Source organism: Oryctolagus cuniculus, chromosome 8 (genome assembly GCF_051225735.1).
Source record: "Oryctolagus cuniculus isolate XC-2025 breed Fujian yellow rabbit chromosome 8, ASM5122573v1, whole genome shotgun sequence".
NCBI lineage: Eukaryota > Metazoa > Chordata > Mammalia > Lagomorpha > Leporidae > Oryctolagus > Oryctolagus cuniculus.
The window spans coordinates 40,765,398-40,907,150 of NC_142874.1; the positions used below are offsets into that span (position 1 = coordinate 40,765,398).

Sequence of the window (141,753 nt, forward strand, 5' to 3'; positions counted from 1 at the left end):
ATGCAGACCCTAGGAGGCAGCGGTGATGGACCAAGTAATTGGGTTCCTGCCATCCTTGTGGGAGACCTGGATTGTGTTTCCAGCCCCTATCATTTTGGGCATTTGGGTAGTGAACCAGTGGACTGGGTTTCTCTCTCTATCCTTGCTTCTCAATAAATAAGTTTAATAACAACAACAATAATAATAAAAGAATCCTGCACAGAGTTCCTCCAGTACTACCATTACAGGCAGTACAAGGCACATCAAAAACGTTGCTGGGGGTGGGCATTGTTGCACAGTGGGTAAACTTGCTGCTTGGGATACTGGCATCCTATATTGGAGTACTGGTTTGAGTCTCAGCTGTTGCTTCCAATCCAGCTTCCGTTAATGTGCCTGGATGGAAGAAGATGATGTGGCAAGTCTTTGGGTTCCTGACACCTAGACGGGAGACCTGGAAAAAGTTTCTGGCTCCTGGCTGCAGCCTGGCCCAAACCCAGCTCTCATGGCCATTTGGGGAGTGAACCAGCTTGAATGATGTGAGGATCCTCTCCAAAGAAGATTTCTCTCTCTCTCTGTCCCTCTCTGTCCCTCTCTGTCACTCTCTCTTCCAAAGAAATTTGTGGAAAGTAGAATTAAATGGTAAGTTTGCTTAAGGTAAATGCTTTTGAAACAAATGCAGAATTTATTTATAATATACATTTTTCATGAACTTGTTAATGGAAGAACAATGCATGGATTCCAAAACATTTGGCAACAAAACAAGTTTATCTTTTAATTCCAATTTCCCTCAAACTTTCTGAAGTATCTGCATAGCTGTAGTGATCTCTAGCTGACTCCAAGTCGCATTCCCACTAGTAACTATACCCAGCTTTTTCTACTGTTCTTCAGTCCACTCAAGATTATCTGCTATTAATAACGGTTTATCTTTGTTTCCTCTGGTCTTCATGTCAAACAACCAAAACTTAATCAAACACCCTCCCTTTCCCCCTTATTACTCTTCATCTGCCTGCCCTGTTCTCCTTTCCTCCCTCTCAGAGAGAGAGATCTTCCCTATCCAACAGCTCCACACAAAGGCCCCACCCACCCGATCCCACAGCCCCCACTGTCTCCTTCATCTTTACTGCTTTCCAGTCTCTTCTTCCGAGAAGTGCTGGACTGTCCCTATCCAGAGCATCAAGTAAAAGCAGAACCAACTTAAGTCTCTTAGGCTTGCTGGTCCAGGTAATGTCCTTCGTCATTTCTTCCGCTTAGGGTCCTGTGTCTGTAAACTGTTTCATGCAGTCACTGCCTCCATTTCTTGGGCATCCACTGACTCCTGAATCCCTTGCAATCTGGTTTCCACCTCCCTTGTTCTGCTTTCTTGAAGGCTGCCTTAATGATCAGCTGCAGAACCACTCACTCTTTCTCACTCTTCAGATGTCTTTACAAACTGGATTGATAAACTCCTTGCTGAAGTCCCTTCCTCCTTCCTTTGTTTTGGTTTACCTTGACAGAGAGAGAGATCTTCCATCTGCTGGTTTACTAGTCAAATTGCCACAACAGCCAGGGCCAGGGCAGGCTCAAGATAGGAGCCCAGAGCTCCATTCAGGTCTCCAATTGGGTGGCAGGGGCTCAAGCACTTGGGCCATCCTCTGCTGCCTTCCCAGGTACACTTGTAGGAAGCTGGATAGGAGGCAGAGAGGCCAGGACTCAAACCAGCACTCCAATTTGGGATGCCAACCTTGCAAGCAGTGACTTAACCAGCTGTGCCACAACACTGGACCCAATATTCAATTAAATAAAAATATTTAAGGAAAATTTATATTTTTTCATGTTTCCAGTTTGTTTGGTTCTTTCTGTTTTCTGCATTTTAAAAATTCTATTTCCAAGGGAGTTAATCTGCCTTAGAATGAAGGGATTTTATCAGAAGAAATTGTAAGGGTTCAGATGATGCAGCATTTCAAAATATGACCATATGGGACCAGAAAATGCACCCCAGGACATAGTTCTCTGAGCTGGTTATTTTGAGGAAAAGCACATAGGAGAGTGGCTCTGAAAATGAAACGTGTGGCCCCTTAGGTTTCTTCTTCACACCTGGGAAGCTCAAAAGTCCACTGCTGTGTTGTTCCCTGACCCACACTTTAACTTCATTGCCTTGAAGATTGACTACATCCTTTAAAGTCCCTGCTGTCTTAGGAAAGCTGTTTAAGTCACTTAGTTACAGAGGGACTAGGTGCAGGAGAAGGAAACCGAACCTGGGGAACCAGAGAAAGGAGGGCGATGAGAACCTGCACTGCGGGACCACTGAGCAGAGGTCTGTGGAACAAGGAAATCTGTCGGAGATTTCACTAAACTTCATCACAAACGGTTCCAAGTTTCTGATTCCAAACTCCTCCCACAAGAATTCCAAGCCCATCCCATGAGAATACACCTTGCCAGCATTTCCTTATGCCAGTGTTTCCTACTTAATTCATTAAACTTTCTATAACCTCCCCCTCCTCCCCAAAATCAGGGAGACATATTTAAGTCTATCCTGTCTCCATGATGATTACTTCGCTGATAATTAGCCTTTCTTTTCTCGAAAGACTTCTGTCACATATTGGTCTTCGTGTCCCTACTTCATTAAGTAGTGGAGAGCTACTCTGATGTAAAGAAATTTAAATTTATAATGCAGATCTGTACCAGCAAGAAGGCAGCCCCTACAAAACTTCTATTGAAAGAGACACTTAAAAATTTTTTTTGAGAGACGGAGAAAGGGAGATGAGAAGAGTGATCTCTCACTCACCACTTCACTTCCTAAATGCCCCCAATGGCTGAGGGCAAACTTGGCCAAAGCTGGGAAGCCAGGAACCCAATCCAGGCTCCCACATGAATGGCAGGGATCCAACAGCTTGAGCCATCACCACTGCCTCCCCTGGTCTGTGCTGGCAGGAAGCTGGAGTCAGGAGCCAAAGCTGGGAACTGAATCCAGGACCTCTGAGGAGGGCTGCAGGGGTCCTGCTAGACTAAATGCCCATTCCCTGAGAGACTTTATATTCACATAGGAGACACCCTTTATTCACAATCATTCCTCTCCTCACCCTCCAATAACGTCTCCACCACCTACCCAGATGCCCCAAGCACTATTCCTTCTGTAACTTGGGATGCTACAAAATTTCAATCATCTGGCCCTTCTTCCAGGGTCTTCTGGGACTCCCACATATTATACATCGCTGAATATGGTTTACTTTTGTTAATCTGTTTATGTCAAGCTGATTTCACAGCCCAGCCAAAGAAGCTAGGAGGGCAGAGGGGAGCCATTCTCCCTGTCCCAAACAGCAAATCTTACATATTATTGATCTTCAGTTGCTACTTCAGTGAATAATCAGTATTTGAATAAGGCATATTTTCCCTAAGCATGTGTTGGTGCCCTAGTTATTCAGTATTAAGTGAAGTTTTATCTTGGCTGTGATACTCAGAGTTAATAGATTTGTACCTACTTTTCGGTTTCTACAGGAAATTTCAGTACAACTTACTAAAACCCTGTAAAATCCTCAAGCCTGTGCCACTTTAGTACACCCATTTTTTTCACCTTAACTATGTGTACTAAGCAGGGTGATAAATTCATTTATCTCTATGGATGTAAAAGAATGTTCTACCAGGGGTGGCATTGTTGCATAGCACATTGAAGCTGCTGCCTGCAGTGCCGGAATCCCCTATGGATGCCGGTTCGTGTTCCGGCTGCTCCGTTTCTGATCCAGTTCCCTGCTTGTGGCCTGGGAAAAGCAGCAGAAGATGGCTCATGTGTTTGGGTCCCTGCTACCCACATGGGAGACCTGATGAAACTCCTGGCTCCTGGCTTCAGCCTGGTACAGTCCTGGCCATTGCAGCCATCTGGGAAGTGAACTAGGGGATGGAAGATCTCTATCTCTCTCTCTTTCCCTCTCTCTCTCTCTCCCCTCTCTCTCCCCCCCTCCCTCCCTCCCTCCCTCCCTCCCTCTCTTTCTCTCTGTCTTTCCCTCTTTCTCTCTGTAACTCTGCTTTTCAAGTAAATAAATAAAAATATTTTTTTAAAAATTAAAAATAATAAAGTTCAGAGGCTGGCATTGTAGCTTAGCAGGTAATGCAGCTGCCTACAGTGCTGGCATCCAATATGAGTGCCAGTTTGTGTTCTGGCTACTCTGCTTCTGATCCAGCTCCCTGTGAGTGGCCTGGGAATAGCAGTGGAAGATAGCCCAGGTTCCTGGGCCCCTGCTACTGACATGGGAGACCTAGATGAAGCTCCTGGCTCCTGGCCCAGGAGCCTGGCCCAGTCCTGACCATTGCAGCCATCTGGGGAGTGAACCAATGGATGCAAGATCTCTTTGTCTCTCCCTCTGTCTCTGTAACTCTGACTTTGAAATAACTAAATAAATCTTTTCTTAAAAAAACAAATTTCATGGCAGGCGCCGCGGCTTAATAGGCTAATCCTCCGCCTGCGGTGCCGGCACACCGGGTTCTAGTCCTGGTTGCCCCTCTTCCAGTCCAGCTCTCTGCTGTGGCCTGGGAGTGCAGTGGAGGATGGCCCACATCTTTGGACCTTGCACCTGCATGGGAGACCAGGAGAAGCACCTGGTTCCTGGCTTTGGATCAGTGCAGCGCGCCAGCCGCAGCGGCCATTGCGGGGTGAACCAACGGTAAAGGAAGATCTTTCTCTCTGTCTCTCTCTCTCTCACTGTCCACTCTGCCTGTTAAAAAAAAAAAAAAAAAGAACAACAACAAAAAAACAAATTTCTACCAGTTCTTTTCTGCCACCTATGACATTTTTAAGATGCAGTTGCAGGGAGTCCCAAGATTAGAGCCATTTGCACTAGAGATGATTGGAAAACTAATTACCTTGTGTGATTCCAACTTTGTTTTCATTAGTAACTTGCTTTAAATAGCTAGACTGACTGACACCAACAATAGGGGTGTCAAATTTAAACATTACACCTCTGCACTACAATAATTTTAAAATTAAGAAAGTCATTAACGGTATTTGGATAATCTTGGAGTCTGTACTTGAGAAATAAAATCCCAGGAAATGGGTGGACCTAGCAGTGCAATATCTGATTTTGTCAACCAGGAAAGCATGTGGCTACCACATGTCTTACCTTCTCATCAGCAATGTCACCAGCCCCTTAACAGTGCTGAATTTTTCCTGTGAACAAAGAACATGGCTTGTCGTTCTTGCTAATAAATTCACCATGGAAAGCATAATTTGTTCATAATGTTTCCTGTAAGTGTCAGGAACACACAAAGCATCTCTGAATATCTTAAATCTTGGATCGCTCGCCAAAGGGGCAGGGTTTCCGTGCTCTAACATCATTTTGTAAGTGTGCTCCATCGTGATCACAAAAACTAAGATATACATAAATCTAAGATTTTTGTTTTCGGGATAAGTAAAATTGAAAAAAAAACTCATGTTCTTTTCTTGGGGCCATCTGGTAACTTCACTAAGAAGGAAGGATTAAATATGTTTCTAGCTGCGTTTAGCAAACCCATATGGTGCCAATCATCACAACACAGGCCAATGGGAGAGCTGAATTTCATTAGTGTGTTCTGAGACTCGGCTGATCACGTGTCACTTCAATTGCTAGATTCTATGCAGATACACTTCTTTTACCTAGTATTTTCTAAACACTAGCTATAATTGATATGCTCTATTTTTTTGTATAAGTTCATCAATAATAATTTAGCTAAACTAACAAAAATTCTTCAACAACTCTGATCTCTAATAAATACACTGAAACCAAGTTCAGCACGCTACAGGAAGTAATTAAGAAGGCACCCCAGTGTGTTTGGGTACACCAGGTCAGCCAAAACAAGATTTTTCTATTTTTATGAGTTTTTGTCAAATTTTAAGTCTGTCTACATTTTAAAACAAAAATATAAAGGAATTTGTTGGTAGCAATGAACTCTATAAATATTAAAAAATTATAGTCCATGTAACTTTAAGAGGGTTTTTCCAAACAAATGGCCTAGACATGCAATAAACGTACCTATTCAATTTCAACCCCCCCCCCCCAAAAAAAAAAAAAACAACTCAACAAACCATAATAAATACCACAGGTATTTTCTGGTTAGTTATATAGTAGGATATTTTAAAAAGTTTTGGAAAATGGAATTAAAAGATAAATAATTTTGGTGCCAAAAATGTTGGAAATCCATACATACAGGGGTCCCTAAAAAGTTAATGGAAAGTATGTATTAGAAAAAAATTTACATGGATCTCAAAATATTTTTACACCAAAATAAACCTACATTTTTCCATTTTCCAGGAACGTGTTGAACTACCTCCTATACACGCACACTACGTAAGTGTGTATGTGCACCTGTGTGTTTGTGTGATTATATGTGCTATGTAACACAGCAGCCATGTAAGAACTGCTCCTTGCAAGAGGTCATAAGTGGTCATCAGTTTTATCACCTTCCTTCAGAAGGGGCTGCTCCTGGGGTCAGTGCTGTGGCACAGTGGGTTAAAGTCCCAGCCTGCAGTGCCAGGGATGCCAGTTCAAGTCCTGGTTGCTCCACTTCCAATCCAGCTCCTGCTACTGCACTTGGGAAATCAGTGGAGGATGGCCCAAGTCCCTGGGCCCCTGCACCCATGTGGCTCCTGGATTTAGCCTGGCCCAGCACTGACTGCTGCAGCCTTTTGGGGAGTGAACCAGTGGATGGAAGATCTCTTTATCTCTCTCTCTAACTCTGTCTTTCCAATAAATAAAATAAATCTTTATTTAAAAAAAAAAGAAAGAAAAAAAGAAAGGGCTGCTCCTAGGTTTCCCCAGGAGCTCAGCTCCTGTGGTCTACTTGAGCCATATTCCCCCACCTCGTCTGCCTTCATGGAACCCACAGTAAAACCCGACCTTACACAGCATTCCCATCTGCAGGGAACAGCTGCACTTGGCAATGACTGACTCAGTTTTTTACTCTTTTTTTTTTTTTTTTTTTCACAGGCAGAGTGGACAGTGAGAGAGAGAGACAGAGAGAAAGGTCTTCCTTTGCCGTTGGTTCACCCTCCAATGGCCGCCGCGGCCAGTGCACTGCGGCTGGCGCACCGTGCTGATCTGATGGCAGGAGCCAGGTGCTTCTCCTGGTCTCCCATGGGGTGCAGGGCCCAAGGACTTGGGCCATCCTCCACTGCACTCCCTGGCCACAGCAGAGAGCTGGCCTGGAAGAGGGGCAACCAGGACAGAATCCGGCGCCCTGACCGGGACTAGAACCCGGTGTGCCGGCGCCGCAAGGCGGAGGATTAGCCTAGTGAGCCGCGGTGCCGGCCAGTTTTTGACTCTTACAGGAACTCTACCAGGTAGGTTTTTCACACTGATCCTTCACAGTGCACCTCCAAACTCTCTTTCCTTCTTTTGACTCAACTTGGGGCTTTTTTTAGGATTTTTAAAAAAATTTTATTTGAAAGGCAGAGTTACAGAGAGGCAGAGGCAGAGGGAGAGAGGGAGAGAGGGAGAGAGGGAGAGAGGGAGAGAGAGAGAGAGGTCTTCTATTTGCTGGTTCACTCCCCAGATGGCTATAAAGGCCAGAGCTATGCTGATCTGAAGCCAGGAGCCAGGAGCTTCTGGGTCTCCCACGAGGGTGCAGGGGCCCAAGGACTTGGGCCATCTTCCAGTGCTTTTCCAGGCCACAGCAGAGAGCTGGATCAGAAGTGGAGCAGCCGGGACTCCAACTGGTGCCCACATGGGATGCCGGCACTGCAGGCAGCAGCTTTACGCACTAAGCCACAGTGCTGGTCCCTAACTCTGTCTTTAAGTAAACCTACCTCTTTTTTGCTTTTATTCTCATGCTCATATTTAACTTGATTTTTTCTGTGCTTATTTCTCTCTGATCCATTCTCCCTATTTGGACTACTATTTTATCTGCCTGACTTTTGTTCCCACTTCTCCTTCCCTGTACCACATTTTTTTCCCCATTATTGATACCTTTCCTAAGACCCTTAGCTTGTGGTCTTTACTGGACTATGAACCTTCAGGGTGAGTGAGGCATGATCTCAGGACCCCCACGGCTGATCCCTGATGAATACACTAGTTCCTAAATCATAGGGGGAGGGGAGGCACACAAGTAGGCTGGGTGCCTAGGAAATCTAACGGAATTGGGCAAGCAATGCTTCCAATAAATGGAGCACGCACAGTGGAGGAGAAGGAAGGGGGGAGAGTTTGGGTTCAGGGATAATCAGTCAGTCAGAAAGAATGCTATTGAGATAATTTTGCAAGAAATAAAGGCACAAGCTTCCCTGGTGTGTATTTCAAGCACACCCTCCTCAGCGAAGGCCCTGGAGGGTGGTGCTTAAGACACCTGAGCTTACGTCAAAATCCAGTTGTCCACATCTTCCTCCAGTGTAAACAAACAATGAATTTAATAATCTCTATACACTTTAATTTGGAAAGAGACTTGTTGGCACCAGTGCTATGGCACGATGCGTAAAATGCCACAGTCTTCAGAGCTGGAATCCTGGCTGTTCCACTTCTGAACCAGCTCCCTGCTAATGCCCCTGGGAAAGCAGAGGAGGATGCCCCAAGTGCTTGGGCCCCTGCACCCATGTGGGAGACCCAGAAGACGCTCCTGGCTCCTGGTTTCAGCCTGGCCCAGCTCTGGCCATTGTAGCCATTTGGGGAGTCAACCAGTGGATGGAAGATCTCTCTCTCCCTCTCCTTTTCTCTCTATCTCTGCCTTTCAAACAAATAAATATTTATGAAAAAAATAGATTTGTTAACTTTTTTCCTATATATTGTATTTATTAAATAAAGTATTTATTTTTTGTATACATATACAGAAATATTTTATTAAATAAAGATATTAAATAAAAGATAGATATGTGTTTGTGTATATATATATGTTTGTACATATATATATATATTACATGTAATGCAATCATGTGCAAAGTGAACTGCAGATACAACAAACATAAATGAATTTAAGACATGGACACATAATTCAAGTTGCTTTGAAACTCTGAAGGAAGGTAAAACAAAACAATATTATAATAGAAATAAACAACTTTACAAAGAACAGAACTTTCAGAGCTGGGGTGAACCAATTAATAAAGAATAATTGAATAATGATATAAAATCGAAACAGCAATTCAAGGGAAAATAATTGACTCCATCATGCTTAAATGAAAAAAGAATGACACAAATAATAAGTATAATAATTATACCAATATACTTTCTGTCTATGCTACATACAGTTAGCACTTGATACATGCTTCCTTTTCATTACTGTTTCTGTGTTCTATCTCCCCTACTACACTTTAAGGGTCTTCAAGGTACAGGAATGCTATATGAACGGCACAAATACAGCATTAGTAGATATGGATATCCCCCTGGGCTACAGATATAGATATGGATATCCCCCTTGGCTACAGAATAAATTCATGAAGGTATAGCACACTGTTGGAAAACAAAATCACTGGATCATAGGTTTTAAAAGCTTACCAGGTAATTTTACATGAGCCACGCTAAAGAAAGTCACATGTAAGCCCATGCACAATGTCTTGCATGAGGAACTATAGTGCGTGTTGAACAAATCAACTCATTCAGCAGTATTATTCATTCAGAGTCCGTCTGGCTCAGTCATGGTTTTTGAGCACTTGCTACATCACTAGATCCTTCTCACAAAACACTTATGACACTGTAGTACACAGCCCACAGTGATGAAACAATTTGCCTATGACCATCATGGTTACAGCAGAATCCATACGCAGGCACCAAAGGAGTGCTGTGTCACGTGACCTCGCAAAGGAAGGCCTATCACACTAAGTTGTCTTCCTGCAACCAGGTGTGCTTTCCTTTGCATTATTTCTTTTTGTAAAACTGGACAACACACTTCCAAGTTATAAATGGGATGTGTGGTTCATGTGGATTTGCCCTGATCCAGCACTGATAAAAAGCTTGTAAAAAATGGAATTAAAAGATAAATTAATTTTGGTGAAAAAATTTTTTGAAATCCATGCATAAAGGAGACTCTTAAAAAGTTCAGAGTGTAGTGCGTAAACAGGCCTCCTGCTATGGTTGCATCCTATATGGGCATATCCCAACTGCTACACTTCCAATCCAGCTCCCTGCTAGTGACCTGGGAAAAGCAGCAGGATACGGCCCAAATACTTGGGCTCTTGCCACCCATGTGGGAGACCTGGATGAAGCCCATGTCTCCTGGTTTTGGCCTGGCTCAGTTCTGGCTGTTGGGAGCACTTGAGGAGTGAACCAGTGGATGGAAGACCTCTCTCTGTAACTCTTTTTGCTTTTTAAAGATTTATTTATGGGGCCGGCACCCTGGTGCAGTAGGTTAATCCCATATGGATGCCCATTCTAGTCCCAGCTGCTCCTCTTCCAATCCAGCTCTCTGCTGTGGCCTGGGAAAGCCACAGTAGAAGTAGAAGTAGAAGATGGCCCAAGTGCTTGGGCCCTTGCACCCATGTGGGAGACTGGGAGGAAGCACCTGGCTCCTGGCTTCGGATTGGCGCAGCTATGGCCATTGCAGCCATTTGGGGAGTGAAACAATGGAAGGAAGACCTTTCTCTCTCTCTCTTCCTCTCACTGTAACTCTCTCTCTTAAATATTTTATTTATTTGTAACTCTGTCTCTTAAATATTTTATTTATTTGAAAGGCAGATTACCAGAAAGGCAGAGAGAGAGAAAGAGAGAATTGAGAGAGAAAGAGGTCTTGCATCTGCTTGTTCACTCCCCATATGGTCGCAACGGCTGGAGCTGTGCTGATCCGAAGCCAGGAGCCAGAAGCTTCTTCCGGGTCTCCCATGCGGGTGCAGGGCCCAAGCACTTGGGCCATCTTCCACTGCTTTCCCAGGCCATAGCAGAGAGCTGGATCAGAAGTGGAGCAGCTGGGACTTGAACCGGCGTCCGCATGGGATGCCGGCACTAAAGGCGGTGGCTTTATCTGTTGCGCCACAGTGCGGGCCCCTCTCTGTAACTCTTGACTTTCAAAATAAATAAATATATATATATATTTTAAATAGAGACTCAAATTTAATAGTGTGACCATCATGAATTAAGTTTAATGCTAGTTTGAATGGAATACTGAAACTTCATTATTCAAGTCTCCAATGAAATATTTTCACAGCTTTTAAATATTAATATCAATATTTCAAATTCTCCATTACCTGTAGCTGTCTTTTTTTTTTTTTTAAAAAAAGGATTATTTATTTATTTGAAAAGCAGAGTTACAGAGAGAGAGGAGTTAGAGAGAGTTACAGAGAGAGAAGAAACAGAGATCTTCTATCTGCTGGTTCACATTCTAAATCTCTGCAAAAGCTGGGCAGGGGGGTTGGCCAGGCGGAAGTCAGGAGCCAGAGGAGCTTCATATGGGTCTCCTAGGTGGGTGGCAGGGGCCCAAATGCTTGGGCCATCCTTTGCTGCTTTCCTAAGCACAGAAGCTCAGAACTGGACCGGAAGCAGAGCACCTGGACTTGAAAAAGGTCTTTGATATGGGATGCCAGTCTCACAGGCAGCACATCACTCACTGGACCAAAACGCCCCTGGTTATGTGTTTTTGTAAACCAAGTGCTGGGCCTACTCACTCTTTCCCTCTCTGAAGTCAGATGACCTCGCCTGCATTATTTCTGTTAGTAGACTGGGACATTGATGCTTCTGAGGTATACATGGCTTGTGTGGTTACATATAGGTGGGGGGCTTGACTCTGATCTAGCCCTATTATGCTTCAAGCAACTCAGCTTACATAATATCAACTGATCTCCCTCTTTGAGCTCCTCAGGACTCTATATCCTTCCTGTCATACACCGTCTTAAATTGTTGCTAAAGGCGGTACACGTGTAGCACAGTGCAGCATGGCAGAAATACGTATCCAGTAAATGAAACAACGAATGGAAAAGATCTGGGGAGCATTACAGAGTACTGGAGACTCATAAACAGACTTTACAGACGACATAACTGCAGTAATTATAAGAGCATGCTTAGTGACAGTTCTCATATGGCTTTCAGTCTCTTCATTAAGCCCACATTCCACTCGGTTACATCTTGATGCAAAAAAAAAAAAAAAAATGGGTCCAATTTATAGTAATAGTCTACCCACAAAGAAAATAACAACCGAGGAGAGATTCTCTTATTTTAAATTGATCTCTGCTTGCAGGAACATATTTAGAAACTGCTCTTAAACATGGCTTTTAATCACTTGAAGAATAATGAGTGCATTTGGTGCTATGTAGAATTGGTGACTGAAATTGCATAGGGACAAAAAATATCAAAGCCTCGTTCTTCTCATTCTTTGAAAGTAGAAAGTTTGAGAGGGGAAAAAGAATCCCTTATTGACACTAATCATGAATATCTTACGTGCTGCAGGTAGGTGAGAAAACAAAATGAAATACTTGTTTTAAAGACACAGATGATGACGTTGTCTTCTACCAATCCTAATGCTAGAACAAAAATTGAACATGGAAATTCTTATGTTGATACCTGTGTAATTAATACAGCTGGATGGGAAGTGGAGCAGCTGGGACCTGAAGTGGTACCCACATGGGATGGTGGTGTTGCAGGTGGCAGCTTTACTCGCTACACTACAATATCAGTGCACACACGTATGCATGTATGTATGTGTATACATGCAACTGTTTGCTACCTCTGCCTGCTTAGCAGGCCTAGAAGCAGTGTTATTCCAGTACCAATGAGTACAAGTGTCTAGATGCTTATTTATAAATGTAATTCTACAGTAAAAGGAATAAGGGCTATGGTTTGAAAAAGAAAATAAAAGATGAACCTGGAACACCTTGTGGTACCAGGAAATAAAGAAATATCAAAAATGACAGGGACAAACCAAAAAGACACATCACCCAGCCTGAAGGAGCTACTGCAGGACAAATTTGGTATAAGTTGATCATCAAAACAGATGAAAGATTAATGGATTATAATTCATTGAATAAAATAAGAATACAATGAGGTCTACGATACCAATAAGTTAGGAAAGATGGAAAGATGTTCCTTGTGATAGAAACTGAATTCTTTTCTGTAGAAAGAAAGAAGAGAATGGAAAAATTACCATCTGGCAATCATCACAGTAACAACTGATTCAGGAAATAAGCTCCAATGCTGCTGAAACTAATGGAGAATGGAGGAGGAATGCCAGGCTGTTTACATAATTTCAAAGCATTACTCCCCCCAAATGCATATTAGTTACAAAAAGAAAACAGCAACTTTGCAACAGGCAAACTTGATCCATTAATCGGCTGATCAACGTTTCATCACCATTGACCGCAACCTGCAGCCAAAGTCCTCCAAGGACACACCTGCCGTTGAACAAGTGGCAGTGAGGGGGAAAGCTCACCCTGAGAAACATGGAGTGTCTCATTTAAGCAGATGTCACAGAGAAATTACTGGATTACCTTGTGTTAGGCAACTTAGGGGTGGGTTTAAGGAAGTGGCTCTGAATTGGATGCTGTTGGGAAGTAGGTTGTCTGACTACTTTACTAAACTATACATACAAAGGTACTTCAAAAATTCATGGAAAATGGAATTAAAATATAAGTTTATTTGGGAGCAAAAAATGTTTAAATGTATGCATAGAAAGTGTATTCAAAAATTCATGGAAATGAGTACTATATAAAAAGTATGGATTTCAAATTTTTTGCAACAAAGTAAACTATCATTTCAGACCATTTTTCTTTTTTTTCCAAGTTTTTTCTTATTTATTCAAAAGGCAGAGTTACAGATGAGAGGGAGAGATAGAAAGAGAGACTCTTCCATCCACTGGTTCACTCCCCCAATGGCCACATCTGCTGGATGGGTGCAGGGGCCCATGCACTGGGGCCATCCTCTGCTGCTTTCCCAGGCACACAAGCAGGGATCTGGATCAGAAGCAGAGCAGCCAGGACCCAAACTGGTACCCATATGGGATGCCAGCATTATAGGTGCTATAGGCGGAGGCTTTACCTGCCACAGCACAGCATGGATTCCATTTTTCTATGACCTTTTGAAGTCCCCTGGTAGAAGGAAAGTAGACTGAAGCTAGTGCGATGGTTGGTAAAGAAACCACAGACATATGTATCAGCCAGGACAGAGGGGTGCTTGGCCACTTGTGTCATGAAGGCAATGTTTATGATTTTAACTGGGCTCAGATGTGCTAATGGAACAGTCTTGTCACAACGTCACACAGTAGCCTTGACTCAGGTTGATGACCTGGGAAATCAATAGTTTATGTTCAACAGAAGATCTCCAGGCTCAGCGAGGAGTCCCAGCCTATCTCCAAGCAACACCAACGCCTGGCTAGTGGGATTTTTAAATCCCCAATATCAGGGATAAATCAACATCATGTGCCCCCTCATATGATGTGTTTAAAGGAGATACCAACACTTCTACTGCATTCCTGCCAAAAGTGCATAATCTCATTCTAATCCTGAAAAGCACTCAACAAATAAAAATTGATGAACAGTCTACAAAAGAGCAGACCTGTATTCTTACAAATGTCAGCGTCATCAAAGAAAGACATATTGAAGAGCTGGTCTTGAGGAAGCACCTGGCTCCTGGCTTCGGATCAGTGCAGCGTGCCAGCCATAGCGGCCATTTAGGGGGTGAACCAGCGGAGGGAAGACCTTTATCTCTGTCTCTGTCTCTCACTATCTAACTCTGCCTGTCAAATAAAAAAATAAATAAATAATTGAAAAAAAAAAAGAACTGGTCGGATTTAAGGAGACTAGAAAGACATAACTGGCTGCAAATACATGATTTGGAATTTTCTTTGGCTTTAAAGGACATCACTGGATAATTGGAAAATTCTAAATGTTTCTGTAGGTTGGATTATTGTACCATTAATTTTCTTACATTCATATTTATACTGTGATATATAAGAGACTGCCTTTACTTTTAGGAAATACATGTTAAATTATTTAGGGTTAAAGGTGCACCACGTCTGAATTTTTTTTCTTTTTTCAAGATTTATTTATTTGAGAGGCAGAATTAAAGACAGAGAGAGGGAGAGGCACAAAGAGAGGTCTTCTATCTGCTGGTTAAATCCCCAAATGGTCGCAACAGTTGGAGCTGGGCTGATGTGAAGCCAGGAGCCAGGAGCTTCTTCTGGGTTTCCCACATGGGAGCAGGGGTCCAAGCACTTGGGCTGTCTTCCACGCTTTCCCAGGACATTAGCAGGAAGCTGGACAGGAAGTGGAGCAGCACCCATATGGAATGCCAGTACCACATGCAGGGGCTTGACCTACTGTGACATTGCACTGGCCCTGGGAAACTTACTTTCAAGCAGTTCAGACAAAAAAAAAAAAAAAGTAATAACATATGTGAACACACACACACACAAAGAGAAGAATAAAACAAGATTTGGAAAGTATAGGTGAAGAATTTGTGGGGATTATTTAGATAACTTCTGAGAATATTCTGGAAGCCTATAATTATACAATAATTAAAAATTAGAGCGGACAGTGCTGTGGCACAGTGGGTTAATGCCTTGGCGTGCAGTGCCAGCATCCCATACGGGCGCTGGTTAGAGACCCGACTGCTCCACTTCTGATCCAGCTCTCTGCTATGGCCTGGGAAAGCAGTGGAGGATAGCCCAAGTCCTTGGGCACCTGCACCTGTGTGGGAGACCTGGAAGAAGCTCCTGGCTCCTGGCTTCAGATTGGCACAGCTCTGGCATTGTGGCCAATTGGGGAGTGAATCAGCAAATGGAAGACCTCTCTCTCTCTGCCTCTCTTCTGTGTAACTCTTTCAAATAAATAAATATTTAAAAAAAAATTAAAACCAGCTTCCTGCCTAATATGACAACCTACAGACATCAGTGATGGAATCTATTTTTTTCTTTTTTCTTTTCTTTCTTCTTCTTTTTTTTTTTTTTTTTTTTTTTGACAGGCAGAGTGGACAGTGAGAGAGAGTCAGAGAGAAAGGTCTTCCTTTTTCCGTGGTTCACCCCCCAATGGCTGCTGCGGCCGGCGCACTGCGCTGATCCGATGGCAGGAGCCAGGTGCTTCTCCTGGTCTCCCATGCGGGTACAGGGCCCAAGAACTTGGGCCATCCTCCACTGCCCTCCCAGGCCACAGCAGAGAGCTGGACTGGAAGAGGAGCAACCAGGATAGAATCCGGCACCCCGACTGGGACTAGAATCCTGTGTTCTGGCACCACAGGTGGAGGATTAGCCTAGTGAGCCGCGGCGCTGGCCATACTGATGGAATCTAAATACTTATTGCTACAGGGTGAATCATGAACAGAAAAAAGATACTATTTCAGTTAATTTATATGTTAATTTACTTAGACGTCTAGCTGTTCATTATGTTCTGCTGTGATTCTTAGTTTTCTCTAAAATTATTCCTATCATTTTCTTGCAGTTAGCACTTGGCTAACTGGACATTGAGAGTTTCTAATTCTGGAACTGTCTCTTCTTAGCATACATTAAATTTTTTTCAATTTTTTTCTTCATGTGGAATTAATCTCTCAAATAATACATTTCACTTGTAGCTCTATTCCATTAGTATAATTTTTAAAATTTATTTATTGTTATTATATCAGAAGCTCATTACCCAAATCATTTAAATAGGAGTCACTTTATAAAAATGTATGACCTGAAAAGTAATAGCTATAGCAGAATACAGCCATCCTTTGGTACCCAAGGGGTATTGGTTTCAGGACCCCCTCTAGACACCAGAAACCTGTGAATGTCTAAGTTCCCTGTATGAAATGGCATGTTATCTACATATCACCCACCCACATCCTCTTGTGTACTTTGAATGATCTCCAGGCTATGTACAATGCCTGCTATGACAATGCCCTATAAATAGCAGTTACGCTGTATAGCTTAGGGAATAATGGCAAGAAAAAAAGCCTTTCCATGTTCAGTCAAACACAATACATTTTTGGAACCATGGAACTTGTTGATATGGAGAGCCAATTGTACTCTGAACACTCAGGAATTTCATATGTGTTTGTACTTCAGGGCAAAGCCCTTGGACATATGATACTGGACTTACAAATAAAATATATTCCTCCTTGAAGGTTAATATTAGATGGAAAAAGAACTTTGGTCTTAGGGAAGTAATGGTTTCTTAGAACAAATTTAAAATTGAATCTCAGGTAATAGAACACAGAAAATATGCACTGTAAGTAAATGCCTTAAAATGTCAAGTAGAATGATACCAGAAATAATAATGTGATCACTGGAGAGTAAGAAGGAATAAGTGATTTTTAACAAATAGAAGATATATTCAAATACAGAACATATGAAAAAAGGAAGCTGGAACATAAAATCTGGAGGTATTTGGTGAAAATGTCCTTTTTTGAAAACTGGTAAAACATATGCTTAAAAATTCAGATAAACTATGATTCATTTAATACATTCTCTTTTATTCTGATGCTTGAATCCAAGCCCAATCATTCTTATTTGTTTTCAAAGTACATTTATAATTCTACCTATCAAATAAAATATAATATTTATATATTACATTATATGTAATATATAAATATATACATTATATATTATATATTTATATATTTTTTATATATCATATATATTTTACCACTGATTCACCCTCCAATGGCCGCTGCGGTCGGTGCTACAGCCGGCGCACCGCGCTGATCCGATGGCAGGAGCCAGGTACTTATCCTAGTCTCCCATGGGATGCAGGGCCCAAGGACTTGGGCCATCCTCCACTGCACTCCCTGGCCACAGCAGAGAGCTGGCCTGGAAGAGGGGCAACCGGGACAGAATCCGGCACCCCAACCGGGACTAGAACCCGGTGTGCCGGTGCCGCAAGGCAGAGGATTAGCCTAGTGAGCCACGGCGCCGGCCTATATATCATATATATTTTATTTGGCAGGTAGATATATATATATGATATATATATATTTTTATTTGACAGGTAGAATTATAGACAGTGAGAAAGAGAGACAGAGAGAAAGGTCTTCTTTCCGTTGGTTCACTCCCCAAATAGTCGCAACAGCCAGAGCTGCGCCGATCCAAAGCCAGGAGCCAGGTGCCTCTCCTGGTCTCCCATGCAGGTGCAGGGCCAAGCACTTGGGCCATCCTCCACTGCCCTCCCGGGCCACAGCAGAGAGCTGGACTGGAAGAGGAGCAACCGGGACTAGAACTCGGTGCCCATATGGGATGCCAGCACGGCAGGCGGAGGATTAACCAACTGAGCCACGGCGCTGGCCCAAAGTATATATATATATTTTTAAAAATATGTAGACATCATATGGTGTCCTCAGCAATCTTCATACATTTACAGATTAAGTTCAGGTTCAATGGAGCTGTCTATCAATTCCTTACATAATTTTAACACATCTGCAGGATTTTCAGCCTGGATTTGGAGAAAGAGAAAATACCTGAATGTTTGACCTTTTGAGGAGAGAAGTGTTTAAATTTAAACTTAGTGGTAACATGATCTAATACTTTAAACTCAAATTAATTTCAAGGTTTCTAAATAAAGCTATTTTCATATCTTAGCTCAAGGGAATGTAACTACTTTCAAATATTTTTTTTTCTGTTCTATAGCTGATGGTATGGTAATAATTGCAGTGATTTTATACAATAGAATGTGAGTAGGAATCTTAATGAATTGCTCTGATAAGTGTGATTTGGTCTAAGTCCATTATTAATGTGATTCCTTTAGCAGCATCTCATCATATACCCTATTTAATACTTCCTTATTTAATAGGAAGAGCCAATTGTTAATTAACAAATGAGGAAGAAAAATGAAATCAAGATCCTGGGAACAGGTATGTAAAATTTGCTACAAAGAAAAGCACTGAATTCCATACTCAGTTTTTCATTAAGACTTATAATATAAGCAAATGCATGACCTACTACTGTTACTCTGTCAGTTTACTGCATTGCCAATCACTTCTGGGATTTCCCTGGTTGCACTGAACTTTGAGGCATTTATAAATGGATTTCAAAACCTTTTCACCAAAGTAAACTTTTTTCATTTCCCCACAAACTTTTTTTTTTTTTTGACAGGTAGAGTTAGACAGTGAGAGAGAGAGACAGAGAGAAAGGTCTTCCTTCTTCTGTTGGTTCACCCCCCAAATGGCCGCCACAGCCAGCACTGCCGCTGATCTGAAGCCAGGAGCCAGGTGCTTCTTCCTGTTTCCCATGTGGGTGCAGTGGCCCAAGCGCTTAGGCCATCCTCCACTGCCCTCCTGGGCCATGGCAGAGAGCTGGACTGGAAGAGGAGCAACCAGGACTAGAACCCAGCGCCCATATGGGATGCTGGCGTGGCAGGCAGAGAATTAACCAACTGAGCCACGGCGCAGGCCCGTCCCCACAAACTTCTGCTAGTGCCATCTTACATGGATTGGCAGATGACTTTTCCAGGTGGCTGGGTTGGGGAGCTTCTTTCTTCAACAGCTCTAACACAAACCAAAGTGGATGAGAACACACTGCCTCTTGACTTCCACTTCCTCACCTGTCTCAGAGGAGTAAAATTCTTTTCTTGGCCTCAGGGCTCACTCTCCCATCTGTGGTTTGATGCCAGGGCTTCTCATCTGCTTTGAGACTGTCTTTACCGTTATTCCACTTTTCTTTGCTACATTTTTTTCCCTCTCCTTCATTTCTCTTCTTTTTAATCTACAAATATTCTAGAAACAAATAAGCAACAAAAATCCTTCCACATGATCTTTCTCCTTACTTTTCCCTTTTGAAAGAATCACCTGCATTCTTTGCCTAACTCCCACTCCCTTGATCCTCAGCTGTCAGGATTTCTTGAAACTCCCTCAGCACTGGCACTGCCCTATGGATAATGCAACGGCCTCTTGGCCCTCTTGCCAACTCTCGTGCATGTGGACACGATGGACTATGACCCTCCTGCTAGAACTTCCTTCAGCCTAGCCACTCCTACTTCTCCCTCCTCCTCAAGCGTCCTGACACGCCTGGCTGCAGCCTTCCTGCTGGGCAGAGCTCCATCCTAGCTGCCTTCTCATCCCATTCTGTGTGCTGTCCCCGGGTGGGCGGCTACACTCCAAAGGGTTCCTCTGACTCCCACATCTCGGCCTCTTGGTCAGACTTCTCTCTGGGATCACCTCTCATCTTTGGACTGGCCTGCTTAGAAATCCACAGACACCTGATACTCATCACAACCTGTCCCTCCTCCTAACTTCCTCATCTCGGTGAAGGGGTTCGCGGTGTGCCCACTTCCTCCAGCAAGGAACTGTGGGGTCACCTCACCCACTTTACTCCTGCCACCACCTCCACACCCCTTCAGCAGACCCTGGCAGTGTGTTTCTAAAATATCATTTTTGCCTTTTCCCAAGTCTATCCATCTCATGTGCTTCCACCTTAATCCAGCTCCTTTTGCCCTCCCTGGACTACTGAATGGCCTTCTGCGTGCTCTCTGCCCCAGAGCTGTCTCCAATCATATTCTTACCTTCCTGACAGCTGTTGGGATCTATCAATGGCCTGCACAAAACAAGCCTGAGCATTCAGGAAGGCCCAGGAGGCCCTTCACAACCTGGTCCCTGCAAATGCTGACCTTGACTCTTGGAGACGCAGGCAACTTACATTCTGAGGGAGCTGGTCTGCTTACACCTTGCCCTGTTCCCTGGGCCTGGCCCCGGGCACTCCCCGTCTCCACCTGTGTATCCAGCGAACTCTGATCCCATAGGGCACCATTTAGGTACTACTCCTTCTCTCATGCTTCCCACCCCCATCAGAACTGGTTTTAACGTATGTTGCTTTTCTAGCACATCACACTGAATCATGGAGCTTTATTTAGGTCTCCTTCCTCCCGGTTGGCTCTGTGTTCCATAACGGAGGGGACTACATCTCATTCATTGCTGTATTTCTGAGTCTGACAGATACCTTGAAATTAAGTGTTCGATAAATATTCAAGATTAGAATTCTCTAATTCTCTCATTCCCCCATATCTGCCACTCTTTGCAAATTTATATGAGGGCTACAGACAATGAAGAGAGACTGCTAAATGTGACCCAGAAGTACAATATTATATGCCATCATTTCTTGAGTTAGTGCATATGATTCTTAAATAACACATCCATATTAATTCATTTAATCTTTACAACAATTTTTTTAACTTTTATTTAATGAATATAAATTTCCAAAGTACGATTTATGGATTACAATGGCTTCCCCCCCATACCGTCCCTCCCACCCACAACCCTCCCCTTTCCCACTCCCTCTCCCCTTCCATCCACATCAAGATTCAACACAACAATCTTATGACATAGGCATTATCTTTGCCACCATCCTCACTTCATCACCATCCTAAGACCAGAGAGTTTGAGTAACTTGCCCAAGGTTACAAAGTTAGATAGAAGACTCAGGATTTGATCCCAGGCAATTTGGCTACAGACTCCTAACCACTGCCTTCTGCTGTTTCTATTTATAGTCTGCTGTCCCAGCTGACTTCTATGTCCTTACTTTTTGGAAGCCACAAACATGTATTTCTCCCACAGTATGCAAATATTATAACTTGGAACACTTTAATTGATTTGGCTATATACATATAAGAGTCTTTCACTGATATAATTTTGATATATAATCTATCATTTTAAAAGTTATATGAAACATAAATTATGCTAATATTTTTACAATTTTATAAGATCAACATTTACCTAATAAAAAAGAACACTAAAATGTGCTGTTTTGAATTTTAAAGTCAAAAGGCACCAGGAACCTGAGAAAGAAGGATGACAATTTGCCCAAAGAAATAAAGTCTAAAATTCTAAATAAGAATGATTTTGGAATATTAGTCAACAGATTTAAGATTCTTAACTAATCTAAATACATTACAAAGATTATAAATATAATTATTAGATAGAATTGTAAGTAGTTGTATTAAATTTCCATTGTGAACTCAGAATACTTATGAATATAGTGCTCTATTCAAGGAAGAGATATTTTTGATAAGATTGCTAAAATGAGGTTTAAAAGTCATATTTTCAGTCAAGCACATTATTAAAGTTGTTTTTGGCAATAAATATTCTTGCAATATCAGTAATTACTATCCTTTCATTATTTATTCTTCCTGAATTTGGCTTTATGATAAAATAAAACTTTACTAAACATTCTACATTGAAAGTTCATAAGCAGAGAGAAATCTTCAAATTTCTGTCACCTAAACTATAAAGAATACTCAGTTAAATTATAGGTAAGTCTTCCTTAATTCTTTTGTAAAAGACAAAAACCAGAACTTGTCATTTGCAAACCAAATGATGCTTCAAGAGGTCCATTTCTAAAGAAGAAAAACAAATGCAAGAGGGGCCATGCTTTAAGGAAACAGAATCGGAATTTAGACTTTTTCATCTTATATTTGACTTGCAGTGAGGCCAGCAGGAACCCAGCCACAGCTCTCACTACATGGAGTTCCAGAAAGTTCAGGAATTACTTGGGATCACTAGGTAAACTGTGACAATACTCTGAATGATGGAGGATTGAGAATCAGAAATGTAGTAACAATATTGAGAATGTCTAAGTCCGGCAAAACCTCTGGGCCTGACTCCAGGCCTCCCTCTCCAGAATGCTGAGTCAGCTGGCACCGAGGTTTCTCAGTATGGTTGGATTGGCCACGACGTCTTCTGTGGCTTGCAGGTCACTGCTGGATGAAACGAGTGATCTAAGAGACCCCAAACCACGCTCCTGCTAAGAGCCTGATTTCCCAGACTCCAGACGCCTTGAGCATTGATTTTCTGGACAGCATCTGGGCCCCAATGATTAGTGCCAATGGGAATGGTGACCTGAGAGGATACTACAGAAAAAAATGATAGAATGTCCATTCCAGAACCCCACTCCCTAGAATTACATAAGAGAAGTAGCAGAATGATGGGAAAAGAAAAAATGTAGTATGTGTTACAGCATGAAGTAACTGTGACCAAAAGGCAAATATTCTGATTTATGCTTTTTGGATGCTAAACTAATCATACATTAAAATGATTGTGATGGGCCGGCGCCGCGGCTCACTAGGTTAATCCTCCGCCTAGCGGCGCCGGCACACTGGGTTCTAGTCCCGGTTGGGATGCCGGATTCTGTCCCGGTTGCCCCTCTTCCAGGCCAGCTCTCTGCTGTGGCCAGGGAGTGCAGTGGAGGATGGCCCAGGTGCTTGGGCCCTGCACCCCATGGGAGACCAGGAAAAGCACCTGGCTCCTGGCTCCTGCCATCGGATCAGCGCGGTGCGCCGGCCGCAGCGCGCCGGCCGCGGCGGCCATTGGAGGGTGAACCAACGGCAAAAGGAAGACCTTTCTCTCCCTCTCTCTCACTGTCCACTCTGCCTGTCAAAAAAAAAAAAAAAAAATGACTGTGATGTCTGATTTAAATTTCCATGTAGACAAAAACAAATTTATAGATTTTTAATTCACCTTTAACAAAAAAAAGTTATTGCGCTTATTTATTTTATTATTCCTGTGTGAGTCAGTTTCAGTCCCACTCACATTCTTAATGAGTAAAGTCTGGGTGTTAATAGAATGAAAGTAACCTTATGTAATCTGACTTAAAGACAAGTCGCTGCAGAAGGCAACCAGAATAAAAATAAGTGAACTTAATTCAAGCATGCAGTTTGTACCTACAGAGAACACAGCAATCAGTCCTTAAGAAGAGAGCTGCCCATCTGGGATTCTTTCAAGTATGAAGTCTGAGAAAAATAATAATCAAACTTCCCCTTTTTTTTTTTATAGTTGCTTGAGCTTTTTATAAACAAATCTACTTCATTTGAACTGATATGGTGTAACCAGGCAGTTAAAGTTTAGGTGAGCTGGAATTCTCATACCCCTGCAAAGTAACCTTTGTTTGTTGGCCAGTTGCACCCACCTTCCCAGGACACACCTGTCTAACCTGGGACCAGGCACATGTTAAAGGCCACCCTGTTTGCATCATCCCTTACTTACCTCATGGAAGGGGTTGAGAGTGGGGAGGGTCTCTCTTAGCCACGGGCCATGCTTAGAGATACCACTCTTCTTTCTGCAATCCCATGTTGGGTATTTCTCTGTTTGTGCAGCCCATACTCGTGTGTGAATGTATATTTCCTCACTGTGAAATAAATCCTGTTCCTACTTGTGCACATTACTAATCTCTGTTTAGAATTTTACCTTTTGGAGACAAGAACCAGGATTGGAAAGTAATATGCTCACTCCCCCCTGAGAACTACGTTGAATTCTGTTCCAGCATGGGGTGGAATATGAGTAAAGGCAATTGCAGAACGGCGAAGGATACACTGACTCTCCTTCAAATTAATTTTACAAGAAATGTTATTTTTCCTCTTTATTTCCTTTTATTTACAGTTTGTGTCCAAAATGAACCAGTTACTATAAATCAAAGCACAGATACCGAAACTCAATATACAGTCCATAACAGATGCATAGCATTTAGGTCTGAAGCAAAAGGGAGCATTCATTCACATACATACAGTAGCTGCAGAGCTGTTCAATCTTGCTATTCCCACGTAGGCTTCTAAAGATGAGAACAACAACAACAAAAAAGATGAGAACAAATGACTTTGGTTATCAAGACTACAGCTGGCATACCAGAAATTGAAATATTTAAGCATCAGTGTGTGACCATGCGAACAAAAGATTTCAATAGTGTCTGGTTTTTAAAAGATTGTCTATCATGGTAGTTGTAAAAAACTTACTGCAGAATGAAACCCATTTTTAGACTTAAAATTATCAGGTTTTAACTACCTAAAAATATAGACTGATGGCGGCCTGCGCTGTGGCATAGTGGGTAAAGCCGCCACCTGCAGTGCTGGCATCCCATATGGGTGCCAGTTCAAGTCCCACCTGCTCCACTTCCGATCCAGCTCTCTGCTATGGCCTGGGGCAGCAGTAGAAGATGACCCAAGTCCCTGGGCCCCTGCACCCATGTGTGAGACCTGAAAGAAGCTCCTGGCTCCTGGCTTTGGATCGGTGTAGCTCTGGCTGTTGCGGCCATCTGGGGAGTAAGCCAGTGGAATGGAAGACCTTTCTTTCTCTCTCTCTGCCTCTGCCTCTCTGTAGCTCTGTCTTTCCAATAAATAAATAAATAAATAAATAAATAAGTAAGTAAGTAAAAATACAGACATAACAGAAAGTGTTCCAAATGTGGTTATTTTGATCCATAGTTTTTAAAAGAAAAGTATTTACATAAACTTATCAAAGTTTTTGTGAATTTATTGTGTTAGCTTCCAGTCTTCTCTTACCAAACACTTGATTAATAGTTTTGGCTCTTTCCCATATTTGCCTATTTGTTTTTGTTCATATTTAGCTTCAAAAATCTATAATTTTTATCTTAAAAGACCTTTTTTTAATTGCAAAAAGTACTTGGCATATACAGAAATTTACAAAGCAGCATTTTGCAATTAGTTGAGGTCAGTGCAATTCTACTCTAGAAGTAATATAATTGACTTTCCCACTCTTTTTGAATGAAAATAGATGATGGGAAGTGTTTGCCATTTGATTTTCTGGGAATAAGCAAGATTTCCTCATACTCGGATTTAGAGGTAGATTCCAACCCATCATTGTCCTGGTACAAGTCAGTTACTATCTAAAAGGTCATGTGCAACATCAAATTCAAAACCTCAGAGGAAAGGAGAGTTCAGTTCTCAAAAGAACAGTGTTGGAGCAAGCACTGTTGCACAGCAGGTTAATCTGCCTGTGGCAACCGTATCCCATATGGGTGCTGGTGCTAGTCCCAGCTGCTCCTCTTCTGATCCAGCTCTCTGCTATGGCCTGGGAAGGCAGTGGAATATGGCCCAAGCACTTGTGCCCAGGCATCTGCATGGGAGACCTGGAGGAAGCTGCTGGCTCCTGGCTCCTGGCTTTGGATTGGCCCAGCTCCAACCATTGTGGTCACTTGGGGAGTGAACCATCGGATGGAAGACTTTTCTGTCTCTCCCTCTCATACCCATCATACCAAATGTCTGCCTTCAAAATTTTAAATCATTGCTTGGTATCATGTCACTTTATCACTTCTAAAGTGGGTTTCTGTGGTTATTTTGTACCTGTGAGAGGCATTTGTGAACCAATGACAGGGTGAATTATACAGAACTTCACTGGTGGTGAGCAGCCAGAGGCTGTAACTCTACTTATCAAATAAAATCTTTTAAAAAAGAGAGAGAACAGTGGTACGTTAACAACATGGAACTTTATATCAGCATTAAGTTCCTGCTGCTCAAACAATACAGGGAGGAACTACAATCACACCTGATTTCCTTCTAATGTATATATAAATAAAGTCATGGAAGTTTTATATATTACCTGTCCTACAGCCTTATACATTTAATGAACCTGAAAATGGAAACTCTATTCCACATCCCATCATTTATCTCTAGTTAAGACAAAATCTATTCTTATTTTCAATGGCCCATATTTCTTAAACCACATTCAAGGAAATTATGTCTATAATTTTGATGTTGTCTCTATGCATTTTGTACTTACAATTCCAGATTTCATACTGGCATTCATCATCTGGTCAAATTCACCTCATGCTCTTCAAACCAATCCAACTTGAGATTCTCAACACTTTGTGTGTTAACAAAACAAGGTGTGCAATTAGTCTTACATGAAGACTTTTTTTATTTCCTTGTCACACTGGGCTTCTGGTTGTCTTTTGGATTTGGTTTAGAAGATGGAGAACCATCGGATGGAAGACCTCTCTCTCTCTCTCTCTCTCTCTCTCTCTCTCTGCCTCTGCCTCTCTGTAACTCTTTCAAATAAAATAAATCTTAAAAAAAAAAAAAGTCAGCAACCTCATAGAACCTCAGATACCTAAAGTGAAGCCTGGTATTAAGAGAGAGAGAGAGAGAGAAAGAGAGCGAGTGAGAGAGCGAGAGAGGTTCTGCTTTCAGGTACCTGTCGTACCCTTGCAGTGTCTGTATTCAGAAAGGATTTTTGAAATACAAACAACTTGGCACTGATCACTGGTGCTTGCCAAGGCTGCTCTATTTGGACATAGCAATGCCTGCTCTCCCTGTATGTATTCTAAATGGATACAGTGGTGCCGAAATTGTGTTTTGAAAATATAGCAAAAAGCTCTTGTCACATAGGCTTTTGGTAACAATCCTGGGTCATCCAATCTTCACATTTATCATTGTATCATCATGATAAATTACAATCAAAAGGAAACAAGATGAAATCATAAAAAGCTATTCTATCTGTTCCAAGTTACTAAGAAGTAACATAGCTTCTCACTTATCATACAGGTTTTACAGTAAAATGTGCTTTATATTTGATGAGTATCTCAATTTTTAAAATAAATTTTTAAATTTTTTTTAATTGTGGCAGAGACAGAGAGACAAAGAGACAGGGACAGACAGACAGATGCTCCCAAATGCTGGTTCACTACCCAAATGCTCCAAACAGATGGGGCTGGCACTGGCCAAAGTCAGAAGCCGGAAACTCAGGCCAGGCCTCCCACAGGGTTGGCAGGGACCCAACTACTTGAGCCATCAGCTGCTGCCACCCAGGTGCACGTGAGCTGGCAGCTGCAATCAGCAGCAGAGAAGGAATTCAAACCCAGGCACTCCAATATGGAACACAATCATCCCAGGTGGCATCTTACCCATCATACCAAATGTCTGCCTTCAAAATTTTAAATCATTGCTTGGTATCATGTCACTTTATCACTTCTAAAGTGGGTTTCTGTGGTTATTTTGTACCTGTGAGAGGCATTTGTGAACCAATGACAGGGTGAATTATACAGAACTTCACTGGTGGTGAGCAGCCGGAGGCTGTAAATCACTCCTCTCCCCCTTCCTGCCAGTCACTCCTCTGTGCTGCTGCCTTCTGACTGCAGAGGGAGGTCTCAGGCCATTCCTGCAGCTCTGCTCAACCCCAGACATGTGCCTGCTTTCCTCTGCTCATCACTGTGGCTCTGTGCCCAGCAGTCAGAAGGGCCCTGTGAGTAAAGTGTGTCCTTTGTCTACAGCACATTCTAGGGTGACTGCACTGTCAAGGTAGAAAGGAAAAGGCCCTTCCACTTTAGTTTCTCTGAATACCACCAATGATACTACAGATGATGCATATTATGAATGTCATACAATGCTGCAATAGATCTGATTCCATCCAATCCTCCAAACAGCCCTCTGAAATATTGTCATTTTACAAAAGGTGACCAGTGACTTAGTCTGAGTATGTGGAGCTGCAAATTTTAGCACCCAGCCTTTAACGGCTGCCTCCTTTCTCTATACCACAGCTGCCTCAACCGGTTGTATTTTTACATGAAGCTGTATTTATCTGGCTGACAATTCTTCACGATGCTAATTTGTTTTGCTCAGTGTTCTTATTTTATGACTGACACAACAACAAGAATTTCCAGCTGAACTTGCAGTCTTTTAATCTTTCTGAAGAACAAAGGCAGGAATGGGGTCTTCTTAATAAGGTGCTAATAAGGAGAAAAAGGCCTCCCCGGAGGTGACTGGTTCCTACTGGCCTAACACTCTGCATGACACTTGGCCAGGAAGCTGCATGAAAAGGTGGCTGCTCTTCTTCCTCTGCCTCCAGACAGAATTCCACAAAAGATTTTCCTCACCTCCTAAGAGTTAGTTAGGGCCCCTGTTCCTAGTCTAGGGGCCGGACCAGAGCATATCTACAGGAACTAAACGTGGATGGCCAGTCCAGAAGATAAACAAATGCTAAGATTATTAATGACCCTGATGACGTTGTAAACAGAAAAATCTCAGAACAACAAAATCATCCACAAGAAGAAAAGAGTTTTAGGCCATGTATTTTAGAAAACCACAGCTGGGATCTGTGCCCAGGCTCTCTGCTTCTGCCTGTCTGCCTTTGGGCACTCAGATTCAAGTGCCTAAGGATGGTATAGGACTCCCTGACATAGGTGCTGGGCCTTCCTGGAGAGGGGGAAGTATTAACCAGCACCTCAACTAGCCTTTATTAAAGTCCCAGTAAATACACTGGTTTTAGAAATTGGAATCCCTTGCACTAGACAAGTAGGGAAATGAAATCCCAATGACAAAGAAAGTATGTGGGATCCACATTTAGGATTATTTTGCATTTCCAGGGCTGGACATAGCACCTGGCTTCTGGCAGTGTTCAATAAATGAATGGCTGGAGGCAGAAGGACTAATGGGAGGTCCATGCCTTCCTCAGTGATGGCTACAGAGAGACCTGGATTCTAAGCAAGCCAATGCCCTTGTGGAGGGGTGTCTGGCCAGTTCTGCAAATCACCAGCTACCTGCTTTGAAAACTGAAGAAATGCAAGGGTTTTGCGACCTCCATGTCCACTGCTTTTCTCTCCTCCCCACCTTCCCCATTCAGTTCATTTGGGGGACTTTGCTAAGACTACGATGTGGTTCGCAATCCTTTGTGAAACGGACAAAAGTCACTGTGAGTGGGCGACAGGGACAGAGCGCGGACAGTGGGAAGCGGATGAGAGCAGAGGCCGTCCGGGGGAATAATGGCAGCCAGCCACCGGGTCCACAGTGCCAGTCCACTAAGACCACCGTCCCTTCACCCACTACCGGCAGCCAACTCTCTCCTGTCCTCCCGGCCCCGCCCTAAGGGCGCAGAAGCTGCTAGTTCTGAACACCCACTGAGGCTCTCCTCTCCGCTGCTTCCTTTGTCCGCGGAATTTCAGTATTTACACAGTGTGACAGCCTGCAGCGTTCCCGCCCAGCACCCAGTGATGGGTGCTCCACCGCCCAGCAGCGCCCGCACACTTCCCGCGGCCATGGAGCCGCGGGCCGGGTTGCAGGCTCAGGGTCGGGACCGCAGCGCCTCCTCCAAGTGTTTGCCTTCCGTGGTCACCACAGTGCGGCTTGAGCTTTCAGCGGATGACTACAAAGCGGGTCCATGCCCCTGAGACAGAAACACGAAGCCTGCTCCGTGGCCCGCCTGCCGTTTTTCTTGGGGACGGTTGGGAGCCGCGAGCTCAACCGTCCCTGGTGCTCCGAGCGTGGAGGATCCCAATGTTCCAATCAGTGGGGCGACCTCACCCACGCACCAGCCGAAAGCCCGGGGCGGGGGGGGGGGGGCACTTATAAAGGAGGGAGCTCCTCCTAGGAAAGAATCCGCAGACTATCCAGGAGCACACACTAGGCAGAGTGAATGCGAACTCCAGAGAGCCGAGGTCCGGGTACCCATTCCTAGTCTACTCAGAGATGTCCCCCATGGGAGTTTCTGCCCAAAATTCGCCGCCATCCCAACAGGTGCAAGATCCTTCTTGCCACGCCCTCGGCCTCTGCTCCTCTAAATCCAACGCGGAAAAGTGGCTAGTGGTTAGGTCTCGAGGGCAAGAGGCCGCGGGAGGCGGGAGGGGTCGCCGCCCGGAGCCCACACGGTCCCTGGCAGGGAGCTGACAGTCCTGTGCCCGGCCCGCCGCGCCGCACTCCCCGCCGGCGCCCAATCAGGGCTTCCGCCGGCTCAGTGACGGCGTTCCACCCCGCCCCCGGCCGCGATAAAAGCCACTCTGCAGCGCGGCGCGTGGCCCTGCGCCTCAGCCCTGCCTCCAGGTGCGCGCTTTGCCAGGCTCCTCCCAGACCCTACAGCCGGGCGCCGCCGATTCCTCCCTCTGCTGGGCCCCCAGGGCCAGTTGGCAGAGTGTCTCCCAGCTTCTCCCCCTGGCCCTCAGCAGTCGCCGTACCTTGCTGGGCCCCCAGCCTGCAGGTGAGCAGCAGCGTCACGCCCCTGCCCCAGAGCTCTCTGCCCGGCCCGTGCCGGGGCAGCGGCCGCGCCACCCGACTCGCCTTGCAGGATGAAGAACCCGATGCTGGAGGTGGTGTCCCTGCTGCTGGAGAAGCTGTTCCTCATCTCTAACTTCAGGCTCTTCGGCTCCGACTGCCCTGGCGAAGACAAAGAGCAGAGCGATTTCTACGAGATCAACTCTTTCCTCCGCGGCGACGTGCTGGAGGTGCCCCGGACCCATCTGACCCACTATGGCATCTACCTGGGCGACAACCGTGTCGCCCACCTAATGCCCGACATCCTGTTGGCCCTGACCGACGACAAGGGGCGCACGCAGAAAGTGGTCTCCAACAAGCGCCTCATCCTGGGCGTCATTGCCAGGGTGGCCAGCATCCGCGTGGACACAGTGGAGGACTTCGCCTACGGAGCCCACATCCTGGTCAATCACCTGGACGAGTCCCTTAATAAAAAGGCGCTGTTCAACGAGGAGGTGGCGCGGAGGGCTGAGAAGCTGCTGGGCATCACCACCTACAGCCTGCTGTGGAACAACTGCGAGCACTTCGTGACCTACTGTAGATACGGCACCCCGATCAGCCCGCAGGCTGACAAGGTAGGGCGCGCGCCTCGCCCGGCGCTGGGCTGCGTGGGGATGCCCTCTCCTTTCCTCCACCCTTTCCCTAGTAGACGCGTCTTTTTCTTGGACATCTCTCCCATCACTTCTTAAAATAATTGTAGACTGAGGAAGGGAAGCTCTGGAGTTTCCAAGGGAGACAAAGTAAGGGGCGATGTTCCTTACAAGATGTCTGGAAATGCAAAGGTGGCGATGCAGGATCGCTACCACATTCCACACAGCTGCCCAGCTGTCACTGCACCCGCTCACCACTTAGTTCAAATGACAAAGAGCAGGTGACTGGAAAGGTGGGGGGGAACCGACCACAACAATCTGTCACCCTGTGCTTGCAACGTCTCCCAAGAATTGCAACTGGAAAGGAAGGTATTTAGGGTTTATATTGAATCCATACCACCAGGTACAACTAAATTCTGTGCCTTTAAAATAAGAAAGCATGCCATTTTTTCCCTCTGTGAGCTGCACAGAGTGAATTCCCTGTGCTTCAATAAACCATCAAAATTCCCTGTAAGAGGACCTCCCGGTTAGATCGCATGCCCCCGGGGCTGTGTGGAAATGTTTCTGTCTTGGTATTCTGCGTGCTTCCTGTGCTGCCTTCCATCTCCATCAGTCCTTCCTCCTAGTTAGGCATCCTTTACTCATCAGCCCTGAAGGTAAGTCAGAAGTTCATAAATTTCCAGGGATCAAAACAACTGATTTTTCAAGAAGAGCTGTTAAATGTTTATGTGTCATAGGGGAAAAAGAAATAAACGGAATTTAAGATCATTAAAGCAAACTACTAATCCAATGGGGGAAAGATAGATTTTTATTTCTTTTCATAACCTCATAATTTCTCAAGATGGTGAATATTTTAAGTCTGCAACTGCATTTGCAATTGGGAACGTGCTCAGGCATCCCTGAAGTTTTTAAAAATACTGTTAATGCTCACTTTTCATAAGGGAAGCCTGGGTCATCACCCATTAAGCTTTACTGCTACTCTTCCTGTTTAGATGATTTTTTTTTTTTTTTGGACCAAAAGAATCTGAGTCCATGTAACCATTTCTGATTGCTCTACTTCTTGATTAAATTTTTGGCCCATATGGGAAAATCTTTCTCTCTCCCCCGTGGCAGAGCATGGAAGTATTACACTTTCACACACTGGTATATGAAATTCCTTGTAGCTTTTTATAGAACCACAACAGACTCAATCTAGGAATTCTTTTCCAAGTAAAATAAAAATACAGTTACAGCACTGTGCAAGGGCTAAGAACCAGAGCTCCAGCCCAGGCCTGTTTAGAAGTGAATTTCTCCACATTTACAAACACTGGCTCTGAAAGTGTACAAAAGGAAACACGTCAGATTTACTTAAGAACCAAGCAAATCATTTCTCCAAGGAAAAACAGTATTTCTGTCCAGTAATTAGGAGGTATGCTTTCATGGAACACATATAGCACTGTATTATATATCTTTATAGAAAAATAGTACAAGTGCTTTCTAAAGGTACTGAAATATTTAATCGGCATGAATAACTAGTTGGAGTAGTTTCTCATCTTTGGGAACTTGGTTAGGTTTCACAGAAGTGTTCTAATTGCTGTTGCTGAGTAGCACCTCTTGTGAAACTGAGTTTTTGTCTTCACTTTGAATGGTCTAACAAACAATTTGGCTGCAGAGTGGATTTCCCGGGAAAATTCTCATCCCAAATTTTCTAGTTCTAAGAAGTGTTTATTGAACATGCCCTGAGAGAGGAAGGTCATTAATACTGCAGGAGGATTGGTTTCTACGTTTTAGATAGGTAAGGAACTATTGGATTCTGGGTCTCATTGTTGAGTTCTCTGTAGATAACACAGCCATTATCAAGTTAACATGAGCACTGCAAAACTGTTTCTTAAATTTGTGTAAAAACTCTGAAAAATCCTTCTCATTACAACACTGCAGTTAATTTGAAAATGAACTAGGAAAAAAATCTTCTACTTCTTTGTGGTAATGCTGTAACAACTTTAGAAATCATAGAATTAAGGGTATTTTTTGTATTGCTATTGACAATCAGTATCTTAACTATAAATCCCTCTAGTTGATAACTAACACTATTCCTTGAGGTTTTTCTCTATGAATTTTTTCCCTGTACTTTGATAATACTGCTTGTTCATTGCTAAAACGAATGCAAATGCCCCTTTATTTACTGGGGACTCATGCTCAAAAGAGTGCCCCTATAGTTTTCTTGATGCCTTCTAGAAATTTCCCACTGTTGAGCACCACTACAGATGCCCTGTGGGCTGATGGCAAGCCAACAAGAATAGGATATTAGAAATTAGGTGCTCCAGGAGAAAATCTGTTTTGGGAAGAAAGAGTATCCACAGTGATTTCTGCTTGCTTACTCACAAAAATTACTGGGGACAAGAAAACAAGTATAACCATATCAAGACAAGTCACTTGCTTGCATAAATATATACCTTCCATTATTTTCCTAGTGTCTCTTCTCACTGTCCTGAAAACTTTATTCAGTTTGATCTACATTGCTTTAAGGTAATATATTTGTCACTCAGTTCACGAAGAGTAGCAAAAAGAGAAAATCAAATGTGTGGGATAAAAAGGAACCAACAAGTGGATAATAGGGTTTTTCAAACTTGTCTACACATTGTGTAACAGTATGACTAGGAACAACCTTATATTCAAGATAGAGAGTTAAAATACACATAACCACATTTCAAACCACATATAAAACGGTGGTGCCATAAGACTGTATCACCTAGAGATACTGTAGTCTTAGTCTGTGTAAGTACACACTGATGTTTGCAAACCATGAGATCACCTAATAACGCATTCCTCAGAATGTATCCCCATCCCGTAGTGACCCAGGACTGTACTGAACTTGCTGATTCTATCTATTAAGAGTTTGGAAACCAGGGTGGCGTTTAGCCTAGCAGTTCAGATGCATGCGTTCCACACTGGAATGCTTGGGCTGGACTTCCAGCTCTAGTTCCTGACTCCAGTTTCAGGCCAGGCTAGACTCTGGCAGGCAGAGGTGACAGCTCAAGTCATTGTGTTCTTGCCACCCATGTGGCAGACCTGGATTGAGTTTCTGTCTCACAGTCTGGCCTGGTCCTGTCTCAGTCCAGTCCTGGCCATTGCAGGTATTTGAAGAATGAACCTATGATGGAAACTCTCTCTTTTTTTTTTCCTCTCTCTCTCTGGCTCTCAAATTAAGACAATTAATGGATAAAATGGAAAGCTAAATGTAAGAGTTCCTCAAAACATATACAAAACGCCATGTCTAACAAAGGAGCCTAAATCTAGTATGACTGGCAAAACTCAGTTAAAAGTGGCAATTGTGAAATTCTGGCACTGACAAGGGCTAAGTAGAGATACTGTCCACAGATGAAAAGAGTAATAATCATTGTAATAACTTACCTTTATATAGCATGTAGAAGAATACAGAGGACTTCTGCATAAAGGATCTCATCTGACCCTTACAACTACCCCAGCAGTCCCATGGTCCTGGACAGGCTAAGCGACTGACCTGAGTCAAACAGCCACTGAGAGGCAGAGTCGGGACACTCAAACACAGGACCATCACTTCCACAGGAGTTATTTTTCTAAGAAAAAAAATCACTCATTAGAAGAATGCATCCCTCAGGGGTAGGGACTATATTTTATTTGTCTTTATTCCCAGCAGCCAATTATGTAACACATAATTGATGGTGACTGTAATTCATTTAGCCAGGGAATGGGATGCGATACAGTTAGAATTTCTTTGACTTTAGATTTCAGGACTTTTTAAGAAAGTTATCATTAGGGGCCAGCGCTGTGGCGCAGCGCGTTAATGCCCTGGCCTGAAGTGCTGGCATCCTATATGGGTGCCGGTTTGAGACCCGGCTGCTCCACTTCCAATCCAGCTCTCTGATATGGCCTGGGAAAGCAGTGGAGGATGGCCCAAGTGCTTGGGCCCCTGCACCCGCGTGGGAGACCTGGAGGAAGCTCCTGGCTCCTGACTTTGGATTGGCGCAGCTCCGGCCATTGTGGCCATCTGGAGAGTGAATCAGCAGATGGAAGATCTCTCTCTCTCTTTGCTTCTCCTCTCTCTGTATAACTCTAACTTTCAAATAAGTGAATAAATCTTTAAAAAAAAAAAAAAAAGAAAGTTATCATTAGCATCACCAGATTTTAGAATGGGGAATTGGAAGTACTGAATTTACAATAAGAGGCTAACTTCTATTCCTTTTACTCAAGATCAGTGACATATTTGCTTATCTAATTTTAGAATATGCTACTGTTATTGATAGGTAGTTAAATGTGTCTTTAACAGTTGGTCTTGAATGCCTTTTACGTGATCACATTTATCACATTCTCTGTAGTCTATACGATTCTGAATTTATAAAGGCCTCCAGCATCATTTCAGCTACTGCAGGAAACTGGACCGTTAACTCTTCAATTTTTCCCTCAGTCACAAGGGAACGCTGGTTCTTCAGGTAGATAGAAAACAGCTGGGCAGATGCTTTACCTTTTGGTATATGTGATTCTTTTCAGGTTTATCTCTCTTTCCTAATATTCTTGTATCCTTGTATCTTATTTTTCAGTTTTGTGAGACCGTGAAGATAATCATTCGTGATCAGAGGAGCGTTCTTGCCTCAGCAATCTTGGGACTGGCATCTATAGTGTGGATGGGCCTGGCATCCTATACCACTCTCCCTGCAATCTTTATTCCATTCTGCCTATGGATGGTTGGCTGACTTCCTTTCCCCACGTCAACTGTGTGTGTTCTGTGTGTAAATAGGTTTATATTTATAGTCCACAAATCAGTATGAGCACTGTTGAGAAAAATGTGACCTGTAACACTGTGTTCTGGATAAAATTGTGACTTAAGAATCACGCAAAGTGCTTACTGTGTAAGCCAAGAACAAAGGCTTTCTGGATCTTCCGAGGCAGTTCCATTTTCAAGGGCCGCCAAACCTTGGAAACCTAACAGCTTGTGATGGAACCCAGCAGCACGAGAAATCCAGCCCTTAAGCTGATGGCTGCACAGCGTATTTGCATTACTTTTTTTCCTCCTATAATCTTGTTTTATTCAGGCCTGAATCTGCAGTTTGGAAGACTTACAAACTGGGATCATTAACTTCACTGTAAATTTGTTTCATTGATAAAAGTACATGAAACTGAAGGAATTCCCCTCTTTCAGGTGGAAACATGCTCGATGACTGGCCAAAAGCAACAATTCAAACCCACAATCTATTTTTTCATGTATTATATATAATCCTGAGTATGTTAAGAATATTTTATTGTTATTACTTGAAACCAGTATTGGCAAAGCTAAAGTTTAATGAAAAAAAAAACTGATTCAAACATGTTAAAATCTGTGTTTTCTTTAAGAAATAGCTACTAAAACATCATCTGAGCAATTTGAGTTGTATCTCTTTACTTGGAAGTCTGGCATTGATTAATTTTCCCCTTTTATGTACCCCTGTAGCTACTTTAAATCATGCTGAGAGGAACATGGATATAGGACTAAAGTAAGTGGGGTGTTTGGTATGTGGTATATGACAAATAAATATGCAGCTATCCACATACTTACAGATTAAGGTACAGATTGTGGTTATACTTGATTGCTTTATTATCGTATTGGCACGGTTATTATAGAACCCTTGAATCTATAGTGTAACTCTCATATGAGGGTACTTCAAAAAGTTCCTGGAAAAACAGAATGAAAAGTTTATATGGTGCAATAAAATTTTGAAATTCATGTATAGTTTTTTCTTAACATGTATTTTCCATGAACTTTTTGAACATTCTTTGTATATGTCACAGGTTGGGTTATTCTTGTAAATCATTTACTAATATACCATCTAACTTTTTAAAAAGCCCTTGTAATGGTTTTCTGGTCAGTTTTCTCCATTTCTAAGTATTGTTATGTTCTTAAAAAGATGCCACAGCAGTATATAAAATCCAGATAAGCAGGACCAAAGGAAATTATGGTTTGAATTATTTTTAAGAGGCTTAATACTGCTAGGAATGTAAATTTGTTTTCCTGTGAGATTGTTATGTGTTGAGATATAGCAACGTTAAAACAAGCATTCCAGTACTTTTGTAGAATTACCAGGTTCTAATATTAAGCCACAACCTAGATTTGCATTTTAAGTATTTTTTAAAGTGCTTTATTAACTATCAAGAATCACAAAATAATGAAACATACTATAAGTGATATGGGAAGGGCGGAGCCAGTGATCCAATCAGAGCAAAGTAAAGAGCAGACTTCAGTTTATCTGAAGGATATTATCATCCCTAACTTTCCTACAACAAATGCAGTTAGAACATCATGATCATTAAACTTGATGTGTATTATTCAACCTACATGTTTAGTTATTTAAATGTCTTAAATGATTAAAACATTGTGTCAATATCATACAATACAGGTGTTCTAGGGTCTATTCTAACCACTTCAATACATATACATATATATATGAGAACCATTATACTAATGGTTTTTCACTTACTACCCTCATAGCAACTATTTAACTGAATCCAGTCTTGAAAATACAGTGTTGTCATAAATAATTAATACCTTTTCACAAACTTTAGTATTGCAGGCTGCAAAGTCCACTGTTTGAAACTAAATCTGTGGGACGAGCTTTGGCACAGCAATTAAGATACCACTTGGGACGTGCACCTCCCATACTGGAGTGCCAGGTTTCAGTCCTGGCTACTCTACTTCAGACCCAGCGTCCTGCTGATGTGCACCCTGGAACGCAGCAGGTGGTGTCTCAGGTACATCATTGGCTCCCTGCCACCCAAGTAGGAGATGTGGATGGGGTCTCCTGGCTTTGGGCTGGCCCAATCATGGTATAGGCATTTGGGGAGTGAAGCAGCAGATGAAGCTCTCTCTCCCTTTCAAATGAAATGACAATAAATAAAAATTTAAAAATAATTAAATCTGTGTTCAAAAATAATTACTCCTCATTATATGCCAAGGAAGTTCTTAAGTCTGGAATTAGTATCATTAGTTTTTTTCTCACTTCATATCATTAAAGCAAGGCTCAATTCTTCATTCATTCCAGTGCTCTTTATGTGCCAGGCACTGACCTGTTGCAATGTCATGGCTAGAATTAATATTATCTTTTAACTAGTTATAATGGTATGAAGATATCCTATGAGAATACAGGAAAAGAAGCAGTTAAGTCTGCCTGAAGGATCGGAGAAATCTATCTGAAGGAGGCAATGCTGGCATTAAACTGAGAAATTAGGTGATCCTACCACAATAGTGGTTCTTACTACTATTGGGAAGAAGGAGGTGGAAGGAAGGTTTTATTTACTGAATGTTCCACAATGCTAGAATTTTTGAACTTCTTGGGAAAAAAACAAGAGTTTTTGTTTTATTGTGCTCATTTGGTTAATTGCTTAACAATGCAGGTAGAAAGGCATATTTTCCTGATTGTTGCCTATGGAAGAAACCCTGAGACATTAATAGGTCTCCTACCTTGAGGGAGTTCATGAATGTCTCAGGACTTCATCAGTTAAGAGTCATCTTTATGATCTTGCAACTCCCTTAAATCTCCTAACTTGTGAAATGATAATCAGTTCGTGTTTGGTAAAGTTTTTCACTGTTCATTATGTTCTTTGTCATAGATGAAGGCTGAATAGGATGAGCTGGGCCTAGGAGGAGTTAATGCAAGTGTCAGGTACAAGGCAAGTGTCAAGGATGAAAAGATGACTGATACATGGGCCTCTTCCTTGAGGTTTATGGTCTAACCCAATAGATACAGGTGTATTAAGACTTTCAATGATTGGCATCTGAATAGAGCTGATTGAAGGTATAGACAAAGAAGTGGTTGGTTTTAATTGGTAAAGCAAAAATAATAGAGACTGGGTACAGAGATTTTAAATATATGTATTTTCTAAGGGACAGATTTTGGGTGGGACATTCCACTCACTGGGAACAGCATGGGCAGATGCATGAAAATTGCCTCCAACATGCCTTGCATGTAGCTGTGAGGTAATCCACACTATATTGACTGAAAGCATAATAAAGCATAGGACATGCAGGCAAATGCAAGTGATTCCAGGGCTAGAGACAAGAGGGGTGGTAAGCAGAGATGTCAAAAAGGAATTTAGTAGTCAGATGGTACAAGTCTTGGGTATGGCAAGAAGTTCAGACTTTATGAACATGCAGTGAAGTTCCAGGATATAGAATGATATCTCCAAAAAGTATGGAAGAGGGATGGGAACAGTAGGCAAGAGTGGGTCGATGGGCCTATTAATAAGAGCATAGCTAATGTCCTCAATCTCTCACAGAAGGGCCTGAGTGTGAGGGGTAGAGAACAACAAACATGTTAGAGCATTATCCACAGACTTTACCCAAATCCTTTTATCTGACCCATGAATAACTCAGGGTGGGATGTCACACGTTTCTCCTTTCCTGTCAGAAAGTTGGCTCCTGCAAAATAAATTACCCTGATGACTGTGTATACTGGACATTCCTGACCTTTACTCTCACAGATAGGCTTTTTTCCAAGAATGAGCAGGTAAATATGGATTTGTTGTTTAACATTTTTCAAAGTATATAGCTCTTATTTTTCTGTTTTCCATTTTATACTGTTAATGTAAAGCACAAAAATGTTTTGCAGCAAAATGAAATTATAGCAATGGCCAAAAGTCTCTGTTATAGATGAGAAACATGTAAGAAACGGTGGCCAATCTTTGTTTATAAGACTTATTTTGAAAGTTTTACCCAGCCTAGATCTGCCTGCTAAACTGATTTTATACCTGTTGTACATGCGTTAATAAAACACGTTTTATATGCTACCCTGTCTTGTTTTTGCATTTGAGATACACAGATGCAGATCATAATCGTTTTTGAGCATGATAGCCTCAGGAATTTTGCCCTTCTATCCTTCCTTTCCTGTTTGCTGAACAAAGTTCTATATTTGTGGAAAGCAAAACTAAGTCGTTCTACCTTCATACTGTATTAGTATGGTACGAATGCTGTAGACAGATCTGTAATGCAAGCAAAGTAGTCCGTAGCTTTTCCCTGGCTGCAGGCAGGGTGGAGAATGGGGTATGAGGTGGGGCAGGTCCGAGGGCAGTCTTGAAATACATTCACAGCATTAACAAGGACCACAATACTGAACTTTTAAACATGCAACCACATTTACAGATGTGGAAAATCCAGGACAGAGGGCATGGAGTGCTTTGGAGTCATATATAGATCTTGGCCCCAGATTTCTTGCCACTAGACGGCATGATTCCTTGAGATCTAGGAATTGGCTAAGTTTTAATCCATGAATGTACTAATTTCTTGCATATCTTCAACATATTCTAAGTAGGGCCACAAGAGAATGAACTAGTTAAAACATCAGTACTGTATTTGCTCTGTTGAGAAAGAGGACAGGAATATAGGTTTTAGAACAGTGATAACCACGTATGAGTGTCAGAAGAGCAGAGACAGGACCTTTCCTTGTCTACTGGGGTTAGTGTGAAAGAGAGAGATGTATAAGAAGTCTTCTTTGATAGCTTGAGATACATATAACAATATATGCAATAAATAATATATTATATACAATATATTATATATTGATATATAATATATAACTTATAATGCATAATATAACATATATTGTGTAATATGCAATATAACATATCATGCATATAATACATAATTTATAATATATATTACATTATATAATGCATAATATATTATATTACACATCACATATTAATATATAATATACAATCTTACACATCATATATAACAGATAATATATATTATATATAATGAATATATACCATGTATTATATAATTGTATATAGTATAACTGTATAATGTATAATATATTGTATATTATACATTGTATACAATACATAATAATATAATATACTATATATAATATAGTATATAATGTATAATATATTACATAGCATATATCAATATATAACATGCAATATATTATATTATACACTGTATATAAGACAATATATTATATAATATTATATAATAAATATATACTATGTATACAATTATATAATTGTATATATTGTATAATGCATAATATTATACATTGCATACAATAATATTATATAACATTATATATAAAATGTATTATATATTATAACTGTATATATAATATAACATATAATTTATAATATAATACATAATATATAATACAATACATAATATAATGTATATAATATATGCTATAATATATTATATATTATACACAATGCATAATATACATTATATGACATAATATATATTATACATCATAGTATATTATATATTATATTGTATATCAATCTATATTATACAGTGCATACAATATATAACACACATTACATATAATAAATATATAATATGTATTATATTATATAATATATTATGTATATTATAATATACATATATAATATAATTATACAATATATATTATAATGTATGATATATTATATTGTGTAATATATATTATAGTATATGTTATACAATATATTGTATATTAATATATAATATATTATACATTGTATGTAATATATAATATATAGTTATATAATAAGTACATAATATTATATTTTGTATATTATATATTATATTATAATGTATATTATAAATATATAATAAATAATATGAATGCTTGCGGTGACAAGGACCTCCCCTTTTCAGGCCATTCCTAGAACAAGGAGTAGTCAATACAAAGGTACAGAGTCATGATGACACAGCTGGGTTGCCACAGGTCATTAAGAGCAATCCCTCATGTTTCTACTGTTGCTTTTAGAGAAAGGTGTCAGTCCTGTCACAAAGAACTCACTAGTTCATTGGGGAACAACTCTGATTCAGCTGATGCTGGATCCTGAGGCAAGGAGACAAGATGATGGAGAGCCTTATACTTTTAAGAGTCTGAAGTGGGGAGAAAGCATTGCCCAAACTTTGCAAGCACTTGGGTAAGTAATTACATGCATATACTTTTATACAATGCCTCAGGAACGGGGTAGAATTAGGTTGTGAGGGAAAGAAATATGTTTTGTGGGCAGGGGTTTACTGAAGGATACATGGAAAAGGGGGAGGTAGAGGAATCACTTCAGCAGGTGAATCGTCACTTGTCCTGTTCAGCTCACAACTGCTCCTGTGTCCCAACCACAACCTTAGTGGTATCTGGTATTCATTCTGGATGCTGGTGCCATTCTTTCCTTCCATTGAGCTTCTAACTGCTACTCGTATGTGCCCACCTCCTGCAGCTCAGTGTATTGTTGCTTCTGAGGCCTCACGGTTGTTATTACACCTTTACTCTGTTTCTTCTAGCTTTTGCCCTGCTCGATTATCTCACATTTAAAATTGCCAAGGGCTCTTCTCAGGAGGATCAGTCACTATGCAATCCTGGTGGTCAAAGTAAACAGCTCTCTAGCCAGGCTACCTCATGAGCCATCAGTCCCTCTCATGGCCTTGAGGTAAGGTACCTTCATATCAGTGACACCCTTGGCCTAATCAGTTCTGCCAAGTTGCACAACCATGTGCTTCCAGGCATGGCAATCTTTTCTTAAGAAGCTATTTACAACTGATACCGATCTGAGTATGTCTATCAGATGGCTTAGTTTAAATGGGAGAGTAAATATGTGACTATCATCTCAGAAGGCTGAAGTGATATGAAATCAAGGATATCTTCTACTAAATGCAGGAGAGAAATGATGAATAGTAGACATTAAGTCAGTAGCAGTAAAAATGGAGGGAGAGAGAGTAAATGCATTTGTGGGGGTGTTCCAACCACTACCACTCTAGTACTCTCTGGTACTATCTGGTGGTGATATGTGTGTGTGAGTGTGTGTGTGTGTATAATGCCCTGGTTTCCCTTTCCTCTCCTATCTCCCAGGGGGGCCTCACATTAGCCAATGGGGCCAGGAACCAGATGGCAGGGCAGCTTAGGGAACACTTTCCAGGGGAAGGCAAAAAAAAAAAAAAAAAAATGTATCCAAGGGACAACAGGCCAAAATGTACACCAGATAAATATAACTGGTTATAATGTAGATCAACAGCTAATTTAGGGGAATGTAAAGGAAATGGGTCTTGAGACAAGTGGGGTGGATCTGGGTTTAGGTATATGAAACTTGAGTAGCCTAGGGTCTGTTAGGTAGAAATAGAGAGCACACAAGTGGAAACTGTAGTCTCATGCTTAAGACAATTCAGAAGTGGGGGTATATTTGTGAGTTATTACAATGGTGGTGATTGCATTAAGGATATAAGTTAGACCATCTTGAGGCAGTTTATGAAGAGCCAGGGGAAAGAAACAAACAAGCAAGGGGAAAGGGGAAAGATCACCGACAGTCCAATCAAGAGTCTGAGAAACAATGCTACCTAAGGATATGGCAGGCCAGAAAAGAGCGTGTGAGGATGCCAAGGAGGAGTGTGTTTTAAAGGTGAGAGTCTGGAAAGCATCCAGATGCAGAATTAAGAAAGACTAGACAGTGCTCACATTGGATTTGACAGCAAGAAGGCTGTATCCTCCACCAAGAGGCTAGTGCTAGGTATGGGGGCATTAGGGAACTTGGAGGGTGGGGGATCAGGCAGATTGAGATGAAAAGGAAAATGTGGGCTTCTCTTTGTAGTCACTTGGTCAAGAAGGAAGAACAGATAAAGTCCAAAGACTCAGAAAACAGTATATCTGACATCTCCTTTCAGTTCAGCTTGCTTTGGAAGAAAACATAGCTACTTCTTTATTCCTCAATTAAGAAGCATGGATCTTAATTTTTGTAATTCGTTTCTAAGGGACAAAGTGATATTATCGGAACAACACTTTTCCCCTGCCCAGAACTGATTATTACCAGAGACTCAGTCAAATCAATGACAGACTCATTTCTACTGGCTTTGAAAGGAACACATATTCAGATTCAAATTTAATAAGGTCAGAGGATTGGGAAGAGGTAGAAACAGAAACCATGCTTCATAGCACTCTAGCCCCTTGGACTGTCATTTAAACATCCTGTTGAGGGAAGCCCATTACCATTTCTTCCCTTTCACACGATGATGGAGCAGACATATGAAGACACAGTGTTAAGACTCATTTCTAAATCTTATGAAAACTTTTTGAGAAGCATGACCTCGTAATTACCTCAGATTCTCTACCATTAAAATATTCACGTTAAGGGCAGGCATTTGGTCTAGGGGTTAAGATGTCCATGCCCAATACTAGAATATCTGGGTTCCAGTCCTAGCTCTAGCACCTGACTCCAGCTTCCTGGTAATGCAGACCCTGGCAGGTAGCAGAGACAGCTTAAGCAACTGAGTTCCTGCCACCCACATGGGAGAACTGGATGGCATTTTAGCTCCCAACTTTGACTAGGAGCAGTCCCTACCATTCCAGACATTAAAGGACTGAACCAGCAGATGGGACTGCTCTTTCTATCTCTTTCTGTTTGGCTCTCAAATTAATCTATTAAAAATTACTTTAAAAAGTCATTGAGAAACATGGAAGATTAAACAAACCCAAATGTCTATCATATCCAACATAAATTGAGCCAAAAAAAGGGTTCGTATCCCTCTGCTCCTTTGTGACAACATTATGTGTAAATTCTAAGGCCACTTTATTGCCTACTTGACTGAATCACCTACTCTTTGAGGAAAAATGGTTAGATTCATGGGAAAATCTCCTTTTTTATATTGGTCCAAACAATAAATGCAAATTTCAAAATGTATCAGGTAAACCACTCTAGTCTGCTATACCTGGTCTGTCCTCAGGCGAAGGAAGCAAAGGTGTTTACTCCACTTGACCTTACTTACAAGCTTCTCACTGCTGGGTGGAAACTAAAAAGGTAGCAACTGCTACTTGTGTGATAAACATTCAGATTTACTTCTCTCTAAGCCTCCCCTAAGTCCCTTCTGTACACCCACGTCTCCACACACATCTCTCTCCATTTTGTCTCTGGTTCACCTCAGATAAGTGACTGCCAGGGAATTTAACAAAGGTAAATTCATTTCATGTCATGCTACACATAACTTGTTCTGAGTGGGGATTCAAGGTTGGCAATATGATTTGTGACAATTATTTTTTAAAATGTAAAGGAATCTCACTAGTCCCAGTGATCAATTTCTGTTCACAATTGATCATAATGATAGGACTAAGAACCAAAGGGATCACATAAACAAAAATAGTGTCTGCAAATACTAGCTGATAGAATCAAAAAGGGAAAGAATGATCCAACATGGGAAGTGAGATACACAGCAGACCCATAGAATGGCAGATGTCCTAAACAGCACTCTGGCCTCAGAATCAGCCCTTAAGGCATGCGGATCCGGCTGAAATGCCCATGAGACTATTTCAGGCATGGAAAGCCAAGACACTCTGGGGAAAAAAAAAAATGAAAGATCTCTGCGAGTGAGATCCCAGTGGAAAGAATGGGTCATCAAAGAAGGAGGTATCATTCTCTGAAGGGAGGAGAGAACTTCCACTTTGACCATGGCCTTGTCTAAATATGATCAGAGTCAGTGAACTCAGGGGGCTTCCATAGCCTTGGCAGCTCATGACAAGAGCCTAGGGTGATTACCGAGGCCATAAACAAGAGTGTCAATTTGTTAAGTCAACAACAGGAGTCACTGTGCACTTACTCCTCATGTAGGATCTTTGTCCTTAGTGTGCTGTACATTGAGATTTAATGCTATAACTAGTACTCAAACAGTATTTTTCACTTTATGTTTCTGTGTGGGAGCAAACTGTTGAAATCTTTACTTAATGTATGCTAAACTGATCTTCCGTATATAAAGAGAAACGAAAATGAATCTTGATGTGAATGGAAGGGGAGAGGGAGTGGGAAAGGGGAGGGTTGTGGGTGGGAGGGACGTTATGGGGGGGAAGGCATTGTAATCCATAAGCTGTACTTTGGAAATTTATATTCATTAAATAAAATTTTGAAAGAAAAAAAAATGTAAAGGAATTTAAGACTTAAGATGGGAAAAAAAAATCTGGAAATGAGATTTAAGGAAGTGGATTGACAGCACCTCAGCATATTTGAGGGTCTGGCTCCTCTGTTAGGTGAAGACTCAGAAACCATCGGGGCTTCTGTCATTGTTCCCCCTGCACCTGCCATATCTTCTCCTGCAGCCCATGTTACTCTACTATGCTGGTGCTCATTTTCCTGACCAATTTTGGAGCCAAGTGCCACAGTCACCTTTTCTCCAGTTCTTTTGAGAAAATGTTCTTTTTTGCGTTTATTCTCTATAAGCTCACTATTAATCCTACTTGAGCTGTAGGGTTGCTAGGCTTTGGAAGTAGAGAAAGATTTTGTTTTAGAGAAGTTAGCCTCCAGATAGGGTTCTTTTCTTGGTTTTCAAACTCAAACTTAATTTACCTCCTAAAAGTAAGTTCATTCTTGGTTTATACAGTGAAGTGGGGATGGATGGGAATAGATCAGCAATAGTCTTCTGTCCATTTTAATGGGTCAGAAACAAAAGTTTAAGTCACCATTTTAGAGGGCTGTGTGGTGTGAATGGATGTGAATGAAAGAGGTATAATCATGGTTTCTCATGAGAGTTTAGAAGTTTTCACAGCATAATTAGTTAAATATAATTTGTAAATTTGCTGGTTTCCTTTTTATGGCTTATTATTATTTTTGTCTTTTTTAAAATTTTATTTTTAATTTAGAGAGAGAGAGAAAGAGAGAAGGAAAAACCGTTTACATTCCACCTGATTATTTACCACCCAAATACCTGCAACAGCTGGAGCTGGGTTAGGTCAAGGCTGGGAATCCGGGTACTCTGATATAGGAAGTGGGTGTCCAGGGGGCACCTTACCTGCTATGGCAAACACTGACCTCCATGTATGCATGTATGTATATGACAGGAAGGGAGACACACACATACACACACATAAATAGAGAGGGCTCCTATATGCTGGTTTAGTCCCTGAATGCTCACGATTCAGGTCTCCCATCTGGGTGGCAAGGACCCAATTAAATATCTGAGTTATCATCTGGGCCCTCCTAGGGTGCGTGTCAGTAGGAAGCTGGGATTGGGAGCACAGCCAGGACTCAAACTCAGACACTCCAGAACAGGATGCAGGCATCCTAACTAGCAGCTTAACCAAGAGGAAACATGCCCACCCTAAATTGTATTACTATTTTTATATAAGGAGAAAGCTATAGCAACTTTTATTCTTAGAACCTGCTCTTTATTTTTCCCAATGTAAACAAAAGCTTTGTGTTCATCATTTCTAGTCTCAGATGCCTCAGCTGTCAAGGCCTTCATCTGCTCACCTGGACTTTTCCAAGCAAGGTGAGCAGACGTAACATACAGAAGGAAATGCTCTGACAAGAGACTGGAGCCTGAAAGTTCTATTTAATTAACATACTGGAACTACTACGGAATGCTAATGTTACCACCTCCCTGCTGAGCTGATTTACAACCAAACCCCAGTGAAATGGCAAAGCTGTCTTGAAGTCATGGTGACTAATACTGAACATCATTGCTAACAGCAGAGGAAGGGATCTCAAGTTTCCTGGGGAGTCATAGGTGTCCAAGGGTAGGAGTGCACCCTCAGGTCATGGACACTCCTAACTTCAGCAAAGAATCATCCGTCAGAAGTAGGTGGCCATGGCAACTGTGGTGTGATGGTCTACTGACTCAGAGGTGACAACACGGTCAGAGCCTCAGGTGGTAGGGCTAGAGAGGGTTACACAAGAGCCAGTCCCATCCTCCCTCCTTTATACGCAAGTTAGAGGCTGAGAACATAGGCCCCCCAAGAAACTCTGTGATGGAATCAGAGCAAGAATATGACTCTCCTGACACTGACTCCCTGTTCTGTTCTAGGGATTCCATATTGAATTGACTGCAAGCTTGTTAGCTGGGAAGGGTATTCACACTGCTATCATTGTTTATTTGGGGGAAAGAACTTTGACCCCAAAGTTATCTTCCCACCTAGGCAGTGGGTCAGACTCCTAGAAAAGGCCAACTTTCATCCTCCCTGCATCCTTTTTAGAAAAAAATTATTAATTAACTTGTTTATTTTTTTATTTGAAAGGCAGAGAGAGAGACAGAGTTAGAGAGAGAGAGAGAGATTTTCCATCCTGTTGGACTCCCCAAAAGTGAGCAATGACCTGCATTGGGCCAGGCCAAAGCTGAGAACCTAGAACTTAATCTGGATCTTCTATGTTCCAAAGACCCAAGTACTTAAGCCACCACCTGCTGCCTCCCAGGATGTGAACTGTAGGAAGCTAGAATCAAAAGCAGAGCTGAAACAGGAACCCAGGTATTTTGTTACGGGTTGCAGGCATCCCAAAGTGGTATATTAACTTCTGCACAAAAATGCCTGTGGCTCCTCCTCTTTTTATTGCTTGGCCCTTTCCCTAGCCAGGCTCAACGTGCTTTCACAGACAATGTGCTCCTAAGCACTGATGTTGCCAAGCTGATGGCGTCAGGGAGGTATCTGAGGAACTCAGACTCTGTGGGGACTACTCCCCCCTCCACGTTAGCAGTCACAGGCTCAGGAGAACACCTTCCTCCCGGCAGGGCAAGGCAACCAACTTACGGCCACCGCAGAGAATCCAGATTTTGCTTCACTCCCTTTATTCAGCTAGAATGCATTCAGTGTTCAGAACACACTAATACACCTGCAGTGGGCTGAAGAGGTGAAAGACAAAGTGTCTATTCTCAAGAAGGTATGTGTGATCATAGTGTAACTTCCTGAGTTGAAAGTGGCCTTAGAAAGTATCTAAATTGGGGCATTAATTTTATAAAGTTTTTATATACATTTGATCATTTAATAACCTCACCATGTATAGCAAAGAAGAAACTCAACCTATAAAGACTGAGTGGCTTAGTTTTTTCCACATACTCATTTAACCAATAAGAGAACTGTTACTCTCCTATAGTTAAGGAAAATGAGGCTAACCAGGCAAATTATCTCATAATCATAATGCAACATTAGGACTCAAACATCAGCATTTTTATTGTAGCATCTGTATTATCTCCCACTGCCCTATCTGTGGGCAATGGAGTAAATCAAGCCATTGATTTGTAAGATCATACTGCTATGTTCACTCAGTAGTAACGGGGCATAAGAAGGCAACGTGTTTATTTCTACAGTCCTTTCCTGTGCTTTTGGGCTGTAGAGTTTAAAGTTCAATATGATGTAACAGTTCTTAAGATCCTAAATCCCCACCCAAGGAAATGGGGCGGAAAGATGAGGCAATCCCCATTCCTGGAACTTGAAAGTTGAGCTGATGCAACTGCCGTCTGCTTGTAGTTTTGTTAATGTATGTTATGGGCTGCATGTTTGTGCCCCCCAGATTCATATACTGAATCCCTAACCCCCAGTATGATGGTATGTGGAGGGGGGCCTTTGGGAGGTAATTAGGTTTAGATGGCATCATGAAGGTGGGGGCCACGTGATGGGATCATTGTCCTTACTGGAAGAGGAGGCCTGAACAGAACTCATTCTCTTTCCTGGCCTTGTGAGGACACAGTGAGAAGGTGGCTGTGTGCAAACTGGTCCCTTAGCAGGACCAGAATCTGTTCACTCCTTGACCTTGGATTGCCCAGCCTCCAGTGCTGAGAAATGGAGGTTTGTGGTTTGGGTCCCAGTCTATGTTGTGGTGTCCCAGCTGCCCAAGCTGACTAAGGCCGTCTCCATGTAAGTTGCATCTACCTACACCAGGCACTGTTCCCCCTTGGCAGCCCTCTAATGAGCACAACATGGAGTTTATGAGCTGACACCTTTATGAACATTTTCTGTTCCACAGTGACTGTTTACAAAGCAATTTCCTTTTGTGAAGCAACGCCGTAACAGATATCAAGATAAAACAAAAGCCTGTAATAGTAACAACACCAGGTGTGTCTTTCTAACATCTGGTTCTTGTTACACACAGAGATGCACACATACTTCTCTAAGCTGGGCACCTCGGTATTTGGGGCACACCCCCTAGGTATATGAGGAGGAGTCATTTCTGGGCAAGGGGATTCATATTCCAAATGACAGCTCTGGGACTCAACTGGGTCAATACTTACTAACAAGCTGAGGGGCAGTGGTGGCAAATGGACCTCCCTGATTCCCCACCAGTGGCAAATGGCGCAATCCTTCTCAAGGCCTGCAGGCTTACTGCAATTATAGGCCTGCGTCACAAATCAAAGGACATCATTTCCATGTGTGCTGTACATAAAATGTCCACTCAGCATAAATATGTCTTGGCCATGTTCTAAGAGCAGACAAGTCTTAATATCCTCCTACTGTTCTAACTTCTCAACCCTCATTTCAGCCCCAAATCTTCAACACTGTGAACCAAGCCCTGGAATCCTTGCTGATGTGGAGAAGCCAAGAGAGAGGTCATGGTCATGTCTAGAAGAAGGTGAAGCCCCAAAGGGGAAGTCAGCCTGAGAAATGGGGACTGTGGGAGATGGCAGGTGTAAAGGCTCAGGATGGTGCCTGTCAGCAGGCCACCAGGCCCAGTCTATTTTGGAGACAGGCTTCTTCGCCTAATCAGGCCCCTCTGGGCGCCTGTTAAGCACCAGCCAAAATGTTTTTAACAGTATGGGAAAAGGAAACAAACCAAGCGCGTACCTTGAGCGCCCTCTGCTGAGAGGGAGTCAGTAAGTCAAGGCAGACTTAGCGCCTCTCTTTGTGATTCTAAAACCTGGCTGGGGGAGGCAGAGCCCCAGGCTGGGCCAACCTTGAAACACCACCACCCTGCAAATTTGAAATGGAAGAGTTTGCCTGGTTTACAGTTGGCTCATCTTGTTCCCTAATAAAACCATCAGTTCTCCTATGGAGCTTCTAAGCGCCTGGTGCTCACCATGTGTGTAGCTCTCATAAATACTACATTAGTATGATTCCCCCTAGAGATTTTTAAAAATTGCTACAGACTGGCAGTTGAGATAGGGCAAACATTTCTGCTCCTTAGCTGACTTACATTCAAACATCTAACCATCTATTCTTTTATGTTTTTCCTTCCACCTTCCTGCCTGCAACAAGTTTATGTCAAGCACCTAAGAGCAAAGCAGGCACTCTTAAATGCCCTGAACATGTTAGATGAGGCAGCATATCTTTCTACCAAGAAGGCAGGGGGCAGTTCCCTGTGGTTTCTCCTAATCTCCTACCCTACAGTATTAATGCTGACACCCCTCAGGCTGTGGATTATGTGCAAAAAAAAGGCACTTATCACTATGCCTTGTAAATATCCTATTGAATCCTTTGCTCTTCAACACAACCACAGCTCATAGATTAAAATCCCCATTTTTAGAATGGGCTCTAGGTTCAAGGTAGAGACAGCTTTTCCTGCCTTCCTAAATCTGTTAGGTTTCCCAGATAACTATCCCATAAAGAAAAATGTTGGCATGCACCAAGTACAGTGGATTTGACTGGCTCTGAGAGGGCAGCCATTTTTCAGGGTGTCTTCCCCCACCCATGGGATTCCACAGTAGGCACATCAGTGAGTTCACTGCCTGAGCTTTCAGATCGGCTACATTACCCATCTCCAACACTAGTGTATTATTCAGGCTTTTGTTACTACAGCAAAACACCCAAGGCAGCCAGCTAACTGAAAAAGAGAAGGGTTTACGTTGGTACACGGTTCTAGAAGGTCACACTCCAAGACCATGTGGGCCCCATGGGTTTGGCCTCTGGCGATGCTGAACTTATTGGCAGAGTCCTGAGGTGGGAATATCACATGGCAAGAGAGAGCACTCCTTTCTCTGTGTAGTCAGATGACCTCTCTCCTAATACAGATACCAGGATTCAATCAGGAGGGTTCTGCCCAGTGGACTAATCCAGTGTAATCACTTCCCAAAGGACCAGCTCTGTACATCCCCACTGGAGACTTCCGTGTTCTTCGTATCATTACCACAGACTCTGGAGAGTAAACTCCTGCACACACTCAGGGAGACAATTCCCATTTAAACCACTGCATCTACTGGGATCATTTTTTAATTAGTTCCATCTCGCATGTTTTCCTGTTTGTCTACCATCTAATTTAATTGTCAAAATAATTTACTTCTTTCTAGATTTAGCAGGAATAAAAATTTATTCAACTGAAAGTTTTGGTAGTATTTAGCTCTGATTTTTTTTATGATTTGTTTCATAAATACTACCACGTTATTTGCAGATTTCCATCATAATTTATATTATCACCCATGATTTTTTTCAGTCTTCACATTATAAAGAAAGCAAACTTTCAACTTCTCAGGTATCCTATTTCCTCCAATGTTATGACAATTAATAACTGATAATTATGCTAATGAAAATACTACTTACTTGAATAGGAAGTTGTTTGTGGAACTCAGAAGTCAAGGAAGCGGATAAGCATGTGGTATAGCACATGCTGCTTGGGACCCCCACATCCCATAGTGGAGTGCCTGGTTTTAGTCCTGGCGAATACAATAGGGAGGCAGTAGGTGATGGCTCATGTATTTGGGTCCTTGCTACCCACATGCGAGACCAGGACTGAATTCCAGGCTCCCAGCTTTAGCCTAGCCTAGCCCTGGCTGTTGTGGGCAGCTGGGGAGCGAATCTTGGGATGCAATATCTCTCTTTGGCTTTCAAATAAAATTAAAAGAAATAAATATTTACTGATGAAAACAAATATTAGTCAAGGATGGCCATAAAAAAGGATGAAATCTTGTCATTTGCAAAAACCATGATAAAACTGACGGCCATTGAGTGAAATAAAACTAAACACAGAAAGACAAGTATCACATGATCTCAGTCACATGTGGAGTCTAAATAAAAAGTGATCTCATAGTAATTAAAGATACTGTGGTGGTTACCAGAAGCTGAAGAGGCGTGGCAGGGTGGAGGGAAGAAGGTTGATCAGCAGGTACTGTTACAGCCAGGTCAGAGTAAGAAGTTCTGCAGTCCTACTGCACAGTAGGAGTCTATAGATAATGTTAATTCAATGCATATTTCTTTTAAAATCCTGTAATATAGAATTTTGAATGTTTTCACCATAAAGAAATGTTAAATGTTTGAGGGGACATATATATTTACTCTGGATGGACATGACAGAATGTATCCATGTTTTCAAATATCACATAGTACCCATAAACAAGTACAATTTTGATGTGTTTGTTAAAATAAAACATATATTAAAATCAGAAAAAAAGAAGTCCATGATGATATACATGAATGATCTACGGAATGCTAACAATGAATTTTTGAAATATCCCACCTGTGTGCTTTAGCATGTTAATCAGCCAATGTTTCTAACATGGTGTAAGAATTCTGGCTGCTTGCCTGCCTTCCCAGATTCATTACAGCACGGAGCCTGTCAGTGACCCAAGTCACTGTTTTTCCTTTTGTTCTGAGAGTGCTACAGATGCTACCGAGAACCAGAGCTAGTGATTCTGCCACTAGTATTACAGGACAATGCCTGAAGGTAAAGTAACTACTGAAACCAAATAAAACAAGAAACTTAAATTCTCTAAGCTTTAATTTCCTTCTTTATAAAATGGAGGTAATAATAGCATTTTTCATCAAACAGCAGTGAAGAACAAATGAGAGAAGGTATTTAAAGCTCTTGGCACCATGCCTAAACAAAGTGCTCAATAAATGCTGTCTGTAATTTAAACTCTCCTTGTATTAAGTGTTTCCACTTCCATGTGTGTTTCTGACTAGACTTTGAAACACCTATGAAACTTCATGAAAACCTATTCTCTTAGGTTCTCTTCTTGTAAACCTATTCTCTTAGGATTTTAATAAACTGGGGAAATAGGTCCAGTTCTCTCGAAGTTAGCCATTTAAAACCTCCAAAATTGCTAGCAAAATGGCAATGTAATGCTGCCTAATGTGGTCTATGTTGGTCCTATGTTCATCAGTTTGTCGGGACCAGGACTGCAAGCCCAACTCTATAACCAGCCTTTCCTCCCCTTGTCTCTATCATGGCTGCTGCCTGGGCTTCCAGGCCACTCTAGTTACATGACAGGGAAGAAAGTAGTAAAGAACAGAAGATAACTATAGCAGCCAAGCTCCGTTATGGTCCCTTTACCTCTACCACCAATCTTCCCCTCAAAGAGGATGGAGTATTGAAGGAAGGGGCATCTTTGAGGTCCGTTTCTACAGGCTGGTAGATGCTACAGTCAATGGCAGAATCAGCTTATTTGACTGGATAAATTTGAGCGATGATCTTCATTTACATTATGGAATCTGTCTATTTTTATGACATCAATGAAAATGACTTACCCACTAAAGACCTGGTCTGCAGCGCTGGCATCCCTTATGGGCACTGGCTCAAGTCCTGGCTGCTCCACTTCCAATCCAGCTCTCTGCTTTGGCCTGGGAAAGCAGTAGAAGACGACCCAAGTCCTTAGGCCCCTGTACCCACGTGGGAGACCAGGAAGAAATTCCTGGCTCCTGCTTTTGGATATTCACAGTTTCGGCTGTTGCGGCCATTTGGGGAGTGAACCAGCAGATGGATAACCTCTCTCTCTCTGCCTCTGCCTCTCTTTAACTCTTTCAAATAAATAAATAAATAAATGATTTACACACTTTTGTTATTTGTGTAACGACTGTGTTTAAGGTTTCTGGTCCCTTACAAGATGGTTACTTTTGCATAGCCTACAGCTGTTTTCCAAGACCAAACCCTAGAGATGTTAGAATACCAAGATAGACATAAAGGCACCTAAAACAATGATTATCAGGAGCACATGTCTAGCCTAGTTGTACAGATGCCCACATTTCATATTGGGGTCCTAGGTTCAAGTCCTGGCTCTGTTCCTCCTCCAGCTTCCTGTTCATGAAGACCCTTAGAGGCAACAGATGATGGCTCAAACAGTTGGGCCCCTGCCATCTATAAGGGACAGCTGGATTGAGTTCCTGGATTCTGGCTACAGCCTGGCCCAGGCTCAGATGTTGTGGGCATTGAGGAGTGAGCCAGCAGATGTGAGCTCTGTCTCTGTCTCTCTCTCTCTCTCTCTGTGTCTCTGCCTCTCAAAGAAATAAAAATTAAAAACAAGTTACTATTTAAAATGTACAGAACCCTAATACTGAAACTGTTTCGTGAATAAAACAACAGACCAGATGCAGCACAATGGGTAGCACAATGGGAAAAGTTTGTGAAGTGCTTGTGCAATATTGCTTGATATTGTTTAATATTCCCCTCACTGGAGGGAAGAGTGCTTTGAAAACATCAGTACCAGTCAGGGTATCTAGTGGGTCACAGAGAGGTATGTTGGCTGTGGCAAAGAGTAGAGCACAAGAGAGGTAGGTCCTGGCACTGTCCCTTCTTCCACCTTAACTGCCCAAGCACTGGGGCCATATGTCTATAGACAGAAAACCCAGGAGACTCTTTTGGCCTAAGGACAGCTGCTGGCTCATTAACATCCGTCCTCCACCTAAAGTTGACATCACTAATGAAGACTGTGGATGTGATTATGAGCTTACAGGAACATTAGAGAACCAAGGAGCACAACAGTGGCAAAGGGCACTAAACAGGCTATAGAAGGTGAAGTTAAATTAATTAAATAGTTAAATGAGATTTAATTTTTATTTTATTTTATTTTTTTTTTTATTTTTTTTTTTTTATTTTTGACAGGCAGAGTGGACAGTGAGAGAGAGAGAGACAGAGAGAAAGGTCTTCCTTTGCCGTTGGATCACCCTCCAATGGCCGCCGCTGCAGCCGGCGCACCGCGCTGATCCGATGGCAGGAGCCAGGAGCCAGGTGCTTTTCCTGGTCTCCCATGGGGTGCAGGGCCCAAGCACCTGGGCCATCCTCCACTGCACTCCCTGGCCATAGCAGAGAGCTGGCCTGGAAGAGGGGCAACCGGGACAGAATCCGGCGCCCCAACCGGGACTAGAACCCGGTGTGCCGGCGCCGCAAGGTGGAGGATTAGCCTATTGAGCCACGGCGCCGGCTTAAATGAGATTTAATTAATAAAATTTGAAATAAACAGATGAGTGCTTTAAAAAGCTCATGGGAAATTAGAATTAAAAGATAAATGTATTTTGGTGCAAGAAGACTTTGAAATCCATGCATAGGTTTGTTCTTACCTGTAAAAGGGTTATGGATGAAGTAACTTGGTCAGATGTCTCAGGAGGCAGAGTTGAGATCTGAATGCAGGCACCTCATTCCAGGGTCTACATTTTTTAAACGTTATGCCATATACCCTATAGGACATATAAGGATTAAATGAGTAAAATATACAGAGTACACATAAGAATCTTTTGTGAGAAGTTAATGCTACATAAATATAAGCTATTATTATCATAAAGAGGTAGGACCTATGAAAGAACAATTGGTAGGAGAAAAGTATATCTCTCTTTAATATAATAGGAGTCACTGAAGAGAAAAACAACTAAGGTGAAAGAAGGAAAAGATTTTTTACAATTTTTTTAACTTTAATTTTTAATTAACAGATTCAATGTGATTTGTAGATACAATTCTAAGAATATAATGATATTCCCTTCCTCTTTCCCTCCCCCATCTTTCCCTCCCAACTTCCTTCCAAGAAGCAAGTGTTTGGAGAAAACACTAATAGAATGTTAAAGATGAACTCTCTCTGAAGGACTTCATAGGAAGCTTAACAAAACAGATGACAGAAACAAACATATTGGGGCCAGAGTTGTGACATTGCAGGTTACTCACCAATTCTTGTCCTGGCTGCTCCCTCTAACAACCTGGAAAAAGCAATGGAAGGTGGTCCAAGTGTTTGGGCCCCTGCCACCCATGTGGGAGTCCCAGATGAAGCTCCTGGCTCATGGCTTTGGCCTGGCCCAGCTGTGTCCATTGCAGCCACCTAAGGAGTGAACCAGGGGATGGAAGACCTCTTTCTCTCAGGGTTTCTCCCTCTCTCTTATTTTCAAATGAATAAATAATATTTTCAAAAAATAAACAAATATACTTTGATATATCATGGAAAAAAATTGAGAGAGAGAAAACAGAAATGCTTACAGAAATAAAAAAATCTTCCAAAAAACAAAATTTGGTTGACAATGACTTCCTCACAACAATGGATTCAAGAAGACAATGAAGTACTAGTTCAAACTGCAGTAGTAAAAGCACTGGAAAAGCAGAAGTTGATGCCAGAAAAACTAGCATCTAAATGTGATGGAGCAAAGGTGTCAAACATTCAGGGCTCAAAAACTTTATACTCTCAAAGGCCAACTTTGTTTTTTTTTTTTTTTTGATTCTTTTTGTTTAAGTTCTTTTTTTTATTTAATAAATGTGAATTTACAAAGCGCAACTTTTGTATTGTTGTGGCTCCCCCCCCAACCTCCCTCCCTCCCATGGCCCTCCCCTCTCCCACCCCCCTCTCCCATCCTGCCCTTCATCGAGTTTCATTTTCAATCACCTTCATATACAGAAGATCAACTTAGTATACACTAAGCAAGGATTTCAACAGGCTGCCCTCACACAACTGCACAGGGTATAGGGTATTGTTTGACTAGTAGGGTTGTTTTTAAGTTTCATAGTAAAACACATTAAGGACAGAGATCCTACGTGGGGAGCCTGTACTCAGTGACTCCTGTTGTTGATTTAACAATTGGCACTCTTATTTATGACATCAGCAATCACCGGAGACTCTTGCCATGAGCTGTCTAGGCTATGGAAGCTCCTTGAGTTCACTGACTCTGAACTTGTTGAGTCAAGGCCGTATCACAGTGGAGGTTCCTTCCTCCCTTTAGAGAAAGGCACCTCTCTCCTTGATGGCCTGTTCCTTCTGCTGGGGTCTTGTTCACCAGGATCTTTCATTTAGATTGTTTTTTATCAAAGGCCAACTTTGAAAAGACTATTGAAGGCAATATTCTAAGAAAAATAAATGTAGACAGTCACGTGAGAATTTGGGATGAATAAATATTAAAAATATATATAAAAGTACAACATATGTTTGTAGAGATAGTCCAAAGCAAAAATTCCATGTGACAGCAACTGAAGCGAGGGGTATGTGTTGGCTGGGAGAGCTGACGAAGAGAAACAGGAGGTGAAGCAGCTTTCAAGTCCCTGTCTCTAATAGGAAGGAGACACAAATGCTGCTGAGTGCAAGCAGAGATCTCAGTAAGGCACACAGAATACACAATTTCCACATCATTGGAAAATAACAAATCTTAGGAGATAAAGGGAAAAATAACAAAAGAGCCCCAAGCTTCAGCAGGTCCTATTATATTAAATTTCTATTTCCTCTATCCTTAATGTCATGCATAGGTTGGCAATCTCTTCATAAGTTAACAATTTGTCACACTCAACAGGGCTATCACCTCACCATTAGAGACATACAATGTTGCAGCATTAAATTATGGGGCACTTGGGTAGAGCAATCAAGATGCCCTTTGGGATGTGCACATTCCTTATCCAAATGCTTAGTTGGAGTCTCAGCTCTGCCCCCAATTCTGGCTTCCTGCTACTGTGCACCCCAGAAGGCAGCAGGTGAAGGCCCAAGCAGTTAGCCCCTGACACTCAAATGTGAGACCCTATGGAGTTCTGGGCTTCTGGCCTCAGCTAGGCCCAGCCAGGACTGTTTGTGGTTATTTGGGCAGTGAACCAGCAGATGGACCAACCGTCTCTGCTTTTGAAATAAATAAGGAAATGAATGATTTTTAAAAATTATGTACTGATACAACTGAAACCTCATTAATTCAGACCTTCCAAAATTTGTGACATTGCTGACAGGTACAGGCTGAGACTTAAATTTGCAAGAACTTAAGAAAATTACTAGCAGACTCAGGATTACTAGAGGATTCAAATTACTTCGGATAGTCACTTTAAGGATCTTATAAACTTCAAAGGCAGCCATTAACTGACACTCATTTATTTGCAGATAGGTTAGATGTAAATCACTTAAATCTTTTTTAAAGAATCCTTTTCAGTATTCTATTGCTCAAGTTTCTGTTAAAAATAATAAATGCTTATTGATAGTCTGAACACATAAAATATCTGCATTTGTTTTTTAAAGCCAAAGCCCAATCCTCATTTTCATCTGAGCTAATGAGGTTTCTTTCATAAAGAAAAACCTATGATTAAATCTTTACCAAGTGCAACCTAATACTCCAGTTGGCCTGGTGGTAAGCTTACCTGAGGGTGCCACCCAATAGGTAAGAAGCCCACCCATGGTGATTCTAGAGAAGTATCTAGACTTTTTATTTTAACCTAATGGAGGCATAAACCAAGAGGGTGCGTTTAGCCAACACCTGTGTGGCACAAAACCTACTAACATTCCTTACTAAAACTAAGTACATATATATTTATTTGGCTAATTAAATTGCTCCATTATTTTTTTTACAGTACACAAAATTATTTTTTACAGTAGACCCATTACATGAATGCCCAGAGCGCTGCTTAGGGATGAGAGGACAGCCTTTGCTTCTTGCTTTCTTCCTGCTAGGGGAGAGTCTTCATCATCTCCTTGGCCTGGAGCAGCTCTCCCCAGGGTGTTCCTGTTTTCCTGGTCTTAGTTCTGCAGACCTCAGGCTGCTCAGCCAGGAACTTCCTGCAGGCATTATCTGCCTTCAGGCTGTGGATGTGTTCCCAGAGAATCTGCTTGATCGACTGCTTTAGAGAAGGGAAAAATCAGGTAAGTTGCTTTTCTTTGTGTGCTAAAGCCGCAGTTGTGGGTATTGCTCTGGCTCTGAAAAAGCTTGCTTGCAGCACTCCCTGCTGTGGCAAGAAGGCAGGAGGGATCCCGGAGACCAAGCCACTGGTCAGTGCCAACTCCAGTCAGCAGATCTGGAAGATGCTCAAAGAGAGGGCGATCATCTGCTGGCCCGTAACTGTGCATTCCCAGGTTCCACACTGAAAAGGGGCAGGCATGGGAGCACAGGCGAGTGGAAGGGTCCTGCAGGTGCTGAAATGTCCCAGGAGGCAACCTGCAAGGGGAGGATGAGCACTTTGCTCTGCCTACTTAGGTGAAAAAGTGAATAAACCTAACAAGGCTGATCACCACCTGTCTCGCAGACTGTACTTCCAAAGCACATGTGTCAGTTTAGAATCTAGCATGCAACTGCCCATGTGGGATCTTCAGAGTCTGCTTTCCCTCTGCCATGGCAACCTGCAAAGTCACAACGACAGGTGCTTCATTAGCCTGTGAGGAAACAGCCCCCCGGATCCATGCAAGGGAGGACAATGCATGTGCGGACAGGGCAGCTCTGGAAAGAAAGTGTGTTGCTTTAAGCTGACATTGTAGGATTGTTTATTATGGTAGTACAGCCTATCCTATCCTGACTGATACAAAATCTTATTTATTCCAGCTAATAGACACACAAGGAAGGCAATATTGGTATAAATATAACTGGCTTAAAAACGGACACTTTGGGAAGCTTAAGTAATTTGTGTTCTAAGTTACACTGCTAGCATCTGGAGTCTCTCATTGCAAGACCCATTGCATCAACACCTTATCACTCTAACTCAAAAATGAAAGTTTTGAAGTAAAACCTATTGGAATTACTACCAAGCTTATAAATCAGTAGGAGCTACACAAATACTTGCAGAGTGATCTTGCACATGTCCTTCAACCACTCCTTTAGTGACGCCTGGGGTTACTGAAAGGGTATAGTCCTTTATTGTGCTAGCTAAGAACACTTCCAGAAGCTGAAGAGAAAAGTGTGGTAAGAAAATTTCCCTAGGAGTCTACAGGATTCCTAAGCTTCACCATAATTTCAATAAAGAAAAAATGCACCATATGAGTGGATGCTCCATAAACTGTCCAGAAACTTAATTTTAGGGTCATATGTCTGTTACTTTCAAAATACTTTGGCTGTAACTTCTGGAAAACCTACATATCACGAGAACTATCCCACTCATATTTTGAAAACGAGTACTCAGGTTTTTCTACACAGCAGGGAGCTGGAGATGGCATCTATGCATTAGTAATTTGGGCAGCCATTGCACTTTCACTTAGTCACTTCATGCAGTAAAATTTGAGAGGAAAATAGGCTGCTCTGAGTTTTCATTTCATTTCATTCATTTCAGTAGTTATTAATGGCACTCACTGAACTAGGCACTGGATAAAGCAATAGAAATAGACACATTTTTGCCTCCTTAGATTCTGTATTTTAGTAGGGGAGACAGATAAGATAAACAAAATAGAGTTGCATAGTAAGAAACATTGTGGAGAAAAATAATTCAGAGATAGACAAAATCTGCATTTGTGATATAGGAGAAGGATATAATTAGCACAATATGGCCATGGAACGTTTTGCCTGAAAAAGTGACATTCTGAACCAGACCTACAACAGGTTTTTTTGTACTTACAATAAATGTGTTTATCCAATTCCCTGGCCCTTATTTCCTTACCCTAATCCTGACAGATTAGCTTGCACATCTCATTACTCTGGACTGTGAGCATCAGCTGACTGCAGGGTAGGACAGGCACTTAAGCATTACAGGTACTGTAAGGTAGGACAGTTACTTTAGGGCTGCTTTTTCTAGTTGTGCTGATGAGCTGTCTCTTCATCCTGTCAGTCTACCTCTAGAAATTAACAACTTTGCTTTCCAGGGCAGCAAATCAGAAACTGATATTTTCTTTATATTTAGCATAATGACCTAAGTAGGAACCAAATCCATTACCAGGGCCTCCGTTAACATGGATGCAAACTAAAGGAAGTATTGACTGAGCCAAGCTTTCTTGATTGGTATTAGTTGTTATTAACATCAAGGACTAGTCATCCAATTACTAAAACTAAATAGGAGCAGACATCTGATGGAGAAATGAAGATTCTGCAGCATCCCATATCAGAGCTCCTGAATTCAAGCCAGTACACTCCTGGTTCTGGCTTCCAGCTAATGTGCACCCTGGCAGGCAGCAGAGGATAAAGAACTGAGAGTTCCCCGGCCCTGCCAACCACATAGGAGAACCAGACTGAGTTCTTTGCCTCTGGCTCAGTCATGGCTGTTTTGGGCATTTAGGGAGTGATATGTATCTGTCTGTCTCTCTCTCTCTGCTTTTTGAATAAATCAAAAGATAAATAAATAAAATTTAAAAATCGAACAATAAGCAACTACAATATCATATGTAGTCTTGGATAATGCCGGAGTGGAGGCTTTATTTCCCCCAAATCTGAAAGATCTAGGCTTAAGTTACCCTATAAAAGAAAACTAATATATGTTATAAGATAACTTTCTGAGAATGAAGCCAGGTTAAAACTTTGAAGACACTGGTTATAGTCCTGTCCTGTGAATAAACATCAGATGGGATGAGTCTGTAGCATGTATAGAGAGGTGAGGATTGACCGAGTAGCAAACAGGAACAGGACATGGGAGGTGAGTGATCGGCCAAATGACTATAAGATCTAAATTCAGAATGATTGTTTTGAGAATGTACATTAATAGCACTAGTCACACTGAAATTTTACACAGCTTTATTTTTAACTATTTACTACTATCAGCAAATAATTAAATACATTTTATAATTTATGTTTGTAGAAAAGCCTGTTTGCATATGTAGGTGGGGTCTTCAAAAAGTTCATGGGAAATGTATGTAATAAAAACACTATGTAGGAAATTCAAAAAAATTTTTCACTAAATAAACATCTTTTAATTGCATTTTACTACAGATTTTTTTGAAGTCCCTTCATATGTGATGTGCAGAATAGTATAATGTAAAAAAAAAAAACCTCTGGGATTACAGTCAGAAATCCCGTATGAAGATTTCAGCTCCTCTCTGTCCTAGCTGTGTATCATAGTCTTGGTCCACTCAGCCTCTCTGACCTTTTGCTCCCGCTGTTGGAGAATGGGCATAATACCAGCTCTGCCACAAGTGCATAAGAATGGAAGAGCAGGTGAAAACATGAAGCCTGGTCCTAGCTGCTTCATTTGTAGGATGTGAGATTTTTCAATTGTTTACTATTTATTTACAACCACAAAAGCAGTCAACTCCTAATAGACTATTTTGTATAGTAACATTTGCTTTAAATTTTTTTTAAGTGAATATACACACTTATTGTATGGAATCCTCTTTGACCACCAGCCCTAATTCCATTCATTCCCTTTGCCCATTGATTGATTTATTGATCGATTGTTTATTCAACATCTATTTACAGAGTGGCTGCTGTGCGTGTGGCAGTATGCTAGTTGCCAGAGTGGTATTTATGGTGAACAAGGCAGACAAAAATCCTTGTCTTCACTTTACTCTGCCTACACTGTCCTCTTGTCTCTTGTTTGTTTGTTTGTTTTGTTTGTTTGTTTGACAGGCAGAGTGGACAGTGAGAGAGAGAGACAGAGAGAAAGGTCTTCCTTTGCCGTTGGTTCACCCTCCAATGGCCGCCGCGGCCAGCACGCTGTGGCTGGTGCACCGCGCTGATCCAAAGGCAGGAGCCAGGTACTTATCCTGATCTCCCATGGGGTGCAGGGCCCAAGCACTTGGGCTATCCTCCACTGCACTCCCTCTCCACAGCAGAGAGCTGGCCTGGAAGAGGGGCAACCAGGACAGAATCTGGCGCCCCGACCGGGACTAGAACCTGGGGTGTCGGCGCCGCTAGGCGGAGGATTAGCCTGTTGAACCGCGGCGCCGGCCTTGGTTTGGTTTTTAATAATTTTTTGTTTATATAAGGTGAACAGATTTCATGTATTTCATATATACAGATTTAGGAGCATAGTGATATTTCTCACCCTACCCTTCCTCCCTCCCTCCCATGCACCCACCCCCCTTCTCCTTTCTTTCTTACTTTGAATTTTTACAATGATATACGTTCAGTTTATTTTATAATCATAAGCTTAACCCTGCATTAAGTAAGGAATTCAACAAACAGTAAGAAGAAAACAACAGTAGGGGCCTCAACAGTAGGGGCACTGGCTGTGAACAATGATCAAATAAAAAATGGCAGTTTCTTTTACATGCATTGCATTGTTTTGTATCTGTAAGTTGCCACAGATCAGGGGTCATTTCAACTGCAGAGTCACAAGATTAAAGAAGAATCCCTTGCTCCCCACCTCTGTCCTACAGATCAGTTGTTGTATCAAGTGTCCGGTGATCTGTGTCCTCACTGCCAGATACGGATGCAGGAGGCTCTAACACATGGAATGCGAACCCAACCGCTGCACCTTTCTTTCCTTTTAGTAGGAGCAACTTCTCATTGCTTTTTTTTCCCTCTTGGAAGTTTGTATTTTACAGAAAACATATTACAAATTGACTTCTAAGTACTCCAAAAAGCTTGCATTTTATATGGAAAAAAGGTGCATTTATATGAATCCAAACGATTTTAACCGACTATATTTTACAATCCCTTCCAGCTTCTTTAATTGGTAACTTTTCCCCCACATCCCACAGCCAGTGGTATTTCCCTTTCTTGTTTGCAGAGCTCACCTTCTGCTTTCTCTGGTACCCACAAGTATTTTCCAACTCCTGGCTTCTTTTCAATTATACCTCTTCATCACGCGTCTTCTTATTCATCTGGCTCATCTTTTTCTGTGAAGTTGCTAATGAACAAATCATAGGGTGTATTCACGAAAAGTAATTCTAACTGGTGAAAGTGCTTTTACATCTGTTTTTCTAGGAGCCTTGGGACATATGGCTAAAGGCCATGTATTTAATTTCACGTACAGAAAGCATAGCTTTTATAGCATTTTCATACATACACTTAGTACATACTAAGTTCAGAAGGCATTGGACCAAAAGGATAGACAATGTAGGGATGAGAATCATCTTTAAACAGCAGTGTCTCATCGAAAGCAAGGCTCCAAGTCCTGACTCTAATGCCTGTTAAGCCCTTCTTTGATTTTCTTTATACTTGGAGGAGCAGAGGGGGCAAACAAAAAAACAAACAAACAAAACAAAACAAAAAACAAAAAAAAAAACAAAAAAAATCGATATAAGGATTACCAGCGCAGCTCTCGCGGTGAATGGATGAAGTGTTTAAAGGGTCCACGCACATGTTCCCCTAAGAAAAGGACGTGAATTCAAGTATCAGTTCGTCCTCAAACGGCTTGAATGGCTGACCCTGGTCATCACCCACACCGCAAAACTCGCTCCTTCCGTGCTCCCACTGGCTCCAGCGCCCGTCACTCCAAGTACTTCTCGGCCTCTCCCAAGAGCCCCCGCTTCAGATTTAAACCTTGGTCCCGCCCCCTGCGCCGCGGCCGCTCCCCCGGCCCGGCCGCTGATAGGCGGAGGCGCCCCTCCGCGTGAGGCTGCCCAGGCCGCGACGCCCGCTATGAGCTCGGCCGAAGCGCGAGGACCGCCACGAGCTGCTCGCGGCCGGCTCCCCTCCCCCCCGCCTCCCTCTCCCGCTCCACCCGCTCCGACCCACTGGCTCCCCGAAACGGTGGCGGCGGTTTGTGGTCGTTGGTCCCCAGGATTTAGGACCGACGTCTGAAGACCCCAAGAGGTGAGGAGGGGATGGGGCCCCGAGGGGAGGGGTCACCGCCAGAACCCTGCTAACGGATACAGACCCTGCCTCTCCCGTGCCGGGCGCCCGGCGCCCACCCCGCCCCTGCGCGCAGCGCCGTCGAGCGGCCGGCGGGGCGCTGTCCTCCGCCCCGACGGCGCCGCGCAGGCCGCCCGCCCGCCCCCGCTCCGCTGCGTGGGCCGCAGCCGTCGGGCCGCGGGCCTGCTCCTTCCGCCCTGTTTCCGCCCTGCCCCGTCGCCTTCCGGCCGCTTCCCACCTGCTGCCCTCCATGTTGTTTGCCTGACCCTTGCTCCGTCCGCCGCCGTCGCGCCCGCACGTCCCCCGCTGGAGGCTTCCTGGGGTCGCCCGCGGCGTCCCTGCTGCCCGGTGAGGTTTGGCCGTCGCCGTCGTTTTCGCTTGGGTTGTGCGTGGGGACGGGCCTCGAACTTTCCCGCGCCGTCGCCCGGGTCGTCGCGTGTCCCGCCGGGCCCGGTTGGCGTGTCGGGTTGTGGGTGGTGCGGGGCTGCGTGGGTATGGGTGCGGATTGCCGGGTCGTCGCGTGTCCCGCCGGGCCCGGTTGGCGTGTCGGGTTGTGGGTGGTGCGGGACTGCGCGGGTGCGGGCTGCCGGGTCGTCGCGTGTCCCGCCGGGCCCGGTTGGCGTGTCGGCTTGGGTGGTGCGGGTCTCCCGGGTCGCCGCGTGTCCCGCCGGGCCCGGTTGGCGTGTCGGGTTGTGGGTGGTGCGGGACTGTGCGGGTGCGGGTCGCCCGGGTCGTCGCGTGTCCCGCCGGGCCCGGTTGGCGTGTCGGGTTGTGGGTGGTGCGGGGCTGCGCGGGTGCGGGTGCGGGTCGCCCCGGTCGCCGCGTGTCCCGCCGGGCCCGGTTGGCGTGTCGGGTTGTGGGTGGTGCGGGGCTGCGTGGGTATGGGTGCGGGTTGCCGGGTCGTCGCGTGTCCCGCCGGGCCCGGTTGGCGTGTCGGGTTGTGGGTGGTGCTGGTCGCCCGGGTCGCCGCGTGTCCCGCCGGGCCCGGTTGGCGTCTCGGGGTGTGAGTGGTGCGGGACTGTGCGGGTGCGGGTTGCCGGGTCGCTGCGTGTCCCACCGGCCCGGTTGGTGTGTTGGGTTGTGAGTGGTGCGGGGCTGTGCGGGTACGGGTGCGGGTCGCCCGGGTCGCCGCGTGTCCCGCCGGGCCCGGTTGGCGTGTCGGGGTGTGGGTGGTGCGGGGCTGCGCGGGTGCGGGTGCGGGTCGCCCCGGTCGCCGCGTGTCCCGCCGGGCCCGGTTGGCGTGTCGGGGTGTGGGTGGTGCGGGGCTGCGCGGGTAGCGGTGCGGATACGCGCGCTGACTCCGCTGGGCCCTGGAGGTCCGAGTGGGGGATCTGGGCCGCTGTGAAGCCAGCCGCGCGCTCCGGGCCGACCCCAGGCATGGCTGCTCCCGGAGAGTTGTGCGGCCCCGGGTTTGGCGCTGTGTGGACGTGAGTTGGCCGCTGAAGCTCGCGCCGAGTTCCCGGGGGTCCACTGTATCCTGTGGGAGCCCTCCCGTGGGCCGGTATCCAGGAGGGAGCACCTGAACAGGAGCTTCTGTACGCCCTGGCTTCCTTTAAATCTGCTCCCCACTTTGTGTTTGGGAATCCAAGGCTGCGTCTGCGGCAGGTGTAAGTGGACGCAAGTCGAAACGACGGTGCCATTCTGTTTAGTTATTTTTCATTTCAAGAATCGCCCTTGGGTAGTTTGACAGACATCCGTGTGGGGCGGCAGCATTTTGGAATTAAATCCCTTGCGGGGCTCAAATAACAGCCTTGCCTCCCGTGCAGGCTTCTTTTAAAATATTCTGTTTTAAAATTTGCTTGCAGTTATACGCCATTGTAGTCACAAGGATGACTATTGGCGCTGCAGTTGCTAAACACGAACAATGGGTTGTTTCTTGCTTGTGGCACTGCTTTAGTTGCTGATTGTCACCTAGGAGGGTGGGACTTAATGATACTTGCCAAGGATTGGAATACATGTCAACACTTAAAGATATTTTTACGGGATATATCATGCGCTAAGAATTACTAAGAGTGAGAATATAGCCAGTTTATAGACTGGAATTAAGCCTCATGTTTACACTGGTGTCATTTTTGTTGGTAGGTCAGCTTAAGGGGAATTTGTGAATAGTGGTCAAATAATTGAGGTACGAGTTGTCCAGGTTTGCGCATTAATGCAGAATATTGTTTTCCATTTTAGCCCCTGATGATTGTGTAGGCCAGAAAATGAGGGAAGAAAATGTGATCTCTGTGTTCAAAATGATAGCATTTCAAGTAGGAGAAGACGGGTGTAAGGAATGAATGTGTCATTTGGAAAAGAAAATGTGGAAGTCTGTATTCTAAATTCAAAGAGCGTGTATGCTTTCGTGTTCAAAGCAATATTTAAAATTTATTGCAAATTATTTTTTTGAAGATTTATTTATTTGCAAGGCAGAGTTATAGAGAGGGAGAGGCAGAGCAAGAGCAAGAGGTCTTCCATCTGCTGATTCACTCCCCAAATGGCCGCAAACCTGGCCGAAGCGAGGAGCAAGGGGCAGAAGCCAACAGCCAAGAGCTTTTTCACAGGGGTGCAGAGCCTAATCACTTAGCCATTTTCAATTTTCCCAGGTACATTAGCAGGGAGCTGGATTTGAAGTGGAGCAGCTGGGACTAAAACCAAGGCAGTGGCTGTATCTGCTATGCCACAGCACTGGCCTCCACAAATTATATTTTAAGTTGTTCAAGTTTTGAGTTGTTCTAAATTAAAACTTGCCCCTTAAGTATATGAAACATCTAGTACTTAAACTTTTTATATATTAAATATTTCTAGTAATAAAATACTTTTCTTTACTAGAAATGATTTGCAATAGAAAAACTGATCCATTTTGAGATAATTTTCAACTTCCACATCTACACATTTTTTATTAATCCTCATTTTTCAAACATTAATTTAGCACAGTACCTAAAATGAATTGCTGCTGAAGAATCCTACATTGACCCGGCAAGCATGGGCTTATTGTATCATTCTCAGTAAGGACTGAACTAATAAATCAGAAATTTCATGCAGGTAATTTAAGAGGTGCCATAAAGATTTAATGTGTCTTTATAAAATTCTTTTTTTTTTTTTTTTTTTACAGGCAGAGTGGACAGTGAGAGAGACAGAGAGAGAAAGGTCTTCCTTTTGCCGTTGGTTCACCCTCCAATGGCCGCCGCTGCAGCCGGCGCACCGCGCTGATCCGATGGCAGGAGCCAGGATCCAGGTGCTTTTCCTGGTCTCCCATGGGGTGCAGGGCCCAAGCACCTGGGCCATCCTCCACTGCACTCCCTGGCCATAGCAGAGAGCTGGCCTGGAAGAGGGGCAACCGGGACAGAATCCGGCGCCCCGACCGGGACTAGAACCCGGTGTGCTGGCGCCGCAAGGTGGAGGATTAGCCTATTGAGCCACGGCGCCGGCCCTTTATAAAATTCTTTTGGTATCTTAAAATTATTTCCAGTATTAAATTTGGTTTTTAAAAACTATAGTAAAATTTTACATAATATGTGCTTTCATAATTTTACAAATTTTCATAATTTGGAAGTTGAAGCTTCATTTAAGTGGTTTGAGTACAACTGAAACAAATTAGTGTAGATCAGCGATTTATTTTTATTTACTTTTGCCGCTAGTAGCATGCTTCTTATTTTTTTCAGCAATATGTTTTCTATTTCTGAAAGTCTGTACATTTACCATAATTTCTTTATCCAATTATCAGTTGAGGGGCATCTGGGTTGATTCCATATCTTGGCTGTCCTGAATTGAGCTGCATTGGGGGGGAGGGGTACAGACAGCTCTTTCACATGCTGATTTCTGTTTCAAATGGACATTTTGAGATTATAGCCCTTGCTCTTTTGTTGCGGATCCCTGTTTTTTCTTAATACTATTTGTTGAACGTTTAGTGTAGGGTTAACCTTATGAGTATTAATTAAGCTGAAAATATATCTTGTAAAAATAAAGAGTAGGAATGGGAGAGAGGAGAAGAAGGAGGGTTGGAGGGTGAGTAGGAGGAAGGGTAGGGTGGGAAGTATCACTGTGTTCCAAATCTGTGTTTATGAAATGCATGAAACTTGGATGCCTTAAAATTAATGAAGATATAGTTAGCATTTAAAGCTAAAAATATGTTGAAATTGATACTTTAATATCTATCTTGTGATTGGCTATGCTGACTTGCTGTTGTTCACTTCATAGCTCAGTGGGGCTTTTTTTCCTCATTCTCTTAAAATGTATTTATTTGAGAGGGAAGGAAGGGAGGGGAAGAAGAGCAAAAAACATATAAACAGAGAAAGAGAGCTTCCATCTGCTGGTTTACTTCCCAAATGTTTGCAGTGTTTGGGGCTGGGCTGGAGCCACAGCCAGGAGCAGGAAACAGGTTTCTCCCGTGGGTGGCAGGGTCTGCATTGGCAGGACTTGGAGCCTGGAATTGAACCTAAGCACTCTGATGTGGGGCTTGCACATCCTAAACACCCTTGTAACTGCTAGGCCATGTGTCTACCCTTCTTTTACTTTATTTTATTATTATTATTATTATTATTATTTGACAGGCAGAGTGGACAGTGAGAGAGAGAGACAGAGAGAAAGGTCTTCCTTTGCCGTTGGTTCACCCTCCAATGGCCGCCGCGGCCTGCGCGCTGCGGCCGGCACACCGCGCTGATCCGATGGCAGGAGCCAGGAGCCAGGTGCTTTTCCTGGTCTTCCATGCGGGTGCAGGGCCCAAGCACCTGGGCCATCCTCCACTGCACTCCCTGGCCACAGCAGAGGGCTGGCCTGGAAGAGGGGCAACCGGGACAGAATCCGGCGCCCCGACCAGGACTAGAACCTGGTGTGCCGGCGCCGCTAGGCGGAGGATTAGCCTAATGAGCCGCGGCGCCGGCCCTATTATTATTTTCGACAACTGAGCTAGGGAGCAATCAGTGAAAGTCTCGAATTAAAATTAAAGATTTATCCATGAAAGCTTAAGTTAAATATGGTACAATTTTTAATTAATCATTCTTAGTTTCTTTGTTTTTTAACATAAGCAATTTTATTTAAGATTTATTTATTTGTTTCAAAGTTGGAGTTACAGAGAGGCAGAAGCGGGGTGTGTGTGGGGGGGGTGTCTTCCATCCACTGGTTCACTACCCAGATGACTGCAAGGGCCAGAGCTGTGCAGTTCTGAAGCCTGGAGCCAGGAGTTTCTTCCAGGTCTCCCATGAGGGTGCAGAGGCCCAGGAACTTGGGCCTTCTTCCACTGCTTTCCCAGGCCACAGCAGAGAGCTGGATCAGAAATGGAGCAGCTGGGACTCGAATTGGTGCCCATATGGAATGCTGGCACTGCAGGAAGCAACTTCACCTGCTGTGCCACAGTGCTGGCCCCAACATAAGCAATTTATATCATTCTCCACCTCAAGACCCCTCCTTCTCTTCCTCAGCAGGGAAGAAAAAACACTTGAAGGACACTTTGGAATATAAATCCCCCACTAAAAGTGGTAGAGGCCTGATTGAGCCTGGAAGCCTCAGTTGATAAGTCAGCTCTCATAACTTACAGAACTGCTGTGCTTCCTTGCACATTTAGTTAATTCAGATTGACTCTGGACTACTCATATTTCAGAATATAGAAAAAGATACTGTAAACTTGTGTTAGATTTGATTATAACTCTCTGGCTCAAGTTTTTGAATTGTGGTTCTTTTACGGTTATACATTGGTTAAATTAATATGGTGTTAAACAAGATATTTTGAAGCTTTTCACTGTGAATTAAACGTGTATATGCTTTAGCTTTGTTTTGGAGCCTTTAAGAAACATTCTTTTCTAAAGACAGGATGGGATTGGTGACTCTCCAGTGTGTATTATACTTCTTTAATTTCCAGGTTTTTGTTTTTTAGAGATTTATTTATTTGAAAGGCAGAGTTACAGAGAGGGAGAGGCAGAGACAGAGAGAGAGAGAGGTATCTTACATCTGCTGGTTCACTCCCCAAGTGACCACAATGGCTGGGGCTGGGCCAGGCCTTAGCCAGGAGCCTGGAGCTGCATCCATGCGGGGGCAGGGGCTCAAGCACTGGAACTGTCTTCTGCTACTTTCCCAGGCACATTAGCAAGGAGCTGTATTGGAAATGGTGCAGCTGAGACTTGAACTGGTGCCCATGTAGGGTGCTGGCACTGCAGGGGCAGCTTTACCCACCACACCACAGCACTGTCCTCTGATTTCCAGTTTTTATAGTAATTTGATTTGGGTTTTCTTGAAATGTACAAAGCCTAGCATCTGCTTCTGTCTAGTTGTTCTGTAGTGTGAAGAATCTTTACTGTGCAGCGTGGCCTATTTCAACATTATACACTATGGAATCTTTAAAAATACAACCCCAGAGAAAATAATTAGCACAAAATACGTGTAAGGTAATTGTGAGGATAAGTTGAGTTGCAACAATTATATATTTGGAGATAGCTATAAGTTATAGTTTGAAAAGTCTTATTCATTGAATTCTACATTCTCCATGAAATGGGGGCAGTTGCCATACTTATCTACTGCTTTTGTAGTCAGGAGCTAGCGTTTATAAGGCAGCATAGTAGAGTCTCCATTTCTCTTCTCGATGCAGCACATTTGAAAAATATAAATCTCACACTTTTTGTTTGTCATATTTGATCTTTTGTGTAGAGGGTCAGTTTGATGGTCTGTGGGATGTTGAGATGATCAAAATGTGATTATCAATGTAATGCTTTTAAGAGGGAAGTATAATGATTTTTTTTTTCAGGTGCATTAGACATGAAACAGATTTTTGAGACCTATTTATTAATAGCTCCTGGAACAATGTTCTAAGGGATAGCAGTTTAGGAAATGTTAGGTTAAGAAACTGATCTTGTTTACCTGGAGAAGAGGAGAGCTATCTTTTTAATGCAGTGCAGTTATATGAGAGGTAGGTTTATTTTAGCCAGAAGGATAAAGTCAGGGTCAATATGTGAAAGTTAGAGGGAGCCAGAATGTAGTCCATTCTAAGGAGAAATTTTAAGGCTTATCTAAAGTTAAATTCTAGATAATAGTTTCTTGAAGAGTATAAGATGGAGGTCTGCTCTGCAGTCATAAAGCTGATGCAGATATTTGGTAGGGGGTGAATCAGATGATTTTCAAGGTCTCAAATCTGAAATTACTCATTTTAATGCAAGTTTTCCCAGAAGTTGTTAGGCTTTTCCAATGTAATAGGATTTTTGGTTTGTTTTAAATAATGGCATAATTTTCTAAAGGCATGAATAATTGATTAGGTGTTACAAGCTTATATAAAAAGCTGTTTTAATGAAAAAATCTGGATTCAGGTACTGGTGTTGCTATTTAAAGTTGTATGACTTCCAGCAACTTGCTTTACTTTTTAGAGATCTCAATTTTCAAAATGCACAGAAGAAGGGTAATATAAAGTAGGGGTTAGGAACCCCGCATTTGAGCTGACAGATCTCTGATTTGAGTATCTGCCTTAACAATTTATTAGTGCTATGACTTTGTCTGTCTTAGTCTTTGTTTTTAAAATGGAAAATAATAATACTTGTAGGGTTGTTGTAAAGGCTAAGTGATATTTTGTGTATAAAATGCCTATCGTGCATGGTGTTTAATGTATTTAATAAGTGCAGAAGTAAACAAAATTGAGTGTCTAGCATTAGGAAACTAAATACCAGAGTTGTTAAGTGATTTGTCAAAGATCTTTGGATTGAGAACTGAAATTCAGGTCTTCTCTCGGCCAGACCCATTATTTTTAGTTAAGTCATGATGTGTGTGTGTTTCATGCAGCATTCATGTCAAGTTGTCTACCTGGTGCCAGGGAAATCAAAGACTGGACCCTTCTTGTGGGACTTGAGGATGAGGTGGAGCTGGAGGTGTTGGATAGTCACAGCACTCTGAGAGGGCTTCTGTGATAGTGGTACTTACAGAGGAATGCCTCTGTAAGTGGAGTATAGCGCAGTTTTCGCGAGAATATTTCTGGGAAAGATCAAGAAAGTAGGGAGGGACTGTGAGAAAAGTCCGTGTAAAGGCTGGTCTACGAGAAAATGGCACATTTGACAATTTGCAGATAGGAAGGCATTGTTGTTGGCATATGATAAGAAGTGAATTGGAGAGAGAAGCTTTGTAGAGTCTGAATTCATATTTAAGGAACAGTGGAAGACCTCTGAAAGGTAAAGGGCTTTTCTATATTTAATACAAGTAGCACATATTTTTGCAATTCACAGAAAAGTGCGAAGTAAAGGATCCTTTGACTTCTTACTCCTACTCATTAGTAATAATTACTGTTAAATTTCCTGATTTTTGTATTCCTATATAAGCCTCTATGAATATGCATGTGTATTATCTTTTAAAAATGCACACACTATGGGTATGATAGTAAATATATTGTGTTTCAACTTGTTCTTACTTATTTCTTGAATATTTTCCCTATCAGTACACATAAATCTCTGATGTTAATAGTTGTAAAATATTCCGTTGTATAATTATGTAATAATTTTCTTTTTTAAAGATTTATTTTATTTATTTGAAAGGCAGAGTGAGTTAGAGGAAGAGATAGAGTGACCTTCCATTCACTGCTTCACTCTCCAAATGGCTGCAATGGCCAGGGCTGGGCCAGGCTGAAGCCAGGAGCTTCAGCCAGATCTCCCTCATAGGTGGAGGGGCCCAAGTACTTGGGCCACCTTCTGCTGCTTTCCCAGCCACATTAGCAGGGAGTTGGATTGGACATGGAGTAGCTGGTACTCGAACTGGCTCCCATATGGGATGCCGACATTGCAGGTGATGGCTTAACACGTTATGCCCAATGCTGGCCCCTATATAATGATTTTCTAATTAGTCCTCTGTTGATGGGTAACTAGTTACTTTCGAGATTGTTGCTCTTATATACAATAATTCAGTGAAAGTACTTGTACATCTATCTTTGTATACTTGTGCAACTATATCTAAAGGTTAAATTCTTAGTAATTAATCAGAGGATGTATATTTTAGATTTTTATAAATATTCTCAAGTTTTCATTTAAAGAGATAATCCAATTTAATGAATGTCTGACAACAGTGGATGGAGTTTTTTTTTTTTTTCCAAATTGTTGTGGTTTCCTCTAACAATTATTGAGTACCTACTGTGTGCCAGGCACTGTAGTGACTAGTAGGGGTGCTATTCAAAGCAGAAGTGGTGTCTACAGAGTTTGCACTGTAGGAAATCTCCAGGTGCTTTGTTTGGTCTGTACGATTTTGAGATTTTTTTTTACAGTTGAATTTCTAGATTATCAATATTGAGAGATTTACATAAAAATATCTAGATTTCTGACTAATCTTGAAAAATGGGAACACATGACATAACTGGGCAGGCTAGGTTTCCTTATGGTAACCATTTGCTAAAGGGGAGTAGCCAACTGCCCTTTTCAGATGGTATGTGGCATTTCTAGTTGACTACAGTTTATACCACTCATATCACTTTTAGGGTCTTATACTTGGCCCCTAACCATTTATTGCCAAACCTTGCAAAGTGTATAAGTTGGTTTTTTAGTAGATTTTAAAATTTATCATGTCCAAAATGAAATTTTGATCTTACCCTTAAAGTTGGTTCTACTCAGTTTACCCCGTCTTACTGCATAACCAAAACTTTGGTGTCACCCTTCATTTCTGTTTATCTCACAATCCATTTTCAGTATGTCAGAAAATTTTGGTAGCTATACCTTAAAAAACATATTTCAAATCAGACCACTTCCTATGCCTCCATCTCTGCTTTTCTGGTACATGCCACCATCATCTCTAACCTGGATTTTATTTGTTTTAAAAAGATTTATTTACTAATTTGAAAGGCAGACAGATAGCAGAGAGGTGGGTAGAAAGAGAGATCCACTTCCCATCCACAAGTTCACTCCACAGTAGCCGGGTTCTACCAGTATTAGGAGCTGGAAACTCTACCTTGGTCTCCCACATGGGTGGCAGGGGGACCCAGTAACTTGGGTCTTGGGCCATCTTCTGTTGCCTTTTCATGTGCACCTGCAGGAGGCTTGATCTGAATTGGAGCAGCTGAAATTTGAAACTGTACTACCAAAATGGGATGTTGGTGTTTCGAGCAGTGGCTCAACCTGCTGTGCCACAACACCAGGCCCTCATTGCGATTTTAGTAGTAGTCTTCCAGGTGGTCTCCCTGCTTGGCACTTTTTTTTTTTTCTTTTTTTAAAGATTTATTTATTTATTTGATAAGTCATAGTTAACAGTGAGATCGAGGGAGAGAGCTTCCATCTGCTGGTTCACTCCCCGAATAGCCACAGCAGCCAGGGCTGGGCCAAGCCGAAGCCAGGAGCTTCATCAAGGTCTCCCACGTGGGTGCAGGGGCCCAAGAATTTGGGTCATCTTCACTGCTTTCCTGGTTGTATAAGCAGGGAGCAGGATCGGAAGTGGAGCAGCTGGGACTCCAACCAGTGCTCATAATGGGATGCTGGCGACGTACATTGTTGCTTAACCTGTATGCCACAACACCAACTCCTCCCTGCATCTACCTTTGCACCACTACTACTAACTTCTCCACACAGCCCCAGATGATCCTTTTTATAATAATTATATTAGGCTTGTGTTTAGCATCTACAGTAACTCTTCTATAACTCAGAGTAACAGCGAAAGTCCATAAGCTGATTTAACAGGGCCTACAGGATACGACTGCTTGTTCCCTCGCTGACTGAATCTTCTACTGTTGTAGTTTCCCCTGGATTGACCCCGCTGGCTCCTTTGCTGTGCCTGGTATATGCCAGGCACACTTCTGTCTAAAGGACTTCGTCCTGCTGTTTACATTTATGTGGAAGGTTCATCCCAGATGGCTACAAGGGTAGATTGCCTAATTCTCGACTCCTTTCTCAATGGAGAGATATGCTGGCAGTCCCATTTAAAATCGCACTGTATGGTCTCCTGCCAACCTCCCACCTCCCTATGTGCCCTATTGCTATTCCTCCCCCTGCCATGTTACTCTTATCTTCTTATGTATTGGCTTATTTACTTGAGTTTAAAATACATTATTTCCTTCATTGAGTATATGCAATGCCAGAGATAAATTTTATATATTTTTTTTACTTACTCATGTCTCCCAGACAGTTGGTACTCAATAAATAACTTTTGAACAAATGAATGAATTTGAATTTGCTGTCACTGGTCTTCAGTTTGATTTTTTTTTACAGTTTTACCATATAATAGCACTGATAAATATATTTATAGTGCTAATATTCAAAGGACTATTTTTAGCACCTTAACCTTAATTCTCTCAGTCATTCTACCCTGTGAGACATAAAGTATTATTTAACACTTACTATAGACAAGCAAATGGTGGCATTTAGAGGTTAAATAGCTTGCCTAATGTCACAGCTTAGGAAAGGAAAGAAGAAAGGTTCAGATTTAAACAATCTGATGCCTGAATCTGTTCTTAAAAACAGCACTGTGCTTGCCTTTTTCTTTTTTATTTTAAGGAAAATTTGTTTTTTATCATATGTATTGCAGGTCACTTTTCCTTCTTTATAAATTTTTTTGAGTTTTACAGTATTTTTTGCCTTTAAATTATTTTTATGGAATATTTTAATATTTTTTGAGGTTTTTTGAGGGATGTATGTTTTAGAAGAGCCTTCTTGATTCTAAGATTTTAGAACTGTACTCATTTTCCTTTAGATTTTATTGGAAGTAGAAGTTTTGAGGTAAGAAGATGTATATATTGTATAGCATCATGGAGATTTTCTTTGTAGGGGACAAGATTAAAAGCAGGTACAGGCCGGCGCCATGGCTCAATAGGCTAATCCTCCCCCCTGCGGCGCCGGCACACCGAGTTCTAGTCTCAGTCTGGGTGCCGGATTTCTGTCCTGGTTGCCCCTCTTCCAGGCCAGCTCTCTGCTGTGGCCCAGGAGACCAGGCTGAAGCACCTGGCTCCTGGCTTCGGATCAGCGCAGTGCGCCGGCGGCCATTGGAGGGTGAAACAACGGCAAAAAGGCAAAAGGAAGATCTTTCTCTCTGTCTCTCTCTCACTGTCCACTCTGCCTGTCAAAAAAACAAACAAACCAACCCCCCAAAAAAACAGGTAAAACATTTACTAACCTAGACTGAGTCAAGAAAGACATGGGACACAGGCTGGGGGTGGAGGGTGGGCAGGAAAAGACTGATTTCAAGAAACATTTAGATAAAATTTGTAGGACTTTGTGGCTGACTAGCTCTGAGTCCAAGGACTCAGGATACTTCCCCAGGTTTCTGGTTTGTAACTTTGGAAGAAAAGGAGTAGGTTTGTTAGGGTGCCATCTATGGGTTGAATGGATGAATTGAGATAAGGTAATGACTGAATTTCTGATATGCTGAATTCAAGATGCCTAACAAACATTCAGCACTTAGGAAGTTTGGTAAATGAATCTTGGTGTAAGAAAGAAAACTAGGGGATGCTAGGTTTAGGGAAGTGAGGTAGATGGAGGTAGGAACTCAGGGTGCATGAGGTAGCTAAGATTGTTTCATTATTACTCAATCGTATTCAATATAATATGGCTCAGATGCCACTTTAAAGACTGAAAGTGTGTGTTTATGTATGGTATATGATGATATAGGTATTTATATCTCAGAAACATTCAAAATCTTCAAAACCAGGAAGGACTTGGAAGTGCCTTCATTTAGCTGCATCAATTTATATTTTCTGAAAATTTCTTCATGTGAAAGTCAACTTGGGAGATTCCTACTTTTCTAGAGACTTCCATATAACACAGTGGCGGGGCCGGCGCCGTGGCTCAATAGGCTAATCCTCCACCTTGCGGCGCCGGCACACCGGGTTCTAGTCCCGGTTGGGGCGCCGGATTCTGTCCCGGTTGCCCCTCTTCCAGGCCAGCTCTCTGCTGTGGCCAGGGAGTGCAGTGGAGGATGCCCCAGGTGCTTGGGCCCTGCACCCCATGGGAGACCAGGAAAAGCACCTGGATCCTGGCTCCTGCCATCGGATCAGCGCGGTGCGCCGGCTGCAGCGGCGGCCATTGGAGGGTGAACCAATGGCAAAGGAAGACCTTTCTCTCTCTGTCTCTCTCTCTCACTGTCCACTCTGCCTGTCAAAAAAAAAAAAAATAAATTTAAAAAAAAAAAAAAAAAAAAAAAACACAGTGGCGGAAGACATGTGCCAAAGCAAATTTCTTGGCAGGAGGGGATATTTGTGATCAAGCAGTTCTGTCTGTGCCACTTCCTGGCTCTGTGATGTTGGGTGGCATAGTTTCTCTTCATAAAATTAAGTTTCTTTAGGTCACTAAAATGGGAATAATATTTTTAAGCAAGATTGATACTGTATTCCAGTAGTTATAGAGCTTAGACATAATAGGTAAAATTGTCCTGCCATTTATAATAGACCTGTAAAGCAAGTGAACTTCTTATGATCATTATTCTTCAAGGTGTCAGTTTTCTTTTAAAGTCCATTACTCTTAAAAATTTAAATAACTGGATTTAGAGCTCCAGTTAGTTACTTGCAGATGTTTAATGATTCTAAAAGTCACAATGTATGCCTAAAAACTGGTGTATGTGACTAAAAATTCCATATGAAGGCCCAAAAAGTGAATCTTACAGATCTTTATTATCCGTTAAGTGATTTATGATTCATAAAATCTCTTTGAGATAGACTTTGTTACTATGCGCAAATCATAGATGAGGAGTTGGAGGTACAGGTTAGCTATGTAATTTGCTCATATATACAAAGTTGGTAGGTAAAAGGAAAGGATTTAAATCCAGGCAGTTGGCTCCAGAGCCACCATGTTGTACTCAGAACTCAGGCAGGTACTGCAGTGCCATTTCACTTGCCTGGAGCAGTGATTCTTTCTGCTGCCACTCCCACAGAGAACCCACTGCAGAGACGCTGATACTCTTCCCTGGGCGTGTGTCTATCATCCCACCTTTGAGAGTATCAAGATGTTTCTGAAAAGGACATGCTGCCCGTGGCCAGTGTAGCTGCAGAAAAAAATGAGTGTGTGTTGGTGTCTGGTATTTATCAAAACTGGCCTTTATTTAATCCTTATGGAATGTCAACAAGTCTTTTACACACACACTTTTCATTTAATCTTGACAGCATCCTGTGATAAAATTCTATTGGTACACCCATTTTCAAATGAAGAGGCTACTCTGTAAAGAAATTGATTATGTCAATTGGTTGCCTAGCCAGGAAGTCTAAAATTGAAGTATTGTGGCTCAAATTATCATACCTTTAAAAATAGTGGCTACAGTGACTTGGTTTTTTATTTACAATAAGAAGACTATTGAAAGGCAAATAGCTTCCCTAGTATTTTCTCTATACTGTGAATTTTAATTTTTATATTCATTCATGATAATACTAAATGAGAGAGAGGAAGCGATGAATCACTGCATTGCTCTTTAGAAGAAAAAACCCTGAAAGATACGGTAATTAAGGTCATTTAAAAAATTAAACTATAGTTTTTAAAAAGGTTAATTAATTTATTTATTTATTTGAAAAGCAGAGAGAGATGAAGGTGGAGATCTTTCATTTATTGGTTCATTTCCCAAAAGACCACAACAGCCAGGTCTGAGCCAGGCTGAAGTCAGAAGGCAGGAATTCTGTCCTGGTCTGCCACATTAGTGGCAGAGGTCCAAACATCTTTTGCCTTCCTAGGCACGTTAGCAGGGAGCTGAACTGGAAACACGGACAAGACTTGCAGCTAGCACTCAGATACGGGATGCCGGCATCACAAGTGGCATTTTAACCCTCCTGTACCATACATAACACTGGCCTGTAAACTACGTATTTATACTTGCATACAGTGGTCACAGGAGATCTCTGCTCCTCACCCTGAGTTCCTGCTAATCTACTGATGGAAGTTTCTTAAGTTACTGCTAGTTGGAAATGACAGTAGCTCCTGTTTTCTGCTAGGATGAAGATGTTCCTTGCTCTCTTTGGTAACTTCTTTCAGTAGATGGAAACAGACTGATTTGAATTTCTGTCTAATTGTTCCAAGCATCTGCTTGATATCTGATAACTGGTGAAACTGTTGAGGATTGCTTAGGTTATGAGTGGTACTACCAATAGACGAAATGTATCTGACAGGTCACAGGAAAATCCAGTTTGTCTGTATGGAAAATGATTGAATCCTTGGGTCCAGAGATTGGCAGTGATCTTGTATTCATTGATGGTGGTGTGTGTGTGTGTGTGTGTGTATTACATATATATATATATTCTCTCTGCTTTCTTTTGTCTTCTCTTTGATTTACTTCTGTTTTCCCATTCTTTGTTCTTTTTTCTTTTTCACTTTTGCCTTCCTTTATTGTAGCCCAGGTCTTCTAAAGCTCCTGCTTAATTGATCAGTGACACTAGGAGTCCAATTTGTGCTTTGGGGAAAAATTTTGGGGAGGACATGAAGGGTAATCAAACATGGCAACCACAACTGTTCTTGATTTCTTGCAACTCAAGAGAAATGCTTCATAGACTCCTAGTGCTCCAGATTGTAACTTTCAAACACTGTTAACCTTGTTGTAGGAACTACAACCATGAATGAAGAAAATATAGATGGAACAAATGGATGTAGTAAAGTTCGAACTGGTACTCAGAATGAAGCAGCATTACTTGCCTTGATGGAAAAGACTGGTTACAACATGGTTCAAGAAAATGGGCAAAGGAAATTTGGTGGTCCTCCTCCAGGTGTGAATTTGTTTGTGCTCTTTTAAATTCAGTCTTTAATGCAGTGATGTAGATTGGTTGCATCTCCCCAAAAGTATCCCAAACAGTAGTTTTTCTCTTTTATCTGCTTTAAGATCTCAGCAATTATTTTTACTGTTTTGAAGGGCATGAGGTAGATTGTAAATATTATACATGTCTTACCCTTAAATTTTTTCAACTCTGCTCTTTTTTTTTTTTTAAAGATTTTATTTATTTGACAGGAAGAGTTACAGAGAGAGAGAGAGAGAGAAAGGTCTTCCTTCCATTGGTTCACTCCCCAAATGGCTGCTATGGCTGGCGCTGTGCCAATCTGAAGCCAGGAGCCAGGTGCTTCCTCCTGGTCTCCCATGCGGGTGCAGGGCCCAAGCACTTGGGCCATCCTCCACTGCCCTCCTGGACCACAGCAGAGAGCTGGCCTGGAAGAGGAGCAACCGGGACTAGAACCCGGCGCCCATATGGGATGCCGGCACCTCAGGCGGAGGATTAACCTAGTGCGCCATGGCGCCGGCCCCTCAACCCTGCTCTTTTTTTTTAAAACAATATTTACTTATTTGAGAAGCAGAGTTGGGGGGGGGGAGAGAGAGAGAGAGAGATCAGTCTTCTATTTACTGGTTCAATCCTCAAATGTTTGCAGTGGTGGGGCTGGCCAGGCTGGGCTAGGCTGAAGCTAGGAGCCAAGAACTCCATCTGAGTCTTTCACGTGGATAGCAGGGGTCCAAGTGCTTGGACACACATTAATGGGGAGCCTGATCAGAAGTGGAGCAGCCGGGATCTGAACCAGTGCTCATACAAGATGCTGGTGTCATAGGTGGTGCTTAACCTGTTGCACTCAGTACTGCCTCCCCCAGCTTCACATTTTTGTTTTTAAAGATTTTATTTATTCATTTGAGAGGTAGAAGTTACAGACAATGGGTGGCAGAGAGAGAGAAAAAAGTCTTTTCTTCTGTTGATTCACTCCCCAGTGGCCCTAACGGCCAAAGCTGTGCCTGTCCAAAGCCAGGAGCCAGGTACTTCTTCTTGGTCTCCCACGTGGGTGCAGGAGCCCAAGGACTTGGCCATCTTCTACTGCTTTCCCAGGCCACAGCAGAGAGCTGGATTGGAAGTGGAGCAGCTGGAACTAGAACCAGTGCCCATATGGGATGCTAGCACCACAGAAAATTAACCTACTGCACCACAGTGCCGGCCCCAGCTTCACTTTTGATTTAAGAAGCAGTTGAGAAAGAAATTGGGTTGGGTTGGGAAAGAAATCAAAATTGGGGTAGTGGGGGGAAAAGGATAATCTAGATATTAAAAAGAAGGTCATTTGGGGAGGAATTTGAAAGAATGGTGAATCAAAGAGTAGTGTTTATACTAATAAGCCAGATCCAAACAGTAAGCATATACATATGGTATTTTACCTTTTTGCCAATAGCCAGTAAAATTCCTTTGCTCAAAACCCTCCAATTACCTTTATAATTATTAAAATACAGCTCTTGGTTCTAGTTACCTTGATGGCTATATCACTTTCATCCTCAAATACATCCTTCTGCCGTATACTCATACTCCATGTTGATCTAACTTACACAGCCTTTGCTTTTTGTTTTCTGAATGCATTTGTTCTAATAACCCTCAATATTCATTCCCTCATAATTCAGGTCTCTGCTTCAGCCTTTTTTTTTTTTTTTTAATTTATTTGACAGGTAGAGTTATAGACAGAGAGAGAGAAAGGTCTTCCTTCTATTGGTTCACTCCCCAAATGGCCACTATGGCCAGCGCTGTTGCTGATCTGAAGCCAGGAGCCAGGTGCTTCCTCCTGGTCTCCCATGCAGGTGCAGGAGCCCAAGCACTTGGGCCATCCTCCACTGCCTTCCTGGACCACAGCAGAGAGCTGGCCTGGAAGAGAAGCAACCGGGACTAGAACCCGGCGCCCATATGGGATACCGGCGCCTCAGGTGGAGGATTAACGAAGTGAGCCAAAGGGCCGGCCTCCTTTGCTTGAGCTTGAGATCAAAGCTTTACCTGTTTAAGATAATACCCCTGTATAGTTTGATTTTTCTTCTTAGTGCTTAGCACTCACATCTTTTCTCCCTTCTCTATTGATTATAAGCTTCATGAAAGAAAGCTTTATTTTGTTCACTGTTATGTCCCCAACACATAGAAAACTGCATGGCATTTAGGAAACTCACAGAAAATTTGTTGAATGAATAAATGATTGAATAGTGAATATAAAAATCTTATGATTATGCATGTTATTTTTGTCTTTCAGGTTGGGAAGGTCCACCTCCACCTAGGGGCTGTGAAGTTTTTGTGGGAAAAATACCTCGTGATATGTATGAAGATGAGTTAGTTCCTGTATTTGAAAGAGCTGGAAAGATATATGAATTTCGACTTATGATGGAATTTAGTGGTGAAAATCGAGGTTATGCTTTTGTGATGTACACTACAAAAGAAGAAGCCCAGTTAGCCATTAGAATTCTTAATAATTATGAAATTAGACCAGGGAAGTTTATTGGTGTATGTGTAAGTTTGGATAATTGCAGATTATTTATTGGAGCTATTCCCAAGGAAAAGAAGAAAGAAGAAATTTTGGATGAAATGAAGAAAGTTACAGAAGGAGTTGTAGATGTCATTGTATATCCAAGTGCAACTGATAAGACCAAAAATCGTGGTTTTGCATTTGTTGAATATGAATCTCACAGAGCTGCTGCCATGGCTAGGAGAAAACTAATTCCAGGTAAACTTACTGTTTTAAAAAGTATTTTTCCAAGGAAAAATGACACTTTATAATCAGTATTATCATGGTATATTCCTAAAGAAGCACGGTTTAAGGAAGTAAATCACATAATTCTAAAACAACAAATTGTTTCTATAAAATGAATTATATTTATGATCATTTACTTAATGCATATACTTTAACTTGGCCATTAATTTAATAAAAATCCAAAGCGCAAAACTTAATTCTTCTAACAAGAATCTGTTGACTTTTAAAGTCCACCACAAATTCTGATTAGATTTGCTTATTAATAAGAACTTTCTTCTTTGTACTTAATATTTTTACTTTTCATTCCCTGTTTGACTTCTTTTCAAATTACTGTATTCTTTTTCACAGGAACATTCCAGCTGTGGGGCCACACCATTCAGGTGGACTGGGCTGATCCAGAGAAAGAGGTTGATGAGGAAACCATGCAGAGAGTTAAAGTTCTCTATGTAAGAAATTTAATGATCTCAACTACAGAGGAAACAATTAAAGCAGAATTCAATAAATTCAAGCCTGGTGCTGTTGAGCGAGTAAAGAAACTTAGAGATTATGCTTTTGTTCACTTTTTCAACCGAGAAGATGCAGTGGCTGCTATGTCTGTTATGAATGGCAAATGCATTGATGGAGCAAGCATTGAGGTAACACTGGCAAAACCAGTAAATAAGGAAAACACTTGGAGACAACATCTTAATGGTCAGATTAGCCCCAATTCTGAAAACCTGATTGTGTTTGCTAACAAAGAAGAAAGCCACCCTAAAACTCTAGGCAAGCCACCGACTCTTCCTACTCGTCTTAATGGTCAGCATAGCCCAAGCCCACCTGAAATTGAAAGATGCACTTACCCTTTCTTTCCTGGAACAAAGCTTACTCCAATTAGTATGTATTCTTTAAAATCCAATCATTTTAATTCTGCAGTAATGCATTTGGATTATTACTGCAACAAAAATAATTGGGCACCACCGGAATATTATTTGTATTCAACAACAAGTCAGGATGGAAAAGTACTCTTGGTTTATAAAATAGTTATTCCTGCTATTGCAAATGGATCCCAGAGTTACTTCATGCCAGACAAACTGTGTACTACATTAGAAGATGCAAAGGAACTGGCAGCCCAGTTTACACTGCTTCATTTGGGTAAGTTCAAAAATACTTTAAATATTCTTGTAAAATATTAAATTAAGAACTATTAGAGATTATTTATGCATTCATTTATTTTTAATCCAATGTTAATGGTAAGTATCAATTTTTTATTTCAATTTTATGAATTCATGTTAAACTTTTTTGAAACTTGCCTGTTACATAGTCTTATACATTTAGCTTTTTTAAGCATAACTTACCTAAGGTTAATTTGGTTTTGATTTACTATAGAATACATGATTCTATTTTATTGTTTCTATAGTGACTTTGATTGAAAATAAAATTTTCTGTGTAAATCACTGGTTTTGTTACTTAAACCAGTTAACTGTGTCTCTGCATCTTTGGTGAAGTCTACACAATGTTTTTTTTTTTTTAAAGCAGAAATAGGGAGTTGATGAAATCAAAGACATTTCAGGTGGGTCATGTGTAGACATAGCCTTATGCTCACTAATCTGGAAATTTATCATTATTACTCTTGAAAGACAAAAAGCATCATTAGGAGACGTTTGTGATCTTTCTCTAATTTCATCTTTTTAAAAAAGTTTTTTTCTGAAACATTTGAATAATTAAGAAAGGCTTTGGGCTATCAAAATATATTAACTAAATACTAGACATTTTATTTTTTTCTCTCTTTTAAAAAGATAAGTTTGTTTATTTGAAAGGCAGAAAGCACATGTGAGAGAGCATGAGTGGCTCCCAGTTGCTGATTCACTCCCAGATGCCTACATTGGCTCAACTGGGGCCAAAGCTAGGAGCCAGGAACCCAACCAGCTGCTCTAGGAGACTAGGACATCCTGAAGAGCACCTTAGCTGATAGGGCAAATGCCTGCCCCGATATTAGACATTTTAAAGGAAAATAAAGTACATCACTCTGGTATTTTCTTCCTCTTTTTTATGAGTATGTTAGCCTTTCCCTTCCCTCTGTCACTTTCTTTCTCTCTCTGCCCCACTCCTGTAATTTGAGAGAACAAGAGAGAGTGATCATGTTTCATCTGCTGCTGCTTTTACCAAACAGCCTGGGTTTACTGAGGTTGAAGCCAGGTGTCCCATGTGTGTGACAGGAACTCAACCACTTGAGCTGTCACCACTGCCTTTCCAGGGGTCTGCATTAGCAGGAGGCAGACATTGAACCCAGATACTCTGACATGAGATGCAGGTGTCTTAACTAGCATTTCAACTGCTAGGCCAAATACTTACCCTAGCTTGTGTTCCAAATGAATTTATTAGAAGAGCAGTGGTTTCTTAAGACTTGACAACAAAGGGGAAATTGTCTTATACTAATAAATATATTGTTTCTCGATATTAATTGTCAAACTTCTAACATGCAATTTATCTTTTCTATGGTTGTAGAACCATGGTACTGTAAAATCTATTTAAAATTGGTATTCTCACCTTTGTTTAAGAGATGGCAATCAAAAAAGAAAGATGTTATCAAAAGGGAGGATAATCTGTATGCATTGTATAGACTTCCTATCTATCATAGCTACTCATATGTTAACGTGAATATTCTTAGGAGATTGTAATTTGGAGACCTCATCAAAATTTTAGGAATGAAGGTAGGGCCCTTTCAAAGAAACTTTTCACTGTGTTCTTCAATTATTTATTGGTGGTATTTGGGAATTTAATCATCTAAATGAAGAAATTATAAGGTTTGTTTTCTGTCAGTGAACAAAATAGAAGCTCCATTTTTCTTCTACTAAGACCATCTAAGTTAAAATTTAAACTAGGGGGATAGGAAGTAATTTAAATTAGAGTTCTCAGAGAAAAATAGATTAGAATATTCTTTTGGAATGGATTAAGTATTAGTTGCTGAGCAAAGTTTTCCCCAGATACTTGTGTCTGATCTACTGTGGTAATACTGAAACATTTTTTTATTTCTATACCTACTCATTTCCTTATAAATGTAACTTAAACTTCTTTTTTTCCTCCAATAAAACCTTTTATTTAAGGAGTACAAATTTCATAAGTACAACTTGAGGAAGTTAGTGATTCTTCCCTCTATACCTGCCTTCCCACCCTGACTCCCACCCCATCTCCTCCTCCCTCTCCCATTTCCCATTCCATTCTCCCTTAAGATTCATTTTCAGTTAACTTTATGCATAGAAAGCCAGCTCTATAACTAAAGATTTCATCAATTTGCACACAAACACACAAAACTGAGAACAAGTTTTACAGTTATTTCTTATAATACAATTCATTGAACAGAGGTCCTGCATGGGAAGTAAGTGCACAGTGACTCCTTTTGTTAATTTAACAATTAACACTTTTGGGGCCAGTACTGTGGCATAGCGGGTAAAGCCGATGCCTGCAGTTCTGGCATCCTATGTGGGCGTTGGTTCAAGTACCTGCTGCTCCACTTCCGATCCAGCTCTGTGCTATGGCCCAGGAAAGCAGTAGAAGATGATCCAAGTCCTTGGGCCCCTGCACCCACGTGGGAGACCCAGAGGAAGCTCCTGGCTCCTGGCTTCAGATTGGTGCAGTGGACAGTTGGGGAGTAAACCAGTGGATGAAAGACCCCCCTCCCCCCCGCCGCCTCTCCTTCTCTCTGTGTAACTCTGACTTTCAAATAAATAAATAAATCTTTAAAAAAAAACCAATTAACAGTCTTACGTATGACGTCAGTGATCACACAAGGCTCTTGATAAGGCTGTGGAGGACTTTTGAATCCACAATCTCTGTCAGTATTTAGACAGTGCTGTAAGTGAAGTGGAAGTTCGTTCCTCCATCAGAAAAGTACATCCTTTGATAGCCCCTTCTTTCCACTGGGGTTCTTAGAGAGATTCTTCATGTAGGACATTTTTTGCCACAGTGTCTTGGCTTTCCATGCCTGAAATGCTCTCATGGGCTTTTCAGCCAGACTAGAATGTCTTAGGGCTGATTCTGAGGTCAGAGTGCTATTTAAAGCAATTGTCATTCTATGAGTCTGCTGTGTGGACTTCTTCCCATGTTGGAACATTCTCTTCTTTTTAATTCTCTCTATTATTGTCAGACACTTGATCCTATTTATATACTTTAATACTTAATTCTATCTATATGATCACTTTAACACTTGATATGATACCTTAAATACTTAAGATGGCATTTTTACCATCTAGCTTAATGGGATTTGGGGTCTCATGGCAAGTTTTTAATCTGTACCCTTAGAAGTAAGTCCATAGGAATGTATGCAGAACTATACAGCTTTACAGTTACGAACCTCCTATTCTCTCTCTTATTCCCACTCTTATTTTTTACAGAGATCAACTTCAGTTGACTTCGTACACATATGATTAACTCTTTGTTAAGTAAAGAGTTCAACAAATAGTATTAAGGGAAAAAAAAAAACTGTTCCTTGACAGTTGAGACAAGGACTATTCAAGTCATTGCTTCTCAAAGTGTCAATTTTACTTTTACAGATTTTCTTTTAGGTGCTCTATTAGTTATCACAGATCAGGGAGACCATATGGTATTTCTCCATTTGGGATTGGCCTATTTTACTAAGTATGATGTTTTTCCAGATTCATCCATTTTTGTTGCAAATGACCAGATTTCATTTTTTTTTTAACTGCTATGCAGTATTCCATAGTGTACACGTCCCATAGTTTCTTTATCCAATCTATGGTTGACATTTAGGTTGATTCCATGTCTCAGCTATTGTGCATTGAGCTGCAATAAACATGTGGGTGATATAACTCTATTATTTGTTGATTTTACTTCCCTTGGGTAAATTCCCAGAAGTGGGATGGCTGGGTCATGTGATAGGTCTATATTCAGATTTTTGAGGTATCTCCATACTGTCTTCCATAGTGGTTTTACCAGTTTACATTCCCGTTAACAGTGGATTAGGGTACATTTTGCTTCACATCCTCACCAGCATTTGTTGTTTGTTGATTTCTGTATGAAAGCCATTCTGACTGGGGTGAGGTGAAATCTCATTGTGATTTTGATTTACAGTTCCATGATGGCTAGTGATTCTGAGCATTTTTTCATGTGTCTGTTGGCCATTTGGATTTCCTCTTTTGAAAAATGTCTAAGTCTTCTGTTCATTTCATAACTGGGTTATTTGTTTTGTTGTTGTGGAGTTTCTTGGTCTCTCTATATATTTTGGTTATTAATCCTTTAACAGTTGCATAGTTGGCAAATAATTTCTCCCATTCTGTTGGTTGCCTCTTCATTTTCATGAGTGTTTCTTTACAATACAGAAGCTTCTCAATTTGATGTAATCCCAGTTATTAATTTCTTTCTTTTTTTAACTTTTATTTAATGAATATAAATTTCCAAAGTACAGAATCTTGATTACAATGACTTCCCCCCCATAACGTCCCTCCAACCCACAACCCTCCCCTTATCCACTCCCTCTCCCCTTCCATTCACATCAAGATTCATTTTCGATTCTCTTTATATACAGAAGATCAGTTTAGCATACGTTAAGTAAAGATTTCAACAGTTTGCTCCCACACAGAAACATAAAGTGAAAAATACTGTTTGAGTACTAGTTATAGCATTAAATCTCAATGTACAGCACACTAAGGACAAAGATCCTACATGAGGAGTAAGTGCACAGTGACTCCTGTTGTTGACTTAACAAATTGACACTCTTGTTTATGGCATCAGTAATCACCCTAGGCTCTTGTCATGAGCTGCCAAGGCTATGGAAGCCCCCTGAGTTCACTGACTCTGATCATATTTAGACAAGGCCATGGTCAAAGTGGAAGTTCTCTCCTCCCTTCAGAGAAAGGTACCTCCTTCTTTGATGACCCATTCTTTCCACTGGGATCTCACTCGTGGAGATCTTTCATTTAGGTTTTTTTTTCCCCCAGAGTGTCTTGGTTTTCCATGCCTGAAATACTCTCATGGGCATTTCAGCCAGATCCGCATGCCTTAAGGGCTGATTATGAGGCCAGAGTGCTGTTAGGACATTTGCCATTCTATGGGTCTGCTGTGTATCTCACTTCCCATGTTGGATCATTCTCTCCCTTTTTGATTCTATCAGCTAGTATTTGCAGACACTATTCTTGTTTATGTGATCCCTTTGGTTCTTAGTCCTATCATTATGATCAATTGTGAACAGAAATTGATCACTGGGACTAGTGAGATGGCATTGGTACATGCCACCTTGATGGGATTGAATTCGAATCCCCTGGTATGTTTCTAACTCTACTGTTTGAGGTAAGTCAGCTTGAGCATGTCCCGAATTGCACATCTCTTCCCTCTCTTATTCCCACTCTTATATTTAACAGCAATCACTTTTCAGTTAAGTTTCAGCACTTAAGAAGAATTGTGTATTGATTACAGTATTCAACCAAAAGTATTAAGTAGAACAAACAAAAAAATACTAAGAGGGATAACATATTAAGCTGGTCATCAACAGTCAGGGTGAGGGCTGATCAAGTCACCGTTTCTCATAGTGTTCATTTCACTTTAACAGGTTTCCTTTTTGGTGCTTAGTTGTCACCTATCAAGGAGAACAAGTGGTATTTGTCCCTTTGGGATTGGCTTATTTCACTCAGCATAATGTTTTCCAAATTCCTAACAGGGATCACTTTTCAGTTAAAATTTAAACACCTAAGAATAATTGTGTGTTAATTACAGAGTTCAACCAAAGGTACTAGAACAAAAAAAAAAAATACTAAAATGGATAAAGTATTACATTGTACATCAACCATCAGGACAAGAGCTGATCAAGTCACTGTTTCTCACAGTGTCCATTTCACTTCAACAAGTTTCCACCAAAGGGGAAACCAGTTGTTAATTTCATCTTTGATTGCCTGTGCCTCTAGGGTCTTTTCCAAGAACTCTCTGCCTGTGCCAGTGTTTTGCGGGATTTCTCCAATGTTCTCTATTTTCTGGTATCAGGTCATAGATTTAGGCCGTTCATCCATTCTGAGTGGATTTTTGGTCTTGCTTTATACTTCTGCATGTGGACATCCAGTTTTCCCAGCACCATTTGTAGAAGGGACTGTCCTTGCTCCAGGAATTGTTTTTAGCTCCTTGGTCAAATATAAGTTGGTTGTAGATACTTGGAGTGATTTTTGACATTTCTATTCTGTTCCATTGGTCTTTCCATCTCTTTTTGTACCAGTACCAGGCTGCTTGCTTATAACTGCATTGCAGTATGCCTTGAAATCTGGTACTGTGATACCTCCAGCTTTGTTTTTGTTGTGTAAGATTGTTTTAGCTTTTGGAGGGCTCCTGTGTTTCCATATGAATTTCAGCATCATTTTTTCTAGATCTGAGAAGAATGTCTTTGCTATTTTGATTGGTATTGCATTGAATCTAAATTGCTTTTGGAAGAATGGACATTTTGATATTTACTCCTCTAATCCATGAACATGGAAGGTTTTCCATTTCTTTGTATCTTCTATTTCTTTCTTTAATGTTTTGTAATTCTCATCATAGAGGTCCTTTGACTGAGGTCCTTTTCACTATCAGTTTTCTTACTTTTGATTCCCAGGGGATCTGCCCAGCTTATAAACAATAGGGATCCTTTCCATCCCAGACTCCAGCCCCTATGGTTAGGTGGAAAGACCCCTTAACAGGAGAATGGAAGGGAGCACACCCTCTGCTAACCAAGGGTCGAGGATATGCTTGTGTCTTTCCAGAGAATGCAAGACAGCCCATTTGGGTACCAGCCAGAAACAAACCAGCCTGCAGCTGACAGCCAGCCAGAACCAACTGAACAAGACTGAGAGTCCTCCTTGTTAGCGGTGCACCTTCCCTATCATCCTACCCTGAGAAACTGCCCTTAGCCACATCCGTAACTGTTTTATACCCCTTGAGTGGCTCTGGTCAGCCTCTCAAATGGCCCACAGCCTTTGTGTGGTCATGCCATTCCTGATTACCATTGTTCCTTCTTCCTACCCCTATCTGAGCAAGCACTCCTGTGGTCTCTGGTTTTGAGCGCTGGTTAGTCAATGACGGGTAAGATCCCCTGGGGGACAACCTAAGACAGGCACAGCTGCATACGGAGACCACATGGAAATGGGGTCAACAATGGTATGGCCAAGAATCATGCCCCCCGTTGCTCAAAAATAAATGAAAAGGGGGAAACATGGAATGAGAAGGCCGTGCCAAGATGGCCGGTGGCAACAGAAACTGCCTGGCAGCAGGCTGTGATTGGATGGTTTTGGAAACCACGTGACAGTGGAGCCTGCCTAGCAACAGGCTGTGATTGGATGGCTTCAGAAACTGCTTGGCAACAAGGTGTGATTGGTTAGGGCATAGACCACCCCTTGACTGGATTGGCTGCCTTGGCTATATAAGCTGCTATAGCAAATGAAATAAATGAGTCTGCAGGCTGCTCGCCTTTGGCCCGCTTTCATCTGACTCCCAAGGTCTGTGTGGTGACTCCGCACCTCTTGCCCCCACCGCTCTTCCTCTCAGAAACAAATCCACAACAACAATCCTGGACATCCTTGGTAGATACCTGTTAGGTCCATTTGGCCTACAGTGTCAATTAGTTCTTCTGTTTCCTTGCTGATTTTCTGTCTGGTTGATCTGTCCATTGCTGAAAGTGGGATATAGAAGTCCTTCATTACTATTGTATTTGAGTCTATTCTCCCTTTAGGTCCCTTAACATTCCTTCTAAATAGCCAGGTGCCCTGTCATTAGGTGCATATACATTTCTAATAGTTACATCTTCCTGTTGAATTGATCCCTTAATCATAACATAGTGCCCTTCTTTTTCTCTTGTAACAGTTTTGTTTTCGAAGTTTCTGTTGTTTCTGTGTGCAGCACATTGCTAAGCAGCTTTTGCAAGGCTGGGCAGGTGGTGACAAATTATTTCAATTTGTTTGTCATGGAAGGTCTATTTCACCTTCATTCATAAATGAGAGCTTTGCAGGGTATATTATTTCTGGGTTCACAGTTCTTTTAAGACTTGGAATGTATCTTGCCTTTCTCTCCTAGCCTGTAGGATTTCTGATGAGAAGTCCACTGTGTGTTTAATTTTGAGATCTTCTGAAAGTAATCTGGCATTTCTCTCATGCACATTTTAGAATCTTTAAGTTTTAATGTGGCGAGTTTGACTACAGTGTGTCATGGTGAAGATTTTTTTTGGTCCTGTCTTTTAGGAGTTCTATGTGCTGCTTGTACTTGGATGTTCCTTTCCCAAATTGGGGAAATTTTCTGTTATTAATTCACTTAAAAGTTCTTCCAATTCTTTCTCTCTTTCCATGATTTCAGGAACTCCTAGATCCTGTATGTTGGGTCTTTCTATAATATCTTATAGGTTCCCAACAGTGTTTTTTAGTTTTCTAATTTCTTCTTCTTGTGTTTGGTCTGACTGTATAATTTCCTGTGCTTTGTCTTCTAAGTCAGATATTCTTTCCTCTGCTTCACCAATTCTGTTGTTAAGGCTTTCCATTGCATTGTTTATTTGTTCTGTTGAAGTCATCATTTCCAAGATTTCCTTTTGATTTCTCTTTTAAGATCCCAATATCGTGGGAGAAATTTTCTTTCATGTCATGTACGGATTTCATTAGTTTGTGCATTTACTTTTGATTACTTCTCAGTGTTCCTATGACCAATTTTTTGAAATTCCATTTCTGGTGTTTCATCAATCTCATCATCATGTTGTTTTCCTTATTCTTGTTTCTTGAATGGTGTGTTTATTATTCAGAATTTGTGGAGATCCTCATTGTTGTTTTTGTTTTTTGTTTTTTTTTTGTTTGTTTGTTTGTTTTTGTTTTTTTTTTTGTTTTGTTTTGTTTTTTGCTGTGGTGGTTTTTATCTTTATACTACACCTTTGCAGATTAGTAGAGTGTCTGCTTTCAGGGAATACCTAGAGGTGTCTGGTGGGTGTGGCCAGGGAGTTCTGTTCAGTTCTCCAGGGTGAAGGGTGTGGGCTGAGGTGACACATACCTGGGTTTGGCATGGTAAATGTCCTGTTTTTTTGTTTTTTGTTTTTGTTTTTTTAAATCATTGAGGAGGTTTGTTCTTGTCTGTTGGTGTAGACTCAGCCGAGCTCCTCGCCTCAAAGGAGCCTAGTGCCTGGGTGCTAGCCCCAGTGAGTATATTATTCATTCTCACTTCCACAAGGACCACACAAAGGATCTGTGCGGTCCCCAGTGTAAGCTCAGATTCCCCAGCAATGTCCCTCTCCTGGTAACCTGGGAATCCTGATCATGTGGAGCTTCCCACAGGGGCTGCCCAATGTCCCAGCCACATCCTGAGTCCTCCCATGCAGCCTCAGTGTTTCCTCAGTCCTGGCACACAGGCCTCCCACAGTCACAAGCACCCAGCCTCCTGTCCTCCCCACCAGACTCAGGAGTCTCCACTTGAGGCTGATTGCTGGCGTGACACAAGCTGGCACAGCTGTTACGTATGTCCAAAATGGTGCTTGCTCTCTATTAGCTTGTTACAGGATGCTGTTGCAGGGTGATCAGAGAGAGAAACATGCCCCCTCCTCCCCCGCATTTAGTCTTAAACCACACGTATTCAAACTTTTATTATTAAAAAAAGCAGCTCTAATGCAAGGTTGATAAAATCTGAAAGTAATGTTCTTAGGGACAGCAGTGGAGTGTTCTGGATGGCCTGCTGAATGTTCCAAACATGTTCATATTGTAAGGATTGAACACTCATAAACATAAGGTTGTTACAGGTTCTTAGAGTTCTTCAAATCAAGTTCTGCATGTTTAAAATCATCCTCTAGTTCCTTAAAGGATTTGAGAAACCTAATTTCATATATAGTGTATTTAACTATTTTTAAAATACTTTCTTTGGGTGTAATAATTAAATATTTTTGCCTTGATACCCTTATTTTCAATTTGATGCTGTTTTGATCTGCAGTTACATTTTTATTTCAGATATCGTTAAGACTGTCTTTTTAATATCCATATAGTTTTGGTCTTACTGTCCCATTTTCCAAGCAAAAAGAGAAAAAACATTAGAGTTTCCTTTAAATGAGTGTGATTTATTTATTTATTTATTTATTTTGAATGAGAGACACTTACATGAGTACTGAATTCAGAGAATTTATTTCTGGTGCTATTTAGTACTCTTAGCAGAATCCCAAAATTTCTTGGTGTATAACCCCAAAATCAGAATTTTCTTTTTTGGTCCATTTGGTCCTTGTAAAGTTATTTCTTTTGTAAGCAAATTACTGTGATAGATGAAAAGCTGAAAGGTGGTGGGGGTCAATGCCAAAATTGAACCCTATTTTTAAATTATTTTTATTTGAAATTTAAAAACTATTTCCATCTTCATAATCTTAAGAGAATAGTCTCCCTTATCTCATTGGAGACTGATCACTCAGGATAAAAATTCATATATTTACCTGGTTATCTTTAGAAACTTGTGAATAAGCAGTGTAATCTGGATAGGATACTTAGACTGGGGGGTTACATTGGTGTTACACAGAATGATATATGGAGACATCTTGGGTCATTCGGTATTACTCTTTTAAATAAGCATTTTCTATTTTATAATTTTATATCTGTTTAGTAATGGAGCAGACTATCAACATGAATAACCCTACTTTTCCTCTGCTATGACAGACACTGTTTTGAATCTGGGCCTTCTGTTATTGGCACTGTATTTGTCTAGGATCCTTTGTCACATAGCAGTGGAATAAGCAGTCAAGGAGATGAAGTCCTTGTGAAGAAAATCCTGGAGAATACTGAGTGGAAGGAGAGATGTAGTTTTGGGGATGTAGTGTGGATAATTCACATTGTTAAATAATTTCTTAACAGATAATTGTAGGCAAGCCATCTCTGTTCTTGTTTCTATATTTATGTAAATGCTGATACAAGTAGTAGTTTTTTCCTACTGGTGTGATTACTTAAAGCTTTTAAAGATAGAAGTGAACTGTTACAAAGTAACTTGTGCTGTTGATTTAATTTCCTCTGATTTTTGTATACTGTTCTAACCTCCACTGATAAAGTTTAAAGAGCAAATCTGTTTCTGAATTCCTCTTTGTGCTAAGTATACTTCCTAAATGTTTGGAAGACAAAGATGAATAAAACACTGTTTTTTATTTTTTTTTTCCTTTAAGGAGTCACAAAGTAGTGAAGAAGGCAGATACACAAATACTGTTATATGAATAGGGAACGTATACATCCCACCTGATCTGAATTGCAAACCTTGAGGAGAGTTTGGGCAGAGAAGGGCCAATCTGAACAAACTTGTAGAAAAAGCATGATGGTGGGCTAGTAGCAAGCAGGTCTGTGTCGTGTTTGGGGATTTTATCAGATCCATCAAAATTTCATTAATACTACTTTGTAAAAATTCGTAGTTTTTATTACAGCTAGGTTAGCTGAACTTGATTTTATTCTGAGCCAGTGTTTTTTTTTTTTTAATAGATGAATACATCCTAATTTCTGTGGACTGTTTTATGACCTAATTATCTTTTTAAAATCTCCTGTACTTTATTTTTCCAAGTACTCATTTTGTGGCCAATTTGTTTATTGCTTTTTATATTCATGTTTGACTCTGAAGTGACATAAATTACTACATTTTTTCATTTTTTCTAGTTGAATGGTAAAGTACTTATATATTTTTAAAATGATATTATGTTTGATGCCCCATTAGTATAATTTAAGCTAGGTTTTGTTTTGTGTTACCACATGTAACGTTTTTGAAAGTTATGAAAAGATTAAAAAGTGTTAAATTGTGTGCTGATTGAATCCTTCTTTATACTTTTTTATATTTGAACTATTTTAAAATAAAAATAAGAAAGGCAAAAAAGATCAGAAGGTATAAATGAGAAAGACTGCAGGTGAAGATAAATTGTGAGAAGTTTTGATCTGAAAAATAGTTGGTGCTTTTTTTCTTATGAGTTATTATTTCCAGATTGATGGGCAGCAATGCAAAAATTAAAATAGAATTTAAGATTTCAAAAATATGCCAAAAAGTTGCTTTGAAACAAACTTTTGCCAGTTTTTAAAAATTAAGAAATAATTTTAAGAAAATAATGGTTATGTCATATCACAGAGAAGTTTTTATTATAAATACAAGTTGAGCATCCCTAATCCAAAAATCTGAAACCCAAAATGATCCAAAATCCAAAACTTTTTGGATACCATCATGATGCCAGACCTGACCTCATGTGACAGGTCATAGTCAAAACAGGTACACTAAAATTTTTGAATGAAATTACCTTCAGCCTTTGTATATAATGCATATATGAAACATAAATTGTGTTTAGATTTGTGTACTGTCCCCAAGATACCTCATTATGAGTATGTGAATATTCTGAAATTCCCAAATAATCTGTAACCAAAACTGATCTCCCATATTTTGGATAAGGGATACTCATCCTGTTACAGAAGAAAAATGATACTTAAGTGGTGTTCTTTCCAGTTTTACTTACAGATTAACTTTGGTGATGCTGTTTCAAACTGGTAATTTTAAAGAACAGAAATAATTGAATTTGCTTTAGAATGACCTAGAGGAGTGAGAGGTATGCACCTGTATCAGTGTATCAGACATTTATTTTTCTTCAGATGACCAGTGGTGCGAACAAAATTCCATTAACTCAACTATGTGTCTTTGACCCTCAGAGAGGGCACAGTCTCATGAAAATGTATTTATATTTTTGAAATTTACTATTTTTTCCTGAATGCCCTTTAAAATATCATCTAGTATAATTCATAAGTATCTTTGTATAAATGGTCCCTAAATATGATTAAGGAATTGTGAAACAACTTTAATAGTTTAATGAGTACTAGAATAAAAATAAAAGAATCATGTAGTCTTAGCCTCCAACAAACTGTGTGACCTTGTAATAGCAAATGAATTATGTAATCCTAGTGGACCCTCTGTGTTTTCACCTCTAAAATATAAAGATTTTATTTGGTGAATTCTGAGGACTCTTAGAAGGTGTGATGAATGTCTGGCCCACAGGCTGTAGAAGGCCTGCAAAATCATTTGGCCTGGTTCTGCCAAGGCAGCCATAGGGGGGACCTTATCTGTAGCAGGCTGATTTTTAAGTTGATAATTTTGTATTGGCCTATGAATGATGCTGTGCATTCCCAAATGGCCCTTGAAAGAAAAAAGGTTCTCTATCCCTGTATGGTCAGAAACCTTACCACAGGATCAATAATTAAAATATTTTACGTGTACCACTGTATTTTGAGTATTTGACTTAAAACAGCTTAAAACCAGAATCAACCCTTCATTTTAATATCCCTTCCTTTGTAGAAGTCAAAGCTTATGTCTGTCTACTTAATAGCAAAACAACTGGATTTAAAAAATCAATTTTATTTGACAAGTAGCTGGTTTTTTGGTTATTATGTAAATTTGTCAAGTGATTATAGTAAGTAAAAAACCCAAAGTGTTATAAAAAAATAATTAAAAGGTTAGAAACTAGTTTTTTTAAAAAATAAGAGGATTGGGAAAATAATGTGTATTAATACATTATGAGGTTAGTATTCTCTCTTTATATTTATTGTTAAAGTGATTATTATGATTTTTTAATTTACTTTATTCATCTATTTAACCTTGATAATTCTTTACCTTTTAAGTTCTTAGTATCTTTGATTAATATAATCCTAAAATATAGGATTAGAGTATACATTAGTTTTAGCAGTAGTTACTGCTGTGTTAAGCAATTTAATATCTAAAGTTTTAAATTATTATAAATTTTAAAGTATTTAAAAAATTTTCCACATATCAAATACCATGATAAAATTTCTGGGTATGTTCCATTCTTTAATGTCTACAGCAGTTCATAAGTAAGCCACATGGTGTCGCCTAAATATATTGTTAAAATGAACTTCAAAAGGAATTTCAGTGTTCCATTGATTTTTACCTCCTTTAGAGCTTACTTAATATTACTGTTTTCGTTTAGAATCAGGAAAATATGTGTGAGGAGCTATGCTTAGTCTTCTTCAGTCTGTCATACCTCTGTCTCTTCTCTAATAGTTAGTAGATAGTAATTGTTTATGTAGTAGCAATATAAATTAGTGAAAGTTCTAGTGAATGAAGACAGAAGATGTTTTAGAATAGTGGTTCATTATGATAAATTTGTTCTTTTAATTACTTTAAAATTATTCATCAGTTGCCTCTAGACTTTTAAATGTAGTATTTGCCCTTCCTGGTTAATATCTCCTATAGCATCAGTCCTAGATCAGTTTGTCCTCCCCCAGAGCAGTGCACCCTGTGTTCAAGAACTGGTAGTACCATAGCTACAAGAATGTTACACGCCCCTGTGGGGATTTAAAACAGAAAACATTGAACTCCTTGGTCTCCCTGATGGATTAGAAGTTTTAAATCACCAGAATATTAATAAATTTCTGGATTTTCTTATTCCTTAAAGTGATGACATTTTATTAATACTGTATTAATTATTTGTGGGTCATGACTTGTCTGATTGCAGGAGTCATTTGCACTATAACATGGATTTTTATATACACAGTAGTTAATGTTTTAAGAAAATAATATGATTGGGTAACTAAATAAGTTTAGTTCATTGCTGCATTTCTTTGATTCAGTAAATAGTCTTTTTACTATACTGTTAGTATGATTTCTGCTATAATTCTATCACCTTAAGAAGCATATGGAATATACTCATTATTAGAAACATTAATCTATTGTAATTGTACTATCTACTAATATGCTGAATGTATCCTGGGGTCACTTTTTGGTTGTGTGGTTTAAACTGTATCACATGAATTCTGTACACAAATTAATTCAAGAGATTGACACTTGAATAAATAAAAAATGTAAATTATGATGTAGAACTTTAGCTTCTTTTATAAAATAGTTACCTATGGTGATCTTTACTTCACATTTCCTGTTTATTTTGGTTTTCCTTCAGTTTTGTTTTCTAAGGATATTATTGATAGAAATGCTTTTCTTGTTGCCTTTTGTTTTTAAGTCCTATTTTGTGTGTGGATTTTATTTAAGACTGCAAGCCATTAACTTAATTTTTTTCTTGTTAACTTTGTTTCAGCAATCTATGTTCCAGTCTGCTTATTAACTGGCCAGATAACAGGGTAAATGAGTATCTATAAACTTTGCAGCATGTGTGCCATATATATGCAGTTGGCTTTTTTCCCCTTCTGCTGCTCTGTCAGTTTTTGGTCAAAGAGTGACAGAATCTGTAGATATGGATTTATGAAAATATTGACTTGTTTAGGGCAAAGAATTTATAAGTTCCAGGTGAACCATTATGAATCTTTGGAAGGCAGGTTTAAAAACGCATTCTGCACCATAAGGGTATAGTTTTCAACAAAGGCAAAAAAAAAAATTAAGCAAACAATGTTTATTAATTTAAGGGAGTCTCTCACCTATGTTTTATGTCTACATGTGTTACATTGAGAGGTAAATCCTTTAAGGGATTTGTTAGTATGAAATTTAGATATCAGGTATAGTGTTTATTTATTTGAAAGGCAGAATGACAGAGGAGGGAGAGGGGAAGGGGAAGAGAGAAAGAGTTTTCATCCCTTGGTTCACTTCGCAAATGGCCACGATGGGCAGGGCTGGTCCAGGCTGAAGCCAGAAACTCTGTCCAGGTCTCCACATGGCTGGTAGTGTATCAAGCACGTGGGCCATATTCTGCTGCTTTCCCAGGTGCATTAGCAATGAGCTGGATTGGAAGCGGGAACTCGGACTGATGTTCTGATGTGGTATGCTGGCATTACAGGCTGCAGCTTAACTCTCTGTGCCACAGTGCCTTCCCCTTTATCTGAATTTTTATGTAAGGTTTATTTTCGTATTTCCAGTTCTTTTAATTTGAAATTCTATGTTATGAATTTTCTATGACAAGAAAAATTTCTATAGTCAACTCCCAATATTTATATTTATATATGTGACATGAATACACTGACACTAAATAATCAAAATATAATTGGCTTATTTAATTATATTTACTTATGTGTACTGAGATAAATATTTGTCACTTAAATATGTACAGGAAATTTACATAAGTTCCAAATTCCTGTTATAAATCTTAGGAAATGATGGAAAGATGTTCAGTTTCCCCTCAGCCCGGTTTATTATTGAGGAGATAAGGCATGCATGGTCTGATACTGATGTAGTGCACTGACCAAAACAGAATGTGAACCTGTCTTCTGTCTCTCTTCTGTTCTTTTACGTGATGATGGATAGGTTTTCCACTTTCACCTCTGTCTCATTCCACACAAGTTTTGAGGTGGCTTATTAAAAACAAGGAAAACCAAAATGGATGCAGTTTTTAAGTTGAAGGAATTCAAGCAATGGAAAATTATCATTACGAAAATAACTCCAAGTACATCAGAACATTATATTGTTTAGCAATATATAAATATGTACTAAAACCATAAAGAAAAGCAAGGGAATAATTAAAAATTAGGATTGTATTTACCTTGAGGGTTAGAAAGAGAAATTTGAAAGAATGCAAAGGGATTTCTAAGGTTTTGATAAATTTCTGTTTCTAAACCTGGATAGTGATTCCATGTTTTTAATTTTTAAATTGTGTAATCTGTACACCTGTTTGTATATTTTTATTAAAAGTAAACTGGGAAAGAAGCCAGCCAGCCAAGAGGAAGAATTTGTAAATGTCATTCTACTCTAGAGATTTCACAAATTAATATAATTCAAGTCAAAATAGGAAAGTTCTTTAGTATTCAGGCTAAATAATTTCATTTGCTTTTGGGTACCCAGTTCAAGTAAACCTTGGCAACTTGGGAGGGCCTGGAAATTCAAAATGTGAAGAGGGGGAAGGAGCACCTGAAATGCTAGGATCTGCGACACATGTAATTACTACCTGTAGGGGGAAAGTGATTGCTGTCTTAAGCTGTTTGAAAAGCTCGCACATGAAAGACTTTGATGCTTTAGAAAATGGAATTAAATCATTAGAAAGTTTTGGAAAGGTAGATTATGACTTAATATAAATAAGCCAGAGCTATCTAAACCTTTGAAATTCTAATAACTCTGTATCTCAGTTCTAAAAAAGAGTCAAATGTACCTTTACTGTTCTAATATTTATTTTAAGCTTGTTTATATTTGTTAAATAAATGTATGGGAGAAGGAAAGAGGCTTTACTGGAATGTTCTAAGGGGAATTACCTTCCTTTAACTTTCCTTGCCATCTTTGAAGCCCTCTGAAAAATTTGCTCGTTGCAAACTGTGATATATGAAAGTTTGATTTGGACAAGTCCGATTCTTCTCTTTTATTATCATCTGTTCCTAAGGGCTTTCCATTCTCATTTTCTGTTTATTGATTGGCAGTTGATTGGTTGTTAATCTTGGTAAAAATACATTCATTCAACAAATACTTACTGAACCAATATGCTTTTTATAAAGTCCCAAAGATCCCTAAAGTGAATTAGACACTGTTGCTGCCTTTGAACAGCTTACTCCTGTTGAAGGAGGCTGCTATCCAGTTAATAGTTCTGATAAATGCTCTGGAGAGTAGAGAGTATTATGAGAACATAAGATTGGATGATCTGCCCTAATCTGAGGTGAGAGAGCAGGAAAATGGGACATTGTGTTTTAGAAGGGATTTCAGTAAGAGGAAATATAATACCTTGAAGTTAAGATAGCATATAGGCACTGTAGAATAGAAGAGCATGACTTCTATTGCCATATTTCCTGGTCTCACAATTGAGGTTCATTACTTGAACTTCAGTTTCCTCCTCTGGGAGATAAATATTTTACCATCATTTCCATTTTACAGAGTATTGAATGAGTTAAAGTTGTAAAGGGCTCAGAACAGTGTCTTTTGTATGTTAAGTTTTGAAGGATGATAATTATTCACAAAACAAATGTAAGATACTAGAGTTTCCAATCATATATGGTAATTATTATTAATAATCATATGGTCCTCTGAGCACTTACTGTATGTTAGGTATTGTGCTAAGTGATTTTACATAACATGTTGATCTCACAATTCTTTCAGGTAGGTACTGTTTTCATGCTGACAGTGTCATACATTTTTTTAACACCACTGAGGAAACTGATACTTCAGAAGGTTAAGTAATTTGCTTGAGTTCCCAGTTAGCTGAGAGTCTGTGGTCTGAACTGCTGTTCTTGGTAACTTCAAAAGATTCCAATAAAAGACTGACCTTTGTTGAACATTTGGTAACAGGCTATGGCCATATGGATATTACTGGCAAGTTACTCTGCTGAAAAATAAATTATGATGAAATGGGCTTGTGGCACATGCTTTCCCTCCTTTTCAGAGTCAGTTTTGTCTCTGAATCCTATTTGGCCATACATCAGACCTGTCACTCCAGTGTAGTATGGGTGTGGAACATCTGGCTGAATCTTAATGAGATCATTCTAAGAAAGAACTTGAGAACATATCTTTTTTTATATAAGGTAGCTTTGGAATTTTTAAGTCTACTCTAGGATAAACATTACCAACAGAAGGCATAATATGTGAAGGAGGTAGTGAGATGTGGTTTTCTGTGCATCCAGAGGCTAGACAATTTTAGACAGGCAAGGTTTGTTTATAAAGGTTCAACATCCCTTATCCTAAAATCCAGATTGCTCTAAAATCCAGAACTTCTTGAGTGCTGACCTGACACTGAGAATTTTGGGTTTTGAATTTTCAGTTAGCGATATCTAACTGGTAGAATCTTACATACAACTTTGCAAAATCTGAACCACTTCTGGCCCCAGACATTACACGTATTATTCAACCTATGTCTATTACTTGATCCTATTACTACTCCCACTTTACTCTGATTATGTTCAGAACATCTCAATACATAGTTCAGCCACACACATATATACATATATATCAGACTAGGTGCTTTCTCATTGTTATTTCCATGCTCAGGAACCTAGAATTAGAACCAAGAAATTACTGAAAGCACATTTTCCAGTTCAGAATGCTGGGTCATTTGGCTGTGAATGAATCCTGTTTTGATCATCTGAACTTGTCATACTCACTGGTGGTAGGCTCTTCCTAAGTGCTGCCCACTCTGCTTAGAATATTTTCTTTGCCCTCATCTGTGTCTTCTGCTAAGCTTTTATTGGACATAGTAACCCAAATCACTGTTCTTTGTAATATTATTCAGTAGCTTAATGGTTTTAAATCACTCAATTTTCTGTAATACAATTTTTGATCCATCAGGATTTATAAAGCTAAAGGTCTTTGTACCTGTATAGATGACTGTTACTTGTTAAACCCTGTGTTACATAGATATTCACTGTCTCCTTTGGCACTCTGCATGTGTGCTTTTCCGATAAAGTGATCCATGTGCTGTAAGGTTGTGTTAACTTTTCTTTTCTTTTATTGAAATATCTGAGAGGATTTTCTTTTTTTTTTTAAGAGTTGAATGGTAAGTTTATTCTGGTTCAAAACAATTTTAAAATCCATATACAGGGTTTTTTTTGTTTTTTAGTAAAATGTAATACTTTTTTTTTTAACTTTTATTTAGTAAATATAAATTTCCAAAGTACAGTTTATGGATTACAATGGCTTCCCTCCCACTTGCACCCCTCCCATCTCCCGCTCCCTCTCCCATTCCATTCACATCAAGATTCATTTTCAATTATCTTTATATACACAAGATCGATTTAGTATATATTAAGTAAAGATTTCATCAGTTTGCACCCACACAGAAACACAAAGTGTAAAATACTGTTTCAGTACTAGTTATAGCATTACTTCACATTGGACAACACATTAAGGACAGATGCCACATGAGAAGTAAGTACACAGTGACTCCTGTTGTTGACTTAACAATTTGACACTCTTGTTTATGGCATCAGTAATCTCCTTACGCTCTAGTCATGAGTTGCCAAGGCTATGGAAGCCTTTTGAGTTTGCCAACTTCGATCTTATTTACACAAGGCCATTTTCATGAAATCAGAGTTTGAAAACAACAGAAACCCTTGAAATATGCATTGAAGCCTATGGATTATTTTATGTTGGATATGCATTATTATGTGTATAATTTGTATAATGGGGGATAGGAGATTAAGATTACAGTAGTTTTCTTTTAAGTCAACTGATAAAACTTATGTTTCTTATTGGTATTAAAATGTGTAGAAAATAATCATGTTATATAGTTTTATAGTTTCACATTTATTACATAATACATAGTTATAGCTAGTGTCATTTCTAACATTTGATTAAGGGTCCACAAACACGAAGTAATTGACACTACCTCTTAAATGTTATTACTAATCTTAGTTTATGTTAGTGTTGCATTGCTTCTTTATTCTTCTACACAGGTAAAGACTGAAAAGATGGTGGTGTTCCATTCAGTTTAGTCTCCCAAAGGCAGAAAAGACCACTGGTAATTAAGGATGCTAAAATTCAGTTCTGTGAATTCAGTTATTTTCTGTCTTCAAAACAAAGAAACAGAATCTGAATTGCAGTATCTGAAAAACAGTTCTTCACTTTTCATGTTATGTTAAAATTTATACAGAATCTTCCCTTGGAAAGTCTTCTTCAAAGACAGATTATACTTTTCATCACGTCTTTTTTTTTTTTTTTTTTTTTTTTTTTAATTTATTTGACAGGTAGAGTTAGTGAGAGAGAGAGACAGAGAGAAAGGTCTTCCTTCTGTTGGTTCATTCCCCAAATGGCTGCTGCGGCCAGCGCACCGCGCCGATCTGAAGGAGCCAGGTGCATCCTCCTGGTCTCCCACAGGGGTGCAGGGCCCAAGCACTTGGGCCATCCTCCACTGCCTTCCCCGGGCCACAGCAGAGAGCTGGACTGGAAGAGGAGTAACCAGGACTAGAACCCAGTGCCCATATGGGATGCCGGCACCGTAGGCGGAGGAGTAACCAAATGAGCCATGGTGCCGGCCCCTCATCCCATCTTAGGTAGAGCAGTTCGTATATGTGTGAATCTTACTGAAATTAATGAAAGTTAAAATCCTGATTAGTAGAATTTTTACCTAGTTTGTCTTTCTTTTGACTCTTACTCCTATATAATAGAAAACCAAAATAACACATAGACAATGGTTCCCATTTTACAGAAAGCAGGGAAGGGTCCTGAGCCTGCTCATTAAATTTTAATTTATTCTGTTCTCATTCATGACTTCTCAGCATGGCTTTTCTCTTCCTTAGTCTCTTTATTTATTTATTTTTTTTGACAGGCAGAGTAGACAGAGAAAGAGACAGAGAGAAATGTCTTTCTTCCGTTGGTTCACCCCCCCAAATGGCCGCTCGGCCGGCGCACTGTGCTGATCTGAAGCCAGGAGCCAGGTGCTTCTTCCTGGTCTCCCATGCAGATGCAGGGCCCAAGAACTTGGGCCACAGCAGAGAGCTGGACCGGGAGAGGAGCAGCCAGGACAGAATCAGCACCCCAACCGGGACTAGAACCCAGGATGCTGGCGCCGCAGGCAGAGAATTAGCCTATTGAGCCACAGCGCCAGTGAATAATCCCTTTTTAAATAACTTCTGAGCATGTATTTGTGACAGTTGATATTCTTTTTTTTTAAAGAATGACACCAATAAAAAGACAAATTGTATTAATGCCTGAGTAATAATTAACCTTGTGTTTTACACCAAATTCAAACTCTGATGATAATTTTTGCCTTTATTCTGAGAATTACTGCATGCTATATGTTAACAAAAATTTAATCGTTGTAAATTATTTATCTCAGCATTTTTCCCTTTAAACTTGATGTCACTCAAAAATTAACAACAGCAACAAAAAACCCTGTAAAACTCCAAATGGTAGGTAGTGAAGGCATTGTGAAAAGAAGTCATTCCATTTTCATATTTCCAGTTAAATTTGTATTGAAAAATCACTATTATAGTTTCTCAGTCTGAATCGCTTTTATTTTATAATAATTGTTGTATTTTGGTAGAAGCAGTATTGTAATTAGTGTTTTTATGTTTTATCATAATTATGCATTCCAACCTCTCCTTTATGTCTATCTTTGGCAGGTGTTCTGTTCCTTTTTCATTGTAAGCTATCTAACTTTTCATACAAATATATAAGCTTCGATTGGTTTATTGCCTAGAACCACATCTGTGTCACCTTCTGCCTGGGTGAAAGCATAAAATACTAGCCCTCTGGAAGGCTCACTTGCATTCTCGCTTCACGTTTTCCTCCCTCCTAGAAGAAACCACATTTTGGACTTACTTATTCTATGTACTTTTGAAATTTACACTTTGTCAGAATGATGTATGTTGTTTCTGTGTAGCTGGACTCTTGATTCTCTCACTGATGTGAGTTTCCCATCAAAACTTTGTCATTTACTGGCTGTGGTGTTGATGGAAATATGAGGTGCTTGCAGTTTGGAGGTATCTGAATAATGATGTTATAAAGATTCCTGTACGGAAATTATTTGGTGGTCATTTGTGTGCCCTTCCATTGAATACCTAGGATTGAAAGTTATGGGTCATACTTTTCAAACTTTAGGAGACAGAGCTAAACAATTTTCCACAGTGCTTATGCCAGTATATACTTTACTAGCAGTAAATGGGAATTCACCTTGTTCCACCTTCTTCCAAACACTTAGTTGTCAGTAGTTTTAATTTTGGATATTCTGGTTAGGATGCAGGTACTTCAAAAAGTTTGTGGAAAATGCATTTAAAAGATTTTTAAAATTTGAAATGCATGCATCGGTTTGTTTATAATATGCACATTTTCCGTGAACTTTTTGGAAGAACCTTTATATCACTCTTTACTAATGATACTTGAGCCTCATTTAGTAAGATTATAGAGCATTGGGCTATCCCTGCTGATGCATCTGGGAAGCAGGGAACCAGTGGAAGATGGCCCAAGTACTTGGGACCCTGCACCCATGTGGGAGGCCCAGAAGAAGCTTCTGGCTTCTAACTGGCACAGCTGTGACCGTCGCGGCCATTTGGGGAGATAGAAGATTTCTATCTGTCTCTCCCTCCCTGCCTCCCTCTCTCATTCTGCCTTCAAATAAATAAATAAATCTTTTTTAAAATAAGTTATCATTGTTCAGATTGATCTCTTACAATTTTGGTGTGCTTGTTCTATTTACTTAGAGATGTTTATGAAAATCACATATTATGATTGTAAATTTATCTTTCAGTTGTCAGTTCTTGCTTGATATACTTGTATTTTGAGTTATTAAGTACATTCGAATTTAGAATTACATTTTTTCTAATGATTAACCTTGTTTCCATTATTCTGTGTCACTGTTTTATTTATTTATTTTTTAAAAGAAAGAGACAGGGACCAACTGATCATCTCTCATCTGCTAGTACATTTCCCAAATGCCTATAACAGCTGGGACTGGGCCAGGCTGCAGCAAGAAGCCAGACACTCAATCTCAGTCTCCCATGTGGGTGGCAGGGACTCAAGCCATTGCCTGCTGCCTTGAAGGGTATTGTTAGCCCGAAGCTGGAATGTGGAGGAGAACCAGGACTCAAAACCTAGGCACATACATCCTAAGCGGCTATTTAACCACTGTGCCCTAATGCCTGCCCCTCACTCTTTTTAACACGCTTTGGCTTTAAAGTCTGCTTTGTGATACTAATATAAACTTACAAGCTTTGTTTTGGCTAACGTTTGTATGTTGTACTTGTGTATTTTTTCCATCTTTACTTTTAGTTTTGCCATTTCTTAGCCTTAAGATTAGCCCAGTATTGTAGTCAAGGTTGTTTGTTGTTGTAGTTTGTATTTGTTCAAATTCTTGTCTTTGAAGTGTTTGGCCAGCTTGTATTAAATACATGTACTGATAGAATTGGGATTGAGTCTCTCATCTTGCTATTGCTTCCATTTTTTATGCTTGTTTATATAATTTTATATATAGATACATATAAACATAAATTTTAATATATATTTTAATAAACATAAATCAATTTTATATAGATATATAAACATATATTTATATATGGTTCATTTTATTTATTTGAAATTCAGAGTTATAGAGAGAAAGATGTCTTCCACCCATTGGCTCACTCCCCAGATAGCCACAATGGCTGGGGGCTGAGCCTGGGCCAGGCCGATACCAGCAACTAAGAGCTTCTTTTGGGTCTCCCATGTGAGAGGAGGGCCATCTTCTACTTTCCCAGGCCATAGAAGAGAGCTGGATTGGAAGTAGAGCAGCAGGATTTTGAACCAGCACCCATATGGGATGCCAGCACTGCAGGTGGAGGCTTTACCCACTACGCCACAGTGCTGGCCCCACCATGATAGCTTTTAGACTTAGTATATGTACATTTATATTTGTTTATATATTTATCATTTCATCATACATATCTATATTATTCTTTCTAGGGGATGCTTAGTTACATTTCCTTTTGTGTGAGTATGCTTGTGCTAAATTATTTCAGTTTTTTGTTTGGGTTTTTAATTCACCTGCCATTTGAAAGGGTGTTCTTATTAGATCGTTATTTTCCTTTAACCCTTTCCCGTCTCCCTGACTTCTGTTGCTTGTGTTGGGCAGTTGACTGTCAGTGAACTTGTTATTCCTTTGAACATAAATTGAGTCATTCCCTTCCCCATCAACTGCTTTGAATGCTTTCTCTTTTATTTTCAGAATTTTTGTATAATGGATTCATATAGTCTTACTAGTTTTTGTCTTGCCTGGGACTTTCACCACTTGTAAAATCTTTGTTTCAATGTCTTTCATTTGTTGCAAAACATTTTAAGTTACTCTTTTCAAATATTTCTTTTTAACATATTTCTTTTTCTTTTCTTTCTGATACTGTGCTTACATATGTTAGAACTTTTAACTATATCATATATATCAACTATATTCCTTCCATATTTTCTATTATTTTATAGGTTCCATCTGTGTATTTTCTTCTTACCTGTGTTTTGATTCATAGATTCTTTATTTGGTCTGTGTCTAACATGTTGATAAAACTATTCATCTGAGTTTATTTCTCAGTTCTGAGATTTCACTTGACCTTTTTGATTTTCATTTCCTTGAAAAAACTTTTGACTTTTATCTCCTTGATCAATTTAGACAGTAATTTTAATACCTAGTTCTGAAACTTTCATTATCTAAATACTCTTAAGATCTGTTGTGTTGACTGTAGTTTCTGTTGATTTTAGGTATGATACTGTTTTGTATAACTTTTTATTAAATGGCAGATATATGAAAAAATTATAAAGATAATATGAAGGTGGGCATGATATTGTCTTATTCAGAAAAGATTTATTTTGACTTCAGCAAGATGACCAAAGGACTGGCAGTGTTTTTCATCCAGGCAGGAGCAATGAAGGTTGAAGCTGAATTTAGTCCTGGTAAGGCTGATCTACTTCTGATTCAGTTTTATTCAGTCTGAGTCATGTCGCATCAGTGGCTCCCAGCTCTAGTACTTGTCCTACTTGTCTCAAGAACTTGTCTGTCTCTTCTCATCTTCCCTTGCTACTCATCTACTTATTGAGAACTTGCAAACTCTTAGATGGTGTGCACCTCCTAAAAGAGCCACACAACTCTCTTGGTTTTCTTCTTGTGTGAGGTCACAGCCCTTAGGCTGTCATGTCTTGATTATTCTCAATACATCTCAGACAGATGGTTTTATTTCTGATATTTTTGTTTACATTTTCTTATTCTTATCAGAAGTCTTGATAATATTACTCAGTTGAGTTCATCATATAGAAAACAAGATACTGTGACTTTTTCCTGAGTTATAATTGTTAGGTGATCATTTAAAATTTTCTGTAGATTAAACATTTTTCACTTGTTCACACTTTTATGCACATTTTCTTTATAGGAAGGATTTGGACATCCATCATTAACAGAAACTTTTAAGGGATCTGGACAGAACCCCTAAGGTGGATGGATGGTCTAGTGTACTCTGTATGATTAAATTAACTTTAGGTAGAGTTTTCTAGCAAACAACATGTTTTTTTAAATTTAGTATTACTTTAGAGTATATATCTCTTAAAACAGGAAGGATATGATGTTTCATGTGTAAAATAACTGCACCTTATACAACATGTATGTTTTCCAGATTTGCTTAGGTTCTTTGACTCTGCTTGTCAGAAATTGCAGTGTCATTTGTTTATAAAATCTTTTCCTTATCATATATATAGTTAGCTAGAAAGACCAACTAAAAAAACTAACTTTGTTTAGGCAGATAATTTTTTTCCCTGATGGTATATTAGCTGATAATATTCATTCAGATATAAAAATATTTTTTTAATTCATCTTTGCAGAACTTTAGAAATGATAATCATTTACCACTTGTTTCTTTTCCTCTAAATTTTTTTCCTGTTTACTGGTCAAAACGTTTTTAAGTAAAGTTATCAGGGATTCCATGCACTTTCACGGTAGGGATAACATCAATCTAAAGACTCAATTCTTTTCTGTCTTCACTGCCTACAGACAGGGAACACAATCTCTTCAGCCTGGACCTGTGTAGAAGAATTTGGAGAAAATAAGCAGGTAAGAGAAAGCCTCTTGGGGATTTTAAGATATATGTAGTTTCAAAAAAACAAGTTATTCTTTTTCTGGCTATAGAAGAAATGCTTAAAATTACCTAGTGAAATTTTGCAAATTACTTGATTATAATTTTATTAATTATAGACTCAGCAAAATTTGAAAAAATGAAAGTTAAATTAGTTTCTGTATTTCAGGTCTTCTCAAAACTTTTAACATGCAAGTGTACCTTGGACCCTAAGATTGTAAATACTTTTATAAATTAGATACAGATGGAATGAGTGTGTGAATGTTCTTCCTCAAATTATTTTTAAGGTGTTGACTAAAATAATGGTTTCTAAAGTCTAACAATTTTGGGAAACACTTTTGACCATATACTTCTTTGGGAAAATGATAGTGCATATTAGCATACTAAATAATTGAAGAAGAAACAAACCTATCTTTCCTAAACTTTCCCCAAGATTGTTTAGGTAAGATATTAGTGATTTTAGGGATTCTTACCCTTAAATTTTATGGGATATTGTTTGGGAAACACTAAAATAACCCAAGAAACATTTGGGTTTAGTTTGTATATTCCTAATTTTATTGAGGTATGATTAAATATATTGCCATATATTTGAAGTATATACTTTGGATCATTTGATTTACAACTTTGAAATTACATCACAGTCACAAAAATGAACATTTCTGTCATTCCAAAAAATTGCCTCATGTCCCTTCCTAATCCGTTCTTCCTTCTAACCTCTTACCCAGGCATCCATTCTAGATTAGTTTGCAACTTCTAGAATTTCACTCTTTAGTTTTTTAAGGTTTAAATTTTATTCTTTAATTTATAATATAATTTCTGGAAAATAAAGGTACAAAGTCTGATAGTGTGTATATGGTACTTTTATATTGTCAAAAGTGTCACATAAGAATTTGCAACTGAAATCTTAATATCAAAATTATTTAGAGAAAATACATTATAAATTGAAAAAATAAATTGAGTTTAAAATCAAAAGTGGGGCTGGTGCTGTGGTGCAGTAGGTTAATCCTTGGTCTGTGGTGCTGGTATCCCACGTGGGCACTATTTTCTAGTTCTAGTCCCTGCTGCTCCTCTTCCAATCCAGCTCTCTGCTATGGCCTCAGAAGGCAGTGGAAGATGGCCCAAGTGCTTGGGCCCCTGCACCTGCATGGTAGACCCAGAGGAAGCTCCTGGCTCCTGGCTTCAGATTGGCTTAGCACTGGCTGTTGCAGCCATTTAGGGAGTGAACCAGCAGATGAAAGACCTCTATATCCCTCTCTCCCTCTCACTGTCTGTGACTCTCTCAAATTAAAAAAAAAGCAAGATGCTTTTTTTCTTACTAAAACTTGAATCTCAAAAATTTAAGTACTCTAGTGAAAATTGGAAGAAGCCATAGGCTTTATAGTAACTTTCTTATTCAGCCATCCTCTACTAAAATTAACATATCCAAAGCCTCCTTGAAAATTGTCTAAAATAGGTATTGGCATTGTGTCACCACCTGTGACACCAGCATCCCCTCTAGGTGCCACTTGGTGTCCCAGCTCCTCCACTTCTGATACAGCTCCCTGGGAAAGCAGTGGAGGGTAGTTCAAATCCTTGGGTGCCTACACCCATGTGGGAGACCTGGGAGAAGCTCCTGGCTGCTAGCTTTGGTTTAGCCCAGGCCTGGCAGTTGCAGCCATTTGGGGAGTGAACCAGCAGATGGAAGATTTCTCTGTCTCTCCTGCCTTTCAAATAAATAAGTAAATAAATAGTCAAAAACAGATAGACGTAAGCTACGTTGTGGGCCTGCTCTTAGAGAAAACATTTTTTTTCCCTTGAAATTTCCTAGTATTCTTGCCTTTTGCTATCAGTAGCTTAATAGGAAAAATTAACTAGAAGGTAAAAATATCCCAAGCTTCCCCATTTTTTTCTTCAAAATTTGATTTTTATAGGGAAAGTAAGGTAAAAATTCAGTAAATTTCATATGTGTGTTCTAGGCAGAAGTATCACTTAATAAGTATCACTAATTAATGATTTTAAATATTTTATTGGTGCCAAGTTGCTTAATCACTAATGATTCTGAGAATATTTCCTCTGCTTTATAGTTAGCTTGATTTTCTCAACTAGGATGCAACAGAAAATAATAAATTGTAAATATTATTTATATTCAAATACATATTTTTAAATCTCTATTTTATGTTCTGCAGGTATACAGTACAGTTTAAAAAATCCCATTAAGAGTACAGTAGTTTTTTTGTAGATGAAATTCAGTGTTCTAGTGAAAATTTTAGTCAATTTTCAGTTTTAGTTTTTAATTTTTAGTCACTGAAACACTGAATTATTATTTCAATAGTGGTTATTGAATCTTAGAAACTAAAACAAATTGATGAGAGGAGGACATTTAAAATTGTTATGAATATTCTTCAGAAGTCTAAAGAAATGCTTAAAATATTTGTTAAAAGCCTTGGGAAGGGTATTTCATAGACTAAGAGCAGATGTTTCATCATCTTGGTGTGGTGGGAGTAATTAATCATATAGCTATCTTGAGAAAGTTAAACATAGAGTTATCCTATCACTTAGCAGTTCCATTTCTGTACAGTTCAAGAGGATTGAAAACATGTCTATACAGAGACTCGTACCATCATTGTTAGTGGCATCATTCATGATAGCCAAAAGAGGGAAACAACTCAGATATGGATCAGCTAGGGAACAGTTGAACAAAAATGGTATATCCATACAATGGAATATCATTCAGTCATAAAAAGCATCCAGTTCTGATACATATTACAACATGGTTGTACCTTGAAAACATATTAAGAAGCCAGTTCAGAAAGACCATGTAAATTATATACTTCCATATATATGAAAAGCCTATAAGCAAGTCTATGGAAACAGAAGATTAATGGTTGCTGGGGCTGGGGTAGGAGGGAATAAAAAATTACTGCTAATGGGAAAAGAGTTCCGGGTAATGATGCAAGTGTTCTGGAATTAATACGAGGTGGTTTGAGTTGTATAATTTTGTAACTTTAAATATAAAGGTATAACAGTAAAGGATGGTGAATATAGTAGCAGAACTTAAATAGCTAATAAGGAGAAATAAAGCTAATTATGAGATGGAAAATTAAAGAATAGATTTGTTAAGGTGATCAGTTTAAGTTCATAATTGATCACAATGATAGGATTAAGTGTCAAAGGGATTACATAAATAAGACCAGTGTCTGCAAATAATAATTGATAGAATGAAAAAGGAAAGAATGATCCTACATGGGAAGCAGGATACACAGCAGACTCATAGAATGGCAAATGCCCTAAACAGCACTCTGGCCTCAGAATCAGCCCTTAAGGCATTCAGATCTGGCTAAAAAGCCATGAGAGATTACTGACAACATAAATAAGAGTGTCAATTGTTAAATCAACAACAGGAGTCACTGTTCACTTACTCCCCATGTAGGAACTCTGTCCTTAATGTGTTGTACTATGTGAATTAATGGTATTACTAGTACTCAGACAATACTTTATACTTTGTGTGTGTCTGTGTGGGTGCAGTCTGTTGAAATCTTTACTTAGTATATACTAAGTTGATCTTCTGTATATAAAGATAATTGAAAATGAATCTTGATGAAGAACGGGATGGGAGAGGGAGTGGGAGATGGGATGGTTGCGGGTGGGAGGGATGTTATGGGGGGAAAAGCTGCTATAATTCAAGAGTTGTACTTTGGAAATTTATATTTATTAAATAAAAGTTGGAAAAAAAAAGAGTTGGCTAGAATTCATCCAAGCAGATACTTTGAGCTGACTCTTAAGTCTCTTTGCTTAAGGGTTTTCCCCATCTTTATTTATGTCTCACTTAAGACAGAATACAGCTAGATATAATTAGTGAGGTTTGGTTGAGATATGTAAGATAGAATTAGAAACAAAGTTAGAAAGAAATTAGGTATATCAGTGTATCTATTGTTTATATTTTCTCTAAGAAACTTACTGGTGGTATTCACTACCAGGTTGTGCGTTGGTCAGGGATAGGTAGTGGGCCACACCATAGTGGCTGTGTAACAGGACAAGTAGTTACCTCGACCATGTACTGCCAGCCTGTACACTTAACTGTGTGTGATGTGTTTCCAGTTATTACCCACTTATCTGCTCTTTCCAGATATTTTCCGAATCCACATGAGTCCTGGGTTCCTAGTTGGTCATTACTTCTTGGTTAGAATTGACACTTAGAATTAAGCCTATATGGCATTCTTTATGTAAATCAACTTTGTTCTATACAAATATTTATTATCATTTAGGATATAAATTTAAATTCCAGATAATTTGTTTAAAATGCTACCTATATTAGAACAGTTGTTCTCACGCTTTTTTACTTTTAATAAATGGCCTTTTCTTCAAATTTAGGAAGTACTGCATAAAAGTTTAGCATGTAAAACAGGGTGGGTGAGGAGCTACGTGGACTGAAATAGAGGTGCAGGGCTGGGTAGGTGCACACAAAGGCCAGGTAGCTGAAAGCGTCGCCATCTACTTCACTTCTGTCTGCCTGCCCATAACTGCTTGAGGTCCTTTTCTCAGCTATGTTTGAGAAGGAGACTGACAAAGTGAAAACACTGGGTCAAATGGAAATAATGCTTTTCTAGGAAACAGGAGGCCTACTTCTTAACTTACTCTTTCCTTGTTCAGCTGTGGGAGTTCAGATCAGTCTCTTAATCACTGAAATAGATCCTGGAATAGAGACTTCCAGAGTCTCAACTTCTGGTGTGTGATGTTTGAACTAGAGAATTTAATTATTCAGAAACTTCATTAGTGTCAACTATAAAAAGGCAAAGCCAATAAAAATGAACATGACACTTGAATACTTTACCAAAGATGTTCTAGTGGATGGTAAACACATTGTTGATCAAAACTGGAATCACACTGGGAATATCAAATGTTCGTGAGGATGTAGAACACTGTTGATCTCTTTTATTTTACTGGTGGGACTATAAAATGATCACAGTGGAGGAGGCTTAAGCAGTATCTATCTGCCCTACAACCCAGCAGTCCCATTCCCAAATCTTGACCTAAACTAAATCATACAATAGAATAATAATAAAAAGGAACAACTACTGAAACACAGAACATACCACATTTAGAAATTATATTGAGAAATCAGATAAAAATAACATAACACATAACTTAAAAATGCATTCTGTGAATGCCAAGAGGAGCAGAACTAACCTCTGGCAGTAGTAGATACTAGTTGCCTGCAAAAGAAAGGCTGACTGGGGAGGGCAGCAGAATCTTCTGGATTGGGGGATGTGTTTTACACTTTGTTCAGGTGCAGGTTACATGGATTTGTACAGTTATCAAAACTCGTTGATGAACACTATAGGAAATAATCATTTTTGGTAGGCAAATTATACTTCAGTTTTTAAACCATTAAGACAGCTGATTTAACACCTACTGTAAAACTTAAATTCTGAACCTGGCTCTGTGTCATTCCTTAAGAAGGGAACAGGGCAGTTCAGAATCAGTCCAAGGCATAAACCTCAGGAGTGAAGATTGGGAAGCAAAACCAGGGGTAGGCAAGTGAGTGCATGCTAGGAATTGTAACTTACTCATTAATTTATTATTTGCTAAAAATTAATGAAAATTTCTGTTTTTCATTTTCCATGATATATAAATTCTATGTTAGATCTAAGGAAAACATTCTGTTTTTAGGTTTAGCCGACTAGTTAAGTATTTGCAGTTTGTCTGTCTTAAGTTTGGTATTTTTGTGTTTCTAACCCCTTAAATGTTTTCTGAATGTAGATTGTCTTTGTGCTAAAATTTATTTTGAAATGGTTATGAAATTTTGTGAGCATCTAAATACAGCTTGTTTTTAATCTTGCAGTTTTAGGGGGAAATTCTTTTGTCTTGTCAATATACTACATGAACCAAGTCATCAGAGTCAGCTTTTAATTGTTATGAGTAATTTAGTCCCCTTAAAGATATAGGAAGACAATACTTCATTAGTGTATTTTTAATTTAAAAACTTAAAGGTTTATAACAGAGGCCTATGAGAAATGAAGGTTTACTAAATACTGTGCTAGTACTCAAATTGTTCAGCTCACTTTTTAAAATCTGCTGAAGACACTTCTTGTCTGTACATTTTCTGAACAAGCTGTATTACCTTATTACCTCTCAAATGGATATCAACTCAAAGCAAAAATAATTTCTCTTTTAAAACTGTATTTCTCTGCCTGCCAAAGTGTTCTGTTCTAAATCATCTTATCAATGATCACATTAAAATTCAAAGAGCATAGATTTACTGTAAGTACATGTGGCTAATATGGAATTGACTGTGTTTGCATAATACTCTTGAATAGGAAAGAACTTCCTTTAAAGTAGTTATTTGGGAATACAAAGAAACACTGATGCTTCAGTGTATTCTCAATACTGTACCCTTTAAGCAAAGTGCATCTTTTCAAAGAAGAAAAAAATATGTAATATTTGGAGGCATTCTACCTTGTATGTTAGAAAAGCAAATGATATCAAATATCAAAGTAAGTTCTCCAGTTCTAAAATACTGAAAATAACTTGAACTAGATACTTTAAAAATAAACTGCTTTATTGCTTTTATGGTATCATGGATAAAAATTTAAAAGGTGAATATTTTAATGAAGAGTTTTGCGATGCTAGAAATGAAACCTATATTTAACTGATTTTTATTTTTTTCATTTGTTTTTCTTAACTAGGTCCTTTCTGATGTTGCTTGAGCTTACTCTCCTGCAGTTGATCTCATTCCTGTTGGCTAAACATTAAGTCCCATGACAACATTAAGTTAGTGCTCTGTGTTTTAGGCCTCATTTATAGTACCAGGACAGTGTTACAGAAGAAGAAACGTTTCACCTGTACATTAGATGACCTAATTTCTTTTCTTCTATTCCCCAAAACACCATAACTTTTATAAATAATCATTTTATAGTCTTTGTTATACCCTGGGTTTATTCTACACTAAAGAACGTAGTTGAGTTTTTGGAAAGTACAGGATTTAAAGATTTGGTCTTTATACCAACTTATATAAAATTCTAATTAATGAAGCAGAAAATTATTATTGCATTAGATGAATGTTTATTGTGGAACAGTAATATTTGAGGTATAATTTTTTAAATAATTTGGTTTAATTTTTGGATATTTTTCTATACTGTAAGTTGATAATGGTTTCTTGAAGTTTATTTTATGGAGATGATTCATTTTACTGTTTTGTGGTACCAGTAGGAATCTAATGTTAAATTGATGTGTTGAGTTACAAATATATGTCTATGTTAGTATTTAAATAATGAAATATTAGGCAGTTAGTTTACCAAATGTTTTCTGCAGTAAAGGGATAAATGTTTTTTGCTGGTTTGATGCCTAACAGTTTCAAAACAAAAAAGAAGCAAACATGAATTCGCTGATTTTTATCATTCCTTCGTGGACTACCCCTTAGTGTCAGTACCAATTTTAAAATAAGCTTCTTTGAAGAGCAAGAGGAATCAGAGGTTCTCTTTTTCTGTGATCAAAATAATAATATCCCAGAATTCATTCTAGTAAGATCTCTGAAGCATTGCGTGAGTGAAGGAAACATGATACTGACCAAACTATCAGGATTTGCCTTGCAGTGAATGCTGAAATAGTCTTACCACCAGTATATATCAGTATTTTGAATGTTTGAACATTATGTTAAATGTGATTATAGTTTTAATGCTTTGTGTCTTTGAATTAAATTTGTGTCCATGAAGATGTGCACCATAATTGTTCATGTATTTATTTACAGACTACAATTTCCGTCGCAGCTCAGTAAATAGTCTTTCCCCTGTTAGTGCTACCCTCTCTTCTGGGACTCCCAGCGTGCTTCCTTATACTTCAAGGCCTTATTCTTATCCAAGCTATCCCTTGTCACCAACAGTATCACTTGCTAATGGCAGCCATGTTGGACAGCGACTATTTATCTCCAATCAGGCCTCATTCTTCTGAAGAAAATATTGTAAACATTAGTATGAAAATATCTCTGTATAAAGCATGCAAATTAAAATACTGTTTTATTTTAGAATCGGGTTTGCACATTTGGTTTTACAAAGGTAATATTTATTCCAGCATACTAAACATCAGCTATAACTCTGAATGACAGAATTATAGCATTTATAAAAATGCAAAGTTTAAAAAGTTATTCAGTGGTTTCCCTTAATAAAGGTACAGCAAACTGCTGTTCTTTTTAAACTTTTGGGATTTGCTTCTAATTCCTGAGTGGGAAGTTGGGCCCAAAGTGGTTTATGTTAATTTCTTGCATAATAACTTCACGAGGTAGCATTATACACATACTACAACACTGGAAGAAAATGATTATACCAGATTTGATTAGCAAGGATCACTATCTGTATTGGAGATTAGAACAGTTATTTAATGGGAAGCATCTGACTATTATGTAGAAAGAATTAATGAGGCAAAAGATAAGATGCAAATTTTATGCAGTACTAAAGAAAATATAGCCTGCCATTGTGGTCCTTGTAAATAACTATAAATACTTTGGTTAATAATTATTTGTTACAAGAATAAATTATAATTTTGCTGTTAATGTATTTAAGGTTTTTATAGTTGTGCTTCATTTGTGTTTTTGATATTCACTGTATTGTTTGAATAAGAAATGTTATAGTTTTTAAATGTTGAAATCATGTGTTAATTTTTGTACTTGAATTCAAATTCTGACATTAAATATGTGATGCTTCTAATATGCGCGTTTCATTTTTTAATAGAATGCACAAAAATTTGGCTCTCACAATCACTTACCTTTTCTGAGAAGTTTCTCTCACAAGATATACAGTCAGAGGCTCAATGTCTTCATGAGACCAAAGCAAATGAAATTGTAGACCAAAAATTGTTAGTTTTGTAAAATGGTTAATAAAAATCAAATATTCTGATAGGCACACTGAAGAGTCCCTGTTTTACTTATGAATAATTCATGAATCCAAGTCATTTCAACAGTTATGAAGTCTAATAATGAGTTTCATAATTGGTATCAGAGACAAAAATCTTTGAGATACCAGAAATTAACCTTTATTGATCAAATCAATGTGTACCTTTTTTGTAATAGGATTTGCGTACAGATTTGAAATGATTGCAGATATTTTTCTTACAACTTAATACTTACCTTTCCAGCCCACTGCTTTAGGCTTCATAGACTCAATACCTAACTGGCATCCTTTTTCCTCCTAACATAACTGAAGTGCATGGATTATGTAACTGATGTGCTAGGCAAGTGGCGCTCAGTTGCATATCACTCATTCAGCAAACGCACAATGAGTGTGTGTTTTGTTAGCATGTGATAGTACCCATGGGATACTGAGTTGACTCAGACTCTAAGCCAGAAGAAAAACAGACCCTTTTAGTTTTTTATGGAAATAATGTGGAATGACCCAAATCATCATGTAGCTTTTTAAAAAAATTTCAAATAATCTAGATAGCTTACCAGCCACATAATTTATTTGAACCATCTTGGTAATATGACAAGAATTGCCTAAGTTTTATAATAGTGCCAGGTAATAGCTATTTAAACTTGGACACAATTTTCCTTTAAAATTTATTATATTTGTTTGAGAGAGAATTCCCACCCACTGGTTCACTCCCTAAATGCCTGCAGTTACTGGAGCTTGCCCAGGGTCAGAGCCAGCAGGTGGGAATGCAATCTAGGTCTGTCACATGGACAGCAGGAACTCGGATGCATCACCATTGCTGTTCCCTTGTATATAATTCTTACCTCTCTGAACCCTGCTTTTCAATTTTTTTTTTTGTCGTTAAATTTTTTTAAAGAATTAAAAGCCAAAACAGCTAATAGTTACTCAAGTGGTAGCTGATAATGAGTATAATTATAGGAAGAGCATAGTAGTACTTCTTTGTACAGTTTTCATTCATTCTCACTTCAACCAGAAATAAGCACAATCATGGCAAACGCTGTCCCTTTCTGTAATGTTATGGATGGGCAGTTTCTGTTCTTACTGCATAGTTTCATTTGTGGACATAGTGCTGATTTGGTGCTTGAATTCTTATGCAGTAGCCCCTGGAAGGCCTCTGCTCCAAATGAGGGTTTCCCTTGTTGGCTGAAGACAAGATATTGATAGATTTTAGCCATGATAAGCCCACTGGGAAGGGAAACAGTTCCAGAGACAACTTTCATCAACTATGTGTAACTTTTTCAAAGAAACAGAGGTAATGTGGGAGCTATGACCAGGGTATATCTTGCTTTAAATCCCCTGTGAGTGTAAGGATGAGAGTAAATTTAATTTTACCTCTTTCCTCTAGTTTGTTTTATAATGTTAGTGGGAAATAGTTATCTGTGATTCTGAATCTATAGGAAAGGTTAATAAATCCATGTTAACAAGTCTTTATGTAAGAAAATGCCATAGATTATGTCAAAGGAGAAATGATAGACTGAATGATATTCAAATTTTGTTAAGTGGGTAAAATGTAGAAATAGATGACAGTCACTGAGCACACAGAAAAGTACTCTCATAATAAGAGAAGTACAAATTAGAAGTTCAGTTTGGGGGTAGGAGTTTGATACGATGGTGAAGACACTGCTTGGGATGCCCACATCCTACATGGGAAAGACTGGGCGGTGTCCTGGCTCCTCTTCTGATCTGCCTCCCTGCTAATTGCACACCAGGCGGCAGCAGGTGTAATGCCATTCATGTGAGAGACCCGCATTGTTCCCAGCTCCTGATTTTGGCTTGGCCCATCTCTGGCTCTTGCAGGAACTTAGGTGTGAACTAGTGGATGGAAGATCTCTCTCTGATTCCCAAGTAAAATGAAAATGGATTAAAAGTTCAGATTGACAGAAATTCATAAGTAGATAAACAGTCTTTACATTGCTGATGAAGTTGTAAATTGGTATAATTCAAATGGCCAGTAGCTTGCTTTCTGTCATCCAGCAGTACACTTAAAACGTTTTAATCCTGCAGTCCCAGTTACGGGATATGTGTGGATAAGGCTATTCATCACAAGAGACTGATGAAATGATACATTTTATCAGTGAATGCTAAGAAGCTGTACAAAGCAGAATGAAGACCTTTAGTCCTAATACAAAGAATGTTCAGTGAAAGCAAAGTTCAGTAATGTATGTGCAATACAGTGTACCTGTTTTGGTAAAGAGAACCCTTGCATGGGCTTCAACTCCTATTTGTACATGAAATTCTGGAAGTAAACACCAACAAGTGGTTATGAGTGAAGCAGATTAAGTCACACCATAGAATTCAGTTTTACGTGACAACGCAGTAATTTAAGCAAAAAGATTATATATATTGTTCACAGAAGGAAATGGGGCTCTCCGTTACCTGAACAAAAACACGTTGCCAGGCTGGGAGGTTACCTGAACAAAAACACGTTGCCAGGCTGGGAGGAGCTGTGCTGATCTATTTACTGATCACAAGATGATGGGTTTTGAGTGGAAGTTCATCTTGCAAGCTCTCCAGGGGATAAGCAGCACTAAAAGCAGTTGCTCGTCACGGCTTTTGACTGGTCCCAAGGCTCTTGAAATACCTGTCGTGTGGGTGTGGGTGTGAAGCATGTTCCACTTCTGGCAGGAAAATCGCCAAGTCCCTAGGAGTTGGAGCAAAGCCATTGTTCTCTTGGGAAAAGAATTAATCTCCTTTTTGAGAAATCCCTCTTAGCCAATGAGACCTTAGTAGAGACTGTGAGATCCTAAGTGAATTCAGCTGCCCATCATGAGTTCGCTGTAACTTGGTCACCAAATTCCTGAAGTTACCAAAAACAAATGATCCACACCAGGACCCACGCCTTCAGCTTTGAACTTACCTGTGTATGCAATGTCAAGCAGTTTTTTGAGCCCTTGCTACAAGCTTTTGTGGAAAAGTGGTGTCTTGAGGGGTATGGAAAACTGCACCTAAGGAAGCAGGAGAGCAGAGGGCCCAAGAGTTAGCTAATAGAATGTCCAACCCACATTTAGGAATACTGTGAAAACCAGGTTCATGTGAGCACTGACTGAATAAAAACGTCTGAAAATTGTGAGGTGACAATCTCGGAAAGGCATAATTTCTGGTAGAAAAAGAGTTAAAGGGAGCCTTGGGGTACGGGTAGTAAAGACAAATCAGGAATCAGTATCCTGTAAGACCAATGACAACCAAAGTAGGAGAGGATGGTGTGATGCCAGCAATATAGCAAAGTCAGCCTCCCGAGACCTTAATTCCCCTCCAGAAGCACGGCCTTCGTAGTACAAGACGAATTCCTGGCAGTTATCACCAGAGCCCCTACCCGCCAGGTTGGCATGGCTGGGTTGGGAGGACATCCCCAACTCCTGTGGGGAGTGAGTGGGAAGAGTAGAAAATAGATCCGAAATGCGGAATTTCAGGAGGGCCCTGTTTATATATCATTTTTCGGTTGGGATTCTGCCATTTGAAAAACCAGCCACCTCTCTTACTTCGTGATCTGGTTTTAGCCCAGTTAGAGAATCTAGAGCCCTTCAAGCCTTTTCCGGGATTGTGCTCTGTGGTCTTGAGCTCCTGGAATCCAGCTGTCATTCTGCAGCAGCCACGGCACTGGCGCTCCACCTAGTGGTGCTCGGTGGCACCGCAGACTCTAGTAGATGCTGATGTAGTTTGTGCTGAGCCCCCACCCAAAATGGGAGGTCCAGTACCTGTCAGTGATGGAGTAGGCCCTCTGGTAAATGCTATTAGACAAAGAACTTCTGGCCGGGAGACAGTTAGGAAATGTCTCGTAATAGCAATAATACAGTTTATTTAACTGTAGCTTTAAGACTAAATGGTAGGGCTAAGGGTGGGACTACAGTATGTAAATATCACATGTGTGACAAAGTAGCAATAATGAAAAATGGATGAGGAAAAGGGGAAGGAGGAAGAAGCCCTTCGTTTTGTAGATAATAAGTGGCAGATGGTGCTGTTATAAAGTGACATAGCAAATACAAAAGCAGGAACTAAAATCTCTGATGACTATCTTTGTACTGTTAAAAAAGTACTCTCTAGAGCAAAAATATAAACCTTCCAAAATATTAAAGCAAACTTGTCCTACAGGGAACAGTGTGCTATTATAACACTACATGTAGTACAGGTTTCGTGTTCCTTACTTGACAAGCCCACGACCAGAAGTATCTCAGATTTTGGATTTTGGAATATTTACACATGCATAATGAGATGACTTGGGGATGGACCTCAAGTCTAAATGTGAAATTCATTTATGCTTCCTATTTACCTTCGACACAGGTGCTGAAGGTAATTTAGCACACTAGGTTCAATGTGCCTGAGACTTGTCACCTCAAATCAGGTGTAGAATTTTTCACCTGTGGCATTGTGTCAGTGCTCAGAAAATTCCAGATATTGGAGCATTTCAGATTAGGGGTGCTCAACCTGAAATGATATTGTAAAATAACATGATAGTTGTGGATGGGCTTACCCCAAAGTGGCTCACCCAACAAGGCTGGCTCCGTGTTCTGTACAAGAGACCTAAATCAGCCAGCGCCACGGCTCACTAGGCTAATCCTCCGCCTTGCGGCGCCGGCACACCAGGTTCTAGTCCCGGTCGGGGAGCCAGATTCTGTCCCGGTTGCCCCTCTTCCAGGCCAGCTCTCTGCTATGGCCAGGGAGTGCAATGGAGGATGGCCCAAGTCCTTGGGCCCTGCACCCCATGGGAGACCAGGAGAAGCACCTGGCTCCTGCTATCGGATCAGCGTGGTGCACAGGCCGCAGCACGCTGACCACGGCGGCCATTGGAGGGTGAACCAACGGCAAAGGAAGACCTTTCTGTCTCTCTATCTCACTGTCCACTCTGCCTGTCAAAAATAAAAAATATAAATAAATAAAGAGACCTAAATCAAAGTGATCCGTAAAGGCAAATTATGAAGGAATGACAGATGTATACCAATATCTCAGAAGCAAACGTGTGTGTCTTTTGCACAAACGCGTACACAACTGTATTACCTGCAGCATGATTTGTAATAGAAATATATAGCAAAAAATCTAAATGTTCATACATGGGAAATTGGGGTACTGTGTCGCTCTAAAGAATGAGAGAGACATGTGAGCTGGTTTTCAGGATATAGTGTGAATGAAAGAAGAGGAGAGGATAATATGTAGTACCTTTTGTAGATGAGGAAAGACATAAATGTGCTTTATATTTTAAAAGGAGGTGGGGTAGTTAGGAATGGTGAGGCAGAAACAGACGACGTTGGTTACCTGCAGGAGGTGGGTGGGAGTAGGTTGGAAAGGGACTGGGGCGGGACAGCAACAAATCTTTAAGTATCTTTTCTGTATGGTTTCAAATTATGGAACTCCTTAAAAAGCTAAATCCTGGAGTACAAAAAAAATGAATCTGACTGTGTACCAAAGAATTAGCCACCCTAAAGAGAAGGGGAGGGGAGAAAAGGAAGGGAAAATAACTAACACAAGGAACTTTTGAGTCCAGTACTTTGACAGTATAACCTTGAGTGTAAATACCAGAATGGCTAAACACAGTGAACTATTAGGTTTGTCTTACACAGTGCTATGAGTTTGTGTGTATTACAGGAGTGATCGAATGCGTAAGTATATTGAGGATATGGGATGTGAGGAATCAGGTTTTCACTGCTGGAGAAGGGAGTTGGAAGGCTAGGAAGAATTTTGTGATGTTTGATTTTCCTTGTAAGTACCAGTTTGAACTTACATTTCTTAACAGAAATCTAGTTATGGGTATGTAGCTGTGTTTCTTTTAAAAACATGAGATTTCCCAGCTGTGTCTGCTGACCAGAGATTGAGGCAATGATACTGTAAGTAGCAATATGCATCCCTTTTACCCATACGTTGGGTTCTCAATACCATTTCTGAATAAGACAAGCCAGGGATCTAGATGATTCTAGATCTGGAGTAGGGAAATTAGCATGAACTGGAATATCTTTTATGCTTGTCACAAAGTGTTAAAAAATGATGGAGATAAGTGTAAATTATACCAGAGCTAGCTCAAAGGACTCTCTGGCCAATATGGGGCATTTTAACATCAAATAAAGTCATGATGGAGTGTAATTCCTAATTATATTTTAAATTTATTATTTATCTGAAAGGCAGATGACAGAGAGATCTTCTACCCACTGGTTCACTCCCTAGATGGCTGCAACAGCCAGGGCTGGGCCAGGCCAAAGCTAGGAACTTCATCTGGGTCTCTCACATGGATGGCAGGGACTCAAGCACTTGGGCCATCTGTTGCTGCTTTCCCAGGTGCATTAGCAGGGAGCTGGATTGAAATTGGAGCAGCCTGCACTGATACAGGATGCTGGCATGGTGGGCAGTGGCTTAATCCAGTGTGCTACAACACCGGCCCCACAATTTTCTTTATATATATATAGTGATACTGACATTCCAAAGTGGGTGATAGGAGAAATTACCAGAAAAGATAGGAACAGCAGGCTACAAAATCACCTCTTACCGCTAATTTGGAAAGTTTCATCCTTGGAAATCACATGGATTCAATCTGCATTTTGCATATTTTCATGCCTAAAATAGATTTATGCCTACTTTCAGCCTGGTGATAGTGTTGGATATACAGTGGTGGGCATACACTGCTCCTCTTCTCTTGGGGAGCACGCCTGACCAGTCAGTGTGTAAAACCCCCTCCAGATCAAAACTTCTGTTCAAGAGTGCTTCAAAAAGTTCATGAAAAATAAAATCAAAAGGTAAGTTTATTTTGGTGCCCAAATGCTCTAAACAATGAATACAAAAGAGCTTGAAAGTGTTCATGAAAATGCATATTCTGAAAAAGTATTGCTTGGATTTCAAGATTTTTTGGCTAAAATGAAATCATCTTTTCATCCCATTTTCCACGAATGTTTCAAAGCATCCTTGTATTCCTTGGTAACAGAGATATTACTAAGAGCTATAAATGTGCACATCAAGGTGCCCATGAAGAGTGCATGAAAGTCTGTATAGCATAAACGTTAAGGTAAAGTAACTCAGCTCTGATTGTGTAATTACCCATTACGAAAGAGTCTTGAGAAAGCTTTTCAACACTAGGTAATGCTTAAAAGGCACTATTTGGAGAACATTAGGGAGATGAAGGCCAACCAAACTTTCAACCACTAGAATCTTTGATCCTTAACCTGGTGCCTATTCTATCTTATGCTGATGGTGCTACCTGATCCCTGGCCTTTTAACTTCCCAATGCAATCCCTGAAGTAGTACAGATGGATTCATTTTCTTGGATGTCAGTAAGCAATTCTAGGTAATATTCTGTATAAACTAGGAAAAACTTCTCTAAGCAAAGGAGGGGGCCTGGTTCCAGGCGGCGCAGTAATACATGCAAGATGGCCTGTGAGAGAGAACCTCGCGTGGTGCGGGGGGCCTAGAATGGCTTCTGTTTTCTGCACTGAAGCCAGGCCCTGGGTTCACCCTTGGGTTCTGCAATGCATGGATGCAACCAACTGCAGATTGAAAATACCTGCAAACAATTCGCGCCTGAACTGAACATGCACGAACATTCCCTGCACATACAGTCAACCAGCTGTCGTCTGGCTCTGCCGCCATCAGGGGCCGCATGCAGGCTCCCAGGAAGGGCCGGTCCCAGTGGGCTCTGTGTTGTCCCCGCAGCGCCCCCCACTGGCGACGTGAAGGAGCAGACTCACAACTGGCCATTGTGACAGGCCAGGAAATCTCCAGCATCCTGAAGTCCAGAGGTCTTGCTCCTGCTCTCCATCATTTAATTAAAAAAGCTGCTGCTGTTCAAAGCACCCTGAGAGGAACAGAGAGGATGCGGGCGCTAAATGCTGCCTGATTATGATAACAGAATGCAAGGATTGGCTCCATTCCACAAAACCAAGTGAGTCCTCCCACCGCACTTGGAAATAGGAGTCACCCACAGCCACTGCCCTGGTGGCATAAATTTGTCTATGTTCTCAAGCCATAAAATCATTGTGTAACTAAAAAACAAAACAAACAGCTATTTGTATAGCATTTGCATTGTATTGGATATTGTAAGACTGATACAAAATATATAGGAGGTGGCAGGAATATAGCCTGGCTTTTTTTTTTTTTTTTTAACATTTATTCTTCTTGAAAGTCAGAGTTACAATGGCTTCTCCACCCCCCCATAACTTCCCTCTCACCCGCACCTCTCTCATCTCCTGCTCCCTCTCCCATTCCATTCACATCAAGATTCATTTTTAATTATCTTTATATACAGAAGATAAGTTTAGTATATATTAAGTAAAGATTTCATCAGTTTGCACCCACACAGAACATAAAGTGTAAAATACTGTTTCGGTACTAGTAATAGCATTAATTCACATTGAACAACACATTAAGGACAGAGATCCCACATGAGGAGTAAGTACACAGTGACTCCTGTTGTTGACTTAACAATTTGACACTCTTGTTAATAGCGTCAGTAATCTCCCTAGGCTCTAGTCATGAGTTGCCAAGGCTATGGAAGCCAAACTGTACTTCAGACATTTATATTTACTAAATAAAAGTTAAAAAAAAAATTTTAAAAGACAAAAAAAAGTGAAATTGACACTTTGAGAAGCAATGAGTTGAACAGCCGTTGTCTTGACTGTGGAGGAGCAGTATTTTTTTTTCCTTAATGGAGAATGGGAATGGAAGAGGGAGGAGGAGGTGGGGTTGAAATTGAGGTGGGAGGGCAGGCATGTTGGGAAGAATCACTATATTCTTAAAGTTGTACTTAAGAAATTTGTACTCATTTAATAAAAGGTTTCTTTGGGAAAAATTAATATTCATGCAAGCTAAAAAAAGGTTACTTATTATATGTTTTATGAAGAACTGGAAGAGAGAAGCTCATTCCCTCCAAGCATAAAGAATGATGAGGAAATTGAAAAGCTAATCACTCTGCTTTGATCAGTACCAGTGTATACAGGTGTTGAAATATCACACTGTATCCTAAAGATATGTACAATTGCTGCATGTAAATCAAAAATGTATAAAACCCAGTAGAATGTAAATGAATAAATTAAAATCACAAGAAAAAAAAAAGAGAGTTACAGAGAGGCAGAGGCAGAGAGAGGGCTTCCATCTGCTGGTTCACTCCCCAAATGGCCCCAACAGCCGGAACTGGGCCCATCTGAAGCCAGGAGCCAGGAACTTCATCTGAGTCTCCCACAGGGGTACAGGGGCCCAAGGCCTTGGGCCAGTTCTGCTGCTTTCTCAGACCACAGCAGAGAGCTGGATTGGAAGTGGAGCAGCCGGGACTCAAACCAGCCCCCATATGGGATGCCGGCACTGCAGGCAGCAGCTTTACCCACTACACCACAGCGCTGGTCCCCTAGCATAGCTTTTAAGATGCCAGTTAGGACACCTGCACCAGCATTAGAGAGTCTGGATTTGACCCCCAGCTTCTGCCTTCAGGCCCCCAGCTCAGTTCCAGCCATTGTGAACCTTTTGGAGGAGTGAACCAGGCAATCAGATTCTTTTTCTAGCAATAAAAAAAAAAAAGATATCACAATATTTGTGTAGGTGATATGCAAATACTACATCACTTTCTATAAGGACCCTGAGCACAGATTTCATTGTCTGCTGGGGTTCTGAGGACCTTGTCCCCCATGAGCACTGAGAGCTGACTGTGTACCCTTTTCTGTCTCGGGGATGGAGCAGCCATGTCTACTAAGTTGCTTCTTATTCATCATTCACTTGCCATATGAGATTTTAATCCTTGTGAAGCAGTACAGACTGAAACCTGTGGAGGTTGGTGTAGGTGAAATGTCAGTTATATCAAGAAAAATTGCTTAATACTTTAGAAAATAAGTACTGTTAGATTCTTACCTTGCATGATCCATCAAAACAGACAACCCAGGTGGGTGAGAAGATAAAACGTTAAGAATTGGACACATAAACACATTCACTCTGAGAAGGGAGAATAATCCTGGGCATAAAGTGAGCCTCGAAGTGTCACAGAATTACAGGAAGCAGTCGCAGGCCAGCCTAGCTTCTCACCCATCTTCCTGTGAGTCCACGTGCATATAATGAGATAACCCAGGGCTGATTATCCAAGGGCAAACTAGAAGGGGGAAAGTTGATGCTTCATGCTTCTTTCTGTTTGAGGTGTAGGGGAAGGAGAAAGTCACCATCCTGTCCTCACCTGGATGTCTCAAAACTATGCAAAAGGATGGATCTCAGTGGCCTCTTCCTCCCAGCTTGCCCTCTCACACATCCCTGAAAACAGGCGGGATCAATCCTTTTCCCTCTGCAGCAAGAGTGGTGCATGTTTTGGAGGTCTCTTTCTGACAGCTCACGAGGTGGCCGGAGTCGGCCTGCAGGGGGAAACATGTTCCATCTTATGCAGCTCTGGCTTGGTGGAGATTTCCAAGTGCTTTTGAAAGTCAAAGCTGCAGTACATGCGTGCTTGGTTTCTATTCCTTTGTTCTTGGGCAAAGATGCTATTCTAGTTGTTTAGTAAAAGGGAGAGACTTTAAAAGAATCTGTGTAGGGGCTGGTGCCGTGGCTCACTTGGCTAATCCTCTGCCTGCAGCACTGGCACCCTGGGTTCTAGTCCCGGTTGGGGCACCGGATTCTGTCCCGGTTGCCCCTCTTCCAGGCCAGCTCTCTGCTGTGGCCCGGGAGTGCAGTGGAGGATGGCCCAAGTGCTTGGGCCCTGCACCCACATGGGAGACCAGGAGGAAGTACCTGGCTCCTGGCTTCAGATTGGTGCAGCGCTGGCTGTGGCAGCCATTTGAGGAGTGAACCAACGGAAGGAAGACCTTTCTCTCTGTCTCTCTCACTGTCTATAACTCTTTCTGTCTCTCTCACTAACTCTGCCTATCAAAAAAAAAATTAAAAAATTAAAAATAAATGGTCTGTAATTATCACACAGTTATTCTTAAGTGTTGAAAATTAACTGAAATGTGATCCCTGTTAAACATAAGAGTGGGAATAAGAGAGGGAAGAGATGTATAATTTGGGGCATGCTCGGGCTGACTTGCCCCAATTGGTAGAGTTGGAAACATACCAGGGGATTCCAATTCAATCCCATCAAGGTGGCATGTGCCAATGCCATCTCACTACTCCAAGTGATCAATTTCAGTTCACAATTGATCTTAATGAAAGGACTAAGAGTCAAAGGGAGCACATAAACAAGTCTAGTATCTGCTAACACCAACCGATAGAATAAATAAAGGGGAGAGTGATCCAACATGGGAAGTGAGATACTCAGCAGACTCATAGAATGGCGGATGTCCTAAATAGCACTCTGGCCTCAGAATCAGCCCTAAAGGCATGCGGATCTGGCTGAAAAGCCCATGAGAGTATTTCAGGCATGGAAAGCCAAGACACTCTGGCAAAAAGATCTCTGTGAGTGAGATCCCAGTGGAAAGAACAGGTCTTCAAAGAGGGAGGTGCCTTTCTCTGAAGGGAGGAGAGAACCTCCACTTTGACTATGACCGTGTCTAAACAAGATAAGAGTCGGAGAACTCAAGGGGCTTCCATAGCCTTGGAAACTCATAACTGGTGCATAGGGAGATTACTGATGCCATAAACAGGAGTGTCAATTGGTAAAGTCAACAACAGGAGTCACTGTGCACTTACTCCTCATGTAGGATCTCTGTCCTTAACGTGCTGTACACTGAGGCTTAATGCTATAATGAGTACTCAAACAGTATATTTCACTTTGTGTTTCTATGGGGGTGCAAACGACTGAAATCTTTACTTAATGTACACTAAACTGATCTTCTGTAAAAAAAAAAAAAAAAAAGAAAGAAAGAAATTATCAATTCCCAACTTGACTCTCACTGGGATTAAACATGACAATAGGTCTGATCTGATTTCATCATCATTTTAAAAAAATCATCTATTATTTTTCACTTTATGTTTCTGTGTGGGAGCAAACTGTTGAAATACTCACTTAAGGTATACTAAGCTGATCTTCTGTATATTAAGATAATCGAAAATGAATCTTGATGTGAATGGAAGGGGAGAGGGAGTGGGAAAGGGGAGGGTTGTGGGTGGGAGGGACGGTATGGGGGGGGAAGCCATTGTAACACATGAGTCGTACTTTGGAAATTTATATTCATTAAATAAAAGATAAAAAAAAAAGACCAGTTGTACTTTATAGTTATATATATATATATAACTATGTATATAACTATAGTTATATATGTTGTTATATGTATATAGTTAGATATGTTATATATAACTATAGTTACACATGTTGATTTGGATCACACTAAAAGCTGTTGCTATGGAGAGAAATGATGGTTTGGGGATACATTTTTATTTTTAAAATTTTTATTTGAGAGATGGAAGAGAGAAACAGATGCAAAGAGATCTAATTCCTTAGGTTACACACTTTATCTTGGAGAGGAGACATTCCGTATATTGCTTGGATGCCTGACAGGGTTGAAGTTCTAGCTCCAGTCCCAATTCCAGTTTCCTACTAAGGTTCACCCTGGTATGTTCAAGTGGTGGTCCCTGCCTCCCATGTTGGGGACTCAGACTGAGTTCCCAGTTCCTGGTTCTACCTGTTCCAGTCTTAGCTGTCAGGGACATTTGGAGAACAGACGGCAAATGACAGAGCTGTTTCTTTCTGCCTTTCAAATAAATGAATCATTCTAATCTGATTAAAGGAACAAAGACTATTCCAACCTTATAATGGCCATTTTAAAAATGGACAGGTCTATAAAGTGTTAAGTCTTGAGATTGTTTAACAAAATTATTTAGCGACATCATCAATGCACATAATTCACTAGGCTGTTTTATGATACCAGCATCTTACATTTTACATGAAATAGTTATTACTGCAACCCAATTAAAAATTTCTATATTTAACTGAAGACTGATTTATTACAATAACATTTATATAGAAAGTTTTCTCCTATCATTCTAAATTATAGGAATATAATTCAAATCAGTTTAAGTCATGAAAGTAGTAAGTACAGATTATTTAGTTTTCAAATTCATTGTCTTTAACATAGAAAATGCTGGTAATATGGGACCAGCATTGTGGTACAGCAGGTTAAACCACTACCTGGGACACTGACATCCCATATGGGTGCCAGTTTAAGTCCTGGCTGCTCCACTTGTGTTCCAGCTTCCCTGCTAATGTGCCTGAAAAGGCAGTGGAAGATGGTCAAAGTGCCTGCACTCCTGCCACCCACGTGAGAGACTGGATGAAGCTCCTGGCTCTGTCCTAGCCCAGTCCCAGCCATGGAGGCTATTTGGGAAGTGAACAGGGAATGGAAGGCCTTTTTCTAACTTTGCCCTCCAAATAAATAATCTTGAAAAGAAAAACATGCTGGTAATGCATCTGCTATTTAAAAGGTAAATTATCCTAAATTTAAAATAAATTTCAAATAAAAATGTAGAAAATTTAAAAACTTTTTAAACTAGACTATGCATAGGAATTGTTTTCTCCCTAGTCAGTTTGCAAGCTGAATAACTGAAAAGCCAGCTGAGAAAAACATCTCCATTGAAGGCCATGAAACAAGAAGTATTAACTTGAATTAATGAGATTGAAATATACATTGCTGCAAAATTTTGAGGCTACAATGAAAAATTTGTGAATTGAAAACCTAGCTGACAACCTTAAAACTGAATTAAGGCCAGCGCCGCGGCTCACTAGGCTAATCCTCCGCCTTGCGGCGCCGGCACACCAGGTTCTAGTCCCGGTCGGGGTGCTGGATTCTGTCCCGGTTGCCCCTCTTCCAGGCCAGCTCTCTGCTGTGGCCTGGGAGTGCAGTGGAGGATGGCCCAAGTGCTTGGGCCCTGCACCCCATGGGAGACCAGGAGAAGTACCCGGCTCCTGCCATCGGATCAGCACGGTGCGCTGGCTGCGGCGGCCATTGGAGGGTGAACCAACGGCAAAAGGAAGACCTTTCTCTCTGTCTCTCTCTCTCACTGTCCACTCTGCCTGTCAAAAAAAAATTAAAAAAAAAACCCTGAATTAAGGCTTTTTCATGGACTTTTTCATTTACCAAACTAACAGAACAGACTTTTCTACATATTATAAGATAAGGAAAACTAACCATTTTCCCCAAGCATCACCATGATTTCAGAATCCGTAAACTCTCCAGCTACAATGGCTAGCTCAAACTCTCCCATCTTTTTCTTCATCCCTGGGTATTTATACATACACATCTTTTTAACTTCATTTGCTGTCTCAGCCACTTTAAAAACAAGTGATGCATCTCTGAATCTCAAGTTTTCTATTGGAACATAGCCATCCAAGAAAATGTTTATGCCTGTTGGAAGGAAAATTGTTCACAGATTAGTAAAGATCAATTAAAAACCAAACTTTCTCAAAATTCTAGGCTCTCCTGGGAGCAATCTATGTATAGATTTTAAATTTCTGGCAGGTGCTGTGGCACAGTGGACTAAAGCCCCAGCCTGCAGCACTGGATTCCAATAAGGGTGCTGGTACAAGTCCTAGCTGCTCCACTTTTGATCCAGCTCTATGCTACGGTCTGGGAAAGCAGTAGAAGACGGCCCATGTCTGTGGGAGACCCAGAAGAAGCTTCTGGCTCCTGGCTTTGGATCAGCTAAACTTTGGCTGCAGCGGTCACTTGAGGAGTGAACCAGCAGATAGAAAAGACCTCTCTCTCTCCAGCTCTACCTCTCTCTGTAACTCTATTTTTCAAATAAATAAACCAAATCCTTATAAAACAAAATTTCTTATGGAATTTTCCTAACATACAGGTTTGCATAAAATGAAGCGACAACATGTTTGTTTCATGCATCTATTGTAAATGTTAACTAATTCATTCATATATATATGTGCCCATGAGTGTGTGGACATATGTGCACACACACACACAACAAAACACATCCTTTTTTTTTTTTTTATAAAATGCCATCCACATTTACTTTTTTTTTAAGATTTTATTTACTTATTTGAGAGGAAGAGTTTCAGAGAGTGAGAGGGAGAGACAGGGAGAAAGGTTTTCCTTCCGTTGGTTCACTCCTCAAATGACCATTGCAGCCAGAGTTTAGCTGATCCGGAGTGGAACTGTGCCAATCTGTGTGCCGAAAGCCAGGAGCCAGGTGCTTCTTCCAGGTTTCCCACATGGGTGCAGGGGCCCAAGTGCTTGGGCCATCTTCTACTGCTTTCCCAGGCCACAGCAGAGAGCTGGATTGGAAGTGGAGCAGCTGGGACTAGAATCAGCAGCCATATGGGATGCCAGCACTTCAGGTGGAGGATTAACCTAGTGAGCCATGGTGCCGGCCTCCCAACACATCCTTTCATTATCAATTGATTTTTATTGCTCCAAGATTTTTTTTCTCAGGGGCCGGCACTGTGGCATAGCAGGTAAAGCCACTGCCTGCAGCAGGAAAGCAGCAAAAGATGGTGCAAGTGCTTGGGCCCTTACACCCGTATAGGAGACCAGGATGAAGCTTCTGGCTCCTGGCTTCAGCTTGGTCCTGCTTTGGCCATTGTGGCCATTTGAGGAGTAAACCAGCTGATGAAAGATCTCGTTCTCTGCCTTTCAAATAAATATATTAAAAAAATTTGTTTTCTCATCAGGTTTTTGGCTTCACTACACATAGGTAACCAGCATTACCCAAAAAGGTCTCAATAACTAAAAGTAAACAAACATTAAACCTGAGAATCCCTCTCTACAATGAATTATTATTTTTTAATCTTAAGCTTATTTATTTTATCTGAAAGGCAGAGTTAAGGGAAAGAGGGACAGACAGAAGATCTCCTATCCACCTCATGTGCCACAACAGCTGGGGCTGGGCCAGGCTGAAGCCAGGAGCCAGCAGCTTCACCCAAGTTCCCCATATGGGTGGAGCCCAGGCTCTTGGACTGTCTTCTACTGCTTTCCCAAGTATGTTAGCAGGGAGCTGGACTGGAAGTGGAACAGTCAAGACTCAAACTGGTGCTCATATGGGATGCCAGCACTGCGGGCAGCAGCTTAAATCCACTGCACCACACGCTGGCCCCTACAGGGAATTATTTCATAAGCAGTAAAATATCCCCTTTTCAGTGTTTCCTATATATAAGTGAAATAAAAGAAAGCAAGTATCAGAAGTTTAGGGAGTTCTTGACAGCTAATCTAACCATGTCATTTAACATGTATACTTAGCCTAGAAGAAAGGTATTCACAGAATTAATGAAGAGATACATTTATTTGGCCCAAATCAGGACTTCAAAAACATTTTTAAACAACTTAAAGTTTTAACATAAAAACATATACTCAAAAGAACCTTAGCTGGGGCTGGCGCTGTGGCATAGTGGGTTAAGCCCTCACCAGCAATGCCAGCATCCTATATGGGCACCTGTCTGAGCCCTGGCTGCTCTACTTCCAACCCAGCTCCCTGCTAATGCTCCTGGGAAAGCAGGGGAAGATGTCCCAAGTCCTTGGGCCCCTGCACCCACGTGGCTTCAGCCTGGCACAGCCCTAGCCCATTGCAGCCGTTTGGGGAATGAACCAGCAGATGGAAGACCTCTTTATTTCCCCCTTTCTCTCTAACTCTGTACTCAGTATTAATAATAATATAGATCTTATCAGCATTAGAACAGCAGAGAAAATTATATGAAAAAAATTTTAAGTTGCCTTCTCTAACACTAAAAGGCGCAGTGACAACACCATAAGCACCTGGTACACCATGTAAACAGCAGATGAAGTCAGAGATAATCTAATACACTTAGATCATGCTCCACCACAATGATGTACCTGAAAATCAAAACAGTTTTTTAACTTTCAAATTTCACACAACAAATACAAGCAACTAAAAGTCTTATGTAACATCTTGCTAAAGTTACAAATTTCAGGAAAATATTTTGAAAAAAAAAGATGTGTATTAACCATATTAAATCAAAGTCATAAAACATTCTCCATGTTCACATTATCATTGAACATTATCAGTGCTTATATTTTTTTCTAAACAGTTATTTATTTGAAAGATGGAGTTAGAGAGAGAGAGACAGGGAGAGAGAGAAAGAGCAACCTTCTGTCTGCTGATTCACTCCCCAAAAGGCCGAAACAGCCAGGCAGAAGTCAGGAGCCAGGAGCTTCTTCCCGGTCTCCCTCATGGATGCAGGGGCCTCAGTGGGACCACCCTCTGCTGCTTTCCCAGGCACGTTAGCAGGGAGCAGCAGGAAGTGGAGCAGCATCCCATACTGGTGCTGGCTTAAGTCCTGGCTGCTACACTTCTGATCCAGCGCCCTGTTGATGGGCCTGGGAGAGCAGTGAAAATTGGACCAAGTTTTTGGGCCCCTGTACCAACGTGTGAGACATGATGAAGAGCGTGGCTCCTGGCTTTGGCCTGACCCAGTCCTGGCTGTTGTGAATGGAAGATCTCTCTTTACCTCTGCCTCTCCGTCTCCATAACTCTTTCAAATAAATAAATAAAAATCTTTAAAAAAAATTAAAAACAGTTTTCCTAAACTACAAAGAGAACAGTTCACTTTCAAGTTCATTCATATATATGATAAAAAATGTGTTGCTAATAAGAATCATTTTCTAAAATAAACTTAAAGTAGAAACCACTGTAACAGATTTAATCCAGATAAAGACTAACTGTTGGAACAGTACACAACTGTACTTATGTAGTAAGCCCTGACTTGCAGTGTCCCCTGTTAGCAGCTTCAGGAGATGCACAGAGAAAGCACAGAATCCTTAACCTGAGAACTTCCAATGCAGATGGAAAAAGCAAGGGATAGGAAACAATAACAAAAGGCTGCATGGCAAAATATTACCTAGACAATTAAATCCAGTGAAGGCCAGAAAGGAAATAGGTTCCTGCATAATGGAACACTTTATGAATTGGACAGGATATGCCATGAACCTTAAATAGGTAGATGTAAGTGAAATGAGAAAAAAGTGCTGATCCGAAGCCAGGAGCCAGGTGCTTCCTCCTGGTCTCCCAAGAGGGTGCAGGGCCCAAGCACTTGGGCCATCCTCCACTGCCCTCCCGGGCCACAGCAGAGAGCTAGACTGGAAGAGGAGCAACCGGGACAATCCGGTGCCCCGACCAGGACTAGAACCTGGGGTGCCAGCGCCACAGGTGGAGAATTAGCCAAGTGAGCCGCGGTGCCAGCCTAAAGTTTCTTTTAAAGGTTCATTAAGTCTATATATTATAAGTACATGTAAAGTAACAACTACTTAACATAGCCCATAAGGACTACCAACTACCCTGCATTGTTGGAAATTTGCATTGTTGGAAATTTATTTAATCTTCTAAACACAGCATTATAAGTTATTCCTAATAAGTTTTTTATTCTTTCTTAAGATGTGAACATTTACAATTTTTGGTAGCTCTTCCCCCATGACTTATGGTAATTATTGGACTTTGCAGAACAGCAAGACTCTCAGCAGCCTGAACTCTAGTTTGATCTCACATTCTATGAACTATTAAATATTGATATAGTCAACCCTACATATCTAGGGGTTCCATATGCATGGATTCAACCAACCAAGGATGGAAATACCTGGGGGAAAAACTGTCTCTACTGAACAAATGCAGACTTCTTGTCATTAGTTCCTAAATACAGTAATGACAACTATTAACATGGCACTTATATTGTGGTAGATATTATATGTAACCTACAGATGATTTAACGTACATAAGAGGACACGCAGAGGAAATATACACATACTCTGCCATTTTATATAGGGAACGTGAGTACCACTGGATTTTTCTATCTGTGGAGGTGGAAGTAAAGATAGGGGTCCTGGAACTAACACCTCCCAGATACCAAGGGATAAGTGTACACTGTGTATAATTTGCTTTTGTTTGATAAAATTAGTCCATTTAGTCACAAAGCAATAAAAGAAATTGAGAACAAACTCTGGATTTCTACATTTTATTATTCAAAGAAACTAATGGAGAAAATAAGAGTATATGATAAACCCCAAATAAAACTATTAAATTGCTTTCTTTCTTTCAAAACCTATTATCCTTACTTATCAACAGAAATAGCTTACCCACTTGAACCACAGGGCAACTCTTTTTGCACTCCTGTTGACATTTCTTAGGTTAACACTTGTCATGGTTGACAATAGCAATTCTTGTTAATTTGTCCACCATAGTTGTAAGAAATTAAGAATATCCAGCTTCTATTAAAATAAAAATAAGCAAAATTATAGCGAATTCTATGTAATTAGTTTAGAGAAGTAATTCATAGATATAAAAGTTATGAGGACATTAATGAGCATTACAAGCGGATGACATAATGATCTAAAAAACACTAGATCTAGACACACTAAACTAAACATTAAACACTATTACTAGGTCAAATGCCTGCCCTCCAAACATATTTTTGCACATTTTCCTATCACTTTCCTAATTCAGAGCATCATCTCTGGGATGTTGTACTAGCACAATGACTTTCTTTTTCCCTGGTGTTGAAGAATCTACCTAAAGGTTCTGGTCTTAGTGTTTCCGGATCCTGTGGCTCACCCAATAGAAAATCTTCTGTAGGAAGTCATGTTTTTCATCTGTTGAGAACATAGCATTTATAGTAACAAAACATTGACAGCGATCTAAATGTCCTACAAAGAAGCGGTTAAATAGTTAGGGTTATTGTCAGCATACACTATATAGCCTTATAATAATGTATATTTTAATAAGCTTCATTTAAAAGTATAAAGTTAACTGAGATACTATACGAGTTAATCGTTATTAGATGATTTGAAACACTCAGCAAAATGCGTAAAAGATGACGTCCTCAGCTCTCCTTGGCGGGCATAGGGGAAGAGGAAGTGGGTGGAACGCGGGGAGCCTCTTTGTTCACTTGGAATGTAGTCGCCTTGACTCCCAGCGAGTTGGCAGCAAAGGGAAGTCTCCCTGCGCAGCTGCCCCTCGACTTTTGACCCTTGTAGAAGGATATTGAACTAACCCAATCACGCCCCATGGGCAATGACCTGGGCCTTTCTGGCCCACCCCAGCCTGTCCCCTCGCAGGAGGGCAAGGACCAGCGGGAGACGCCTGACCGCCACCCACCCGGCCGCGCCCCGTTGCCGACGCCCCCTGGCCACCAGGTTCCCCGCCGTGACCCTTCCCCAGGCTGCCAGCCCTCCGGGAGGCCTGCCCAGCGGCGTGGTCAGACTCCGTTCAGTCGGTTTGGAATAGCGCCTCGCAGACGCTACCCGATCCAGCAGCCCCGGTATTCCCGTGTGGGTTGCCTGCCGACCGTGTGCTGGAACGGCAGCCCCAAGAAGCCTGTGCTGTCTGTTGGTAACTCCAAGACGGTGTGTAGGTCGGGGACGGTGAGGGTCCCCCCTCTTGACCGCAGGCTGACTCGCCGCCCAGGACCTGGGCTGAGCATCAGCTCCACCCTGCCCTCGCAGTCGGCTAAGGCTCGGGACCCCTGTGCCCCGCAGAGTGGTGCCACCGCCCTCCCAGAGAGGAAGAGGAGGAGGAGCCCCGCGGGGGAAGCCCAAAGCCTCCTGGCCGGCCCGGAGACTAAGGGAGGCTGCCCTGCTGGCCCTGGGCAGGGGCAGTCAGCCGTCTGGGCCCCGCTAACCGGTCCCCAAGACTCAGACGCCCACTTGAGTAAGAGAGCCCGCCACTCTTGTGAGAGCTCCCCGGAGCGCTCCACCACGGCTGGCATCCCTGTGCCCGTCCGCAACGCCATTAGCAGCTCCTACAGCTCCACTGGCGGCCTGTTGCGGCCGAGGAAGCGGGGCCGGCCCTCGTCGAGTGCCTTCCGCGGGCCGGCCGCCTCCTGCTCCAAAATACCAGAGAGGCCAGCAAAGGTGAGTGGGGAGGAGGCGCTGGGGCCTCGCTCCAGTACCTCACCTCCCTTGGTGATGGACAGGGAGTCCCAGAGACGAAGAGCGGTAGGTGCAGCCGCAGAGAAACCAGGCTTGCGGAATTCCCCACCTACACCTGGCGGCTCCTGGCCGCATAAAAGGAAGTTTCCTGAGCAGCTTTCCGGGGGAGGGGACCTGGGCACTCTGCCTCCCGCGCCCCGGCTGGGCTATCCTGTCACTCTGGGAGATGGTGACATGGCAACTAAAGGTTCATCTCGGTGGCTTAACAAGCCCTTGGAGCACAGGATGGATGCTGCCCAAGAGTCTGCCCCCGGGAGCCCACCCCGCACTCAGCCTCCCAGCGCACTCCCGCTGCCTGCAGCCAGCACTGCGCCCTCATCAGCTGCCTTCTGGGGCCCGATAACGAGGCAGACTGCTCGGCGGTTTCCAGCCTTCCCAGAATATGCTGGAGTAGCAGCGACAGTGGCCCCTTCGCCTGCGAAGATAGCCCGCCTAATGGGCCCTGTTTCCTGTCCAGCCTTCCCAGAATATGCTGGAGTAGCAGCGACAGTGGCCCCTTCGCCTGCGAAGATAGCCCGCCTAATGGGCCCTGTTGACTCTTCACGGCCACAGCGTCTTCCCGCCAACCCTGTAGGCCTCAAGCCCGCAGCCCCTTGTGCGGGACTGATCGCTGCTCCTGTTATGATGGCAAGTGATACCAAGTCCCCGCCAGCCCTCTGGGCTGAGACATCTGCCCAAGTCACCATGCCACAGGGCCTGCTCCCTACCTCCTCTCCACCAATGCTGCTGGACAAGCCACGCACTCCACCTCCTGACGCTGTCTGCCCTGGTGGTGCTGCTCCTGAGAACTTGACAGCACCCATGCTGAAGGCCATGTATACCACCACATCTGGAAGTGAGAGTGCAGGCCCTTTGCCATCTGGCCCCATTCTCACAACTCCAACTTCTTCCAGCTCTACTATGGTGACAACAACCTGTACCTCCACACTGAATTTAAAGCCGGCACCTGTGCACTTGGCCAAACACGTCAAGCGGACCACTATTTCAGCAACCACACCAGCCTCAACTGCTACAACCTCCACAATCCAGGCTCCTGCCTCCTCTCGCCAGGCTCCAGCCTCAACTGCTCCAGC

At 40.8% G+C, this 141,753-nt stretch overlaps 2 protein-coding genes and 1 long non-coding RNA gene across 10 annotated transcripts; 2 read left to right on the forward strand and 1 right to left on the reverse strand.

Annotated features, from left to right (window-relative positions):
• The first annotated feature begins 30,259 nt into the window (after positions 1–30,259).
• Positions 30,260–39,882, forward strand: LRAT (lecithin retinol acyltransferase). The gene is made up of 2 exons (XM_002716901.6): positions 30,260–31,101; positions 35,673–39,882. The coding sequence occupies exons 1-2, from the start codon at positions 30,562–30,564 to the stop codon at positions 35,823–35,825; spliced, it is 693 nt and encodes a 230-aa protein (XP_002716947.1). The 5' UTR covers positions 30,260–30,561; the 3' UTR covers positions 35,826–39,882.
• Positions 39,883–54,219: 14,337 nt separating this feature from the next.
• LOC103350671 (uncharacterized) lies at positions 54,220–65,005 on the reverse strand. 2 transcript variants are annotated; one of them, XR_518605.4, is made up of 4 exons: positions 64,784–65,005; positions 64,268–64,380; positions 56,025–56,141; positions 54,220–54,311 (listed from the first exon to the last, which is right to left on the reverse strand). It is a non-coding gene; the product is annotated as an uncharacterized LOC103350671 (long non-coding RNA). The 2 variants fall into 2 exon arrangements; XR_016211855.1 differs by lacking the exons at positions 54,220–54,311; positions 56,025–56,141 and adding an exon at positions 58,900–60,016.
• Positions 65,006–65,036: 31 nt separating this feature from the next.
• On the forward strand, positions 65,037–119,713 carry RBM46 (RNA binding motif protein 46). 7 transcript variants are annotated; one of them, XM_089302327.1, is made up of 6 exons: positions 65,431–65,675; positions 80,755–80,916; positions 83,180–83,647; positions 84,023–84,805; positions 110,940–110,999; positions 118,748–118,882. In XM_089302327.1, exons 2-5 carry the CDS (start codon positions 80,766–80,768, stop codon positions 110,993–110,995), a joined length of 1,458 nt encoding a protein of 485 aa, XP_089158453.1. In that variant the 5' UTR covers positions 65,431–65,675; positions 80,755–80,765; the 3' UTR covers positions 110,996–110,999; positions 118,748–118,882. The 7 variants fall into 7 exon arrangements, with proteins under 7 accessions (XP_051675921.1, XP_051675922.1, XP_008265530.2 ...); XM_089302326.1 differs by having other exon boundaries at positions 65,433–65,675; positions 117,687–119,713; XM_051819961.3 differs by lacking the exons at positions 65,431–65,675; positions 110,940–110,999 and adding an exon at positions 65,037–65,288 and having other exon boundaries at positions 118,748–119,711.
• Positions 119,714–141,753: the final 22,040 nt, after the last annotated feature.

Excerpts from the sequence above, each read along its gene's own strand:
- LRAT (XM_002716901.6), top strand. The coding sequence starts at position 30,562 with ATGAAGAACCCGATGCTGGAGGTGGTGTCCCTGCTGCTGGAGAAGCTG. Across the intron at positions 31,102-35,672 it reads TCAGCCCGCAGGCTGACAAG|TTTTGTGAGACCGTGAAGAT; the intron begins GTAGGGCGCGCG and ends CTTATTTTTCAG.
- RBM46 (XM_051819961.3), top strand. The coding sequence starts at position 80,766 with ATGAATGAAGAAAATATAGATGGAACAAATGGATGTAGTAAAGTTCGA. Across the intron at positions 80,917-83,179 it reads ATTTGGTGGTCCTCCTCCAG|GTTGGGAAGGTCCACCTCCA; the intron begins GTGTGAATTTGT and ends TTTGTCTTTCAG. Across the intron at positions 83,648-84,022 it reads TAGGAGAAAACTAATTCCAG|GAACATTCCAGCTGTGGGGC; the intron begins GTAAACTTACTG and ends TCTTTTTCACAG.